General features: G+C 52.8%; 5 protein-coding genes and 1 long non-coding RNA gene across 12 annotated transcripts; 4 read left to right on the forward strand and 2 right to left on the reverse strand.

Moving 5' to 3' along the window:
- Nucleotides 1-9,828: 9,828 nt before the first annotated feature.
- On the forward strand, nt 9,829-13,154 carry LOC116836808 (olfactory receptor 2B8-like). Its single transcript, XM_032800748.1, has 2 exons — nt 9,829-9,844; nt 12,226-13,154. The coding sequence occupies exons 1-2, from the start codon at nt 9,829-9,831 to the stop codon at nt 13,152-13,154; spliced, it is 945 nt and encodes a 314-aa protein (XP_032656639.1).
- Nucleotides 13,155-17,657: 4,503 nt separating this feature from the next.
- On the forward strand, nt 17,658-19,700 carry LOC116836802 (olfactory receptor 2B2-like). Of its 3 annotated transcripts, none has more exons than XM_032800737.2 (2): nt 17,658-17,672; nt 18,789-19,700. In XM_032800737.2, the coding sequence occupies exon 2, from the start codon at nt 18,828-18,830 to the stop codon at nt 19,698-19,700; it is 873 nt and encodes a 290-aa protein (XP_032656628.2). In that variant the 5' UTR covers nt 17,658-17,672; nt 18,789-18,827. The 3 variants fall into 3 exon arrangements, with proteins under 3 accessions (XP_032656628.2, XP_074927761.1, XP_074927762.1); XM_075071660.1 differs by lacking the exon at nt 17,658-17,672 and adding an exon at nt 18,235-18,288; XM_075071661.1 differs by lacking the exon at nt 17,658-17,672 and adding an exon at nt 18,673-18,680 and having other exon boundaries at nt 18,764-19,700.
- Nucleotides 19,701-28,057: 8,357 nt separating this feature from the next.
- Nucleotides 28,058-50,882, forward strand: MGAT1 (alpha-1,3-mannosyl-glycoprotein 2-beta-N-acetylglucosaminyltransferase). Of its 3 annotated transcripts, XM_032799999.2 has the most exons (3): nt 28,058-28,147; nt 38,465-38,893; nt 46,386-50,882. In XM_032799999.2, exon 3 carries the CDS (start codon nt 46,460-46,462, stop codon nt 47,819-47,821), a length of 1,362 nt encoding a protein of 453 aa, XP_032655890.1. In that variant the 5' UTR covers nt 28,058-28,147; nt 38,465-38,893; nt 46,386-46,459; the 3' UTR covers nt 47,822-50,882. The 3 variants fall into 3 exon arrangements, with proteins under 3 accessions (XP_032655890.1, XP_032655900.1, XP_074927744.1); XM_032800009.2 differs by lacking the exon at nt 38,465-38,893 and having other exon boundaries at nt 28,059-28,147; XM_075071643.1 differs by lacking the exons at nt 28,058-28,147; nt 38,465-38,893 and adding an exon at nt 45,733-45,870.
- LOC116836606 (uncharacterized) lies at nt 28,157-36,860 on the reverse strand. Its single transcript, XR_004376496.2, has 3 exons — nt 36,580-36,860; nt 30,040-30,146; nt 28,157-28,273 (listed from the first exon to the last, which is right to left on the reverse strand). It is a non-coding gene; the product is annotated as an uncharacterized LOC116836606 (long non-coding RNA).
- A 1,860-nt stretch (nt 50,883-52,742) lies between the features above and the next one.
- LOC116836522 (uncharacterized) lies at nt 52,743-88,938 on the forward strand. The gene is given in 6 exon segments (XM_075071696.1): nt 52,743-52,804; nt 59,425-59,551; nt 64,766-65,932; nt 77,255-78,464; nt 81,359-81,380; nt 86,262-88,938. Coding segments are annotated over 5 exon segments (3,228 nt in total). The 5' UTR covers nt 52,743-52,804; the 3' UTR covers nt 86,964-88,938.
- Nucleotides 88,939-93,533: 4,595 nt separating this feature from the next.
- On the reverse strand, nt 93,534-108,154 carry LOC116836580 (uncharacterized). 3 transcript variants are annotated; one of them, XM_075071619.1, is made up of 5 exons: nt 107,827-108,137; nt 104,562-104,638; nt 103,894-104,020; nt 103,200-103,313; nt 93,534-98,671 (listed from the first exon to the last, which is right to left on the reverse strand). In XM_075071619.1, exons 2-5 carry the CDS (start codon nt 104,583-104,585, stop codon nt 97,458-97,460), a joined length of 1,479 nt encoding a protein of 492 aa, XP_074927720.1. In that variant the 5' UTR covers nt 104,586-104,638; nt 107,827-108,137; the 3' UTR covers nt 93,534-97,457. The 3 variants fall into 3 exon arrangements, with proteins under 3 accessions (XP_074927720.1, XP_074927719.1, XP_074927721.1); XM_075071618.1 differs by having other exon boundaries at nt 93,534-98,674; XM_075071620.1 differs by lacking the exon at nt 104,562-104,638 and having other exon boundaries at nt 93,534-98,674; nt 107,827-108,154.
- Nucleotides 108,155-108,459: the final 305 nt, after the last annotated feature.

Here is a 108,459-nt window from a genome sequence, read left to right on the forward strand (position 1 = left end):
TCTTGGTATTGTGATGTAAAGAGGTTGCATCAGTAACTCTCAGGTTAGCCCAGAGGGGAAATTCTGGGTGGGAGAGAGGTGGGGGGAATGGTTTATTTCCCTTTGTTAGGAGACTCAGGGCATCTGAGTCTTGGGGGTCCCACAGGGAAGTTTTGGGGGGCTCAAGTGTACCAGGCACTGATTCCTGGTTGGTGGCAGCCTACCAGATATAAGCTGGTAATTAAGCTTAGAGGGTTCATGCTAGCTTCTCAGGTTATGAACGCTAAGGTTCAAATCTGAGTAGGAAAGCTATGACAGAGGTGATGTATCCAGGGCTGCCTGGGGGGCGGTGAGTGGGGCAATTTGCCCCAGGTCCTGGGCCCTACAGGGGCCCCCATGAGACTATAGTATTCTATAGAATTGCAACTTTTTTCTTATTGAAGGAGCCCCTGAAATTGCTTTGCCCCAGGCCCCCTCAATCCTCTGGGCAGCCCTGGATGTACCCTCTGGAAGATCTCTGCGAGCCCCCAGGGGTACGCGTACCCCTGGTTTAGAGCCACTGAAGTATCTACCAGCCAGCTTGGTAACTGGAGGGCCCAGAGCTCTATGAGTGCAATCACTTATTTCCACACGCATTATTATTATCTATTACTTGTGTTAAGCTGGCAGTGCCGAGGTGCCCAGACCCAGTCATAGACCAGGTCCCCACTGTGCCAGGTGCTGAACAAACACAGAACAAAGTTTCAGTGGCTGCCCCAGGACAATCTAAGTATAAGACAGGAGACAACGGCTGGGGGTGGACACACAGAAACAGTGAGACTATATTGATCAGCCAGGTAGGCAGTGGGCTCAACGCACCAGCAGCTGGTTATTTGTATTGTGCGAGTACTTAGGAGAGCAAAGCCCTGTGTGCTAGGCATCATGCAAACACAGAACAAAACGACCATCACAAGTTATAGGACTGGATGCAGGAATCACTGGGTGGAATCCTCTGCCTGTGCTAAGCTGGCGGTCAAGCTGGACGGTCCTTATAGTCTTTTCTTTCCTTAAAAGGCTATAAATCTATTACTACAACTTTAAAAGGGGCAGGGGAAGCTGGGAGGACTGGCTGGCTCAGGGAGATGGGGAATGGAATATGGGGCCTTTCCCATCTATAGGGGAAGGGGGGGTGGCTTCAGTGCAGAGGGCTTCAGTAATTCGGCTCCAGTGCAGAGGGACTAGGGAATGTGATATGGGACCTTTCCTCACTGGGGGTGACAATTCTGATCCGGCCCCTGAGCAGGGTTTTGGGCCATGGCTGAGTGTGGGAATGGAATATGGAGCCTTTTTTATTTTTATAACAAAAAGAAGAAAGGGGACATTGATAGTAATGAATATAAAACCGCACTTAAGAATTGTAGGAAATCGATAAGGGAACCAAAGGACACAAGCGGAGTTAAGAACAATAAGAAAGCATTTAAAAATATATATATATGGGGGAAAAAAGAATCCCCACAAAGGCATTGGTTCATTACTAGATGGAAATGGTAGAATTATCAATAATAATTCATAAAGAACAGAATTGTTCAAGAAATGTTTCTCTTCCATATTTGGAAAAAAACCCCAGATGATATAGTCTCATCGTACACTGACAACATCTTTTCTATTCCACTAGTATCTCTGGCGGATGTAAAACAGAAGCTGCTAAAGTCAGACATTTAAAAATCAGCAGGTCCAGATAACTTGCATACACAAGTTTTAAAAGAGCTGGCTGAGGAGCTCACTGAGCTGCTAATGTTAATTTTCAATAAGTCTTGGAGCACTGAGGACATTCCAGAAGACTGAAGACAGCTAACGTTGAGCCAATTTTTAAAAAGGGTAAACGGGCTGACCCAGCTAATTATAGGTCTGTCAGCCCGGCATCGATCCTGGGCAGCATAATGGAGCAGCTGATAAAGGGCTTGACTAATAAAGAATTAAAGGATGGCAAGGTAATTAATGCAAATCAACATTGGTTTATGAAAAATAAATCCTGTCAAATACACTTGACTTTTTTTTTTCATGTGATAAGAACTTGGTTGATAAAGATATTAATGGTGATGTAATATACTTAGATGTCTGCAAGGTGTTTGACTTGGTACCACATGACATTTTGATTAAAAAACTAGAATGATATCAAATAAACATGGCATATGTTAAACAGTTTAAAAATTGGCTCACTGCTAGGTCTCAAAATGTAATTGTAAATGGAAAATCGTCATCGAGTGTGTGAGTGTTTTCAGTGGGATCCCGCTAGGTAAAAATTTACCATTTTTATCAACGACCTGGAAGAAGAAAACATTATATCATCACCAACAAAGTCTGCAGATGACACAAAAACTGGGAGAGTGGTAAATAATGACGAGGATGGGTCACCGATCTGGATCATTCAGTAAGCTTGGGTGCAAGCAGACAGCATGTGATTTAATACGGCTCAATGTAAATGTACGCATCTAGGAACAAAGAACGTAGGCCATAGTTACAGGACGGGGGAGGACTCTACCCTGGGAAGCAGTGACTGTGAAGAAGACTTGGGAGTTGTGGCGGATAATCAGCTCAACATGAGCTCCCAGGGCGATCGAAGGCTGCATAAATGGGACTCTGGAGTAGGAGCAGAGAGGTTATTTTGTCTCTGGATTTGGCATTAGTGTGACCGCTGCTGGAATCCTGTGTCCAGTTCTGGTGTCCACAAGGCAAGAAGGATCTTGGTCAATTGGGGAGGGGTTGGAGAAGAGCCACAAGAGTGATTAAAGGATTAGTAAGCCTGCCTGATAGCGATAGACTCAAAGAGCTCCATCTCTGTCTTTTACCAAAGAGAAGGTGAAGGGGTGACTTAATCACAGTCCATAACTGCCTACGTGGGGAACAAAGATTTAATCACGGGCTCTTCAATCTGGCAGAGAAAGATCTAACACGCTCCAATGGCTGGAAGCTGAAGTGAGACCAAATTCAAGTGGAAATAAGGTGTAAATGTGTAATGGTGAGTGGAATTAGCCACTGGAGCAATTTACCAAAGGTGGTGGGGAATTCTCCGTCTCTGACCATTTTTATGTCAAGATAGGATGTTTTTCTAAAAGATCTGCTCTAGGAATTACTTGGGGGTAGTTCTCTGGGTTGTGTGACACAGGAGGGTGGATGAAATGCCCACAGTGGTATCATCTGGCCTTGGAATCCAGGAATTCCCTCTAGGGGGCGTTGGCTCCGATCCAGTCCCAGGGCAGGGGGAATGGTGTGATGGGGCTTTCTAACAAGGGCCTGCGGCCGATTTGCGACTGCTAGCAACAAATATCTCCAGCAGTGATGGGACACTAGGTGGGGAGGGCTCTGAGTTACTACAGAGAATTCTTTCCCAGGTGCCTGGATGGTGGGTCTTGCCCACATGCTCAGGGCCTAACTTATCACCAGATTTGGGGTCGGGAAGGAACTTTTCCCCGGGTCAGAGAGGCAAAGACCCCCGGGGGTTGGGGGGGAGTTTCACCTGCCTTTGCAGCATGGGGCACGGGTCACTTGCAGGTTTAAACTAGTGTCAGTGGTGGATTCTCCGTAACTTGAAGTCTTTAAACTATGATTCGCGGCCTTCAGTAACACAAGCAGAGGTTAGGGGTCGATCACAGGAGTGGGTGGGTGAGGTTCTGCAGCCTGCGATCAGGGCCGGCTCAGGCTTTTTTGCTGCCCCAAGCAGCGAAGCGGGGAGAAAAAAGAAAAAGAAAAAGCCACAATCGGTGGCACTTCAGCGGCAGCTCTACTGCTTTGTTTCATTCTTCGGCGGCGGGTCCTTCATTCCGAGAGGGACTGAGGGACACGGCGATGAACTGCCAACGAAGACCCGGACGTGCCACCCCTTTCTATTGGCCACCCCAAGCACCTGTTTTCTTTGCTGGTGCCTGGAGCTGACCCTGCCTGCGATGTGCGGGAGGTCAGACTAGGTGATCGTGATGGTCCCTTAAAGTCCATGAGACCCAGCAGAGAAGGAGAGAGAGAGACGGGAGAGCTGATTTAAGCACAGCAAAATGGAAATTTAACAAAAGTGAGACTCTGGTCTGACTACAGCCTGCCTGACCCTTTAGAGGGGCTGGACGCCAGAAGGAGAACCCAAGGAGCATGCAACTAGGATAAGATGGGGCGAGGGGTCATTTTCGCCAGAGGATCAGGGAATGTTCCCTAATTGCGAGGAGGTCTGTGAGCCACGGGGAATTGTCGCCTGCCAGGAAAGGCTGGGTAAGCCATCTGTGGCGGGGTGTGCTTGCCCTGCCCTGGAAGTGGTTAACCCCACACCACCCTGAAGGAGATGGTGGCCATATTGACTCTGGCCCTTAGGTTACACCGTCCTGAGGGAGAGGGCAGCCATACTGACCCTGGCCATTAGGCGACACTGCCCTGAGGGAGAAGGCAGCCATATTGACTCTGGCCCTTAGGCCACCCCATTCTGAAGGAAAGAGCAGCCATATTGACTCTGGTCATTAGTCCATACCGCCCTGAGGGAGACACATCGACTTCGGCTTTAGGTCCTACTGTCCTGAGGCTGAGGGGAGTCAGGGAAGACTGAGGTGTGCTTGCCCTGCAACACCATCTTATTGGACACTTAAACTAAGGGCTTGGTTGAGAGCTGGGGAAAAGCCCTGGGAGGAACAATCCTCCAGCGACCCTGGAGTAACTCACTTCTGTGTGTGTGTGCTGAAAGGCCTTGTGTCTCATCCCCTACCCCCCTGAGCCAAACAGTCAGAGACCCGAGCCAAGCTGACACCCCCAAGAGGGATAGGCCCATGTCCGGTCCCCTGCCATCATCAGCCAGCCAGCCCTGAAACCTGGGGGCAGTTCAGAGCCAATGCCCCCTCAAGCGGAAGGGTCTGAATCTCATTCCCCACCCCAGCCAGCCACCTTGGGACTTCGGCTGCAGGCAGAGCCGTCCCTATTGACTCTCTAACTATTCCAAGTGGTTAAAGACAGAAAACTTTTTAATGGCCCTTGTGGGGCCGCTACGGGGCTCATCAGACGATGTGTCACAATTAGCAAGTGTCTCTGATGAGACGCACTGTCCCCTGTCGCCACCCTACCTCCCACCCAGCCGGGAGCAGAAGCCGAGATGCTAACGATGCATCCTGGCACTTAACGAGGAGCCCTGGGATGCCGATGCTCCCCACCTTGGTCTTGTCCCCACAGGGCAAACTCAGCACTGAGCCACTCCTGATCCATCCTCTGTTAAGGGCAGGGGCTGGCTCTCTCTAAGCAGAACTGCCCCAGCGTCCCTGTAGGGACAGAACATCAAGTCCAAGTGTCACCCCAGTGGGGCTGGCCAGAGGGAGAGAGATGCCTGCCCCGGATCGAAACAAGGGGCGTTCAGGGCCAGCGTGCTGCCCTCTGGCCTGTGACAAACAGATTGCTGGCCAGCCAGTCCAATACATCACTCCCCTCTGCTCAAGATCAGTAGCCAGCTGGTTCACCGGACCACACCCTGAAACATCTAGTCCATGTCCCAGCTCCCTCCATACTGGCGCAGACCCTGGGCCTATTCCAGCATCTCACCTCCTCCCTTTGTCCCTGTAAATCCATAGGATCATGGACCCTGTCCCCATAATAACAAACAGTCATTTTGCTTCCCATTGCAGATGTTACAGCATTTTACAAAGAAGAGGAAATGGTGTCTCCGAGGGGAGCAGCAGGGCCAGGAACAGAGCCCTGACCTCTAGCCAGATGCCCTACCCACTAGGCCAGGGGTAGGCAACCTGTGGCACACGTGAGCTGATTTTCAGCGGCACTCACACTGCCCGGGTTCTGGCCACCGGTCCGGGGGGCTCTGCATTTTAATTTAATTTTAAATGAAACTTCTTAAACATTTTAAAAACCTTATTGCTTATGCTCAAATACATTTGCTAGTCTCTAAGGTGCCACAAGTAGTCCTGTTCTTTTTGCGGATGCAGACTAACATGGCTGCTATTCAGGAACAATGGTTCAGTTATGTCTTATAGACTTATAGAAAGACACCTTCTAAAAACATTAAAATGTATTACTGCCACCCGAAACCTTAGATTAGAGTGAAGAAATGAAGACTCGACACACCATTGCTGAAAGGTTGTCACCCCCTGACCTAGACCATGCTGCCCAGCCAGAGGGACCAGCCTCCGGCACTCCATCCAGTGGCTTGGTGTTCATATTTTCCGGGGACCCCATACACATTCCTCTCCCGCTTTGTCGGGAGGGCTGGTGGTTTCCCCACACTTGGAGGTGGTCCTCATAGTTCCTCTCTGTGATTAGTGAAGGGAAGGCTGGGAGCGTGGGTACTGCAACAAAGAGATGCTCTGACTTGAAGGACTGATTGGGATCAATAGTAGAATAATGACCCCATTCGAGGAGTCCCGACACACAGCTCACCTCCTCCCTTGCTCTAACTCACTGGACCCCACTCCGCTCCCAGCAGTAGGGACAGAACCCAGGAGAGTCTGGGGTCCCAGCTCCTCCTTCTCTAACCCACTAGACCCAACTTCTCTCCCAGTGACAGGAAGAGAACCCAGGAGTCCGGGCTCCCAGCTCTGACTGCCAAACTGCCCCAACGTACACTGCTTTCAGCACAGGGCCTGGACTGCGTTCACACTCCCAGAGACAAGCCCTGGGGCCAAGCAGAGCCCTTGGCGCAGACGGGGCCATGTTCTAAAGGGAGGGGAGTGATCCTGGTGGCGGGGGGGAGGTCACTTCCCCAGCACCTGTCCCTCTATGTTGTCTCTTATGGCCCCTTTGGGGCATAGGGTCCCTGGGGCTCTACCGACATCGCCAGCCGAGTCCCAGCCCTTTCAGGAGGCTGCAGGGAGGCCTCCCCGCTCCTGATTCCAATGCCCATAAAAGACCTAAGTCTCTTCCCCCGTCACAGCCCTAGAGTCAGGGGCAGGCTCCATAGCTGTGCAGGGAGGATCCTTGACAGGGCTGCACCGGGGAGCTACGCCAGCCCAGGCACATGGAGATACCAACCCCATGAGCCCAGAGACACCACCAAGGCGGGGTTAGGGCAGCGATCAGGGACAGAGACTGTGGTTCCATCCCTTCTGCCAGCCTCTACCCGTCTCATTCCCTCCAGCGCTTTGCCACTTTCTCCTGCTCTGTCTCCTTCCGTTCATCCCTCTCTCCCCCTCCACATCCTTGTACCCCACAGTCTCTCTGGATCTCTCTCCACTTTTCCTGCCGGCTATTTCTCTGTTTATCCCCCCTTCTCTGTATCCTTCTATCCATTCACTTCTCCCTCTCTTTCTCTATATCCATCCATCTCTCTCTGTCTCTTCCTCTCTTTCCCTGCCTGTCCACACCTAGCATCCATCGCTCCATCCACAATAAGTGTGTGCTTGTGTGCGTCTCCTTCTCCCCATCTCTCTCCCTCAGCCATCTCTGGGGTTTCTCTTGCTCCATCACTGTGATGTCTGGTTTCCTAGGAGCCCCATCCAGCTAAGACAGGCTCAGGGCATCCCTGCCTAGCTGGGGCACCTGTGCTGGGGTGTCTTTCTTCCTCCAAGTCCTTCGTTCATGCACCAAGTGGCCCTGGCTTCAGGGATGGGGCGGGGGGAGCCCGTGACCCTGGCTCTGAGCTTCCAGTTTGCCCCATTCCTCTCCTCTTGAGACCCCCCAGGGCCTCAGCAGCATGCGGGGCTGCCCTCTGCAGCCTCTGCACTTCCAGAGCTAGACGTGGATGGTGCTGCCCCATAGCAGGGAGATGGGGTTAGCTGGTCTCCAGGACCCTGGAGCCACCTAGACATTCAGCGCCAAAGCTTGGACCGGCCTCAAGTCGTAGGGCCTCACTGGAGTGGGGGCTCAGCACAGAGGAGCAGGGACTCCAGACTCTGCCCTGGCATCGGAGCACCTGAGCTGCCTGGGCAGGAGGGATCTGGGGAGAACTGAGCCAGAGGTGAATGGAGGTGAGTCCAGGGGGCAGGGGGTTTGAAATAGATGGAGTACGAGAAAGGGACGGGAGCCGCAGAATGAATGCAGAGAGAGAGACACGTTATTGATCAGGGTTAATCTATAATGAGGGGGATGAGCTGAAGGATGGATTGGGGATAACATGGTGATATACAGATAGATTGATCAGATTTAGTGGAGATCCCCCTACTAATCTGGCTTGGTACAGGCAATGGCGTATTGATGATACAGAGACTGTGGCTCCAGTCCTGCATGTAGATCCACTGGCATCGGTGGCTGTGGATGGCTACATAGTGTCTTGCTGGAGGCCAGGGGGTGTGTGGATCTCACTGGAAGGTCAGGACTGGTTTTAATTTGTAATCCATCCCCGTTGCTTTTCTCCTAAAGTTTCCTTGCTTTCCCGCCAACTTTCTCTGGGGCAGATCTCCAGTGGGTGCAAACTGGAGCTATATTATGCTTGAACTGAGAAATCCCCATCTTGATCAGGGCCCCGTTGTGCCAGGCGCTGCACAGACACACAACGAGAGACAGTCCCTGCCCCAGCTGAGATCAGGGCCCCATTGTGCTGGGTGCTGCACAGACACACAGCGAGAGACAGTCCCTGCCCCAGCTGAGATCAGGGCCCCATTGTGCCAGGTGCTGCACAGACACACAGGGAGAGACAGTCCCTGCCTCAGCTGAGACCAGGGCCCCGTTGTGCTGGGTGCTGCACAGACACACAGCTAGAGACAGTCCCTGCCTCAGCTGAGATCAGGCCCCGTTGTGCCAGGTGCTGCACAGACTCACAGTCTGTGCCCCTGTGTAGAAAGGCAAGAAAATAAAGAGGGGGGAAATTAAGAATTATTATTCCCACTTTAGAGAATGGGCACAGAGATGAAGTGACTTGTCCAGGGTCACCCAGGGAGCATGTGACAGATGGAGTGAACAGATGTCCTGATTTTCCAAGGACAATCCCGGTATTTGGGGTGTTGTCTTATACAGGCACCTCTTACGTCCCACCCCCGGCCTGATTTTTCACACTTGGTAGCTGATCACCCTAGTAAGAGATCTCCTGGGCCTTCATCCACGAGGTCAAGTACATGACCTACCTCTTCCCTTCCCCTTTCAACTGCTTGCCTTTTGCTCTTTACACTCATCCCTTGTCATCATGTCACCAGTTCTCCCGTCCTCCCAAAGCCATCCCCATTGAGTTAGACCCTGCAGGTAGATTGAGCAGAGAGCATCGGCTGGGTTCAGTCTTGTTCCCTTTGCTGGAAGAGCAGTCTCATTTAAGGCTGTTTTCCCATCACTTCTCCAGTCCCTTCCCAGCTCATCCTGACTTTTCAGAAACCAGGGAGCCAGTGCACTTATTAACTGACTGCTACCAAATGTCCGCCTGGTTGTTGGAGCCGTGTTGGTTCCAGGATATGAGTGAGGAAAGGTTAGGGAGGTGATATCTTTCATTGAACCAACTTCTGTTGGAGGAAGGGACAAGCTTTCAAGCTTTTCTCCAGACCGGAAGAAGAGTTCTGTGTCGCTCAAAAGCCGGTCCCATCCACCAACAAGAATTGGTCCAATACAAGATATTACCTCATCTACCTTGTCTTTCTGCTGTCAAATGTTCTGATGAGGTCTTTGTCCATTTCAACTTTCCCCTACTTAATTTTTCTGGCTAAAAGCAGTTTAAAAAGAACAGAGCAGATGCTGGAGCCATCTGACCACCATCACGGACTTTGTCCCTCTGGCCCCAGTCTGTCTCTCTTTAGATTTCTCTTCTCCTCCTTTTCTCCCTTCCAAGGTTTATATGGAGGGATGTCATTATTTATTTGGAGGTATAAAAGACTCAGGAGGTACCTATGCTACTGTCTGAGAGTCCAATATGTTTGTAAAATTCTTAGCCCTTCTGAATAACATGGATAGAGTTGGAGGAGGGAAGGAGAGATGTGGGAGTAGATGGATGAAGATGAAAGTGAGCGTCGGGGAGAAGTTTGAAATGTGGAATTACAAAAAGAAGGGACTTAATGAGGATGTGATGAATGCCAAATACGTACAGTGCTTGGTATTACTCCAACAGGTGCCTTAGAAATAGGATTAGATAGATAGATCTCCTTGATGCTTGCCCCAATGCCATTCCTGAGCCACAAAATGTATTCGAGCTCATTTGATTCTGCTTGCTTTGCTGGTTTTCCTCATCATCATGGTGAATCCCAAACTGATGCAGGGGACTGGACTAAATGACATCTTGAGGTCCCTTCCAGCTCTACAGTTCTATTATTCTACGATTTGATGTAGCCATTGACCACCTGGGTCAATCTCTAGCTTGATTCTTAAAGTGATCTGGCTGGATATTCAGTTTTTGGCCATCATGGGTGCTCTTACTGTGCCGTTGTAGCTTTCGGTAAGCACATCGACGACCGCTGTGTAGTAGTGGCACTTCTTGGCAAGCACACTTCGTAATTCTTTGATCTTCCATCCTGATAACACGACCATACCAAGAAAGTTGCCAAAACTGAACCAGAGCTCATGGAAATTGTTACAGGGCTTAGCTTCAAATATCATCACTCTCTGACCCAACTGAGACAGGATGTGACCACAACCAAACCCTGGCAGATCCCACCACTCGCACCAATGATCCAAAACACACTGTCCTTCTCTCATAACTATAACTGGGTTCGAAAAAGAACTAGATAAGTTCATAGAGGATAGGTCCATCAATGGCTATTTGCCAGAATGGGCAGGGATGGTGTCCCTTGTCTCTGTTTGCCAGAAGCTGGGAACAGGTGACAAGTGATGGATCACTTGATAATTCCCTGTTCTGTTCATTCCCTCTGGGGCACCTGGCACTGGCCACTGTCAGAAGACAGGATACTGGGCTAGATGGACCTTTGGTCTGACCGAGTATGGCCGCTTTTATGTTTTTATGTTCCAAATCCACTCTCTGTGCAGGTAGCTACCTCCTATATCCTCCGCTGGCCTGACCATGCAGGACTCCTGGTGGCCACGTTAGTGTACAGATTTGGAATATACTGAATTATTCCCTGGTTTTAGTTGCTATTTACTTCTTGTAAACACCTCCTGTGGATTCCAATTATAAGAACATAAGAACAGCCATACTGGGTCAGACCAAAGGTCCATCTAGCCCAGTATCCTGTCTACCGACAGTGACCAATGCCAGGTGCCCCAGAGGGAATGATCAGAACAAGGAATCATCAAGTGATCCATCCCTGGTCACCCATTCCCAGCTTCTGGCAAACAGAGGGTAAGGTCACCATCCTGCCCATCCTGGCTAATAGCCAGTGATGGACCTATACGCCAGGAACTTATCTAGTTCTTTTTTGTGATGCTCACAAATCCACCATTCTAGCCCCTACAACTCATTTCTCAATGTGCATCTAGGCAATTCTGAATCTTCACTTTGCCTGGCTGCCCAGGATTCATGAGGACCAAACCAAAATACCTGCTGAAGAACCCATCTGTGACACTAATTGTTTGAAAAACCACCATCCCAGTCCCTTCTGAATGCACTTTCCTTTTGTGCAGCTGGCCCCCTGAACAATCATCTGCCTCCACCAGCCAGAACTCCTGGCTATCAAACTGTAGACATACAGCATAGCTAACCACTCTCTCTTTTGAGTGGATGAACCATTGCTTCTCTAAAACACTTGCTCTGAATCCCACCACTGCCTCCAGTGCTACCTGGGAGCCCACTGCTGTTACCACTACTCACAAATCCATCATTCCAGCCTCTCACCAATCTACTTTCACCCCTAGCCCCAGGATTCATGGTTCCCAAACCAAATTCCCTACTGTTAAAACAGATTGTTCCTAATCCACTATCCTCATCTTACCCCAATCCACTCTCTTAGTATTTGTCGAATCCTCAAATCCTTATTTCCCCCTGACCAGCCTGGAGTCATAGAGACAAGACTCTCTTATAGCTTTGGAACATGCCTAAGTTATGAGGCCAGGTCTATACTGCAAACCTTTGCTGGTATAGTAATGTTAGTTACGGGGTGTGATTTTTAGCGACATTTCTATACTGGCAAAAGCCCTAGTGTAAACACAGTCAGAGCAGCATAAAAGCATATCACACTTCTGGCACCAGTTCTAACATAGATCTCACTACTGCTACCAATACTCACAAACCTACCACCCCAGCCCTTCCCATAGCTATTCCATCAGTGTAAATAGCTATCTACCCTTTCCAGGATTCGTGGTCACCATCCCAAAACACCCACTTCTGTTCCCACTCCTATCATCAATTATTACAAATCTCTTTAATGCAGGTTATTTTTCAGACGGGTTATTTATGGCTCCTACAGGCGCAGTACAGCGAAGTGGCATGGGAAGAGGGAAACCAAAGCTCCCAGGGGGAATTCATCCTGCTAGGGGTGTCTGACCGGCCGCAGTTGGAGCTGCTACTCTTCGTGCTCATCTTAATCTCCTATGTCATGACTCTGCTGGGAAACGCCACCATCATTGCGGTCTCACGGCTGGACCCCCGTCTCCACACGCCCATGTATTTCTTCCTCAGCAACCTCTCCTTCCTGGACCTGTGCTACACCACTAGCCTTGGCCCCCAGATGCTGGTGAACTTCCGCAGCGCCCGCAAGTCCATCCCTTGGGCCGGCTGTGTGGCCCAGCTCTACGTCTCCCTCTCGCTGGGCTCCACCGAGTGCCTCCTGCTGGCCGTCATGGCCTACGACCGCTACGCCGCCGTCTGCCAGCCGCTGCACTATATGGCTATCATGAGCCGCCGCCTCTGCCTGCAGATGGCGGTCACTGTCTGGCTGAGCGGCTCCGGCAACGCACTGGTGAAGACGTTGCTGACTCTGCGGCTGCCCCGGTGTGGGAGGAATCAGATCGACCACTTCTTTTGCGAGGTGCCGGCCCTGCTCAAGTTGGCCTGTGTTGACACCTCCGCCAACATGGCAGAGCTCCTCGCCAGCAGTGTGCTTTTACTGCTGTTGCCGTTGGGCCTCATCCTGGTCTCCTACGGCTATATCGGCGCCGCCGTGCTGAGGATGCATTCGGCTGAGGGCAGGCGCAAAGCTTTCAACACCTGCACCTCCCACCTGGCCGTGGTGTCGCTTTTCTATGGCACGGCCATCTACATGTACCTACTGCCCCCGTCCCAGGACCGGGGCAAACTGGTCTCCCTCTTCTACACCATGGTGACCCCCATGCTCAACCCCTTGATCTACACACTGAGGAATAAGGAGGTGCACGGGGCCCTGCGGAGAGCGCTGGGGAGGAACCCGACCTCTCAGGGGACCTGAGCTGGGGCCGCAGTTGGGCATGGAACCATCTGTGTCTCCCTTGGGTTCTGTACCATCTTCCCTGCCCACATGCTTTCTGCTCTCTGCCCACTTCCACCCTTCCCAATTCTCCTGCCTTCTCCCACCCCAAAGAAACAACCTGCCCTCCCCAATCCATACAAGTCCCCTGCCCTCCTCCAACCCGGCAACCCACCAACTCTTGGGGCACATTTACACTTACAACACTGCATTGGCGCAGCTGCACTGCTTTGATGAAGACTCTCTACGCAGACAGGAGAGAGCACTTGCATTGTTGTAATTAACCCACCTCCCCAAGAGGCGGTAGCTATGTTGGTAGAAGCTCTCCTGCCAACATAGCACTGTCTACACAGGGGGTTAAGTCGGCATAACTGTGTCACTCAAAGGTGTGGATTTTTTCACTCCCTGAGTGTTATACTGATATAGGCCTGTAGTGTAGACCAGACTTTGGAGTTCTGAGATTACACTGGAATATCATGAAAAATAAAAAGTTTCTTACCCCCATGGCTGGGTACTACACCTGGAAGAGGTGACCCCAGCGTGACCTAGAGCCTCAGAAAGCAGAAGGAAAAGGGAAAAAAATATCCAAATTTATTATTTTTAAAAAACCCCTCATGATGTTTAAGCCAATCTCCTGATTTTTAGGACCTGACTCAACCTCTTGGAATGCTCTGGGGTGGCCAGACTGCACATTCCTAGCCAGAGAGGAGGACAGGCTAGACCTTCCTCCGCTCAGGTCTCTGCTCCTCTGGAGGCCTAGAAACTGCGCCAAAGTGGTTACCCAAAATCACCAGTCGCTTTCGTAAATCTTGGTCCGTGTGTCTCTCTAGTGCCCTGACCAGTAACCACAACAGCCTGTTGTCGAAGCACGGCTGAGGGAGACGCTCTTTTGGCTCAATCTTCCCTTTATGCTCTGATGTCTCTGGGTTGAACTGGCCGCCCCTGACTTGGCTCTGCAGTGGCGGATCTCACTCACCTCTCCCACCTGAAGGCTGAATGCTTGAGTTAATAACCATGCCCCAGCTGCCTTTCATTCTCTGGGCTCTCTGCACTGACTGAAGTTTAGATAGCTCGACCCACAGGCTAAGGGGCTAGATATACGTTAGGGAGGCGAGGGCGGTGAGGCAGTAACTTTTATTGGACCAACTTCTGTTGGTGAGAGAGACAAGCTGTCAAATACATGAAGACGTTGGTCCAGTAAAAGATATTACCTCAGCCACCTTGTATCTCTAATATCCTGTGACCAACATGGCTACAACAACCCAGCAATAGCTAGCTAGCTAGCTAGAGGGGGTGTATGGGGATAGATAGATAGATAGATAGATAGAGGGGGTGTATGAGGATAGATAGATAGATAGATAGATAGAGGGGGTGTATGGGGATAGATAGATAGATAGATAGATAGATAGAGGGGGTGTATGGGGATAGATAGATAGATAGATAGATAGAGGGGGTGTATGGGGATAGATAGATAGATAGATAGATAGATAGAGGGGGTGTATGGGGATAGATAGATAGATAGATAGATAGATAGACTTGAGCCCTCGGTACAGATGGAGCTGGGAATAGAGCGGGATTGTGGCCCCAATCCTGGTGCAGCGCTCAGGCGCTGGGGTCACTCCTCTCCAGGCCACACTCCCCTAGGCGGCTTTGCTGGAGCAATCTCCTGGCCAATGGGGTTCAGAGTAGGGTGACCAGACAGTGTGAAAAATCGGGATGCTGGTGGGGAGTAATAGGCTTCTATCTCAAATACAGGGACTGTCCCTATAAAATCAGGACATCTGGTCACTCTAGCGCACGGGGTCCCTGGGGCATCGCAAACCTCACCAGCCAAGTCCCAGCCCCTTGGGAGGCTTCAGGGAGTCACATCTCTGGGCCCTTCCTGGCTCCAACGTCCATAAGAGCCCTGCCTGCTCCCTCCCCTTCACCCATGGCCCCATGCACTCAGGGACAGCAATCATGAGCTGCACAAGGAGGATCCTCCCACAGTCACAGAGACACTGAACCCTTCTCAGCTGTGCTTCGGAGCCGGGGCAGCCCAGGCGTAGTGTGACACCAGGGCTGGGGTGGGTCAGGGAGCAGGGACACAGCCTGGGGATCCTACCTCCTGCCAGCCATCCACTGTACTTCTCCGGATCTATCCAGCTCTCTGGGTCTTTCTCCACCACTCGCCAACCTTCTGCTCATCTGTCTCTCTTTCTTTCCGTCTCTATCCTTCTATCCGTCTACCTCTCCACCCTTCTGTCCATCCATCTCTCTGCAGATCTCTCTGCCCTTCTATCCATCTCTTTATTGGTCCTTTTATCCGTCCTTCTGTCTGCCTCTTTCTGTCCTAACAATTCACCTCTCTCTCTCTCTTTCCCTCTCTCTCATCCATCCTCTCCTCTCTTGGACTCTCACTCTCTTTTCCCGTCCATCTGGCATCCATCAGCCCATCCACACTCTCTCTCCATCCCTCTCCCTCTGTCCATCTCTCTCTCTTCACTCCATGTCTGAGATTTGTTTCGGTCTGTCACTGTGGTCTCTGGGCTTCTAGGAGACCCTGCCAGCTGAGAGAGGCTCAGGGTATCCCTCCCAGCCTGGGGCAACCTGCCCTGAAAGACTTCACTCACACACTGACCGGGCTTGGTTCCTGGACATGGGGGAGGGGGTACCCTGTGACCATGCGACACTGGCTCTGAGTATCCAGTTTGCCACGTTTTCCTCCTTTTGAGACCCACCCCAGAGCCACAGCAGTGTAGAGGGGAAACACCTGCAGCCTCTGGGCTTCCAGAGCCAGATGCGGACGGTGCTGCCCCATGGCAGGGGGCAAACTTAACTGGTCTCCTTGACTCGGGAGCATCCTTAGACTTTCAGCTCCACAGCTCAGGGCTGTCTCGTCCCAGGGGCTGGGGGGCTCAGCGCAGGGGAGCAGAGACTCCAGACTCTGCCCTGGCATCGGAGTATCTGAGCCACCTGAAGCTGCCCGGGCAGGAGGGATCTGGGCAGAGCAGAGCCAGAGGTGAATGGAGGTGAGTCCGGGTATTTTTCCGTCACTCATTCATGCTTATTACTGGGGAGGGTCCAGGAGCTGGGCAGCATGTGAAATGGTTAGATTTCTTAGCCTTGTGCGATGCATCTGATAAAACTTCCCTGCCTCCCAGGGGTGATGTGAGGGATAAACCCACTAGAGAATGTTAGGTGCTGAGATCCTGTGATGCTGGGGGGGAGACAAGTGCCATCGATTGGTAAACTTGATTAGGGTTGGAATCCAGGGGCTCCTAACCCACAAACATGCAGGGATAACTTTGCACAGGTGAGTAGTTAATCACCTGGGTGAGCATCTGCAGGACGGTGTTTGTAAAGTGTCGTGTAAACCCTGTTGTCCTGTGATGGGTCCCAATCCTGCAAAGATCTACGCACGTGCTTAACGTAAGCCCTCGGGCAACCCCACTGTAGGTGGTTTGGGTAAAGGAGATTAGGGCAGGTAGGAAGCATGAGCCACATGTACAAAGGGATTTAGGTGCCCACAAGTGCAGATGGGTGGTAGGTGCCTAACTCCTATTCGACCAAAGGGAGTTAGAAAATCTTTTGGAAAATCCCACGTGTTGCCTATCTGCATATTTAGCCTTATTTGAGCCCATAATGCCCCTGAAAATCAGTGGGATTTGGGTGCATTATTCCTTAAAGCTGCTTTGGAAACCCCAGCTCTACCTGCTCGCAGGATCAGGGTCTACATTATTATTAGTGGCGCTGGGATTATTTTATTCTCGCCCTGAGTGTTTACATTGTAGGCCCTGTCAGTCACACAGAGAAGTACATAAACATAACAGATTCCTGTTAAAGTGGCAGCAGAATCCTAGACATGCAGGGCTTGAGGTACCTCCAGAGGTCATCTGCACCATACCCCCACACTGAGGTAGGAATAAGGTTACCTAGACCATATTTAACCAGTATTTGTCCAACCTCTTCTTAATAACCTCCCAGGACGGTATGGCATTCGGGGATGCAAACCAGACTAATGAGGGGGTGTGTCACTCCTGCCCTGCTACTGTGGCTACTGCACAATGTTTTATTGTTGTAGCTTCCAACCTGGGTCACTCACAAGCAGCCTGCCAGCATGCAGATCACACTCGGAGCGTCTGTGTATGGCCACGACCCTGGTCCAGCAGCTCTGACCCTAGCAGCCTGTCCGCAAACACCAGGCACACTCTGGTTTCCACCAGCCTTGGTTACTGCTCGCAGGGTGACCATAACAAACTCCCTATCCCAAATTCCGCCCCAAGACTTGGATTCTGCACTGCCTGGCTCCTTCCTGGACAGTTCAGATATTGTAGGTCCTGTTGCATCTCTAAGGAGATCTATATCCAACAGTTTGCTACGTTAAATGGAGTTCCCCACGCAACTGAGTTTAAATGCAGTTTGGATTATGGAATAAAACATGTTTATTTAACTACAAAGAGTTAGGTTTCAAGTGAGTAAAAGTATAAGATGTTCAAGTCAGAAACGGTTACAGGAGAAGTAAAGGTAAAATGCTTCCTCGTACTAAAATTAACAAACTAGATTTGGCTCCAGGTGAAGTCCCTTCCACATGTTCCCAGTAACATTGCTGAGCCAATTCTCAGAACAAGATCTGCTCCCAAAGTCCAAACACTGCTTCTTTGGTCGTCTTAGGGGAAAGAGAGAGAGCTGGATAGGGAGACATACCTTGGGGTGTTTCTCCCCCTCACTTTTATAGTCCAATCACCCTTTAAGATGCATTTTATTGAGGGTCCTGCCTAGCTAAAGTTCATTCCTGCTGCAAGGGTGGAGATAAGGAGTCTAATGGTGAAGGAGATGCCATGCTGTTGCTTGCTTCAATGCAGATCGCGTTGTTCCTGCCCTGCTTCCTTGCCAAAGACTGGCCACTTGATAAGTGAGTGCCTATCACCTTTGATGACACCTGGCTAGATTCCTTTGTGTTTAAGAAACTGATTTACCCAGACTTGTCTTGGAAATGTATTTCTGACCTAATGGACATGGAGAACAATTGATCACCACCCTTTTTACAACCTCTTTACACCAATTGATCACCATCCTCTTCATGACAAATTTTCACATATTTGAAGCTGGTTACCAGGTCCTCCTTCAACCTTCTGTCCTCTAGACTAAACATGCCAGTTCTTTCACCCATAAGAGGGGCAGAGGGCAGTTAGCGGTGCAAATTTGGGATCATAGTTAGGAGCCCCAGTCGCCACCAAGATCTGCACAAATACAGAATAAAAGGAACAAAACAAAACGGCCTGTCTCCCAAAGACCTTATAATCAAAGCATCCATTTATCTATCACATCGTATTGCTTCCATCAACTGCCACAGATCCACTTTAATTTCCTGATATATGGATCCTCCTTTGTCACGAAGTGCCACAGAACCACTTTTCTGTGACAAAGCCATTCCCTGGCAGAAGGATCCGACTTCTCACCCAACTGGCCCAGATGTTCTATGACAAAATCACAGGTGGGCATGGTCCATTCAGATGAAATGGGGCTGCCCTTGAATGTTTCCCCCTTGTGTATGGCTGTTGGGGCTCCTTTCGTCCTTATCTTTGTCCCTTCTCCCTGCAGGAGGAAAGAGGAAACAGGAGCTCCCAGTGGGAGTTCATCCTACTGGGGGTCTCTGACCAACCACAACTGGAGATGCTGCTTTTCGTGGTCTTTCTGGTCTTGTACGTCATGAACCTGGTGGGGAACCTGGCCATCATTGTGGTTTTGTGGCTGGAACCCAGTCTCCACACCCCTATGTATTTCTTCCTCAGCAACCTCTCTTTCCTGGACCTTTGCTACACCACCAGCACTGTTCCTCAGATGCTGGTGAACTTCCGAAGCACCCACAAGTCCATCACCTGGGCTGGTTGCGTGGCCCAGCTCTACGTCTTCCTCTCGTTGGGCTGCACTGAGTGCCTCCTGCTGGTCGTCATGGCCTACGACCGCTATGTCGCCATTTGCCAGCCACTGCGCTACACAATTGTCATGAGCCCCCGCCTCTGCCTGCAGATGGCGGCCACCGTCTGGTTGAGTGGCTTCAGCAACTCCATGCTGCAGACCATCCTGATCGTGCGGGTGCCCCGGTGTGGGCAGAACCGGGTCCACCACTTCTTCTGCGAGTTGCCAGCCATGATGAAGCTGGCCTGTGTTGACATCTCCGCCAAAGAGGCTGAGGTTTTTGCTGTCAGTGCGATCTTCCTGCTGCTGCCGCTGGGCCTCATCCTGGTCTCCTACGGCTACATCGTCGCTGCCGTGCTGAGGATTCGCTCGGCCCAGGGCAGGCTCAAGGCCTTCAACACTTGTGCCTCCCACCTGGCTGTGGTGTCGCTCTTCTATGGCACAGCCATTTTCATGTATCTACAGCCTCCATCCAGCTACTCCCAGAAGCGGGGCAAGATGGTCTCCCTCTTCTATGGCATCATCGCCCCCATGCTGAACTCGCTGATCTACACCCTGAGGAACAAAGATGTGCACAGGGCCCTAAGGAAGGTGCTGGGGAGGCTATTCAGGAGTAAGACGACATGAGCCAGAGAAATGAGTTGGGACTGGTTGCCTTGGTTCTCTATGGGGCAGCAGCTCTGATCCAGCCTCAGGTCAGGGAGACTGGCTAGCTCAGGGGGCCAGGCAATGGACAATGGAGCCTTTCCCATCTAGGAGTTCTTCATTTTAACCTGTCTGTTCATGTCCACACATGGCACTGGGACTGGGAAACCAGAGATCACTCACCATGAGCCCCAGAAGGCAGAAAAGCATGTCAAGGCCCTGCGGACCATGTCGGCTCTGTCCATGAACAAAGCTGGCTCTGTATAAAGGAGTGGGAGCGATGTGGACATTTGAGAGTCATCTTTCTGCCCCAGATCCAGCCAGCACAGTCCACAACCCTGCCCGCCCCCAGTATAAAATACCTCACCTTGTCTCATTGAATATTGACCTAAAAAAAAACCCACCAATGTTGCCCCTTTTCTATTTAATACCCTGATATGGATAGTTTGGGGACTTCTTCCCCATTCTCATGTTAAATTGCAGCTACTTTGAAATTTGGAGGGAAACAGCTGACAGCGATCATTGTTCATGATTGTGTATGGGATTAATGAAGGTGTTAAACTCATTACAATCAACTTTCCCCTCAGAATGTTCATATGAAATGGCTGCAGATCTGGGGGTTCCCCCCTCCGATTTATGCTGCAAGGCATTCTCCTGGTCTTGGGAAGAAGTGATAAGGCCAAATCATTATCCCATAGGGTAAATGACTGCGGGAAGGAGGTTAAACATCCCAATGAATAACTTTCCCCTCCTGTAGGAGAATCAAATTCTTTTCTCTTTTGGAAATCAAAACCAGTGTGTTTGCTGATTCGAGTGACTTGTGCAATTCTTAACATACAACAGTGCTAGAAACCTTCACTCCTCCAGCTGGTAATTGACCTGGCAGAGGCTGTCCATCACAGTTGCCCATATGAACACCATCTCTGAGCTGTCCATCCTCAGCTTCTGCCCAGGGGCAGCTCCAGGCAGCAGCATGCCAAACACGTGCCTGGGGTGGCAAGCCATGGGGGGCACTCTGCCGGTTGCAGCGAGGGCGGCAGGCTGGCTGCCTTCGGTGTTATGCCTGCGGAGGGTCCGCTGGTCCTGTGGCTTTGGCGGACCTCCCGCAGGCTGCCGCCGAATCCGCGGGCTGGGGACCTCCCGCAGGCAAGCTGTCGAAGGGAGCCTGCCTGCTATGCTTGGGGCGGCAAAATACCTAGAGCCGCCCCTGCTTCCGCCCACTCCCAATTGCCATGAAATCTTCATATTCTGGTTCCAACCTCCTCTCCCATCTCTCCTGCTAAAGCAGAAAGCCCAAAGGGACCGTGGAATTGTAGTGTGGGCAGCAATGCATCTTGGGAAAGTGGGCATAGATATTAAAGATCTGTGTCCTTTCCAGCAAGACAGAGACCAGGGAAGCGATGAGATTAAGGCCTGGTCTATCATGGAGGATAGGTTCATGAATTGCTATTAGCCAAAATGGCTAGGGATGCAACCCCAACCATTCTTTGAGCGTCCCTAGCCTTTGATTGCTAGAAGATGGAAGTGCACAACAGGGAATGGATCAATAGATCATTCCCACTGAAGCACATGGCAGTGGTCACTGATAGAAGACAAGATACTGGGCTAGACGGACCATTGGTCTAACCCAGGGCCGGCTCCAGGCACCAGCCAAGCAAGCTCATGCTTGGGGCAGCAGATTCTACGGGGTGACGTTCCACCCAATCCTAGGGCAGCACAGCCAGGTTTTTTTGTTTGTTTGTTTGTTTGTTTGCTGATCCGGCCGCCCTGTAGGGGCGGCGGCACGGAGGAGGGGAGTGCCCTGCAGCAAACTGGGCAGGGCAGCCCGCGTCCTTCCCTCCCAGCCGACCAGAGCAGTGCAGAGCCGTCCCTGCAGGCGGTGTGGCGGTCAGGGCCATCTGGCGAGCGCGCCGCTGAAGCCCTGGTCACCCCACTTCTCTTTTTCCCCACCCACCCCTCCTCCTCCCGCTTCCCTCTACTAGCTGGGGCACGTGTGCAGCACAGGGCGTCCCCGTGTACCCTGGCTCTGGCCGTGCAGCAAGTTTTTTTTGTTTTGTTTTTTCCCCCTGCTTTGCCACTCTGGACGTGCCATTTTTTCCCCCCCTGCTTTGCTGCTCTGGCGCCCCCCCTTTTTTTTTTGCTTGGGGCGGTGGGTGGTAAAAAAGCCAGAGCCGACCCTGGTCTGACCCAGTAGGGATGTTGTTATGTTCTTATGTTCTAAAAATTAGATTGACCTAGCTACATTACTCAGGGATGTGAAAATGTTTTTGCCGTGAGCACCGCAGTTAGCACAGTCTAACCCCCGGTGTAGACACAGCTAGGTCAAAGGAAGAATTCTTCTGTCAGCCTAGCTACCGTCTCTCATAGAAGTGAATTCATGACATCAATGGAAAAACCCCTTCCACTGATGTAGGAAGAGTCTACAGAGACCAGCTCTGTGCCAGGGATGGCCACTAATCTCTGAGGCTTGCAGAGCAGGATCTTAAGAGCATGGGAATTTGTGACTTTTTCTTGTTGTGATGACTTTTAACATTTGCCTGAATAATCTTCTTTAAACAGCAGCTCTTGAAAAAATAAAGTCCCTGCCCAAGAAAGAGCTTAGCGAAGGATGTTCGACTGGTGTGTAACTTTGCACTATTTGTTAAAGGACTTGAGGATCATTTGGGTTGAAAGGGGCTGTACAATCATTCTAAGTGGCTCCATTCAAGATGTGGCAGGCAGGCAGCAATGTTTAGTGGTTAGAGAGGGGCTGCTGAAGAAGGGAATTTGAAGCCAGTGGGAGTCTGGACTCCTGGCTTCTGTTCTCAGCTCTGGGAAGGGACTGGCGTCTAGTGGGTCAGCGCAAAGAGGAGCCTGGGAGTCAGGATCAATCCCTGGCTCTAGGCAAAAAAAAAAAAAAATTGTTTGTATGCAATTAATTATAAAGCAATGAATGATAATAAAATATCGACTGCAAACAAATTATGATGACCATAAACTAAAATAAAACATCCATGGGCAGGCAGCCTGAGTGAGGCAGTGACACGAGGCCCTAGCGGAGCCACTAAGGGGCAGCTGGGGAGATTGTCAATATCGCTTCAGTTTAACAGGTGTATCACCAGGCTTGTCAGAATTCAAGTTTTATTTTTTATAACTTTAACGTTTATTTTTAAGCATTTTTTAATGTTATCGATTTAAGTCATTGTAGTTGTGGGAATTAATCAGGATCAGCAACAAGGGAGCTAGACAATAATTATTTAATGAATTAATAGGCATTGAGATTAAAAAACATTAAAGCTTTATCAGCGTTAAAACACATTGTGCCCATCATGTCTAAATATACAAAGGAAATATCTGTATATCAAACTGGAATAAATTCTCAAGAAGCCCTTTTCTTGCATTGCCTATGTTAATGTTGATTATTACTGCTGTATAAATGTTTTTTGTGGGGCTGCCTAGGTGCCCGGAGAAATCTTCGTTTACTGATGAAAACCTAATCCTTCCAAGCCCAATGAGTGGGTTGGGGGGGGGGTTGATTTGGCTCCCGATTGATGCCACATACAGATGCCCCTGACTTATGCAATTGTTTCATTCCGGAAAGCCTTGCGTAACTCAAATTTTGGGTAAGTCGGAAACGTATGCCCGTATGTTACGCAAAAATTTCAGCAACTGGAAAATCCTATTTCTGGCATATGAAACTTTTTCTGTCAGTGCGAATTTGCGTGCATTGGGTCATGTGGAACCTGCGGAGTGTCTGTACTTCCGCACACGTGTGGACATGTGTGCACATGAGAGCAGGCATGGCTATAGGCCAGGTGTTTAATCAGGGCCAGCTGCAGCTTTTTTGCTGCCCCAAGCGCAGGCGGGGAAACCAGCTGATCGGAGGCACTTTGGCGGCGAGTCTTTCACTCCCTCTCTTCGTCTTCGGCGGCAGCTCAAAAAGAAAGAGAGGGAGTGAGGGACCTGCTGCCACATCGCTGCCGAAGACCTGGACTGCTCCTGCTGCTCCTTTCCATTGGCCGCCCCAAGCACCTGCTTCCTTCGCTGGTGCCTGGAGCCGGCCCTGTGTTTAATGACTCTCCAGAACAGGCAGGAGCATCTGTGGGAGATCCAGGGGTCTGGGAATAATGTGGGGTGGGATAAGGGGACTGGAAACAGGTGGAAGGGCCAAAAGGGTGGGCTGGAAGCAGGGCCAGGGCCAAAGTGATGGGAGAGGAAGCAAGGGGCGGGGCCAGAAAGCAAAGAGACGTCCAGAGGGCGTGGCCAAGGAGGGGTAGGTAGTAGGAGGGCCACGAAGCAGGGGACAGGCCAATGGGTTGGAAGGAGGGGGCGGGGCCACGGGAAGTGGGAAGGCGAAATAGGGAGGAACCATTATTCAGTCCCTTAGGTTATATTGCACATTCCAACACTCACCGCCACCCCCGCTAGGGCCTAGTTTGGTTTCTCCCTCCCGAGCCCACTGCCCAACAGAAAAGGGTTTCTTCACCACCACCCCCGGCCCCTACTCCGTCGGGCCGTACCATAGTCCCCAGTAGAGGGGAATCTGGAGGAAAGAAAGCAACTCTCAGCCCTTCGCCCTCCCGCCCACATCAACGTGATAGGCACGGCGGGGGAAGGGGTGTAACAGCGCTGTAAGAGGGGAGATGGAATCCCCCTCCTCTCTGCAAGAGTATTGAGACCCCCCTATGTCGGATTGGATTGTTCCAGACCCCTCTCCAGGTGGGGAATTGGGCGCGTCCATTCCGTCTATTGGGGGAGACATTGATAGTTACAGCAAATCCCTTAGAGAAAGGTGTTTGTGGGGTGAATCCCATAGAGAGAAAGGGGGCGTTACTGGATGGAGCCTCAGCTTGGGGGTAATTTTAGTCACAATGGAAGCAGTGTTCTCGTTCCCCCCCGCTTGCGATCCGAATGGATTGCTCCACAGGAAATCCAGATCCAGCAGTGCCAACAGGGTCGAGCCCTTGGGGTGCGGGGAGGGGGCGGGGTTTCGCATGTGGGCGTGTCCAGCTTTCCGGCGGGCCGCAATGAGCCTTTAGCGAGGAGGGGGCGGTTACTGGGGGCGAGGCCCGAGGAACCTTCGGAAGCAGGCAGGAAGGGGGCGTGGTCATCCTAAAACGTGGGGCGGGGCTAGGCTGGGGCTACGCGGGGCGGGCCGAGCGGTTGCTATGGGTTCACTTCCGGCGCTGGCAGGCGGAAGTGGCTGGAACCTGGTGGTGATGGTGTTGTTGCTGAGGCGGCTCTGGGTCAGTGGGGAAGGGGCGGGAGGTGGGAGGCAGGAGCAGCCTCGCGTTCACCCCTGTCTCCAGGCAGAGCGGGGGGGAGCTGCCCCCCATAGCCTCAGAAGGGGGGAGGAGCTGCCCCCCATATCTCCAGAGGGGTGGAGTGAGGAGCTGCCCCCCACAGCCTCAGGAGTGGGGGAGGAGCTGCCCCCCATGTCTCCAGAGGGGTGGAGTGAGGAGCTGCCCCCCACAGCCTCAGGAGTGGGGGAGGAGCTGCCCCCCATGTCTCCAGAGGGGTGGAGTGAGGAGCTGCCCCCCACAGCCTCAGGAGTGGGGGAGGAGCTGCCCCCCATGTCTCCAGAGGGGTGGAGTGAGGAGCTGCCCCCCACAGCCTCAGGAGTGGGGGAGGAGCTGCCCCCCATGTCTCCAGAGGGGTGGAGTGAGGAGCTGCCCCCCACAGCCTCAGGAGTGGGGGAGGAGCTGCCCCCCATGTCTCCAGAGGGGTGGAGTGAGGAGCTGCCCCCCACAGCCTCAGGAGTGGGGGAGGAGCTGCCCCCCATGTCTCCAGAGGGGTGGAGTGAGGAGCTGCCCCCCACAGCCTCAGGAGTGGGGGAGGAGCTGCCCCCCATGTCTCCAGAGGGGTGGAGTGAGGAGCTGCCCCCCACAGCCTCAGGAGTGGGGGAGGAGCTGCCCCCCATGTCTCCAGAGGGGTGGAGTGAGGAGCTGCCCCCCACAGCCTCAGGAGTGGGGGAGGAGCTGCCCCCCATGTCTCCAGAGGGGTGGAGTGAGGAGCTGCCCCCCACAGCCTCAGGAGTGGGGGAGGAGCTGCCCCCCATGTCTCCAGAGGGGTGGAGTGAGGAGCTGCCCCCCACAGCCTCAGGAGTGGGGGAGGAACTGCCCCCCATGTCTCCAGAGGGGTGGAGTGAGGAGCTGCCCCCCACAGCCTCAGGAGTGGGGGAGGAGCTGCCCCCCATATCTCCAGAGGGGTGGAGTGAGGAGCTGCCCCCCACAGCCTCAGGAATGGGGGAGGAGCTGCCCCCATATCTCCAGAGGGGTGGAGTGAGGAGCTGCCCCCCACAGCCTCAGGAGTGGGGGAGGAGCTGCCCCCCATATTTACAGAGGGGTGGAGTGAGGAGCTGCCCCCCATAGCCTCAGGAGGAGGGGAGGAGCTGCCCCCCATATTTACAGAGGGGTGGAGTGAGGAGCTGCCCCCCATAGCCTCAGGAGGAGGGGAGGAGCTGCCCCCCATGTCTCCAGAGGAGTGGAGTGAGGAGCTGCCCCCCATAGCCTCAGGAGTGGGGGAGGAGCTGCCCCCCATATCTCCAGAGGAGTGGAGTGAGGAGCTGCCCCACATAGCCTCAGGAGGAGGGGAGGAGCTGCCTCCCATGTCTCCAGGCGGGGGTGGGTGGGAGCTGCCCCCCATATCTCCAGAGGGGTGGAGTGAGGAGCTGCCCCTCATAGTCTCAGGATGGGGGGAGGAGCTGTCCCCCATATCTCCAGGTGGAGCAGGGAAGAGCTGTCCCCATGTCTTCAGGTGGGGGTGGGTCAGAACTGCCCCCCATATCTCCAGAGGGGTGGAGTAAGGAGCTCCCCCCATGGCTTCAGGAGGGGAGAAGGAGCAGCCCCCCATATCTCCAGGTGGGAGGAGGAAGGAGCGGCCCCCTATATCTCCAGGCAGAGGGGAGGGGGAAGGAGCTGCCCTCTATATCTCCCATATCACTGGGGAAGACACTCCTCACCCCCCCATATCTCCAGAGGGGTGGGCAGAGATGTACTGGGGAACTCAAGGATGAATAAATATGCTGCTATGTAGCAGGAAGAGAGAGGTTTCCAATGGGGCGAAGGTGCCATTGGGCTGGAGCTCTGTATTAAGGTGAAGGCCCCCATGGGATTGGAGGGGTTGTTGGGGTGAATGTCCTTTGGGAGCAGAGTGAGGAAAAAGATTCTGCAGGGTGGATGGGGCAGAGAGTGGGGCGCGTACAGGAGGTGAGATCATGTGGAAATCCCACAGGAGCAGTGGGGAAGTGGCATATTGGGTGGATGTGAGCAGAGGGGGAACATTGGTCAGATATGCTGTCTCCACCTACCCTCCTGTACTATATAATGGGAGCAGTGGGGGGGGGGGACCTTTGGAGTGGGGCATGTTGGGCAAACATCACAAGAGAGGAAGTAAAGAAATTGGGAAGATATATGCTTGGAGGATAGTTGGGGAGGTATTATTGGGTGGATATACCACAAGAGAGGAAATGGAGCTATCCACAGGAGCAGAGCATATGTGGGATAATAGGTGGATATATTCCAGGAGAGAAGGAGATTGATGTGACTGTAATAGGGTTGAAGTGCCTGGCTGTGTGGTAGATTCTGTTAACATTTGGGACTACAGAGCAGGAAACTAACCTTGTCCTGAGAAGCAGGTTTTTGTGGGAGGGGGCAGAGCCAGGGAAGCAGGTCACAGTGATACTCATCCTCTGTTACCGCTCCTGAGGAGTGGGGAAATAAAGGCAGTATGGAGACTGATCCTGTTGGCATTAATTCTAAAGAGTGGGGGTGGAAGCCGGTGTCTAATACTGGTGTGTGTCTGTTACACAGAGCCAAGGAGGAATTGAAAAGAGACGAGGATGGCACTCTGTACCCACCTCCCGGATACAAGATTAGCTGTCTGGGATCTGGCGGAACTTTAGGAGATGGGACGCCAGGGCTTTGGTTTGTCCCTGAAACTGGTGATGTGCCAACCTGTGCCTGGGGAGTGAGAGCTCACCAGGAGACGCGGATGAGCAGAGAGTCGCTGGAAGGTAACAGCGATGAGGCGACGCAACCTGTGGGCTACCTCCAGCAGCGCTGATCGGGAGCGGTGAAAACCAGACTCTTGTGTACATTGCAGCCCTCCCCAGTGACCCGAGGGGCTGTAATGGCTTGATTCCCTGGGAGTCTTGAAAGACATTTGAGAAGAGACGGGGAGTTATCTTAAGGCTTGGAGAGACTAGTACAGAACTTGCCCACTCCTTTCAGTGGAGGAAGCTTGGGGTGTGGTTATTAGCTTTGAACCGGGATAGGGAGAGCTGTGTGGCCCATTCAGGAGGTGGAGAGGCCCTTTCCTGCTGTTCCTCCTGCATTGAGTCCTCGAGTGAGGTCCTGAAAGGGGGAGGGGGGAGCCCAGGTACCCCCCCTCCCCCAGGGGAGAACCAGAGGCCAGGAGTCCACCAGCAACACTGAGCTAACACCAATCAGGTGAGATTTATTTATGATGTGCCTTTCAAAATAGGGAGAGAAGCTAGGCTTTCCTGCTGTGCTTTCCGTTGTCCTCTTGTTTCTGTTGCCCACTGGAAGACGTTTTCCTTCTGCCTTGAGTCCATCCTGCAGAGGAAGTGACGGGGAAAAGAGAATGCATGTTGGAGGGCAAAGAAATCACATTGGGTGGTTAATTGGTAGAACTCATTGGCACAGGATTTTGAGCTGGTTCAGTATGAGGCCAATAGCTTGGTAACCTAAAAGACTGGGACTCTTCTGTGAATACATATAGTGCCCCTGGGATAGGGCTACAATGGTGATGGTCCCTGCCAGTGTTCGATGCTTCTCTTCTCTTAGAGATGGTCCCACTGAGTGATAGAGGAGGGTTGGATGCTGGATTAGGTTGGGACCGGTGGTCTGATTTGGCATGGTAGGGTGTGGATACTGGATTAAATAATAACAATAACACCTACCTCTTACCTAGTGCTTTTCATCAGTAGATCTCAAAATGCTTTATAAAGAATGTCAGGATCATTATGTCAATTTTACTGATGGGGAAACTGAGGCACAGAGCAGTTAGGTGATTTGCACTCAGGAGATCAGTTGCAGAATTGAGAATGGAGTAGATGGATTATGGGAGTCCACAGGCCCAGTGGTCTGATTGGTGGGGTTCAGGAAAAGATACTGGATTAAATGGGTCCAGTGGTTTAATCTAGCAGGGGTAGGATGGCGTGGGGCATACCAGGCTAGATGGGTCTTATCCAGCACGGCAGAGAGCTCCAGTTCCTACGTTCTTGATCACCGATGAGCTGTCCCATCAGCGGCACCCTGAGCCCTGATACTGGTCCCTTGCCTTCTAATGGTGACCATCTCCCTTCTTCATCGGTTGCTTGATCTATAACTGGGTGACCTGGAGCTTTGCCTCCCCAGAGGGTCCAGCAGCACTTTGGGACCAATGCTTTGATGACCGCATTGGGGTGGAATCCTCAGGGTCCTCCACTTTCCAGCAAGGCGGGAGTTAAACCCCAGTATTGCTCCCAAGAGGCGACATGTGCGGGGCTGAGGGGCATCTGTACTTAGCTCAGCTTGCAGCAGAGCAAGCTACTCCCGCCCACTCCCACCTTCTTCCTGTCACCAGCGTTTCTGAGCCTTCCAGTGCTGAGAGGGAAGTTAAATGTGACTCGTTCAGTTCTTAGGCTCCTTGTTACCCTGAAAATCATTCTCATCTGACCTGCAGAGGCCTGCTAGTAATGCAGCTGAGAACCCACATACTTGTTTTATGCACAGACCAGCTGAGAGTCATTTTCAGCGCAACTGGTGCCCTAGAAGGGAAAAGGCCAGTAGGGTGACCAGACAGCAAGTGTGAAAAATCGGGACGGGGTGGGGGGTAATAGGAGCCTATATAAGAAAAAGACCCAAAAATCAGGATTGACCCTATGAAATTGGGACATCTGGTCACCGTAAAGGCTAGTATCCCATTTCCTGCCCTCTCTGAGCCAGCCAGTGCCCCTGACCTGACTGGAACCAGCTCCTCCTAGAGGGGAAAGGCCCCATATCCCATTCCCCAGTGCCCCTGAGCCAGCCAAACCCCCTCTCCCTGAGGTTGGATCAGAATTGGCACCCCTGAGAGTTTCTAACTTATATGAGACAGACAAAGTGGGTGAGGTAATAACTTTTCTTGGGTCAGCTTCTGTTAGTGAGAGTGCCAAGGTTTTGAGCTCCACAGAGCTCTGCTTTCATATTTTGGGCGCAACATGGCTACAGCAAGACTGCAAATAACTGTTATCTTAGCACTTATCAGTAGATCTCAGCACTTTACAAAGGAAGGCTGTATCATTATTCCCTATTTTACAGTTGGGGAAATTGAGGCATAGAGCAGGGAAGTGACTTACCCAAGTTCAGAAGGCCTCATGTCCCATTCCCTGAGCCTGCCAATCCTCTTTGACCCGGGGGTCTCTTCGAAGTAAAAATCCATATAATGCCATTCTCTGAGCCAACCCTGCAGTGACATAGGACTGGGCTGAATTTAACCCTGCTGGAGCGTTTGTAACGAGGGGTGGCTGTGGGCTCCAGAGCTCTAGTACCAATCCTGCTTGTAAACATCCTTTTGGTGTTCTCCGTTTGGAGACGACAATCATTGGCAGGCAGGCTGGGGGCTGATGGGTCTTTACAGCTGTTAGGATCATGTGTACCTCAGTGTCCTATCCCTTCCCAATACCAGAAAAAAAGCCAAGACATGTTTTGTTTGTTTGTTCTGGACGGCAAACTTGAACGCAACCCATCTTCAGTGAGAGAGTGACGGCACTTTTCTGTACGGTGCTAGTTAGCTGGCAGCTAGATACTGCCTTTGCTCTTGGGTCCCGCTCTATCGCATGCTCAGTCCCTGCCCCTCATCCCCCCTCCATCGGGCTCTGGGGCCCCAAGCTTGAACAGGGCCTGAGGATGCTCAGAGCAACTGAAAATGAAGTTGCTGTGCCCTGACATGGTGTGTTTTGGACTGGGGGACCTATTTTCATTTACATCAACACATTTCTTCAGAGTTAACACTACTGCTTATGTCAGCATCCCCAGCACATTAGTAAGGGTTTGTCTACACTGCAGTCAAAGGGTGTGGAGTGGACAGACCTGAGTGAGCCTTGATCGAACTAGTTCAGGTCCCAGCGTGATATAGCTGCACAAGAAATTACCCGTGGTTCCAGATGGGCTTGTATAGTCCTTGCTGGCACTGCTTCACGGCTCCGCTACCTGAGCGTAGCTAAACTAAAGTGAGCTACATGAGCCGCAATTGCATCCTGCGATTGAAGTGTAGATGTGCAGAGGCAGCTACCTAAGGTGTCTTACAAAAGCAGGTGGGCAGATCAGACAGCTTAAAGTTAACCTGTGAAGGAAAAACAAGTTGATTGAATTTCATTTTAAAGAAGTGGCAGGTCTAGACTCTTGGTAATTCATGTGATTCTTTTGTGCCTCTCTGAAAATCCAACCTCACCACAGTTTCAATCAATTATAGGATTCTTTTCCACTTCATGTATTTTTGTTCTGTGTTTGTACAGCCCCTAGCACACTGGGGTCCTGATCCATGACTGAGCTGCTATGATAATAGAAATTACGACTACTAGCAATTATTGTTTGTGTTGTCGTGAGCTGTTAAACAGCTGCCATGCCACACCCCAGAGATGGCTGCAGTTCAGCACTGGGTGAAATGTTTTGGATATCAATTACAATCCTTTGGGTTCTCTCGCTGAGGAGCCCAATGTAGCTGCTGAGCCAGCTCCGCCCTTTAGGTTGACGGGCCCTATATAAATGCCAGTTTATTTATATTAGGGTAGCACCTGGAGGGCCCGTACACAGAGTGTGAGCACTCGAGAGGCTTGTTGGGGAAACTGAGGCTTGGCAAGATGCGGGGCCTTGCCCAAGCTCTGAGAGTCAGTGGCAGAACTGAGAATTGAATCCAGGTCTCTGGAGTCCCAACCCGTAGCCTTAACCACCCAGGCTCTTTTACGGTGTTCAGTTGCTCTTGACTGGGATGTTTCTTGTGCTCTCTGAACACTTTGGCAGCTAGACACTAAACACACTTAGCATATCATGCCCGCAGCAAGGACAATTCGCTTAAATTATTATCTCAAAAGGCTTCAGTGAGTTCATGTGCCTTCATCTGCTATTTAAAAGAGAGACGCTTTCAGCCAGGGCTGGCTAATAAATGGAGGCAATGAGATTGGGGTGTGGGGGGAGGAGGCTCTCCCAGATGGTGGGAACTGTAGAGGGGAAGGTTCTTGTGTCCACGGGGCAGGGTGGGGGGTGATCGTGGGAAAGGACAGGGAGGAGATGGATGCTAGCTGAAGGGAGTAAAGAGACTAGATCTGCTGCCCTCCATACCATGTCCTCCCTACTTCCAGTGCTCTAGCTCCCTTCACACACACAGCTCTACTGGGGCCCCTCAATCCTGACTTTCAGCCTCCCTGCTATTCCAGCGCTGGGCTCCCCTCTCCGTTACTACAAATCCATGGTGGTCCTGTACTCGGGGTGGGAGGTGAATCTGAATTGCATCTTGACATGGATGGGATGCCAGAGCAGGGGTTGATGTGAGACACACGGCCAGTCTGCAGTTCCTGGTCCTATGTGCACTTCTCGTTTTTTGTGGCAGAGCTGGGGGGAGGGCAGCCAAGGGCTGGGATAGCAGGGAGCTGCAATCAGGACTGAGGGGCATTAGTAGAGTTGTGTGTGGGAGAGCCCAAGGCTTGGATACTCCAGAATTGGAGATGTTCACAGCCCCCCAACCCAGTGGTAGTGTTGCTCGCTAAACTAGAAATGGCTGCGTTTCAGAGGTGGCGTGGGTGAGAGAAGCTAGTGTGTTAGTGCAGTGGGGACTGGGAGTCAGGACTCCTGGGTTCTGAGAGGGGAGTGGGGGCTAGTGTGTGGGGCAGAAGTCAGGGTTTGGAGTTGAGACCTATGTCAGTCTCCCTGGGGGATCTTGGCCAAGTCACAGAATCTCTGTGCCTCAGTTTCCCCCTTCATACAATGCATGATAGTACAACATGCCTGCCTTAGTAAAGTGCTTTGAGATCAAGGGATGAAAAGTGTGCTAGGTGCTTATTATGTGTGATTGCTCTGTCTGATTACACAGTGCTATCATCACTAGGGGCCACAGACCAGCTGCCCTTCCCCATCTTCTGAGAATGGGAGGCTGAGCTGATGACAAATTCACCCGCGTCTCTTCTCTTGTGTGTAACCGGTTAGTGACGTAGTCAACTCTGGAAGTGGCTTTTATCTGCATGCCATGTGGCTGATCCTTGGTTAGCAGCCCTGGCTGGAATCCTGGCAAGGGTTGGCCCCTGTTATCTTGGTGCGATCAGCTGACCGCTCTTACTTGGGTGTGTAGACCAGTTCACGCCCCGATGCTGCTGGTATAACCAGGTAGGCTGGTTCTCCTTCCTCTGAGCTCTGTAGGACATCCCAGGGTGCATCACTCCATGTGCGTCCAACGGGCTGAAGCACTGAGGGGTAGCTGACTAGATTTCAGAATGTGCCAGTATACTGGCAGGGAATTCCCTGCCAAACCCAGACGCGTGCCTGGTTAGGCTGTAATATAGTCTTCTGTGGCTAGGTCCTAAGGGTGCGTGAGAGGGAGTCCAGCCTCTCTCATACACTGGTCAGAAGATAGGATCTACCAACCTCATGGGAGACGCTTTTGCGGCTGGATCCCTTGTCTCGCTGGGCTGGGGGTGTATCTGTGTCGCTGGGCTCCTCAGGAAGACAGACAGTGGGTGGTGTGGAAGGCGCTCGGTTAGCGGGTTCCCCTGGGCGGACACAGAAGAGATTTCTCTCCCTGGATTGCGCTAGCTTATCTGAGCCTTTCCTCTGCCAATGTGTCAAAGCCCAGTGCCCTTTTAGGGGCAGAGGAGTGGTCAGTCTCCGTAAGCTGTTTGCCTCCAACTACCTCTCTCCATCTCATATGCGACGGACCCGTCTGCTCTGAATTAGATTGAGACCCACCAACTCGCTTCATGCAGGATAGACTGGATGGAAATGACTTGTAGTCACCGCCAATCTGTGGCTAGATTGGAACCCGCACGCCCTAGGGGGAGGACCTCTCAGCCAGCCAGTCCTACCTCATCTTGGTTTGGAGTTGTATCACAGCTAGTGCCCTCTAGTGGAGAAGGGTCCCATGTCCCAGGCCCTACCTGCTTGAGCCAGCCATTCCCCCTGCCTTGGGGCCAGATCAGAGCCAACATCTTCTAGAGAGGAAAGGCCCCGTATCCCATCTCTGTCTCCCTGAGCCAGCCCTGGGGCCGGATTGGAGCTGGGACCTCAGAGGGGTAGTGCCCCGTATCCCGTTCCCTGAGCTACCGAATCCCTATGATTCTTCCCCTTCGCTCTGTGAGTATTGGCTGTCAGTTTGGCAACAGGCGGGACCCAGCTGGAACCTATCAGGGCCATCTGCATGCTTGAAGCGTGTGTGAGCGGAGTTGTTTTCACTGCCCTCCACCCAGATTAGCCCTACCCTGGTGTAAGATCAGAAGTTGGGCTCCTGATTGCATTTGTCTTGCCCAGAAGATTATTCTCGTTAGGGACTGACCCAGATTCGGACGAGTGTAACGGAAAGGAGAAGCCGGGAGACGTTCAGGCCTCCAGCCTGCCATGTGCAGGGCTGGGGCGCGGTGACATCCCATCCCTCCTGTGGGGACCCTTTGTCTGTCACTGTCAACCACTGGGGCGTGATGACCTTATGCCAGCTATTGAGGCTTCCCCTTAACTTAATTGGGAGGTGCTGGGCTGGGCAACTCATGCCCAGCTCATGGTCATCTGTGTTCTTGAGTGTCACCACCCCTCTTCCTCCAGGAGTACTTAATGGTTTTATTAGATGGGGAAACTGAGGCACGGGTTTGCGAAGTGGCCGGTCCAGGATTCCAGGGGATGAATGGCAGAGCCACAAATAGAGCCTGGGCGGCCTGACTCCCAACCCCCTGCTCTAATCACTAGACCCAACTCCCTTTCGAGAACTGGGACTAGAACCCAGGAGTCCTGCATCCTGTTCCGACCACTAGACTCCCCTCCCAGCACCCAGGGGTGCTAATCCCCTCAACCGGTCTCTCCTGTGCTGGGGGTGGGCGCAGGGCTGGTGCAACCATTTAGGGCGCTAGGATTTGGGGGGCGCCATTTTCTTCAGCAGCAACCGCAGCGGCCGGATCTTCAGCCGCCGTCGGCGTTGAGGCGAAGGGAGCTGGGGCAAGGGAGCACGGGGAGAGCCGCCTGCAGCAAGTAAGGGGGGGGTACGTAGGGGAACCCCTGCCCCAGCTTACCCCTGCCCCGCCTCCTCCCCGAGCACGCTGTGGCTGCTTCACTTCTCCCGCCTCCCAGGCTTGATTGGTGCTGCAAGCCTGGGAGGTGGCAGAAGTGAAGCAGTGACAGTGTGCTCGGGGAGGAGGCGGGCAGGGGTGAGCTGGGGTGGGCAGTTCACCTGCGTACTGCAGGCGGCCCTTCCCGCGCTTTCCCGCCCCAGCTCCCTCCACCTAAATGCCGATGGTGACCGGGGCGGCNGGAGGGGGGGTGGGGAGCTGCCGCGGGGGGGCACCTCAGGGGGGAGGGCGCCTCAGGGCAGGGGATCGGGGACGGGAGAGGGCGCAAGGTGGAAGTTTCACCTAGGACGCGAAACATCCTTGCACCGACCCTGGGTGGGCGATCAGCACAGAAGTGGGCTGGATGGGTTGCAAAGTTATTGTGGGGGCTGGGGGATCTGCAGGAGCAAGTGGCCTTGGTTTTAACCCTTAGTAACCCGACCCCATGCACTTCGCACCCTGAATGTTAATGCTGGTCCTTGCAATAGCTTTCCCTGAATCCCACCCCAGCACTTTGGGTTGCTGATCTGAATGACGCATGGGCAACGCCTTCCTCATCTCCTGGGACCTGCTGTGCTGACTGGTTTCCTGTTTGCTTCATGTGCACCCCCTGCCCCACTTCCCCCTCCGCAGAGACGCCTCTCCCATCCTCCACTGCACTGCGATGGCTGCTGGCTGTTTCCCATTAGAGAGCAGGCAGCAGAGGAGGGGAGGACAGATTGTTCCTCGCATCTCTGTGTATGTTTACGTCTGGCTCTGATCTGCCTTTGGAAGTGAAATAGATCTGCAGACAGCAGGGTGCTGAGCTCTCCCCGCAGCAGGCAGAGACCAGGGCTAGCTCCCCATGCACAAACCACCATCCCAGTGGGGTTTGCCCTATAGGTGCCCCCCACTGGAGCTGGATAAGGGCAGGCAGGGAGGCCAAGAACTAGAGGCTGCTGAGGCTGCCAACGAGCTACTGGGTGGGGATCGAACCAGTCCTGTGTATTTGAGGGTCCGTGTTCATTGCAGAGGTAACTCCGGGGGGTCCGTAACTGGGCGTGAGGAGCCCCACAGCAAAGCCCTACCCAAGTTACCCCTCGGATTCCCTCCCCATGAATTGTGGGAGAACTTGTCCGCCCTTCTGGGCACACGGGGGAATTGTGGGAAAACTTTAGAGGACTAGCAGCGCTCGAAAGGTTTAGCCTGTGTCCTCACTGCAGAGTCAGCAGGCTGAGTGGAAAGGGCTCCTAAGCTCTAACCCACACCCCCCGCCAGGCCCCGTTAGCACCACCAAGTTCAGCTGGGAGGGTTTTGAGAGGAGGCAGCTCCTGGATAGGAGCCTGGAGAGAGACCCTGAAAGCATGAAGCTCTGCTGCCTGAGCTAAAGAACCTTATTAGTCTGGCCACAAGAGGGGGGCTAGAGAGCCCATCTGCCTGCCTGGGTTACCCCAACCCGGGGGCTAGTGGTTGTGAATGGGACCCAGTTCCATGGAGGAATTGGGCTGAGACTCTCCAGCTCGTTTCACGCATCCCTCTCTCCACGGGTGCATGCTGGGAAGTGGGCAGCCAGGGCATAAACCCGGAGAGCTCCAGTGGAGGAGAGAGACGGCGACCCACCTCGCAGGGGTGCGGCCGTACTGCTTCATCAGAGTCTTGAGCCAGTCCTGGCGCCGATGCGTACGGCAGAGTGGAATCCGGCTGGCTTTTTCAGCCGCAGCACTGGTGGGATCAGGCCCGCTGATCCGAACGATAAAGGCTTGTGTGTTTCTCTCCCCAATTTCCCGTTTCTCCCCTGCTCCTGTAGCATTCAAATGCCCCACACCAGAGGTGGCTGCAAAGCAACCGCCCAGCAAGATGGCACGGGGATTGCTCCCCCTGCACTGAAATGCAGCCCCCTCTGGACCTCTGCACTCTGCGCAGCCACACGTGAGCAGGACAAGAGGACAGGAAAAGAAATCCCCAGTTGAACCATTGAGGAGAGCTTTAGAGAGGCAGCCGGAGTTGAGATTCAGCTGGGGCGCTGGAGGAAAGGGCTTAATTGTTGGGTGCCCTTGGCAAACGATCACAAGTGATCAGGGCCTGTTTGCATCATGTGAAAAGAGAGAGCCCCCTGGCTGCACCACACCGGGTTAGTGCGGATGGCACTGCCCAAGAGGGGAGGGGCGCTCCCTAGTAAAAACCCCCCCCCCCCAACCTCTCTAGGTGCCCTCTGCGGCACCTGGAGATCTCCCATCCAAATGCTGACCTGCCTGGCTCTGTTTGCTTGAAATCTCCGCTCTGAGGTGGAACAGCCTGTTAATAAATGGGGCAGATACACCTCCAATTTCCCACAGGGAACGTGTGTGTGTGTGTGCGCGCGCGCGATCAAGAAGGGTGTCGATGCAGGTTTCTTCCCCCCATCCCTCCCCCCCTTTTGTGACTGTAACTGTCTCCCCCTGGCTTTTTCCCTTGGGCTGTGATGGGAGGGAATCCGTCTTGGCCTGGGAAGGCCTGTGGTTGTGAGCACAGTACATATGGCTGCTGAGATCCCTGGCTGGAGTCTGAACCCTGTGCTGTAATTCCTCCAGACTCCTGGGGTGGGTGAGGTGAGGACACAGCAGCTTGAATTCCTGGCTGCTTTCAAAGGCTGGGGGAGAGAGGGAGGGAGGAAAATGATCTATTTAATTTCTTGCAAGGCCCATTTCCTGACCTCCTTTCCCCCCTCCCCTGAGCCAGCCATTTGCCCTCCAACCTGGGGTTGGCTCCCCCAAAAGGGGAAACATCCCCGTCTGCAACTCCCCTTGAGCCAGTCCTTCCCTCTGGAGCTGGAGTGGAGCTGGTGCCCCCTAGAGGAGAGAGACCCTGTTTCCCCCCATCCCCCAACCTGGGGTCAGATTTGATCGGCTCCATTTACCTTCTGAACCCCTATCTCTGTTTCCAAAGGGAGAAACTGCCAAAGGAACAGTTAATGGTTAACTCTCCTCTGTATGCAAACGTGGCATTAGAGATGAACTCAGTGGGGCTGTCTGGTGTTCAGGCTAATCAGCTGCAGGAAAGGGATCTTTCTCCAGCGTGGCTCCCAAAGCTTCATCAGCAAAGTTTGATCCTTGACCTGTGACCCACTCTCCAATTTCTCACCCTGTCCCCCGCTAGGCTCTGGGCCAGAGTCTGCTTTGCTACACCGCTGTGTAAAGATGGAGTTCCCCTGCTGCTCTCAAGTCAGGCTGGGGTGACTGAAAGCAGGATCTGGCCCTGACTCCATTGACGGTAGTGGGCTAGCTTCTGATCTACCCGGGGCAACAACGGAGATCAGGATCCAGCCCCCTTCACCTCTCTCTTCCTGTCCCCTCTCTGCAAAGATCCTGTCAGCCTTTGATTCTCCTGTTCATCTTTCTGCCAAATACGGGTGTGTGAGGCTTAAACTCTCCCTCCCTTCCAGACTGGGGGGAGGGGGGCTGACTTCCTGATCGAGAGGGCCGCCCCATAGCAACCTCTGACCCTGCCTTCCTTCCTCCTCTCCTAGCCTACATGGGAGAGCCACGTTTCCTGGTACTGCTGAGGGGAGTGAAACCAGCCGAGCCAGCAAGAACTGTGCTGAAACTGCTGTGCGTTAAAACTTCAACAGGATACGGCTCGGTATGGTGCTGTCCCCTCTGCTCTGTACCATTGCCCAGAGCGGATCTGTCTGCTGTTTCTCCCCCCCATCCCGCTTCCTCCTGCGGCTGGAAATCAGATACTGGCAGAGAGAGAGAGAAGCGATTAGAGAGGAGAGTTCGTAATGCTGGACTTGGGTCGCTTGCCTTGTTGAACGGTGACTGGTACGGAGAGAGGCAAGAGGTGGACAGAGCCAGAGTCTATAACCCCACGGATGTGTGCACAGACAGAGGGGAGACTGTCTCCTGAGCTGGAGCCTTGAAGCCAGGTTTGACATTCAGCTGAGGACCGAGAGGGGGTGAGTGTGAAATCGACACAGCATCTGGAACCCAGAAACTCGCCTGCCTTGTTATCTGGAGAGACAAGGAGTGTGGGGGGAAGCAGCACCCCTCTCCGAGAGCTTGTGGTGATGGCAAGATAACGGCTACTCCGGTAGGGGGGGAACTTTTTATGGGTGAAACTTTTGCCCTTTCCAGGGAAGGGGAACAAAGAAACTTTTTAGAGACGGATCTAAAGCACTCATGACCTTCTATAAGCTGATCAGGTGGGTGAGACCACGTCTGCTTCTGTGTGATTGTGATCATGTCAGCTGCGAGCAGGGCCCTGTTGTGCCGGTGGCTGCCCAGATACACATGGAGAGACAGTCCCTGCCCTGGGGAGTTTTCAGACAAGGCGGGAGGGTCAGGGGCAGACTTGAATCTCCAATATACTTTCCAGGAAGAAGGAATATTTAGTGTTTTCCCTCCTGTCTCCTTGGCTGGTGTTCCCTTCCCATCCCAGGAGGGTTGGACAGTGTGAGGAAAATCTTTTTAGGTTCTGGAAAGCAGCCCGGCAAGGCAGCTGGGTCTGGAGGCCCCGGTGACAATATGGTCGATCCATGGGTTTGTGTTGCGCTGTGGCGTGCTGCTCAAACAGCATTCCTGAGTCTGCCTGGTTCTGTTTGGTGCCTGCCATGGTAGCTGTGCTGCCTCCCAAGACCGCAGCACATACGGGCAGTGTTATATTCTGGATCGGTTGCCGCCGGGTTGTATGTGGCTGGGGAAACTAAAGCGGTGGGGAGGTGTTATCTGAATCCATTAGTGTTTGAGGGATGTCAGTCTCTGGGTGAAATTTGTGTTATGTAGGAAGTCAGATGAGATGATCAGAATGGACCCTTCTGGCCGGAAGAAGAGGGCTTCTTATCAGGGTTAGCGCTGGCATGGCCAGCATTAACCACCGGTTGGAGGAGAAAGCACCAGCGGCAATGCTAAATCCCCACAAAGGCTGGAGTTTCTGTAGTTCCTCTGGCTTTTCCCCAGCTTAGCAGGTTTCCAGTCTATCCTGGGGGCTGGTTTCCAGGGGAGTTGGTTTCTGGGTGGGGCTGGTTTCCGATCTAGTTTGAAGCTCCGTTCTTGCTGCCTAAAATTTGTTACAAGCTGGTCAGGCAAACTCTGTCCTTATCCCAGCGTGGATGTGGGGGTTGCTCTGTCTTGGGGGAAGTTCCTTGTCGGTAGCCTGGCCTAGTATGGAGTGAGAGGTTGAACCCTGTAGATCCAGAGGATTTGAGGAATGTGAGGTGTCGGACAAGGGGGAATGTTCCAGAAGGGAGACGGACAACCACAGGATCAGCCCAGTTGTCATCAAGAAACTGGCCTGGATGCAGTTCCCAACTCTGCCACAAGCGCCACGTGTGACCGTGGACAAGTCACCGTGCCTCAGTTTCCCCATCTGCAAATCCTTCCTTTGTTCCTTGGGGCAGGGACCGCCTTGCTCTGTACGCACAGCCCCTAGCACAAGCGGGCCACAATACACCAGTTGTTAATTTGTATTGTCTACGAACCCAGGCCCCTGTTGCGCTAGGCCCTGTGCAGAGCAGAAGGGCAGCCCTTGCCTCAGCAGGCTCACAGTCTAAGGGCAAGACAAGAGACACCAGCTGGATCCAGATAGTGGGGGACCATGACCGCCAGTGGTCTCAGGGGCCTCGTGGCTAAGCCTGGCCCCTGCAACGTTGGACCTGTTTTGCCTTAACCACCCCACTCCCTTTCCTAGCTCTGTGCTTGATTTGCATAAAGGGCATGGAGGGAATATGTGTTGTTTTGACCCAGGGTCAGTTAGTCAATGTGGCTTTGATTTCAACATGCCCTTCCCATCAGGGCGCGAGGAGGAGGTCTGGGCTGGCAGCCTGCGCTTGAGGACTCGTGACCCCCTTAACCCGTTGAGTGCTGGGTGGGGAGGGGATGACGCCGGAGACATACCTATCCCTGAGACCCCCTTGTTTTCCTCCATCCACACCGGCTCCGGGTTACCTCTGCTGCATTGCCTGCTGTGAGCAGGGTCCGGATCCCAGAAGGGGGAGGGGTTGGAAGCTGGTAGCAGGAGGGGAATGTTTCTGGGATTATGAGTCGTGTGGGGAAGGAATTTAGGGGGGGCTTTTGGCATTAGTGAAGACTGGGAATAGCTGCTCTCTGGCTTTACTCCCTCCAGCCTGGGGGACTCCCAGATGCGACAGTGGAGGCAGCTGGAGGGGAAGTGAGAGCACCCACAGGAAAGCCAGTGAGATTTTCCTGTCCTGGGGCTGCCCCTTTCAACCAACCTGGCTGAGACTCCGACCTTCCAGGGTTGCCACGTATCCCCTGGTGCTTTCCTTGGGAGTCGGGGCCTAAATCCCAGAGGCCTGGCCAAATCCCAGCCGAGGGGGAGGTGTTCCTTGATTCTGAAGCTGTGCCCCCTTGCAGCCCACCACCCTGCTGTTTTCCCTTCCCCTCATGTCCTAAGCTAGAGAATAGTGTCCTGTTGCAGCTGTGTTTCTCCCCAGAGGTGGCTGCATTTCAGTGAGCAACTGATCTGATTCCTCTCTGTGGCTTGTAAAAGCTGGCATGCTCTGAGATGCGTGGCAGGGTTCTTCACACAACCGACCTACACTGAAAGAGGGGGAGGGAGCCAGAATTTGGGGGAGGAGGAGGAGGACGACAAAGAGACAGCCAGGCCAGCCCATCCGTATGTCAACTGCCTCTTCAACCTGTTGCCTCTGGCCGGTGGTCATACTGGTTCGGTCACAGCTCTTAAGCCGTTACCTCTGGAGAAGTGCTTTGAAACTGGCTTCCCTAGCCAGGTAAGGATTTGATTGTGGTGAGCTGGGTGAGAGGTCCCAAGAAGTGGAGGAGATTGGACCTGCCGGGCAGAGGATCTGCTGCTGCTGGGTGGCTGGAGTAGACCTCTCTGAGCTCCTGTTACCTCTCCCTTTGCCCTGGGAGAGAGTGGCCCCTGTGTTGACCACGAGCTGCGTCCCAGCTCAAATCTAAACAGAGTGGTAGGTGACTGGGGCTGGCTGCAGACAGGGAGCATGTCTGGCTGCACCGGGGTTGGCGAGGGGGGGTGGCAGAAAGGGATGGGCTCAACCTCATAAGGAGCTGCCAGTGGGATGTCTCCTGTAGCCAGAGAGGTGGTTAAAAAGTTAAGCCATGCAGGGCCTTGGCCAAGAGGCCCATCGCTGCCTCTTGTGAAATCGCAGTGGGAGTGACCCAGAAGTCAGACCAGGTATCCACAATGCACAGCTCTCCCTTCTCCTGGCTCTGCTCCTAACCCCGTGTGAGTGACCCAGAAGTCAGGCCGGGTACCCACAATGCACAGCTCTCACTTCTCCGGCTCTGCCTCCCATAACCCCGTGCGAGATGACCCCAGAAGTCAGGCGCGAGTACCACAATGCCAGCTTTCTCTTCTGGCCTTTCTGCTCCTAACCCAGTGCGGTGACCCAGAAGTCAGGGCCCCAGTACCCACAATGCACAGCCTCCTCCACTGGCTCTGCTCCTAAACCCTGTGCGAGTGACCAGAAGTCAGACTGGGTACCTCAACAATGCCACAGCTCTCCCTTCCCCTGCTCTGCTCCTAACCAAATCTCCGGCCATTCTGCTAAGTTTTCCACTGGTTGCCAATTGCCAACCATGACATGTTTAGCTCTTTAACACTGAGCCTCAGCCTACAAACAATTAACCAGGACGGGATGGGTGACGAGCTGGGCTGGCCCTGCAACGCTAATGGTCCTTTGCCCGCACACCACAACGTTTCAGTGGAGAAAGCGCCCTGTTCTTCCTCAGCAACCTGGGCCGGCGGGGGGGAGGGCTCTGAAGATGCACAACCCTAACGCGGGTTCATGTCACTCCCTCTCGCTCTGGCTTTGGAGGGGCCATTCCCCTCCTCGCCTGACCATAGAGTGCGCTGTGTTGCCTGGGATGGGGGGATAATTCTGCCTAACCTGAAAATATGTTCCATCCCTTAACCAGGCATGAGGGGGTGCTGTGCTGTCCACCCTCATTGGTCAGTGTAACCTCCCTCATTCTGGCACAAAGGGGGCACTGTGCCCTAGGAATGACACTGTCACCTTCTGGGCTTGGCACTAGGGGGCGGCTGTGCCTGTCCTGGATGCACTCGGTCCACCCTCTGGGCCTTGCAACTAAGGGGCTCTGTGCCTAACCTGGACGCATGTGTCACCCTCTGGGGCTGCACTTAGGGGCGCTGTGCTAACCTGGATGTAACTCGGTCACCCTCTGGGGCTGCACTAGGGGCGCTGTGCCTTTCCTGGGACGCACTGTGTCACCCTCTGGCCTGCACTAGGGGCTCTGTGGCCTAATCCCTGGGACACACTGTGTCACCCTCTAGGCCTGCAACTAGGGGGGGCTGTGCCTAATCCTGGGACGTCACTGTCACCCTCTGGGGCTGCACTAGGGGCGCTGTGCTGCTGTCCCTAGCCTGGCAAACATGTTCCCCTGTCTCCACAGCTTGGCACTGGGGCTTGCTTGGCCTGGATAATCCAGTCCCTCCACACCCTGTGGAGAGGCTGTGTGCAGTAGTTGGGCTGCGTGGCTGGCACATTAGCAACTGAATGCCCAATGTACGAGGACACTGGTCCCCTCTTCTTACCTTCGCCTCCTGCATTCCCTGGGGTGGAATTAGCCCTGCGCTCCCACTCCCAGCTAGGAGCTAGACTAGCGTCCTGCCCGCCTCGCATCGTGCACCCTGACTGTGGGCTAATGGGAGAGAAGATTGGGCTGTCCCGATCATCAGCTTGGTCTGGGAGAAGTGCTGGGAGCAGGAAGCGTGCAGAGGAACAGGAGCTGGTTTCTCGCCTATCACGGACTGCTTCCCCACTTCCCTTACTGCCATGAGCTCCCTGGGCTTCAGTCAGGGAGCCACTGCCGGCTGTGTGGATCTCGGAGGATTTGAAAGAGCCTTTTCTTTGCGTTGTCAGCAGCTCTCAAACTGCCGGCTCAATCTCCCGTGTCCTGGCGAGCCAGGTGGAAAATATGCAACTTGCTGCTCCAGCTCGCGTGTACTGAGCCCAGCCGCTGCTTCAGTAGAGCTTGTCCCGAGTAGGGAACATTCGTATGCTGAGCGGATCTCTATGCATGGGATCAACCGCCATCAGCCGTGGGCCTCTTGCACCACTGAAATCAAGGAGTTTACACTCATTGAGTGCTGTAACCCACGATGGGATAGCTTCATGGAGTATGGGTTGATTCGTTCTTCAGCCTCTGGCGTCGGTTTTTTCTTTTTCTCTCCTTTTGGTATTCCCAGCTGATCACCTTTCTTCTTATCCTCTTGGATAGTGGGGGAGGCTGTTCAGGTACAAGGTTTGACGTGGTCCTGATGGACAAAGTGCGGGTTGTGACTCTCCGGCAGTCCTGCCGAGCAGAGACAGATGGATGCCCTGGTTCTTCCTCCCCAGCCCCCAGGGGCCCTTCTTCCAGCTGGCCCTGGATCCCAGCTGCCTGACTTTTTCCTGGCCACCATCATCCCAAGTCAGTACTGATCAGTGAGCTTGGCTGCTCAAACAAGCCTGGTGTGTCTTGCCCTGGTGCCCCGGGCTAGGAGCCAAGCTGAGCAGGGTCGGGCTGGCTTGCTTGTCTGAAGGGGAGACATCTGAGGACATCCCCCTCCCCCCCCTTCCTGGGGATGTGGCTCAACAGATGGTGCCTGGTCCCTCTAAATCAGTGCTGACCCCAATGCCCCAGTGTGGCACTAGGGGTCACTGGGCTGCAAGCAGCCAGGTGGAGGTGCAAGTCAGTGCTGAGCCCAGTGCAGTGCTGGGGGTGCTGTGCTGTAGGGAGTGGGTGGGGGGTGCTGGCCACTTGCAGTCAGTGCTGGCCCTGGAGTTAATTCCAGATGCAAAATGTAATGTAAGTAATGATTTTTTTTTCCTCCCTAAATCCCTCCCTGCTCTCGTTCTGAGCTATGGGATTCTCTTTTGCTTCCTGTCCCAGTCTGTTGCTGGGCAGCTGTTAACTGACTGCCCCATCCCACCCCAGAGGTGGCTGCATTTCAGCGCTGGGCAAGTGAACCCCGTGCTGCATTGCTGTGGTTGTTCCCCAGCTGCCCCACCCCAGAGGTGGCTGCATTTCAGTGCTGGGCGAGTGACCCCCATGCCGCATCGCTGTGAGGTTGTTCCCCAGCTGCCCCACCCCAGAGGTGGCTGAATTTCAGCGCTGGGGTGAACAGTCCCTGTGTGGCGTTGCTGCATGGCTGCTAAACCACTGCCCTGCCCCACCCCACCCCAGAGGTGGCTGCACTACGGAGAGGGATGGCTGCCTATCCAAACAGTAGTTTAGCCACACACTGCCCAAATGGCCCTGAAGCAGGGAGTCGACCGTACAGCACCTCTCCACTTGGGCTTGCAGCAGCCTGATGGCGTGTGAACGTGGCTGAGCCCTGCCTGCGATTGCACAGTCTGGCTGCTGTGTTAAATATAGGACCGGGGCTCTCATGGGGGGATTAATGAGGCTCCTGATGCAGCTACTAAGCAAGGCTGCGATTACGGGCTGAAGCTAGTACTGTGCACAGCTATCGCCTGTGGGACCAGCGGGGTCCGAGCTGAGGTTCGTGCAGCAGGTCTTGGGGGAGGGAGGGGCCTGCCAGGGCATCCCTGCACACCGGCCACTGGGCGGGAGGAGAGGGGAGCTCCGATTCAGTGTCTCTCCAGTCTTGGGCTTCGTCAGCCAGCCTACTCAGCTTCCCCTCCTAATGGCCCCTCCTCCACAGGCGCAGCAGGGGATAACCCTTTCTGCTCACCTCCGGGGTTCCCAGTTCCTCCCCTCCATGCGTCTCCCCCACTCCAGCCTATCCGGGAGGGGACGTTTCTGCTGCTTGGCCTAAGGCCCCCCATCCCTGCCCTATAGGACAACCAATGCCCGGAATCTGGACGTGTAGGGGGACCGTTGGCCTTTGCTCCTCCAGACAGCCAAGCCAATCACAAGTTAGCTCAGCTAAAGGATGACCAAGGAGCAGGGAAGATCTTTGGTGCAGGTCGTTGAAGGGGCTGATGCTGAAGGAGGGGGGAGAGGGGTCTGGGGGTATCCCTGGGAGGAATGAGGTGACATGAAGAATGGGGCAATGTAGAGTAAACATCAGTGAAAGAGCCCTGAGGGGAAGATGTATCCAGAGGAGAATCAGCTCCGTGAGGGATGGGCTGGGGGGCCCATTGCTGGAGACTCGTAAAACCAGGAATGGACGCAGCCCTGGAGAGTAGGTTGTAGGGGCTGGGCCCTGGTGGGGCGTCTCCATCTTGCTCGGGGCTGGGCTGGGCTGGATGAGCCCTGACGGTGCATCTCCATGTCATTGGGAAGAGGCTGTAGGGGATGGTCCCACCCTGGCTCCCCAAGTGGCGCTGAACCTGATGGAGCTGCTACTCTCTCCTTAATGGCTGGAGGCAGCAATCCAGCCCTGGCTCCCAGGTGAGGCTTGACCAGCGGCAATTGTGACCCATTGGCGATATTCACTTGTACTTCACTGACTCCCCATCCCCCTTTCTGCCCTCCCAGGTCCATGGCTGTGGAGTGACACCTGAGGGATCGAGAGCACAAGTGAGCCGAGGGGGGGCCTCTGCCTGTGAAGGATGCTGAAGAAGAGCAGCCTGGTCCTCTGGGGCGTGGTGCTGTTTGTGGCCTGGAATGCCCTGCTCCTTTTCTTCCTGTGGACCCGGCCCCCAGCCTTCGACAACCACAGCCACTTGACCGAGGAGGTCATCCGGCTGGCCCAGGACGCGGAGCTAGAGCTGGAGCACCAGAAGGACCTGCTGCGGCAGATCCACCGGTACAGTGCCCTCTGGAGCAAGAAGAGGAAGAAGGTGGAAGAGACGGGTCGGCTCCCACTGCCCGCTGCCACCTCCAATGCTGGGGCTTTGCCTGCCACGGAGGTTGTCCTGCACCGGTCCCGGGCCTCCCCGGATGCAGTCCTGCCCGTGGTGGTGATCGCCTGCGACCGCAGCACGGTGCGTCGGTGCCTCGACAAGCTGCTGCACTACCGGCCATCCCGGGAGCGCTTCCCCATCATCGTGAGCCAGGACTGCGGGCATGAGGAGACAGCCCGGGTCATCGCCTCCTATGGTGACGCCGTCATGCACATCAAGCAGCCGGACCTGAGCGACATCCCAGTACCCACAGACCACCGCAAGTTCCAGGGCTACTACAAGATTGCCCGACACTACCGCTGGGCCCTGAGCCAGGTTTTCCGCACCTTCAAGTACCAGGCGGCCATTGTGGTAGAGGATGACCTGGAAGTGGCTGCAGATTTCTTTGAGTACTTCCAGGCGGCCTTCCCGCTCCTGCTAGCCGACCCCAGCCTCTGGTGCGTCTCAGCCTGGAACGACAATGGCAAGGAGCAGATGGTGGAGGCCAGCCGGCCGGAGCTGCTCTACCGTACAGACTTCTTCCCCGGCCTGGGTTGGCTGCTGCTGTCAGAGCTGTGGGATGAGTTGGAGCCCAAGTGGCCCAGGGCCTTCTGGGATGACTGGATGAGACAGCCGGAGCAGCGGCGCGGCCGCTCCTGCATTAGGCCCGAGGTCTCCCGCACCATGACCTTCGGCCGCAAGGGTGTGAGCCATGGGCAGTTCTTCGACCAGTACCTGAAGTTCATCAAGCTCAACGACCGCTTCGTGCCTTTCACCCAGCTGGACCTCTCCTACCTCAAGAAGGAGGAGTATGAGCGTTCGTTCCTGCCCAAGGTCTACGACGCCCCGGAGCTACGGGTGGAGGAGCTGCAGGGCAACCAGCATCGGGAACTGGGCACCGTCCGCGTGCAGTACAGCAGCCGTGACTCCTTCAAGGCCTTTGCCAAGGCCCTGGGTGTTATGGATGATCTCAAGTCGGGGGTGCCCCGGGCCGGCTACCGTGGCATCGTCAGCTTTCTCTACCGCGGCCGGCGGGTCTACCTGGCGCCCCCTTCTGACTGGACGGGCTATGACCCCAGTTGGAGTTAGCACTGTCTCTCTCCGGACATTGACCCTTGAGCATGTTGGACCCGTAAAGATCATGGAGCGGGTGGGTGGGCTGTGTGTGTGGGACGGGGACTCAGACCTTGTATTTTTGTTTTCTGAGTGGCATTCGAGTGCATTCCGGGGCAAGGCTGTGTGTGTGTGTGCGTGTGTGCGTGCGTGTGTGTGCACTTAATACGGGGGGGGCAGGATTATTGTGTTGCCCAGATGTGGGGGGCAGGGAACTGGGATAGGGCAGGCTGAGGCTTTCCCCATTGCCCTCCCCCTCCGCCCCCCCAGTGCCTATCCCCTTTCTGACATTGTGATCTCCCTCTACCATGTCCCTGGTGGTTTCTCCATGGTGCGTGGGTGGGGTCAGAGCCAGTGCTGAACCGAACTGACTGACCAGTGGCTACTTCCCCAACCTCTGTGAGTTGCGGGGGAAGAACGGAGAGAGGGCAGTGACCACCTCAATCCGGAAGGGCCTTATGGTGATGCCAGGACCTGCTTAGTACCTTTGGCAGTTTCCACCTCGCCATCCTTAGTTGGGGGCAGTGTGGGAGTGGGCAGGGGTTGCTTCTGGCTATAGCTGGGAGGGAGCATTGGAAATGACGGGGCGCTCTTGATGGTCCTCAAGCCCATCATTAGCTGTAGGGGAGTTGTGCAATGGCAAAGATCTTTATGTCCATGATGACCTCTTTGGTGTCTCCATCGGACCTTCTTTAGCATGGCTGGAGCATCAGAACCTTCTCACCTTTTGACCTATGCAGTGGTCCCCAAGCAGCCCTCTGGGTCAGGGGTGTGTAAGGAGTTGTCCTGGCTTCTCTCTGTCCAGCAACATTGCGTCCCCTTAGTGTTCCTCTGCTTGCAGAGGGTGTTCCGCCACGGTGGTCTCTTCACTTTGTCCTTCATTGCTGTTTTTCTACGCTGAGCGCGGAGGAAGCTTGTTACGGAGCCGGGGCTCTGCAATCTGGCTCGTGTCACTCTCCCTGACAAGGAAGGGAGAGACCCGAGCTTGTGGCCTGCCTTAATCCTCAGCGGGGGCCTCCATCCTTTCCCGGGTTGAAGTTCGGTTCAAAGTTGGCTCAGGCCCTGCCCGCTGGTGGCTGATTCTCCTACTGCCATGGTTGAGAGGACCATTGATGTAGCAATGGAGAGATGTCACCATGGAGGAGAACCCCAGAAGTGCTGGGACACAAGAAAAGGGGGTCTCTAACAACAAGCCCTGCCTTATCTATGGGGGTAGAACCCCCTCTCCAGTCTCTTAGAGGTGCTGCTGAGCTGGTCAAGAGCCAGTTTGGGGAGGGAGAGTTACAGTTCAGACCTCATTTGGCCAAAACATAGACCACACCAAAGGGTAACTTTTCCCCCCTCTGTATTATTTTGCTGTATTGTCCTGTTTTTGTTTTAAATCCCCTTGTATCTTCCCCACTTCGGGACGTGAGCCAGGGGAGGAGGGAGACCAAACTGCCCATTGGCATTCTACATCACCCGTGAAATTGCTTGGTGCCCTAGTGCAAGTTTGACAAAGGATGGGTGGGCGCAGAAGCTTCCCTGCCATCCAGTCACTGTTGGTGAAGTCAGGTAGAGAGGAGCTCCCATGTCAACAGCCAAGGAGGAGATGGTCTTTCCAAGAGAGTATTAAAGGGTCTGAAAATGTACTGTCTCCAAAGTGCCCCTTCCGTCCCAGCTCCGCTCAGCAATATCCAGAGCGCCTGAGGCTTCCTCAGAGTCGGGGTGCTTCAGTGTGTATGTAACTTTCCTCCCCTCCTTGGGCCAGGATCGGGGGAGTCTATCTGAAGGAAGAATCTCTGGGAGAGGGAGGTCCATTTGTAGGTAGGATCTTCAATGGGATCCAGCCAGCTCTTCGGGGAGCCATCCAGGTTGGGTTGGACCCCTGCCATTCTCCTGGGTGGTCTCTTCCCTCACGCCTGGCCTGCGGCAATTCAAGTGAGCCCAACCCCATTCCATTTGCTCTGGGCTGTGCCACCCTCACCACACGTGGTTCTGAGGTAGGACTTGCTGCCCTGTGCTGCCAAGAGGCCTTGGACTCTGGCTGACTTCAAGATGAGGAAGATGGTCCAGCGAAAGGAAGCTCCCGACTATGTTGTGGCCGATGGAGCTCCCCTCGCAAACCCTCCCTGCTCCTGGCCGAAGCAGTTTGAGGTTCTGGTGAAGGGAGTATCCCCTCTGTGGGTTTGCAAGAGAGGAGTAGATACACCAGCTGTGGTGCTCTTACTCTCTTGGAGAAGATCCCATCCCCTCTCCCCTACCCCCACACACTGAGGGTTCCTGGGAAGCCAGCTGCTCTGTTCAGCCTCGGACAGAGCTGGGTCTGCACCAGGGTCGCCCAGAGGATTCCGGGGGCCTGGGGTCTTTGGCGGTAATTCAGTGGCGGGGGCCCCCCGCCGTGGGTCTTCAGGGCACTTTGGTGGTGGATCCTGGAGCAGAAGGACCCCCTGCCACCGAATTACTGCCGAAGACCCTGCAGCACTTCAGCGGCGGGTCCCGCTTTGGTGGTAATTCGGCAGTGGGGGGTCCTTCTGTTCCAGGACCCGCTGCCGAAGTGCGCCGAAGACCGAGAGCAGAAGAAACTCCAGGGCCCCTGGAGCAAGTGAAGGACCCTGCTCCCGGGGCCCTGAAAAACTTGGGGGGGCCCTGTGGGGCCTGGGGCAAATTGCCCCACTTGCCCCCCCCGGGTGGCCCTGGCCTGCACTGAGGGGGGTTGGGATGGAAGCCCACCCTTTGTTCAAGGAGCTTGATTTAAACCATTTTCCTTTTCAATAGCGGTTGCTCCCCCTACTACGGGGGTTGGGAGTAGTCCCCAATTACCCTCTCTGCCTGCTGCCCGCTTCCTCGTGGAAGGGGGTGGTGAGAGGTGGAAGCACATGCCTGGACCAGTCTTGAAGCCATTCGCAGTGGAAGGGGAGGTGGAAAGGAAGAAATTTTGAGTGGGGGGCTAGGGTGGAGGTGGGGAGAGAGTCTGTTTTTATGTCCAAATGTTCTGCAAAAGAAAACTTTAAGATGCAGAAACTATTTTCCAGAATAAAATAAAAGCCAGACCTTTTTCGGCTTGACACGTCATTGCTCTCCACCCCCGTCACCTTGAATTGCTCCTAGGGTGGCATTTGCTTGGCCCTAGGTTTGAATGTCCCTTCTCTGGAAAGGACCGTCCTGTAGTACACGCTTCTCCTTACTGTGGCACGTTCTGAACACCCTCAACTCCAACCATCCCCGCTTCAGAGCCCTGGGGTAAGACTGGTTCCATCTCCACCCCGCACCATTTGGTGGAAGAGCAGCAAGGCTGTTAGCCTGATGGTGTTTAAATGCAAAGATCAGGCATGGGGATACCCGTTGAGAGAGGCTGAAATGAATCTTGTCTCAAGACGGACCAAGTGCTCATTGGCACTAAGTATCAGAGGGGTAGCCATGTTAGTGTGGATCTGTAAAAACCGATAGTCCTGTGGCACTTTATAGACTAACAGACATATTAGAACACGAGCTTTCGTGGGTGAATACTTGCATCTGACGAAGTGGGTATTCACCCACGAAAGCTCATACTTCAATACGTCTGTTAGTCTATAAGGTGCCACAGGACTCTGTCGCAGTCGTATCTTATTTCAACTTCCCTGGACGTCCTCACGGCAGCAAGTTGACTGCCACGGCTCCCTCGTCGATGCTGCTTACTCCTGCCAAAGTGGAGTACGGGTGTCGATCTGCAGATCGATTTATCGCTTCTAGATGAGACATAAATCGATCCCCAATAGATTGATTACTAGCCGGTGGGTTGTATAGATATACCTTAACTAGCTGGTTTGTTACCTTAGGGTGATCAGTTGCCTCCTGTGCAGCCATGGCAGGAGTAGTGGGGTGGGTTCTCTGGCTCACGTAATTACTGTAACATGCCCGAAGAAGGGAAGGGTATGTGACAATGTCCGTGTGTGATAAAGGAGCCCAAACCCTTCATGCTTTACAAAGGGGTCCAGTTGTGAAGCGAGATAGAGACCAAGACCTGTCGTGTTTGAAGCAACAGGGGTAGCGTGTGATGCTCCTCTAATACAAAGGTGATCAGAGCCCTCTTGGGTGAGCTCCTGTCCTAAAGGGCTTCCATTCTAAACAGCCAATGTGTAGGAGGGTAAACTGAGGCACGGTGGGGATGGGGGAGGAGAGTGACATGCCTATGGTCACACACAGCAGGTCAATGGCAAACCAGAACCCAGCACTCTGCTCTACGCACAGAACCATGCTGCCTCTCATTGCTTCTGCACCCTCGGGGGTCTTTCATGAAGGTCCCCACTAAGAGCCTCACACCCACATTGGCATGGTTATAACAGGGTTGATTCTGCCTGAGATGTATCTGCAGCAACCTCTCCATAATCAGGAGGCTGGGGCACGCTTGCAGCCTTGGGTGCTGGGCTGGGACAGGTTTCCATCCTGGTGGTTCTGCTGCATGGCCGAGACCCAGGTTGGCTGGTCCTGTCTCTCCAGACCGGAAAAGAGGGACCCACTGTTCTCTGGCCCTGCAGCTGAGTGTGAAGGGGAGGTACAGAAAGTCCAAAGTCATGGCCACCCCACAAAGAGCGGGGATGGGAGGGAAATAGCTGCTTAGAAGTACTGAACCACGGCAACGGTAACCGTTTGGAATGGTCCCATCTCCAGTCCATGGTGGGCTTGTCTTCACTGCAGAGTTAACTCACACTTTGCTCCTAACTTGAGTCCCATCCCCATGAGCACGGGGTGCTTTCAGCTCTAGCTGGCTGGCCTGGAAGAGGGTGCCGGCGATAGCCCCTGAGCCCAGCTCCTCAGCTGCTAACATGATGGCTCCGTGCCGCTCAGTGGATCCCTTTGGGCTTTTCCTTTGCAGTGCAGCTACTCCTGAGCTAGGCTAACGCGAGAGGCATTAATGCTGCTGGCAAGATATAGTGAATAAGACCATCAGCCCCCCACACTTCTAACCTATCCACAGCGATTCTTACTCATCACAGGTAGGTAGATGTCCAAGCCTCTTTCTCAGGGCAACTCCAGGCCAAACGTCACAAGCAATGTTTCAATAGAGCCTTCCCTCTGTGTGAACATCTATGGAGGAACATCTGGAGATCTCGGAAGGGGCAGGTCCCACCCAGGATGGTCATATCCTTACCACCAGTTCCTCCATGGGAAGGTAGGGCTGAATTCCTCCTTGCCTTGGATTTTCAGAGCAGCGGGTGGTACCTGCCATTTCTCAGTGGAGAAGACAAGCTGGGCTGGTCTCGCAGTGGGGAGGTAGAAAAGGGAAGGATGTAAATGACCTTCAAAGAGCGGGTGAAGAAAGTCCTGGCCCTCAGTTCCTACGTGGGGGCTGACAAAACATTCCTAAACTTGGAGGAGAAAAACAGTGTAGAAGTGAAGTGGCCACCGTGGCAGAATGAGGAGTGAAATAGCCCCCAGCAGGCCTGCTTCCCAGCCCCCTGTTGTAACCCACTAGGCCCCACTCCCCTCCCAGAGCTGGGGGTAGAACCTGGGAGTCCTGACCCCCAGCCCCCCGCTCTAACCATTAGGATCCCCTCCCCAAGCTGGAATCCAGGAGTCCTGACTTCCAGCCCCTCTGGCTCTAACCCACTAGACTCCCCTCCCCTCCCCTCCCCTCCTAGAGCTGTGGATAGAACCCAGGAGTCCTGGGTTCCCAGTCTCCCCTAGAACCCTCTCCTTATGAGGACATGAGTTTCATCCCAGTCTCCAGGGGGGAAATGTTTGCATCAGCCCCTTGTTTTAATACCAGCGGCACAACAAGCCTTTAGCAAATCCTAGTCATTCTTCACTGACTGTTCCCTGAAATGGGGCAATTCAGAGGAGCACAGGCAATGCAAGATCAGGGAATACTTTCTTGAGACAGACAAGTGTTAGTTATTGTCTGTGTTGAGTAGTGCCTGGGAGCCTCTCTTCTGGGTCAGGGCTCTGTGGTGCTAGGTGCCGCACAAACACAAAGCAAAGGAATGCTCCCTGATCCAGGCTGATTCCCCTTCCCGCCCTCAGCCCCTCCCGCATGGAATCCTTAAAGGACTTAGAACAAATTGTAGTGTTGTCGTTTCTCTCGTAAATTAGGCCAGAGTTCCCAGATGTGATCCCTGCCCCCTCCCTGTACACCTGATGTTAGGACTATTTGTTTTACAGTAGCGCATGGAGGCTCCAGCTGAGATCAGGGCCCCGTTGTGCCCGGCGCTGCACAGACACACAGCAAGAAACGGTCCCTGCCCCAGCTGAGATCAGGGCCCCGTTGTGCCGAGCGCTGCACAGACACACAGGGAGAGAAAGTCCTTGCCCCAGCTGAGATCAGGGCCCCGTTGTGCCGGGCACTGCACAGACACACAGCGAGAGAGAGGCCATGCTCCAGCTGAGATCAGGACCCTGTTGTGCCGGGCGCTGCACAGACACACAGCCAGAGACAGTCCCTGCCCCAGCTGAGATCAGGGCCCTGTTGTGGCAGGCGCTGCCCAGACACACAGGGAGACAGTCCCTGCTCCAGCTGAGATCAGGGCTCCGTTGTGCCTGGCACTGCACAGACAAGCCAGCCAAAGGAAGGGTGGTAGTTGTCCCAAGTTTGCTGATGAGGGACCTGATGTACAGAAAGATGGAGGGATTTGCACAACGAGCCAGAAGTTGAACCCAGCTGTCCTGAGCCCCCGTCTAGGGCCCAAATCACAGCCCCGCTCATTTCTTCCCCCTTCTCCTGCCAGTTCCAGGGCCAATGCCCCGGGGCCGGGGAGTGCCATGGGACTTGGCACATCTGGCCTTGTGCTCCACTCTCCTATGGCTCCAAAGGACAGGAGCCGTCCAGGGCCATGGGCAGCAGGCACAAGGAGAGGTGAGAGCAGGGCCCTAGGAGATCTTGAACCCTCATGTTTCAGGGGCGCATCCTGAGCTGGGAGCCTAGGTTCCACACTAAGAACAGGGGAGAATCTTGTACTCTTGAAGCATTCAAGGCAGAGGCCAGCCCTGGGGGAAGGGCCAATCCTGCCTGTGACACAAGAGGTGGTCGCTGTGCGTGGAAGGAAACAGGTGTCATTGCTGGAGAGGAGCAGGGAGCAGCCCCTAACCCCAATCAGGTGCATCCCCAGCCAGCCTCTGGCACCATCAGCGCCCTGGTGACAAATGTCTCAGATCTGCTTCCTGCCCCAGTGGCTATGCTCTCCCATGCCCTTTGAAGAACCAGAGAATCAGTCTATATACAGTATAGCAGCCCCCCAAGTCATGCAAAGCCAGTCCATACAGTTGGGCAGTCAATTAATAGCTGTTAACTCGAGCGATTCATTTGTTTTGCGTTATCTCGATTAAAAAATTAATTACAATGAATCAGTTTTAATCGCACGGTTAAACAATCATAGCAATACCAATTGAAATGTATTCTAAATATTTTTGGATGTCTTTCTACATTTTCAAATATATTGATTTCAATTACAACACAGAATACAAAGTATACCGTGCTCACTTTATCTGATTACAAATAGCTAGATAGTTGAAAAGATAAACAACATAAATAGTATGTTTTGATTCACCTCGTGCAAGCACTGCTGGGTGATCTCTTTATCCTGAAAGTGCAACTTACAAATGTAGAATTATTTTGTACATAACTGCACTCGAAAACAGAACAATGTAAAACTTTAGCACCTACAAGTCCACTCAGTCCTACTTCTTGTTCAGCCAATTGCTAAGAGAAACATGTTTGTTTATATTTACAGGAGATAATGCTGCCCGCTTCTTGTTTACAATGTCACCTGAAAGTGAGAACAGGCATTCACATGGAACTTTTGTAGACAGGGTTTTGAGATATTTATGTGCCAGATGCACTAAACATTTGTATGCCCTCTCATGCTTCGACTTGTAGATTGCTTATCTTATTTTACAGTGCAAATATTTGTAATAAAATATAATCGTATAAAGTGAGCACTGTACATTTTGTATTCTGCATTGTAATTGAGATCAGCGTGTTTGAAAATGTAGAAAAACGTCCAAAAATCTTTATAACACATTTCCATTGGTATTCTATGATTATTTAACAGTTCGATTAAAACTGCAACGAATTTTTGCAATCTCGCGGTTAATCTGTTATTTTTTTAATCGTTTGTCAGCCCTAATATAAAGCATAGGAGCCCTCTGCCACTGAGTCAGTCCATATGAAACCTCCAATTTCCTAGGTTCTGCTGCCACCTTATGGCCACTCTCTGTCATTCTAGGACCTCAAGTCATTTGTTTTTTCTCTTCCATTCCCTTCTCCCCCCCCCCCACCCGCCCCCCACAACCCCCATCTCCATCGCAATAGTTCAAACATGGGCAACGGGTACCACCTTGGCGATGCTAGCTCGCCGCCCCTGGCCCTTCCACTTACCTGGGCGAGGAGCTGGCTGCTCGAGATTGGCCCCTGGACCATTTCCTGCCCCTCCCGGCACGCGCCCAGGCAGGCGGAGGGTTTGGCTCCCCACAGCAGCCGAGGCTTCCTGGGCAGCTCTTACTACAGCCCAGCTCTCCGGCTTGGCCAGGGAGTGGGGCTAGGGTGACCAGACAGCAAGTGTGAAAAATCAGGACAGGGTTGGTGGCAATAGGAGCCTATATAAGAAAAAGACCCAAAATCAGGATTGTCCCTATAAAATTGGGACAGTTGGTCACCGTAAGTGTGGCCTGGGGGGTGGACAGGAGGAGCGGCTTGTGGTGAGGTGGGGGCTAAGGCCCACAGGGAACTGGCTGCACCATTCCTGAGCCTTGAGACGTGGGGAGCAGAGCTGCAGGGAGCCAGGACAAATGCTGTCCCAAGAGTCATTCAGCCCCCGGACCGGGACTTGAACTCTGCATTTCAGGACTTTCTTCACCCAATTGGATGGACATTATGCTAACGGCAGTCCCTATCTTAGGGTAAGTGGCATCTCCATCTGAGCAGCCTGGGGGAGGCGTATTCATGTGCGCTGTAGCTCGGGCTACAAAAACCTGGGACACACAGGCCTCCAGCCAGGCCCAGCCCTTCACCTCCCCACAGCCACCCTCACTCAAGCCCAGCCCTCCTACTATTGCTCTGAGCCCCAGGCTCCCTTGGCTGCCTGCCCCTCATAAAGGTTGGGGGCCCAGGGCAGTCCAGCTCTGTACTGCCCCAGCTTTCTGGCTACCGCCCTCGCCCACGTGGGCAGCCTTGGAAGGATTCGATTTTTATGGTACACTGAATCGCCGCTGCAGAACCCGAGGAAAAAAATATTTCCTTCGCTAAGCATTGACATTTACAGACAGCGCAAATAAGAAAAATTCTGCTTGAGAACCTCTGAGTTTGCTTTAAGGCCTCCTGATTGAAGGCTTTGCCGTGGGCGGTGACCATTTGTGTTTTAACATTTATACAGCGTTGATGGCTGCCATCTCTGCGTCTACAGATGTTAAATAATCATTGTTTGACATCCCCCACTCCCCATCCCATAATTTCCCACCACTGTGACAGTTTAAATGGCTGGAAATTTTAAAAAGGTTTAAATCCAGAATTTTGCACAAATAGATAAACTGCAGACCTAGATCAGGATAACTACATTGCTCAGGGTGTGAAAAACCCACAGTCAATGGTGATCATCCAGTGGGCCCACGGGCCTGTGCCAGGCCCGGCCATTCCCAACTGGGGGGCCAGAAAATGGGCACCCAGCAGAAATCCTGCAGGCAAGGGGAAGCCGGAGCCTTGCAGAAGCTGTGGGGTGGGCAGGCATCCAGGGACCCAGCGAAGCACAGGAGGCTGGGGTGGGCAAAGACCCAGTGCTGTGACCCCGCTTGGCAGAAGCACGGGGAGGTGGGGGAAGCCCCAGTACCGGACCCAGCTCCGGCCCTGGGACAGGAGAAGCTCTGGCTCTCTGCCATGGGCTCGGGCGGGGAAGTTCTACTCCCCACTGCGGCCCCCAGGCCCTGGTGTGTGCGTGTGGGGGGGGACAGAGCGTCTCTGGTCTGGGCTGGCAGCTGTGGGACAGAAAGGGCCAACAGGTTGCGGGCTGCAATGGGTGGGGGCTGCAATGGGGGCAGGGGCACAGGCGGAAGAGGTGGGGAGAGGCCCCAGGAAACCTTAATCCGCCTCTGCCCACAGCAGGCAAGACCCCTGGAGAACGCAGGTGAATATGGAAATGATATTGGGCGGAGATAGGGGACCAGACAGAAAGGGTGAAAAATCGGGAACGGGGTGGAGGGGGGGTAATAGGAGCCTATATACGAAAAGCCCAAATATTGGACTGTCCCTATAAAATCGGGAGCTCTGGTCACCCTAGGTGGAGGAGTGGAGGTTTGAAGTACAGATTTTTCAAGCCTGCCTAGGTCTGCCTCTGCTTTATCCGCTCCCAGTTGCCACAGAGGGCCCTGGCTGTGGGGATGGGAGGGGTCCCGCTTCTGTTCTCTCCCTTTAACACTATTGAGCTTCTGGTCAGCCCCATGCGCTGGATTGCTGCCTCCTCCATTGTGCTCTTGAGCCTGCCACCCCTCAGCCACTGCTGCTGAGTCGGACCCCCCCTGTCCAGCCCGGGTGGGACTTTCTCCGGTGCCTGCAGGTGATGGGAGACTGGGGAAAGGGCTGGGCTAGGCAGGAAAGTGACTCTGCCCTGGGGCCTGGGATTAGGGATGCTGCTGCCGCCCCCCCTGGCTTGAAGGGGTTCCCATCAACCACCCCCCACTGTACAGATTATTCCGCGCCCCTGACCTGCTGCCCGTAGGCATGCCCCTTTTCTAGCATTGGGCTCAGAGACTCTGTACGGGGCGGGGGGGGTTAGTCCTGGTGGAAGGGGCTGGGTTGACACTGGGATAAAGTGACCCTGAGTTTTCCCAGCCTGGCGGAGCCAATTCTACATAGATATTTTTGGTCAAGGTCCAGATTTCTTGGTTGAGGCGTCATTAAAGTCCAGAGTCCCATTTTTTCACACCACAATCACCAGAGGCTGTTTAAGGTCTCCTGGGTATGCTGGGCCAGAGCATTGGAGCAGGGGAGGGGCGGTGCCAGAACCGTGGCCCTGCCCCACCCCTCCACCTGCAGCCCCATCCCCATCCTGTTCCGCCCCTTCCCCGGGGTCCCGCCCCCCCTGCTCGTTCTTTAGCCCCTCCGCCCATTAGGGTGACCAGACAGCAAATGCGAAAAATCAGGACAGAGGGTGGGGGGGTAATAGGAACCTATATAAGAGAAAGACCCCAAAATCAGGACTGTCCTTATAAAATTGAGACATCTGGTCACCCTACCCCCCAACCCCTACACTGTGGCGCTGAGACCGGAGAAGCTCCTCCAGCCTCGGGGCTGCAGTGGGAGAAGGCTTTTCCAGGGCCCCCAAATTGGCTGGGGAGGTGGTTGGGTTTCCTGTCCCTGGACCCTGCTAAGGGGCTCCATCTCCTGTACCAGCCTCTGGCTAGTAGGCCTGTGACAACCGGGAAGGCCCCTGCCCTGCTCCATCGGCTGGGAGGGACAAGGAGCTCTCTCTTTCTCCCCACCCTGAAGCCTCCTAGCTGCTCTGAGCAGGGTGGGAGTGGGATTCTGCTACTCGGTGCCCCCCCTGAGCTTCCATTTTATCAGACCTCCTCCCGCATGACTAGCGGGATTGTGGCTGGGGCAGCAGATGCTGAGTGGGAGACTCTTGTTGTTTCAGATGCCGGTGACCTTCGAGGAGGTGGCTGTGTATTTCACCCACGGGCAGGGGGCTCTGCTGGACCCCGCTCAGAGAGCCCTCTACAGGGACGTCATGCAGGAGAACTATGAGATGGTGACCTCACGAGGTAAGGGATTCCCGTCCCCTCAGTTATTAGAAGCTGCGGTGGGGAGGTCTGTGATGTAGCCAGTTCACCTTCTCAAGTTCTTCCCTGGTCCATTAAATTTCAGGGGACTGGGTCCCATCATCCCAGATTCAGAGAGAGAGATTTTCATCCACACACTCCCACCCCCCATCAGCCATCTGCTTTTCCCCAGGGGTTCAGTGACCATGTTCCCATCCATTCAGATCCCATGTCCCCCCAGCGCATCACAGGGTCATGTTACAATCAATGTTCTTTGTGACAAAGGCTCTACCAATGGATGGGACACCCTGATCTTGTCTGATTTCACTCCCCTCTGACTTGACTTTCTCACTGTCACCACAGCAGGTGAAGCTGTTCAGAGACTCGACTGGCTCTCTTAGAATCCTTAAACTCTTTGGTGCTGAAATTCGGCAGCGGGAGCTGGCTCTGCAGAAGCTTCCAGCCATGTGTCTCTGGCTACTCGGGCTCCAGGCCAAGGTGAAACTTGGCAACAGGGGCTGACTCTAAGCAGGAATCCTTAATTTCCTCGATGCATAGCTTATAAGGTCAGACGGGACTTCTACGATCAACTTGTCTGATATCCAGCTACATATAAGCCATAGCAGGGGCAACAGATTCTGCCTAAAAGTGGGAGGACCACAAGGCCCCACCCCCTTCATGACTCCTCCCTTCCCCTTCTTCTTCCCCCCGAAGCCATGCCCCCCCGCCAAGTTGGAAGCTGGCCCTGCCCCACCCCCGACCCGCTTCCCTGCCTCCCCAGACTCCCTGCCCATTGGAGGGTCCATGGCTCCCCACAGCTGCCTGCATGGCTCTTACCCCGATCCGGCTTCATCTTCTGGCTGGGGGTGGGGCTTCAGGGGCCAAACAGCCACAGCCAGGCCATGGTAGGATCCGCCTGGGCAGCTGTGACCCACGGACCCACCGTCTGCCCTGGGCAGCAGGCCTGGGGGCAGGGACATGGGTTGGGGGCTGTTCTCAGGGCCCTCCTGCCCCGGGCAGGTGGAGGATCCAGACCTTCCCACAGCTGCCCAAGCTCCCCGGGCTGCTCTTACCTGGGCTGGGCTCCAGCTTCTGGCCTGGCCAGGGGCAGGACCTTGGGGGGAAAAGGAGGGGCGGGGGTCTGGCCCTTGGAGAAAAGTGGACAGGCATGGTCCCTTCTCTCGCATCCCCCGTTCTGATGCCCCTGGACCATGAGACGTTCCTGAGTCACTTACTGTTTGAATTAGAACAGAGCTTTCAGGACAACAACCTGGCTTGATTTAAAAATGTCCCGTTAAGGAGAACCTGCACCACTCTTGGTAAGTTGTTGCAGTGGTTAATTCCCTTCACCGTTAAAATACTGTGCCATTTTTCAAATCCTTGGATCGTTCTTATGGCTGTTCTCTGAACACGCTACATATTATCTGTATTCTTCTTGGACACCAGAACTGGATGCAGTATTCTAGCCGAGGTTGCATTGGGGTAAATTCAGAGGTAAAATACCAACCTCTCTGCTCCTACCCGAGATTCCCCTGTTTATGCCTCCAAGCATCTCCGTTGTCCTTTTAGTCACTGCATTGCACTGGGAGCTCATGTTTAGCTGATTATCCACCATGACACCCAAATCTATGTCAGAATTACTGCCTCCTCGTAGTGAGTCCCCCAGCCTGTAAGGACGGCCAATGTTCTCTGTTCCTAGATGTGGACATTTACATTTAGCCGTGTTGAAACACCTGTTGTTTGCTTGGTGCCCAGTTCACCAAGTGGTCCCGATCGCTCGGCGTCAGTGACCTGTTCTCTTCATTATTTACCACTCCTCCAGTTTTTGAGTCATCAGCAAACTTCATTAATGATGATTTTATGTTTTCTTCCAGTTCGTTAATAAAAATGTTAAATAGCGTAAGGGCAAGAACTGCCAGGAAACACACTCATTTGATGGCGATTCCCTGTTTAAAATGTTGAGACCCACCAGTTAGCCAGCTTTAAAACCATTCATGTGGGCCCTGTTAATTTTCTATCATTCTAGTTTTTTAATCAAAATGTTATGTGGTAGCAAGTCACGCACCTTACAGAAGTCTAAGTATAATTACATCAACACTAGGACCTTTTCAGCTAGGGTTGCCAACCTTCCAGAATTGTCCTGGAGTCTCCAGGAATTAAAGATTAATCTTTAATTAAAGATTATATCGTGTGATGAAACCTCCAGGAATACGTCCAACCAAAATGGGCAACCCTCTTTTCAACCAAACATGTAATCTCATCAAAGAAAGATATCAAGGTTGTTGGACAGGAGCTATTTTCCATAAATACATGTTGATTGGCATTAATTATGTTACCCTCCTTCGATTCTTTATTAATCAAGTACTGTATCAGCTGCTCTCTTCTGTTGCCCCATCATCTCATTTACCCTTTTTAAATGTTGGCACAACATTAGCTTTCTTCCAGTCTTCTGGAAATTCCTTGGTTTTCCAAGACTTATTGAAAATCAACATTAATGATCCAGTGAGCACCTCAGCCAGTTCTTTTACACTCTTGGTGCAAGTTATGTGGTCTTGCAGATTTAAAAATGTGTAACTTTAGTAGCTGCTGTTTAACATCCTCCTGAGGTACTCATGAAATGGAAAGAGTATCATTATATAATAGACTACATCATCTGTTTCCTCCCCAAGTATAGAACAGAAATATTTGTTGAACACTTCTGCCTCATCTACATTATTATAGAAAATTCTACCATTTCCCTCTTGCAGTATCATTGTTAGGGTTCTTTTTGTTCCTAATGGACTTAAAAAACTTATTGTCCTTCACTCCACTAGCCATAGAGTTTGTCTTTTTTCTCTTTGCTTTCCTTATCAATTTTCTACAATGTCTAGCATCTGATTTATATTAGTTACTATTAACTTCTCCTTTCTACCATTTTTTATATATCTTATATATTTAAATTTTTATAGCTGCATTCACTTCCTCTCTAAGCCAGTTCATTTTTTTAACCAATATATCCTCCTTCCTGGATTGTGGGTCATAACTTTTTGAGCATCAAGTTCTTAAACAATTCCCAATTGTCATTCAATTCTTTCTGCTTAAATTCTTCCTCCGAGCTGATCTGGCTCATTATTGTCTTCAGATTTGCGAAACTGGACCAAGTATATAAATGTGATCAAGTCGTGATCCCTGGTACCTAAGTCACCATTGATTGTTTGAGTGGGTAACTGCCATCTATAATGTTTAGGGATTTCAAGGAGCTTTTAGCACTGGTGGCATGACACCTCCAGCGTATATCACTCAAACTGAAGTCCCCCATGATCACACAGCTTTTTTCCCCTACCCTTTATAGATAGGTTCTTAAGGAGCTGTTCACCCTGTTCCCTAGTGAAATTTGAGGGTCTGAAGCAGATACCAACTAATACCCCATCTTGTGCTTTATCTGTTAGGACATTGATCCATAACCATTGAAGATCATTTTCTTCCAAGTCATCAGTGTTGCCACTGGTTCCCCACTTTTGCCCACTCTGTCCTTACTAGATAGGTTATAACCATTTATTTCAACCTTCCAGTCATGGGAATCATCCCACCAGGGATCCGTAATATCAGCGAGATCAGATTTATGCTCGGAAATGAGTCATTCCAGTTCCTCTTGTTTCTTCTCCAGGTTCCTAACATTGGCAGTTCAAGAATTTCTTCTCTTTGTGTCCTTTGCATCCTTGATTAATTTTGTTCCCACCATTTTGCTTTTGTGCTGAGTGCTCTGAATGTTCCTCTTTTTACCCTGCCCTTTTGTTGTTAAACGCCCTCCTAATTACCGTAGGCAATCAGTCCCTGAGAAGATTGGTCCCTCTTCTACTGAGGTAGAGGCCTTCCAAATGATACAGCCCCCTCTTCACAGAAAAGGTGGACCAGTGTCCCCAAACCCTCAAACTCTCCACCTTATGCCCTTTATTGAGCCAGGGATTCACTTCCAGAATCTATTGCCTTCTGTCTTCCTTTTCCCATGGGCCAGAAAGGGTGTCAGAGAAGATCGCTTGGACATTCCTCTTCTTCTGCGCTCTGAGTTCCCTGACGGCATCTGCTATCTGCAGGATATCCCACGATGCAGTGTGTACCAAAGTTGTTTTGTTCAGGCTAGATAACAGGAACTGCTCGTTCCTGGCTATGGGCGGTGTTCCTTCCAGGGAGCTCACAATGCAATTAGGCAGCTTCAGTATTTTGGATACCAACAGGGCCGTCCAGTGGATTCAGGGGGCCTGCGGTCTTCGGCGGCGGGGAATTGCCGCTGAAGACCTGACACTTCGGCGGCGGGTCTCGGGGCGGAAGGACCCCCCGCTGCTGAATTGGCACTGAAGACCTGCCCCGGGACCTGCCCCAGGACCCACCGCTGAAGTGCCGGAAGGACTCCCCGCTGTGAGTCTTCAGGGCACTTCGGCGGCTGGTCCCGGAGCGGAAGGATCCCCGCCGTCAAATTGCCGATGACGACCCGGAACGGAAGAAGCTCCAGGGGCCCGGGCCCCAGGAGAGTTTTCTGGGGCCCCCAGAGTGAGTGAAGGACCCCACTCCAGGGGCCCCGAAAAACTCTTGTGGGGGCCCCTGCAGGCCCAGGGCCTGGGGCAAATTGCCCCTCTTGCCTCCCCCTCCCCCACGGGCGGCTCTGGATACCAATAAAGGATTTATGACTAGAATTGGTCTGACAACTACAAAGCTGGGTGTGTGCAGGCCTGGGTTCATTAACATCTGGAGCAGAAATCCCCCATCATGCAGTGCTTCCCTGCTTTTCTGGTCCCGAGTTCCATGCGGTTCTTGCCTTGGAATCATTGGTCTCCAGTCTGTACGCTAATGGAGATGCCTCCCTGTCCCATCTTCGATGCAAATGAGGCTAGGGGAGTTGCCTTAATCCTGTCACCCTTGTCTGGGGGGAGGGGGCAGCAGGTTTAGGTGTTACTTCCACGGCCTTTTCATTGCTTTTTGGAAGTCTTTCTTCTGACTGGCGTTGGCTCAAGCAGAGGCTGGGTAAGGCAGGTGGGGTGAGTCAAACAGGCTGGATCCTGCCCCCTGGATCCCCAAGAACACAGAGCTGACAGGTAACAGATGAGGCAGAATATCCCAGTTTTAATGGCTCATGGAGCATCGGGGACCCACTTCAGAGAAGTTAAAATGACAGAAGGGTTAGAAATTTTACCTGTCTCAATTTCCCCAGCGATTATCCTGCCGTGTTCCCTCTCTATGCAGTTCCCCTTTCGCCTGGCGCAGGAAACGACTCGCGTCTGGATTCTCTCTCTGTCCCAGCAGCTGGCAAGATGGTGAGTGAGAATGGGGAGGAGAAGCCACAGCAGGAAGGCCTTGGGCAAGCAAAACCGCATGGAGTGTTATCGGCGACATCGGAAAGGAACTTTCCCCAGAGTCACGCAAAGGGCTCCGGAAGTCAATGCGGGTCAGAGAGGCAGCTGGGAAACCAGCCAGGGGAAAATGTGGCTCAATCCATTCATCGTGCGGGAGGATGCAACGATCTCAAGGAAACCGCAGCCCGGCCGAGAATCCACGCCGGAGAGAGAGACAACACGTGCGCGGAGTGCGGGAAAAGCTTTCATTGGCGCTCGTATCTTATTAGACATCAGAGAACCCACACAGGGGAGAAATCCTATAAATGCCTCGACTGCGGGAAAAGTTTCAGTCAGAGCTCGCTTCTCATTAGACATCAGCGAACCCACACGGGAGAAAGACCCTATAAGTGCCTGGAATGTGAGAAAAGTTTTAGTGACAACTCGCACCTCATCGCTCATCACAGAATCCACACGGGCGAAAGGCCCTACAAATGCCTTGAGTGCGGGAAAAGTTTCATACAGAGCTCCGTTCTCATTGCCCATCAGAGAATCCACACAGGAGAAAGACCCTATAAATGCCCCGACTGTGGGGAAAGGTTCAGTCGGACCTCAGAGCTTATTGTGCATCACAGAATCCACACGGGCGAGGAACCCTACAAATGCCTGGACTGTGGGAAGACTTTCAATCGGAACTCCAACTTCGTGGTACATCAGAGACTGCACACGGGGGAGAGGCCCTGTAAATGCCGGCACTGTGGGAAAAGCTTCAGGCAGAGCTCCAATCTGATTGCGCATCAGAGAATCCACACGGGAGAGAAACCCTACAACTGCCTAGAATGTGGGAAAAGCTTCATTCAGAGCTCACAGCTCATTACCCATCAGCGACTGCACAGGGGGGAGAAACCCTACAAATGCTCAGACTGTGGGAAAGGTTTCAACCTGAGCTCCAGCCTCATTAGACATCAGGGAATCCACACGGGAGAGAAGCCCTATTACTGCCTTCACTGCGGGAAAAGCTTCAGCCAGAGCTCCCAACTCATTGTGCACCAGAGAATCCACATGGGAGCCAAACCTTGAGGGCGGCAGAAGCATCAGCCTGGGTCAGTTTGCGCCAGGCATCAGCAAATGCACCCAGGGAAGAGACCTCTTAAAGGTCATTACCGTGGAAAAGTTCCAAGCAGAGCTAACGCCATGTTGGACATCAGACACTCCACCCAGGAGAGAAATGTGGGGATCATGGGAGAAGGGTTGCGGTTAGAGAGGTGCTGCCCCATATCATTACCCCTCTGAGAAGCACTGATTTCCGTAACATCCCACTGTAGGACCCCTGCAAAAGCCTAAAGCCCTAGGAATCTCCTCTCAAAGCCAGCCCCATTGGCTGTTCCACTCGACTAGGAATTAGGCATAGGTAGCACATTTCTCCTGACCCGGACCAAACCTCCAATGCATTTACTCGTTTCGACCGACTCTGAGCATCTTGTTCGCAATAGTCCCCACTGTTAGCAGAGTGATTGTCAGAGTCGCTGAGTTCTTCCTTTGGGACCAGTGCTGGGTTTACAATGGCACCTACCTGCTTGCTATTCTCCACCCTGTCCCTCCGTGTGAGTGGTGGGCGGGGCCTCAGGGCAAAGAGGCCAAGTGGGGGCGGGGCCTCGGGGTGGAGAGCGGGTGGGCTTCGGGGGGCGTGGGGGAGAGAAGAGGCCAAGCAAGGGTGGAGCCTCAGGGCAGAGAGACTGAACAGGGGCAGGGCCTTGGGGCAGAGCGTGGGCAGGGCTCAGGGGGAAGAGGCCAGGTGGGGGTGGGGCCGGGGCCTCAGGTGAAGAAGAGGCCAGGTGAGGGCTGGGCCTCGGGGAGGAGCGGGAGGCAGGGCCACAATCTGGGTGCCGGGGCCCAAAAAAGATGAATCCGACCCGGTGCCGACAGATTGTCTCATTCTCAGGTCTTCTCACTGTACCGTAGGTTGTGCTGGAGAAGCTGCTGGCTCTGTTTATAGAATGAAAGAGGCGATTCTCAAAGGGCAGGAGCAGGGGAGAGAAAAACATGGTGGAGAAGCCTCCCTGTTACTTGGGGGCAAAGGGGTGAGTTACAGCGATTCCCCTCCTTTGCCCGTCACCCTAGTGGTCTCCCCTCATGACAGCTGCATCTGTCCAAGCCATGGAGAGTTTATCTCCCCCGTTCTACCCTTCCACCTCTTAAAGTGTCACATGCCGCACTGCTCTCAGTTCCCCAGGGTTAGGAATTGCTCTTTGAGACGCTGTAATCCTATGTCAGACTCACCAGGGTTGGAGCTGAAATTGTCATGATACCAGTGTATCCCAAATCCAATGTGAGCCTTCTGAGTTTAAACCCCACTTCATTGATAAAGCAGCTTCCGGGCATTTTTCCACCAAGCTCAGCCTGTTTGCAGATGGGAAGGTTGTTTTTTTAATAAGGTTTTGAATAATGCAAATTAATGCACATTGGAAAACATAATCCCAACTATACATATAAAATGATGAGGTCTAAATGAGCTGTTTACACTCAGGAAAGATCTTGGAGTCATTGTGGATAGTTCTCTGTCCAGCAACAGTCAAAAAAGCAAACAGAACGTTGGGAATCATTAAGAAAGGGATTGATAATAAAACCGAAAATATCATATCACCTCTATATAAATCCATGGTACACCCACATCTTGAATACTGCGTGCAGATGTGGTTGCCCCATCTCAAAAAAGATATATTGGAATTGGAAAAGGTTCATAAAAGGGCAACAAAAATGATTAGGGGTATAGAACGGCTTCTGTATGAGGAGAGATTAATAAGGCTGGGACTTTTCAGCTTGGAAAAGAGACGACTAAGGGCGGATATGATTGAGGTCTATAAAATCATGTCTGCTGTGGAGAAAGTAAATAAGGAAGTGTTATTTACTCCTTATAACGCAAGAACTAGGGGTTACCAAATGGAATTATTAGGCAGCAGGTTTACAACAAACAAAAGGAATATTTCTTTACAAAATGCATTATCAACCTGTGGAACTCCTTGCCAGAGGATGTTGTGAAGGCCAAGACTATAACAGGGTTCAAAAAAGAACTTGATAAGTTCATGGAGGACAGCTCCATCAATGGCTAGTAGCCAGGATGGGCAGGGATGGTATCCCTAGCCCCTGTTTCTCAGAAGCTGGGAACAGACGACAGGGGGTGGATCACTTGATGATTCCCTGTTCTGTCCATTCTCTCTGGAGCCCCTGGCATTGGCCACTGTTGGAAGACAGGATCCTGGGCTAGGTGGAGCTTTGGTCTGATTTAGTGTGGCCATTCTTGTGGTCTTATTTTGTTTTTCATTATGAGGGTGCAAACCTTTTGTAAATAATAGGGCTAAATAAGAAGAGGGCTCCGGGGGAAGCGGGAATAGGCAGTTCAGCAGAGAACACAGGTACATCTGTTTTCCTCTGCGTCGCATCGAACATGCTCTGCGATGTCAGTGTGTATGAACCTGAAATAGGTGTGAGTTTTTAGTGTGGTTTGAGCAATGGTCGTTATGAATAACCATGGGCACGAACGCTGAGGGGGGGGAACGGGCGGAGTGAAAGTCGCAGCCCGAGAGGCAGAGACTGAACCGGGGAAGGATGTTACTGCCTGACCCCGGCAGTGATGAGAAATACCGTCATGACGGGGAGAGCGTCGGAGCTGGAATATACAGAGCTGGGAGCCTGAGAACCAAGCAATGTCCTATGAGTGTCAGGTGAGGACATCTCTGATTTCTGTGTATGATGCCCCAAAGGAAGGGATGCACAGGGTGTGGGGTGGGGGCATCCCCAGATTCCTGGGAGGAAGAGGCTAAGAAGCTGCCAGTCCTGAAGCCAGGCTGACCCCTATTACCGAAGCAGAGGGCAGTGGAGTTGGTCACCGGTCACCCTCTCCCCATGTGCCGCAGCGCCTGCGTGGGGGCAATGGAGACTCTCATCCATGTTGACCCCACATACACCAGGCATGTTCCATGGTAAATAAAAGCCTCAGCTGGGATTGGAGATGCTGCTTCTGTACGTTCACCTTGTTCTCTAGCTTGGATTGAGCTGCGCTCACTGGGTCTCTTGAAGCATGTGTGGCTGTGACGGGATCCCAGGGTCTCTCACGCATTCTCCCATTTTCTACCAGCTGCAAAATGGTGCTCTGTTTTGGTACATGCAGGAGCCAGGAGCAGCAATTTGCCAGGCTGGGTGTTGGGCAGGGTGTCTTTTATTTCTTGCTGTAAAACAATAAAGTAGAATTCAGTTTCTCAGACTCCTAGAGTCCTTTGGTTGAATAATGAGTGAAAAAATGGCCCTGAATGGAGGCGGAGGCTGGCGGGGAAGCCTTTTTGAGCTGTTATTTCCCCAAATAGAAATTGAGATACAAAGAGAGGTACAATAAAAGCTTTGTTATCCAGCATGGGGGTGCTGGTAAGTCAAAAATTCTGGTTAACTAAGAGGAAGGGAGTTTGGGTATGGGAGATGGCTCAGGGGGCTGGGGTGTGGGAGAGGATGGGGGTGGGGCTCTGGGAGGGAGTTTGGGTGTGGGAGGGGGCTTGGGCAGCGCTCACCTCGGGCAGCTCCCCACAAGCGGCAACATGTCCCTGCTGCTTCTAGGCAGAGGCGCGGCTACATGGCTCTGCACACAGCCTCCACCTACAGGTGCCACCCCCGCCGTTCTCGGCCAATGGGAGCTGCAGAGCCAGCACTTGGGGCAGGGCAGTGCACAGAGCCCCCATGGCTGTTCCTCTACCTCGCAGCAGGGAAATGGGAGCTTCCAGGGTGCCACAGAGAGCCAGGTAGGGATCCTGCCGACGCTGCGGCAACCAGACTTCAGTGTAAACCAGACTTTCAACAAAGATCAGAAACGCCAGTTTACAGCTTGGTAAAGTGCCGGATAACAGCGCTTTTACTATATTTTTGTAAACTGGAAAAAGTGTTCTACAGCGTTAACCCTCAGGGCTATTGTACAGAAAACCCAGTATGAAGGTATTTTTTCTTTTTTAATCTCGTTCCAATGTAGCTTAGGCCGGAGAGTTTCCCTGCGACGCACACATGGAATGCACACAGCACTGACCGTAGCGTAAAGCGTTGCAAACCGTATTTGAAATATTCACCAATAAGCTTACAAATTGGTCATGGATTCTGTGATTTCAGGTGACTGCAACTTCAGCCCGGGCGGTGGGACTTGGCCTCCAGCTGTCAGCCTCGGAAGTGGACTTCTGTGGTTTATTTATCACCCGTGACCTTCCCGTGATTTTTACTAAAAGTGCCTGTGACAAAATCTTAGCCTTATTCATGAATACATTTAAAAGATTTTAAAGAAAATCTACCACTGTTCCTTATACAGACTTCCCTCCACCCCTCACGCCATTACACACATTGCACAGGTTTTCAACACAACATCTACATGACTTTACTTGGGCACAAGCGTGTCAGCGCATTGCCCTTTGATCTTATTTCAGACACGTTTTCTCAGACCTTTTCATCCTTGCTGCAACCAAAGTGTCTTGTCCACCGCTGTGTTTTTACTTTAGAATAGCGCCTACACCTGGGGGTGGGACCCCTCAGGAGGTTGCGAGATTATTACAAGGTAGGGGTCGCAAGCTGTCAGCCTCCAACCTAAACCCTGCTTTGCCTCCAGCATTCGTAATGGTGTTAAATATATAAACAAGTGCTTTTAATTTATAAGGGGGCGTTGTACTCAGGGGGTCACCAGTACAAAACTTTGAGAACCACTGGCCTACACCTTAGTTATCCTGCAGTTAACAAACAAACAAAACCCACCTGTTATTAGCATGGGAGGGAAAGCCTCGGAGCTGGATTCACAAGGGGACTGGGGCATCATGATGCCTAGGATCACAATGCTTAGCTTTTAGGCATGTAGAAAGTCTCGGGAATGCCACTGCGCAGGAGTTAGGTGCACAGGGGAGACAGAGGCACTCCAGAATGGAATCCACAAAAGCCAGCACGCCTGGCGGGGACCCGCCTCAGGCAGCCCATGGAAGATGTCAACCAGAGGGGAGTGTGCTAAGATCCACCCAGCACAGAGCTCAGCGCCTAAGTCCCTATGGCAGGTAGGTAGCTACCTCTGCCTGGCAAGCCATGAACGGGAATCTTCTTCTGGAATCAGGCACAGTAACTGCTTCTTGGGAGAATGAGCTAGGCAAGCACCTGACTATACACAAAACAGCTGCAAGAAGAAGTGATGGTGGCCCATCTCGTAACTTTTAGCCCAAGGAATAAACTTGTGTTATACAAAAATTAATAACGTAAGAACAGTCTGACTGGGTCAGACCAAAGGTCCATCTAGCCCAGTGTCCTGTCTTCCGACTGTGGCCAATGCCAGGCATCCCAGAGGGAATGAACAGAACAAGAATCATCAAGTGATCCATCCACTGTTGCCCATTCCCAGCTTCTGGCAAACAGAAGCTAGGGACACCATCCCTGGCCACCCTGGCTAATAGCCATTGATGGACCTACCCTCCATGAAACTAAACTAAACATGGCAAACTAAATTGTACAGTATTGCAATACAACATTACAGGAGAAACACTGTGATTTGTGATGGCTGAAGTTGCCAGCAACTATTCAGAGTTTCACTGATTAGTTGCTATTAAAAAGATACATATTCAATAGCATGGTGACATCTGTCTGCACCGTGTTAACGAAGGTGAATGATGAAGTGCTGAGAATAATACAAATAATATTTTAAAATAAATAATGATACTCCATTTGCAGTGGCTTACACGAAAGGGAGGCCAATAGGGTGGCCAACCCTCCAAGATTGTCCTGGAGTCACCAGGAATTAAAGAGGAATCTTTAGTTAAAGATTACGGCATGTGATGACACCTCCAGGAATCCATCCACCCAAACTTGGCAACCTTACAGGGCAATTCAAGCCATCAGAGAACGCTAAATAAGACAAACGTGTGACCTGGTTTAAGGTTTTATGCAGACACAGCTGATGAGTCTTTCAAACACCAAAAATATGTATGACAATTATGATTTTTTCTGAGGAGGTTGATGTCAGATATTTCACTGAATCAAGTCTCTTTTAGCAGCCTTGTTCATCATATCTGATAGATAAGAACTGGCAATGGGCTGCACTGATGCTGTTTTGAAAACATCCCTGGGAAGCGGGCACTGAGATGTCCCAGTCTGGGGGAGGGGAAGAAAAAGCCCCTTTGCCTCCTATTTTTGAAAGCACTGCAGCTGGCTTCTCTTCCATACAGGGCTGGATTTAGGGGCAGGAGACTAGCTAGGGTCCCAGGCTTGCGGGGGGATGGGCATGCAGATTTACAGATCCTAGCGTGCAAATGTGCATCGAAGTTGTGAAGTGGGCTAGAAAGGCCATAAAAATAAGGTATTCAAAAGTTTAACCAATGGTAGGGGCGGGCACTGAAGACACTCCTCGCCTGGGTTTTCCCCTCTCTGCCACTGCCTGGCAGTGCCTCTACCCTGACTCCTACCCCATGCCCCTGATTTTGCCCCCTCTCCTACCCCTGCCTCCAGCTGTTCGCCCCACCTGTGCAGTCAGTTTGAGCCTGACGCAGACTCTGCCCATTGCTCCCCCTCCGATCTGCCCCCTTTTAGCCCCTGAGACCAGTGGGAAGCTCATGGCCATCCCATGGCAGGACAGCAGCTTCCCCAGCTTCAGCAGTATTTACTGGGAATCCTCAGCCAAGGGGACTAGCTGTCCCGATCTTAGGGGCTTTAGGGCAACCAGACAGCAAGTGTGAAAAATCGGGATGGGGGTGGGGGGTAATAGGAGCCTATATAAGAAAAAGACCAAAAAATCAGGACTGTCCCTATAAAATTGGGACATCTGGTCACCCTAAGGGGCTTTGTCTTATATAGGCAACTATTACCTCTCACCCCGCCAAAAAAAGGACAACAGCTGATGAACCCTCCCCATCCCAGTCTCAGGAGGGACCCAGCCAGATTCCTTTTCTCTCCCCTTTAACTACAAGGACCTGCCCAGGGAATCCCACCCCACAGCCCATGTCAAGAACCGGGTCCCCTGCACTGGCTCCAGGAACGCTTGGTTGCTGGGTGAATTCCTGATTCCCTGCATTGGCCAGTTTGCAAGAGCCCAGAGCCTCCCTGGCTGCTGCAGCTGTGAGAGGTGAATATGGAGGAGAAACATTCCTGCTACTCCCACAAGAGACTCTCCCAGTGCCCCAGGACATCCCATACTGGGAAGACAGAGGTTCCCTGACACAAGAGCTGAGGACCCCGGTCAGAGAGGGCACTGGTTGGAGGGAAGGTAAGAAACAACACCCCTCCCCGGCAACAGGGCCCCATGTTTCTGGCCTACACCCCGTCTGCTGGGTTACCCCGACCCTGGCTGGCTGACAGTGCTGCAGAATCTAGCCACACTCTTAATCTGTGCAAAACATGTGGGTGTTGCAACCCTTCACAGGGCCTGATCTACACCTGTATTAACACTCAGGGCTGATCTGAGCCATTATTTGCACTAACTGGCTTTGGGTTACTGCAGGGTCAGCAAATGCCAGGCAAAATGGACCACAACAGACCCATAAGAGGTGCCAGGGCTATGAACTGCCAGGCCCAGCGGTGCCGTGCCAGGGCTCTGAACTGTCCAGCCCGGAGATGCCAGAGCTCTGAACTGCCAGACCTGGAGGTGCCGGGGCTCTGAATTGCCCGGCCCATAGGTGCCAGGGCTCTGAATTGCCCAGCCCGGAGGTGCCGGAGCTCGGAGCTGCCAGGCCTGGAGGTGCCGGAGCTCGGAGCTGCCGGGGGCTCTGAATTGCTCTGAATTGCCTGGCCCAGAGGTGCTGGGGCTCTGAACTGCCCGGCCTGGAGGTGCCGGGGCTCTGAACTGCCAGGTCCGGAGGTGCCACAGGACTCAGCCCCCTCAATCCCTGGCCCAAGTGAAGCCCTGCTTGGGATTCAATAGCCAGAGTCCCTGCAAGGGCCGGTGGGGAGGGACCCCAGGGGTCTGCTTCTCTCTCCTGGGGAGGGGAAAGGGGGAGGCCCGGGAAAGCGGCTTCGTTCGCTTTGCCAGCAGAGGGCTCTGGGTTTGGCTCGGGGAGAGGAGGCCGGTGTTTGTCTCTCTCTCTGCTCGGATCAGCCACCTAGGATTGAATTTCCTGGGTCAGGTGCTGCTTCCATTGTGCGCCGGGAGCCCCGGCTGAGCCGCTGCCGCTCCCCGGCGGGGTCCGTGCGGGGCGAGCCCGGCACTAACCCCCCTCCCCGCCCCGGGCTCTGCCCGCCCCAGCCGGAGCCTGCAGGTGAGGGGGGGCCCGGGGGAAGGGCCGGGGCCGAGCAGGAAAGTGACTGCACAAGCGGCGCCATCTGTGCTCCCCGTGAGTCTGCGGGTCCCGGAGCTCCCCCACCCCCAGGGGGAAGCGCGGGCTCTGAGTCCGGTTAACGCTCACCGAAGTCGATCCGGATCTGATCCAGATCTCCCAGGCGGAGGAAGATGGGGAAGGAGGCAGAAAAGAAGCAGGGGCGGGGGCGGGGGCAAATTGGAAGCGGTTCAAACTTCCCAGCCCTGCCCAGATCCACTCACGGCAGCACCCGGGGCAGAGCTGACTTTCCTGGGAACAAGGCGAGGACCCAGAGAGGAAAAGCCAGGTCCTGTCCCGCTTGAGTCACCGGGGGCTGCAAGGGTGGGATCCCCCTAAAGCGGCCCCTTTGATTCTGCACTTTGCTGGGATAAAGCGACCCAGGGGTCGGAGTGGGACATGGACTCAGGTCCCTTTTGCAACCTCCCCAGTCGCCCTAGCAGGCTGCAGAATAACATAAGAGCGGCTATAGTGGATCAGACCCAAAGGTCCATCTAGCCCAGTATCTTGTCTTCCGACAGTGACCAGTGCCAGGTGCCCCAGAGGGAATTAACAGAACAGGGGATCATCAAGGGATCCATCCCCTGTCGCCCATTCCCAGCTTCTGGCGATCGGGGCTAGCTAGAGACACCCAGGCAGGGATCGCTCCGGATTGTCCCCACTCGCCCTCCTGGGAGATGGGCTGTGATGGTGCAGCCTGCTCAGGTTGAGGATTTCCAGTAGGGTGACCAGATGTCCCGATTTTATAGGGACAGTCTCGATTTTTGGGTCTTTTTCTTACATAGGCTCCTATTACCCCCCCCCCGCCCCCCCCGCACATCTCCTGGTCCAAATTTTCACATTTGCTGTCTGGTCACCCTAATTTCCAGGGAGCTGCTGCTGGGTTTGTACTAGAAGTGGAAGAATAGGAAATGCAGTCGGGGTGGGGGAGGATGGGGTGTGATGAACCTGCTGGGTCCCTGCCGTTCAGTTCTGGGGGCCTGATTTTCAAAACAGACCCATTGGGATGTGGGGTGGAAATTCCCCCATTTCTGGAACAATGCCCCCCGTGGACAGGCTGGGAAAATTGACCAGACACCCAGCCTGAGCCAGCTAGCCGGAGGCTGCTCTGGAATATGAAGGGGACACCCAGCGGAGAGGTCCCATTCCTTCCAAATAGCTGCCAGGAATGGAGAGGGGGGTGGGATTCCTGTCCCAGGACCCTGCTCTGTGGATCTGTCTCCCATATTAGCCCTTGGCTAGTAGATGTGTGATAAATGGGAAGGCCCCTGCCCTCCTCCATGTGCTGGGTGAGACAGGGAACTCTCTCCTTCTCCCCACTCACAGCAGTTTCCTGGCTGCTCTGAGCAGGGTGGGGGTGGGATTCTGCTGCTCTGTCTTCCCAGAGCTTCGAGTTTTTATTTTTTTCTCCTCTCCCCCTGTGATTAGTGGGATTGTGGCTGAGGTAGCCGGTGGCAAGCTGGAGATTTTTGTTGTTTCAGGGTTTGGTGGCCTTTGAGAAGGTGGCTGTTTTATCCCGGGGCAGGGGGCTCTGCTGGACCCCGCTCAGAGAGCCTTCTACAGGGACATCATGCAGGAGAACTACGAGACGGTGACCTTGCTGGGTAAGGGCTTCCCGTCCACTCGGTTATTATTTCTGCTCAGGTTCTTCCCTAGTCTGTTAGATTTCAGGGGACTGGGTCCCAAGATCCCCAGATCCAGGGTGAGAGAGACTTTCATTTACACACACACACCCCCACCCCCGTAAGCAGGAAGATGTGTTGATTACTTATACTGTGTGTTTACTCTCAAGCCTGCTGGGTGCTTACCAAGCCCTCAATAAGGCAGTCTCTGCTCCGAGCCGCTCACAACCTAAGGCAGTGGTGGGCAAACATTTTGGGCTGAGGGCCACATCTGGGTATGGAAATTGTATGGCAGGCTGGAATGCTCAGGAAATTGGGGGTTGGGATGTGGGAGGGGGTGAGGGCTCTGGCTGGGAGTGCAGGCCCTGGGGTGGGGCTCGGGATGAGAGGTTGGAGGTGCGGGAGGGTGCTCCAGGCTGGAACCGAGGGGTTCGGAGGGTGGGAGGGGGACCAAGGCTGGGGCAGGGGCACAAGAGGGGGGCAGGGGTGCAGGCCCTGGGCAGTGCTTACCTCAAGGAGCTTCCGGAAGCAGCAGCGTGTCCTTCTCTGGCTCCTATGCGGCAGTGCGGCCAGGTGGCTCTGCACCGGCCCCATCCACAGGCGCTGTCCCTGCAGCTCCCATTCGCCGTGGTTCCCAGCCGATAGGAGCTGTGAGGGTGGCACTTGGGGTGGGACAGCGTGCAGAGTCCCTTGGCTGCCCCTGCTGTAGAAACCAGAAGGGAGACATGCCGCTGCTTCTGGGAGCCACGCCCCTGATGCTGCTCCCCAGCTGGAGCACCGGACCCACACAAGACCCAGATCTCACTCCCCGGCAGGAGCTTGAGGGCTGGATTAAAATGCATGAAGGGCCGGATGCGACCCCCAGGCTGTAGTTTGCTCCCCCCTGACCTAAGGCATCTAATAATTAAAACAACTTGCATTTGAGAGGAGAAGCGTATGAGTCAAAACTGGCTAATCAGGTGCCAGTTGGACCAATGAGAACCGTGGGTGCTCTAAGGAGTTTGCAGACATTAATGGTCCAGAATCTCTCCAATCCCGGCCTGTGTCAGTTCAGCATCCTTGATCCTCCTGGGCCAGGGGAAATGTCTATCCCAGGTTTCTCAGTCTCCCCAAAAGTTATTGCATTGGGTTTGCTCTCTTTGCTGTTCCCCCTTTTCCCCAGCACAGGGAATAACTCACCTTCGGATTCTCTCTGTCTCTCCGTCCTTGCAGGTGATGGGGTGGCGGGTGAGATTGAACCTCAGCGGGAAGGTCTTGAGCAAATGGAACCAAAGGGGGCGTTATCGGAAAGCTCTGAAGGGAATGTTTGCTGGAGTTCTGTGCAGGGGAAAACCTGGGAGAGTCAGTGCGGGTCAAAGTGGGAGCAGGGAAATGAACCTGGGAAAAAGGTGGGTGAACCAATTCATGGAGTGGGAGGAGGCCAGGAGCTCAAGGAACCCCCTGCCCAGCAGAGGATCCCCATGAGAGAGAGAAAAAACACATGCGCCGAATGTGGGAAGAGCTTCCTTAAGAACGCACACCTCGTTGCGCACCGGAGGATCCACACTGGAGAAAAACCCTATCAGTGCCTTGAATGTGGGAAAAGCTTCAATCAGCGCTCCCACCTTGTGGTGCATCAGCGAATCCACACCAAAGAGAGACCCTATAAATGCGGCGAGTGTGGGACAAGCTTTGTTCACAGCTCCCACCTTATCGTGCATCAGAGGAACCACAAAGGAGAGAGACCCTATAAATGCCTCGAGTGCGGGAAAAGCTTCACTCAGAGCTCGAGCCTGAATGTGCATCAGAGAACCCACTCAGGAGACGAACCCCATAAATGCCTCGACTGTGGGAAAAGCTTTGATTACCGATCGCACCTTATGGTGCACCAGAGGATCCACACAGGGGAGAAACCCCATAAATGCTTCGTCTGTGGTGCGAGCTTCGTTCACAAATCAAACCTGAACGCACATCAGAGAATCCACAAGGGAGAGAGACCTTACGAATGCCTCGACTGTGGGAGAACATTCAAATCCAGATCAAACCTTAGCAGGCATCAGAAACAACACACAGGAGAGAAATCCTATACGTGCGCTGAGTGTGGGGAGCGGTTTGTTGAGAACTCCGGCCTTATTAAACATCAGAGAACCCACACGGGGGAAAAACCCTATAAATGCTTTGAATGTGGGAAAAGTTTCAACTGGAGCTCAAACCTGGTTGCACATCAGAGAACGCACACCGGCGAGAGACCGTATAAATGCTTGGACTGCGGGAAAAGCTTCAATCAGAGCTCAAACCTCTTTCAACATCAGAGGATCCACACGGGAGACAAACCCTATAAATGCTCTGACTGTGGGAAAAGTTTCATTCAGAGCTCCGTTCTTATCACGCATCGGCGGATCCACACGGGAGAAAGGCCCTACCAGTGCCTCGACTGTTGGAAGACGTTCAATCAGAGTTCGGAACTGATTTCGCACCGGCGAATCCACACGGGGGAGAGGCCGTATGGCTGCCTTGTCTGTGGGAAAAATTTCAACTGGAGCTCAGCGCTTACTGCGCATCAGAGGATTCACACTGGAGAAAAACCTTATGAGTGCACCGGCTGTGGGAAAAGTTTCAGCCGGAGCTCCACCCTTGCCAGACACCAGAGGCTGCATGCCGGACAGAATCCCTCGAATGTGGAAGAAGCATCAGCTGGGCTCTGATGGTCTCGTGCATCAGCAGCTCAACATAGGGAAGAGATCTCTTAAACACCCTTAGCAGGGAAAATCCTTCAGGTGGCACGAATGCCGTATTGGACATCAGAGACTCCTCCACACCGGAGGGAAAATTGTATCAGTGCCCAGGTTAGGGCTGGCTATAGTTTAAAAAACTCAACCTTTCTTCATTCCCACACACATCAGGGGCGTTTGGCTCCCAAGGATCCAGCTGCCCATCGCTGGGGTGAGGATCCAGCAGCAGCCGAGCAGCAGCTGGTCAGTGACCCTCTGGCTCTGCCTGGTCTCAGCAAACCCCAGGCAGAGGAGGAGAAGCCTCAATCAGCCCCTCCTCCCTACTGCAGCCCTGGCTGCTGAGCTGATGGGCCACAGGTGGGGAAGGGAGAGAGAGAAACTCCTCCAGCTGCTCTCTCTGCCTTACTAAAGTTCTTGCCTCTCCCTTCCCCTCCAAGCCGGGATCCTCCTGCCATGGAGATGAGGAGAAGGACACTTGGGCCAGGCCCCACCTTCACTCTAGATGCCTTTCCCCACCCCCCATCTTCCACCGGCCCCTGGGCTGGGCTCCCCCATTTACCTGGGTTTGTTCCATGCGGGGGGAGTGTCTCTGGGGGCTGATAACCCCTCCCCTCCCCGAATCCGCCAGGTTTCTGGGGGATCAACCATTAAGGGACTGGGAGGGGTGGGTGTTGGGCAGGGAACTGGGGGATTGAATGGTTTAGGCTGGGGGAGATGGGAGTGAAAGGGACCTGGGGTTATTGAACATTTGGGGATCATGGGATAAGAGGGGAAGGGTGCGGTTAGGGAGGTCCTGTCTCCGATCATTAACTCCTCTTCCTCTTTCCCCTGCCCACATTCACAAATTCAGAGGGACTGATTTTCACTGGGCCTCCGGTGAGAGACTTTAAAAACCCTAGAGTCTAGGACAGGGCCGGCTCCAGGCACGAGTGCAGCAAGCCGGTACTTGGGGCGGCCAACGGAAAGGGGCAGCACGTCCGGCTCTTTGGCGGCAATTCGGCAGCGGGTCTCTCAGTCCCTCTTTGAGGGAGGGACTTGCCACCGAAGAATGAAGCGGTGGGGTAGAGCTGCTGCCGAAATGCCGCTGATTGCGCCTTCTTTTTTTTGCCGCTTGGGGCGGCAAAAATGCTGGAGCCAGCCCTGGTCTAGGAATCCCACCTCAGTCCTAGAAGCATCGAGCTCCGAGGGTCTGTCTGGACTAGGAAAAGCGGTCCGGATTAGCTAGCTTCTTTCCTGGTGACCCGGACCACACCTCCGCTTCTTTGCCTAGTCCCAACTCATTCGGAGCCACTCATGTTCCTAGTTTCAGTTTCCAAGTTTCCCCTCCAGGGAGAGATTGGCTGCACCCCGGCTAGTCTCAGCTCTCTCCCACTTCTCCTGAAGAGCAGTGGGGTGGGTTTTTTTCCCTCTGTGGGTTTTGTCTGTAATATATTTATAACACCTAATGACCCAGATTATAAAAGAGTTGGAGCGGGGATGGAAAGTAGGTTGTTTCAGCCTCTGTGTTAGGAGAGGGAGAGGAGATGAACTGAAAGGATTCCTGTCCTGTTCCTCAAAGGTGTTACGGCTCCTAACTGAATTCAGCCTGCCCCCATCAGCATCACAATTCCGCTCGCCACAGAATCCAAACCCTGGAGCGTTTATCCTCCTCTTTAAGGCTGTGTCTACACTACAAAGATAAGTCGACTTCCGTTAGGTCGACTTACAGCCGCTGCATGAATTACTGCTGTGGTGCACATCCACACTACTCTCCTTGGACCGGTGGTGTGCGTCCTCACCGGGAGCGCTTCCCCCGACTGAAGAGGGGCAGTGTGGGGGACTGACAACCAGGGCTCTCCATCCCGTGCAGCTCCCCACCGGGAGCCCAGCTGCCCCCCGGGGCGTCTTACCTCCGGCGGGGACTCTATGCCCAGAGTCTGAGGGGCCTCTTGAGCCCAGAGCAGCTCTTTAACCCTCGCCTCACCAGTGCAGGGTTCATACTTGTTACAGGCTGGCTGGTTCCTGAAGGAAGCGGGAGCAGGCACCATGCTGAGGTGAGCTCCATGGGGGTGGGGGGTATTTGACTTTTTATTGCTTGCTTGTAGAATTTAATTTCTCAAACTCCTGGATTCCTCTGCCTTGAATAATGAATAAAAATGGCTCTTTAATGCAGAGGTTTTCAAATTTGGGGGGTACACCATCCTGGGGGAGCAGACTGTATTCTGGAGGGGGGTGCGAGAAGCATTGGGGGGCAAAAACCTTGTGTACATTTTACCCACAGCCATGAATAACTAGCAAAGCTCATTCCTCCAGACCTATCAGGTCCTCCGGTGGCGCTGTGCGTTTTGACTCGAGCTCTCGCTTGTGCGTTCTGGCCGATCTCGGTTAAGCTTGTAGAGCATTATACAAAGTCATTACCATAGGTACGGTGCTGCGACGCAGCCTGCGCATTTAATTGTAAGCACGGACCAAAATCCTAGTTTTGCGTTTGCTCTTATTACAAGAAACCGTTGGCTTGTTTGTGCCAGGTGTGGCCTTGCCCACGCTCCAGCCCCAGACCCTCTCCTTCCTGCTCTGGCTCCCAGTTTACCTGTGCCAAGGGGCTGACCCTCGGGCTGTGCCACCTGGCACTCCAGAGCTGGGGCCACGCTGCCTGCCTTCCCAGTGTCCTGTGTGTGCGTGGGGTGGGCTGGGGTCATGCTTGCTACTCTGGGGCTGGGGCTCTGCTGCTCGGTGCTCAGCGCTACCTGCCCTCCTGCAGCTCCGGGGGTGGAAATCTGGGGGGGAGAAAGGGGGGGGGGCCTCAGGTGGAAGGGGTGGGGCTGTATTTTCCTGGTAGGTTGTGTAAGCAAGTGGTTCTGAAGTGAGGTGAAACTCGGGGGCTCGCGAGGCAAAGCAGCCTCCTGGAAGGGGTGCGGTAGTTTGGAAAGGTTGAAAACCACTAGTGTAGACAGGCCAATGTAACCCCCACCAGAGGGCTCATGATCGCACTGGAAGGGGAGCTCTGGTCCCTCTCTCCCGCCTCAGCATGTCAGGGCCTGAGCTTCCTGAGTCACACGCCTCAGCGTGAGCCTTCAGCTGAGAGGCAGAGACGCTGCTGTTCCCCAGCGGGGTCTGTGCCGGGGAGAGATGGGCACTAATCCCCCTCTGTGAACCAGCCCTGGGCTCTGCCGACACCAGCTCCCAAGCTGGAGCCTGCAGGTGATGGGGAGAGACCTGGGGGAAAGGCCAAACGGGGGGAATTAGGCTGGGAAAACAGCGTGGAGGGACCATAAGGAGATGGGGGTTGTCCTTTGTCTCTCGGGTTTGCTTGTCAGGAAGGGAAAGGGACAGAAAGGAGACAGTGATGGTGGGGAAAGGAGAGAGGGGAGGGCAGAGAGAGTGACCCAAAGGAGCAGGGAGTGTGTGTTATGTTACACAGACAAGGTGGGGGAGGTGATCTCTTTTGTTGGACTGACTTCAGCTGGTGAAAGAGACACGCTGCCAAGCTTACAGAGAGCTTCCGTACGAGGAGGGGTGAGAAAGACTGAGACTGTTCAGCTTAGGAAAAAGCTGACTATAGAGGTCTATAAAATCATGATTGTTATGGAGACAGTGAATAGAGAAACGTTATTCAGCTTTTCACGTCACACAAGAACCGGGGAACGAGAGGTCACCCGGTGAACTGAATAGGCAGCAGGTTTAAAACAAACAAAGGAAGTATTTCGCGCAGTCAATCTGTGGAACTCCTTGCCAGAGGATGTTGCGATGGCCAAAACTATAACAGGGTTAAAAAAAGAATTAGATAAGTTCCTGGAGGATAGGTCCATCAATGGCTATTAGTCAGGATGGGGAGGGATGCAACTCTATGCTCTGAGTGCCCCTAATCTCTGCTTGCCAGAAGCTGGGAACGGGTGACAGGATGGATCACTTGATGATCACCTGTTCTGTTCATTCCCTCTGGGGCACCTGGCATTGGCCACTGTCGGAAGACAGGACACTGGGCTGGATGGACCATTGCTCTGATCCATTATGGCCGGTCTTATGTTCTTTGAGGTTAAAGGTGATTTGTGTGCTTACCAGATTTCAGGGGCTCAGTGGGACCCACATTTTCCCTGAATTCTGGAATTGCTCAGCTGTGGTGCTGGAAAGAGATCACAGAACATCCAGACTAAGGGAGCCATGGCTTCACGTTGAACGTAGGACAGGGTTGGTGGGAGGAGTGAAAGGGCCACAAAGACCGCCTGGCATGGGGTGTAAAGCAGAATTGGGGACACACAGCATATGTCTACACTGCATTGCAACCCCAGGTCTTGGGCATCCACACTGCATTGGCAACCTGGGTTTACAATGGCCGGCCTGGGCTTGCCACGTCAGTTATGAAAGTAAAAAAATGGCTCGATCTCCGACCCTGGTCACTCTTTCATTACAAATTAAGCACTGCCTGCAGCATCCCTGGGTAGACTGACTTTCCTGGGACCATGAGGAGCAGAGAGAGGAGAAGCCACTTCTTGCTTCAGCCAAAACCCCTTGCTGCTGAGGGGGCACACTGCCCTTGGGGACTGTCCCAGGGGGCACAGGCGCCAACTTTTTTCTACGCGGATGGGTGCTTGCACCCCTGGCCCTGCCCCCACCCTGACTCCACCCCGTCCCAAAGTCCCCGCCCTAACTCCGCCTCTCCCTGTCCCTATTAGACCCCTCCCCAAATTCCTGCCCTGGCCCCGCCTCCTCCTCCAAACTGTTTCGCGGCACAAGCGCTGGGAGAGAGGAGGGAGAAGCAGGACGCGGCAGCGTGCTCAGGGGAGGAGGCGGAGGTGGAGTGGAGGCCAGGGAGCTGCTGGTGGCTGCAGGGCACCCACCAATTTTTCCCCTGTGGATGCTCCAGCCCCAGAGCACCCACGGAGTCGGCACCTATGCCAGGGGGAATCCCCCAAAGTGGCTCCTCTGATGCTGCTCTTTTCTAGCATCTGGCTCCGAGACGCTGTTCCTGGAAGGGTTTTAAAGGGTCTCGGTGGGGTTATGCCTGCTGGGAGGGGCCAGGGCTATGCTGGCATGAAATAACAGGGTTTTCCCAGCCTGCCAGAGTCTGAATATCGGTCTACAGGGAAAGAGCCGGGGAGGCTTCCAGTCTCGCCCTGCCAGGCTGCAGAATAACAGCCCTGTTTCTCTCCCCGGAAATGGCTGCAGCAGAGCTCATGCAGGTGGGGGGATTTTAAGGGAGCTGCAGGATGGGTTTCTGCTAGAGGAGGAGAGGCAGGAATTGAGATAGGGGGAGGACAGGCTGGACCTACCCTGCTGGGCCCTGGTTAATCTGGGGCTTGTTTTTCCAGAGGAGGCCCATTGGGTGGGAGGAATTCGCCCATTTCTGGAACAGGAAACAACCTCCCTGGGCAGGGCTGGGAAGGAAAACTTAACAGATCCCTGGTGCTGCAGCCTGAACCTACCAGCCAGAGGCTGCTCTGGAATATGAAGGGGGCACCCAGCAGTGAGACCCAGGGGAGAGGCCCCATCCCCTCACCCCCAGCTACTGGGAGTAAGGAGAGTGTTAGGATTCCTGTCCCTGGATCCTATTCCGGGTCTCCATCTCCTGTGCCAGCCTCTGGCTAGTGGGTGTATGATAAGCAGGAAGGCTCCTGCTCTCCTCCCATGGGAATGTGGCTGGGGCAGCAGGTGCTGAGTGGGGGACACTTGTGTCAGATGCCAGTGACCTTTGAGGAGGTGGCTGTGTATTTCACCCAGGGGCAGGGGGCTCTGCTGGACCCCGCTCAGAGAGCCCTCTACAGGGACGTCATGCAGGAGAACCATGAGATGGTGACCTCGCCGGATAAGGGATTCCCCTGTCTTCGGTTATTGGAAGCTAGGGGAGGAAGGGCTGTGATGTGGCTTGTGGTCCCTTAGATTTCAAGGCTTCAATGTCCCCAGATCCAGTGTGAGAGAGATTTTACTCTGTGCCTTCTTCCATGAGGTCAGGAAGTCAGAAATACAATGGAGAGGATTATTCATTCCCATCCCAACAGCTTTCAAGGGGGCGGAAGCAGTGCGTTGACCTGCCAGTATTAATTCTCACTCACACACAGAATTCCTGTCCCCCTCCCTTCCTGGGACTAGCTCCATCTATGAGGAGGGCTTTGGAGACTGAGGAAAAGGCGGGGGCTGAATGTCAGCAAATCCCCTAGATTGTCCAGATCCTGGAAGCCCCCCCTCCAGACATCTGCCTCTCCCAAGGGGGATCAGTAACCATGCTCGTGTCCGTTCAGAGTCCGTGTCCCCCACAGCCCAGCACAGGGCCAGGTTAAAATCAAGGAATGTTCTTTGTAACACATCCAACCTGCTTGACACACCCTGATCATGTCTGATTTCCCCTCTCCCCCTTCCCAAGCCTGACCTGATCTCCCAGCTGGAATGAGGGGAAGAGCCCTGGGTCCTGGCTACCCAGGCCTCCAAGGAAAGGGAGATCCCAACAGATGCCCATGCTGGTGAGTTGTCAATTAAATTGCTGCAAAAACCATCTGTTGAGTGAAGGGAGAAGCTGGGACTCCCACCAATGTGTTGTGAGCGAATTGTTCCAGTTCTGCCTCATCTCACCCAGGTGAGGGTTGAATCTAGATTATAGCATCACAGGACTGGAAGGGTCCTCGAGAGGTCATCTAGTCCAGTCCCCTGCACTCATGGCAGGACTAAGTATTATCTAGACCGTCCCTGACAGGGGTTTGTCTAACCTGCTCTTAAAATTCTCCAATGATTTCACCACCTCCCTAGTCAATTTATTCCAGTGCTTAACCACCCTGATAGTTAGGAAGTTTTTCCTAATGTCCAACCTAAACCTCCCTTGTTGCAATTTAAGTCCATTGCTTCTTGTCATTTCCTCAAAGGTTAATGAGAACAATTTTTCTTCCTCCTCCTTGTAACAAATTTTTATGTATTTGAAAACTGTTATCATATCTCCTCAGTCTTCTCTTTTTCCAGACTTAACAAATCCAGTTTTTTCAATTTGCCCTCATAGGTCCTGTTTTCTAGACTCTTCATCATTTTTGTTGCTCTCCTCTGGACTTTCTCCAGTTTGTCCACCTCTTTCCTGAAGTGTGGCACCGTGACCTGAACACACTACTCCAGCTGAGTGGAGTAGAACGGAAGAATTACTTCTCATGTCTTGCTTACAACTCTACTGCTAATACACCGCATGATGTTTGTATGTATCCTCGTGGTGGTTTTCACTCATGGTTTCCCACCCAATGTCACCGACAACTGGCATGAGCTTGCTATCTGGATCTGGTACTCCACCATCCACCATAACTGGATTATTCCTCCTCATCTTCCAAGCATGCCTGGAGTCTCTTTGTAGTCTCTATGCCTGGAAGGTGAGAAGGAACAACCCACTTGATCATGGAGCATCAGATGTCCACTTTAGAAATGCAGGAATTACAGAAGTTAATAGAATTTTACCTTTCTCAATCTCCCCAACAGTTACTGTGCTGTATGTCTCCTCTTTGATCTTCCCCTTTCTTTCCTTCCACCATGGCACAGCAAATAACCCATCTTTGATTCTCTCTTCCTCTGTTTCCAGCAGGTAATAGGAGGATGAGTACGAACAAGGAGGAGAATTCTCAGCAGGAAGTGGCTGAGGAAGTGAAACTGCACAAAACTTTATCAGGAAGATCCAAAGGGAATTTTTTCCAGATTCATGAGCAGGGAAAAGCCTGGGAGATACCACACAAGTCAGAGAAGTGGCAGGGAAACCCCAGCCAGGGAAGAAAGTGGGTAAAACCACTAATTGTAAAGGAAATGGCAAGGACCTTGAGGAAACTGCAGCCCAGCAGAGAATCCACAGAGGTGGGAGAAAAAACACATGCACCAAGTGCGGGAAAAGCTTCAGTCGTAGCTCAAACCTTGTTTCCCATTGGAGAATCCACACAGGGGAGAGGCCATATAAATGTAGCGAGTGCGGAAAAAGCTTCAATCAGAGCTCTAACCTTATTTCCCATCAGAGAATTCACACGGGAGAGAGACCCTATAAATGTCTGGACTGTGGGGAAAACTTCAACCAGAGCTCAGACCTCATCACACATCAGAGACTGCACACGGGAGAGAAACCATATAAATGTATTGGGTGTGGGAAAACCTTCAATCAGAGCTCAAATCTGATTTCACATCAGCGAATTCACACTCGAGAGAGGCCCTATAAATGCCTGGAGTGTGCAGAAAGTTTTGACTGGAGCACCCAACTTATTAGACACCAGCTAATCCACACAGGAGACAGACCCTATAAATGCCTGGACTGTGGGAAAAGCTTTAGTGACAGCTCAGCCCTTATTACGCATCAGCGAACCCACACGGGAGAGAAACCCTATAAATGCCTCGAGTGCGGGAAAAGCTTCAACCAGAGCTCTACCCTGATTAGACACAAGAGGACTCACACGGGAGAAAAGCCCTATAAATGCTCAGACTGCGGAAAACGTTTCAGTCAGAGCTCTAACCTAATTACGCATCAGAGACTCCACTGAGGAGAGAAACCTTGAATGTGGGTGATGCTTCAGTTGGAATTCGATCACATTCGCCAACAGTGAATTCAGACAAGGAAGAGAGCTCATAAATGTCCTTAGTGTGGAAAAGATTTCAGCTGGAGCAAACACTATACTGGACATCAGCAACTCCAGCAGAGTTGAACCTGAGCTGTTAGTGGCCCTCTGGTCATAGGCGCTGACTCCATGGGTCCTCTGGGGCTGGAGCACCCACAGAGAAAAATTGGTGGGTGCAGCTCCCCGTCCCACCCCCCTGGCCCCAGCTCACCTTTGCCTCCTCCCCTGGGCACACCGCATGCCAGCTTTTTCCCTCTGGCTCCCAATGCTTGTGCCGCAAAACAGCTGATTCAAGCAGCAAACGCTGGAAAGGAGGGAGAATGCCATGCGCTAGGGGAAGAGGCGGGGCCGAGGAGGGGACTTTGGGGAAGGGATTGGAATAGGGGTGGGGAAAGGGTGGCGTCAGGGTGGGGCCAGGAGTGGGGGGCCATCAGCACTCACTGGCACCGGGGAAAGTTGGGGCCTATGCCTCTGGCATCCCATGACTGCTTTTGCATCATGCGTTGATTTCCTTGAGCCTAAATCAGACTCAGGAGGAGTAGAAATGAAAGTGTCACAGACCTGGAGGGAGAATTCCAATGAATCCCAAACCCCATGTGTGATCCTTCTCAGCTTAAGTCCCAGTTTCCATCTTGCGGTAAAGCTGTCTGCCGGGTATTTTCCTGCCAAACTCTGGTTGTGTGCAGATGGGAAGGTGGGTTTTTTGGTTTTTTTCTTTCATGCTGATGATGCTAAAGTTCTGTAAATAACAACGCTGAAGAATGAGGCATAAACCGAAGGAAGTTTTAGCTGGTTTCGAAGAGAACATGGGGAAACCTGTTTTCCTAAATTTGTGTCAACTGCAACATGCTTCAAAATTTCACATTATCTGAACCTGAACATTCATTCGAACTCCCTGTATTCTGGTTTTCTCTTTCCTGAAGGCTGTTTTGTCACATACTTGGGTATTAGTTTTTGTTTGAATGGGGAGTGGAGGGGTGGGGGGAGAGTTACATAGTTTTATTGTGGAAATTTATGAGACAAATGACTGCTTGGCACAATATCCCTTCATTATTTTTGCTTTTTCGTCCCTCTCTGCCATGAGATTTTTAATATTGGTTGAACAGTTCATCCATTAGTTACTAATAACCAATTTTCAAGTAACCGCTGACACAAATACTGGTGGGCACATGCGAAAGTCATGGAGAGGCGGAGCCTGAAAAGGGGAAAGGAAGGTAACTGTCAGATCCCAGGGGTGAGGTGAGAGACAGGTAGGAGGGGGAGAGCATCAGAGGTGGGGGATACAGAGCTAGGAAGCTGCAGGGTTTGCTCCTGAGAGCCAGATGGCCAAAACTAAGAACTGTGAACTCGCTGCACTGCGGCTTGAAAGAGACAGGAAGTATCTTAGAAGTTTTAAGTGACTTTGTCATGTTCTCCAAAGGGAATGATGAGGTGACTGCCAGATTCCTGAAAGGATGAAGCTGAGCAGAGCCAAGAAAGAAGCCGGGGATGGCAACAGGCCAGGCCAGGCCTGAATCCAGGCTGGTCCCCGTCACTGAGGCCAGCGGGCAGTAAGGAGCCTGACAGTTCTGGTCACCCCTTCCCCAACTACCATAGTGTCTTGCGTGGGGACGATGGAGACTCTGTCCACCCCACTCGCCTGGGATGTCCGCAAGGGGGATAAAAGCTTCTGCTGGGATTGAAGATGCTGACACATCTGTAAATCACCCCGTTCTCTGACTCCTGTTAACCAGCCCTCTGGATTTCCTGCTCCCGGAGTGGCTGTTTATGGGACTGAATCAGCATCGCTCACGGATTCTCTGCACTTTCCCAAAGTTGCTGTCGCCGGCATCCGCAGGAAGCGGGAGCAGCAGGGTGCTGGGATGGGACACTGGGCTGAGCTGGGCCCTGGGAGGTAGAGGGGCTTTAGCTTTTATTTCTTGCTTTGAAATAATAAAGTAGAATTTACATTCTCAAACTCCCAGAGTCCTTTGCCATGGATAATGACTAAAAACAGCCTTTAAGGGACACAGAGGGCATCTGCAAGGGTATTTCCCCAGCCCTGAGTCTCACGGACTGCAGATTAGGCAGCTGCCAACTCAGTGAGTTTTCAGATTTGTCTCTAGGTATGTAAGGAGACTCTCTTGGCTCAGAGGAAATCCCTTCTGGCAGTCATTTCCCAGTCGCTGTCCTTCTGTGGGAGGAGCACCGATCAGCCTGTGGAGTGACCGTGGGGACAAATGATTGGGCGAACAAAGAGGGCTATTTGTAGGGGGAGGCACAAATCCCGCCACTCTCTTTTTCCGACCCCAATGATATATATCAGTGGAGGGGGAGGGTGTTGCCCCTTTCCCTCTGTAAGCGTCTGTGTTGTTAGCGCTTCCGGGCTTGCGACGTGCAAAGACCCTTTGGCAGACAACTCTGGTTCATGGAGGGCTTGTAGACCGACGCCGTATTTGGAACGCCATTACTTTCTTCTTGGCACTGGCAGGGTCCAACTAGGTTTCCAAAACCGGTGTCTGGAGGGTCTCTCATCCATCAATAAGGTTTGTCATTGAGGGGTGTGCTTGCCGCCCCCGCCCCCCCCCCCCGAGCACAGCCTGACGGGGTGATGGTTGGAAAAAGGACTGCACCTCCTCCCTGCCTCCCCCCACCCCGCTCTGCTAGTTGCCCCCCGCTGCTCTGACCCACTTGTGCTCCCCAAGCATTGTTCCAATATGTGTCACTGCATCACTCCGACAGCGCCACCTGCTGGACCTGCTTGGGGCAGGGGGGGTGTGTATGTGAAACCTGGACACACCCTCCAGAGCAGTTCAGAGGTGCTGCAGCTACAATTTATGCCAGGCCAGCCCAATGCCCAGCCCTGTTGGAGGGTATCAGCGGGTGGGCAAGCAGAAGGGGGCCTGGCGTTTGAGTGTGACAACACAAGGGCTAAAAGAAGCCTGGGAGTGGGACAATGGGCAGGGACACCAAGTTGGGGGGGGGGGGTGTCCCCTCTCCTTTGCGCTGAATCATCACCCTTATTCAGAGGCCCAGGCTAGGAGATTGTCCGTGGTGGGGAGAGGGGCTGCCCACCCCCGTGGAGTCATAGGCACCATTGGGTTAGTAGAGGAGGGGGGAAATCCCAGCAGGTTTGGTCACCAGCAGTGGGAGTGTTTCCCCTTCTTCCCAGGCCAAGGGGCAGCCCCTTGGGACACAGCTTGAGCCTTCCCTGATGAGGCACCCACCTGGCAAAGATACCAGCTGGGACAACACGAAGGACCCCTTGGGACTCATAGGCCCCTGCTCCGCCTCTTCTGGCTGATGCCCTCCCTCTTCCCACCGAGGCCACGCCCCCTTCTCGCTGCTCTCTGCCCCCTCTGTGGGAGTGCGGGGGGGGGGTATGAGAGTTCGGTCAAGGCCATGGAGTGGGGGTGGAGAGCTTGGCCCTGGCCAGAGTCGAATGCTCAGCCCCAGCCGGGACCATAGTGGAGCTCTTGGCCATGGCCAAGCCCAGAGCCCCTCCCTTATTCTACCCCTTGCCCCCCCATGACCCTGCCCATCACCCCATCCCTTTCCACTGCTCCCCTGAGGCCCCCCCCCATTTGCTCTTTTCCACTGTCTCTCCGTGCTGGCCCTGAGACTGATCTCCTCCAGCCTCGGGACCGCAGAAGAGGACTTCCTGACGGGGTCCTTCCACTTTTTTGCTTTCCTCGGCCATTACTGCTGGCAGCAGAGGTCTCACTGGTGGCGGTAGTGTCAGCAATAGAGTCCCTACCTGGGCCAGCAGCTGAGAGTGGGTGACAGGGGATGGATCACTTGATGATCACCTGTTCTGTTCATTCCCTCTGGGGCACCTGGCATTGGCCACTGTTGGAAAACAGGATACTGGGCTAGCTTGGCCATTGGTCTGACCCAGTATGTCCGTTCTTATGCTTGCCACTGGTGTTGCAATAGGACCAGCGATGGTGATGGTGACCACAGGGAAGAAAGCTGAGGGGCACCGGTAATGGTGCTGGGGGTTCCCCTCCCTCCTTCGGCTCCCCTTTCCCCATGAATGAAGCTGCTGGAGTGGAGGTGGGTCAGAGGCCACCATTAAGGAGTGGAGGTGGGTCAGAGGCCACCACCAGGCTGATGGCCCATCCATTGGTGGCTAAAGGAGCGGGGCCAGAGAAAGTAGCCCAACGAATCCATCCCACTATCAGGTGATTGATAGATTCCAAAGCCAGAAGCAACCTTTGTGCATAGCACAGGCCAGAGACCTGCCCCAAAACAATTCCTAGGGCTGAAAAACGTCCCGTCTTGCTTTCAAATTGGTGAATCCTCCATGGTAAATTGTTCCATTGGTTAGATAATCATACCATTAAAAATGTACGCCTTATTTCCAGTCTGGCGGGAGAGGGAAATCCAACAGAAGGGGATCGGCATCTCTGGTTGCACCGTGGGACTGTGTGAAAGAGGGAGTGACATGAGAGGGGATCAACTGAAAGTGGGGGCTAGAACGCTCACATGAGCTCACAAGCCAGATAAGGCATGGGGGGAAAACAGCAAACTGAACAGGGTTATGGGAAAGACACCGGAGAACTGTGGGGACATGTAGGAGAGCAGCCCCAGCCCAAGGCGAGGGAAAGGGGACCAGAGGGTTCGCCCGGGCAGGGTGGGGCAGCAGATTGGGAGGATGAATGCAAAAACCAAACTGATGGGGAAAATTTAAGGAGGGGGACGGAAAACAGACAAACAAAGGACAAGAATAGGGCAGGGTAAAGTTGGTAGCATGAGCCACACCCTCGGCGAGAAAGCAGGCCCATAGATTGGAATGGTGGTTAGAGTGGAAAGGGCAAAATCAGAGATGGGATGGGGGAAAGGAGCCAGAGTTAAGCCCAGGGGTGGGGGGCACTGTCAGAGGGTGACAGAGGGCAAAAATCCCAGCACAGGCGGGGCAGAGGGGTAACAGTTGCCCTGGTGGGACTGAGACACCAGTGCTTGCAAAATAGGGTGTGGCGGGGGGGGAGAGGGACTTTTTATTTCCCCTCCCACAAAACAGCACATCAGCATGGGCTGGGTTCTTAAAGGCCCAGGCATCCCAATGCCGAACCACTGCCACTCCTCTCTGTCTGATCTATCCAATTTGTCGTATCTGCGGCTGGGATTCCCTGAATTGCGTCCCATCCTCGTGATCCATTATTTTAAAGATATATTACATCAGCTAGTCGTTTTTCACACCGCCTTACCTAGCAGGAACGGGTGCTTTACGTCAGCTCGCCGGTTTCCACCCCAGGTTGGTTGTAGCAGTACTGAACTGGCGGAGGAACCAGCTGCAGCAGCTTGGCTGGTATGATTGTGATACGAAGAGATCTGGGGATTCATTTGAGGCACCTCCCAGAGCGGTGACCGTAAGCTGAGGAAGGCTGGGTCGGAGCCTGCTCCTGCGTCTGATCAAAGGAACGCCCACGTACCTTGAGGGATCCAATACGCCTCATTTCAATTCTTGGCCATGTAGGTTGCATCAGTAGCAGGATACGGGGGGGTCGTCTTGGCCTAAGGCTTGTCAGCAATTTGACCAGGCTGTAAGTGGGGCTACCTTAATACGGATGGACTAAATAGGCCCCAAGAATAAGCAGCATTAGCATCACCGTGTCACGGTCCAACGTGAAAAGCTTCACAAGGTTTGGAATACAGAGCCCTTGGCCTGTGTCGTTTCCATGGCAACAGCCACCATTAAAGGAAAATCCCCTCTTGACAAGGGAAACCCCCTCCCACCCCCTCAAAACCCTCCAGGCCCACAGAAAGGTCTGAAACCCCAGAGCTCTGCCAGCTCTGGAATCTGCCCTCTGCAGTGCTCAAGGCTGAACTTCCCACCTGGCTGCTGCATCCACCAAACGCCACTGTTACCCATTATTCAAGACAAAGGACTCTGGGAGTTTGAGAAACTAAATTTGACTTGTTTATTCCCAAGCGGGAAATCAGAAGTCAAAGCCCCCCTCCTGATCGCACCCAATGCCCAGCCCTGCTCGGTACGGTACATTTCAACCCCAGCCCTGCGGCACCAGCAACAGCATGACCTCTTACAGCGGGTAGAGAGGAGAGAGAATCCGAGAGACGCCCAGGATCCAGTCACAAAAGCAAACTCTCTGTGAGCAGGAAACCCAGGGAGCAGCATCTCCAATCCCAACTGAGACATTCGTGGTGTGTGTGGGGGATAGGCAAGGTAGGGAGAGCTTCTGCCATTCCCACCCCAAACTCCTGGCAACACAAGTGCTCCATTTTCCCTCTGCGGGCCAGTGACACGCACACCCCAGCCCTTAGGCTCCTGTGGGGCAAAGCAGAGATGACCCATGGCTGCAGCTATAGAAATTGTTAGCCCCCAGAGTTCTGTGCTGGCCCCGGGACACAGGTTCCTCCGAGTTGTCTGCCCACCCCATTTCATTACACTCAATTTCTGGACACCCGCAACGCGCACAGATTTGCTGCAAAGCAATGCCCCTTCCCGTTGACTAGCTTCACCTCAGTTCAATGCTCTCCCTAGCACACGACATCTAGTTGGGTCTATAGTGTCACCAAATAGAAGTTTATTTGCTAGAACTTTATGGTGAAGATTCAGAGAGAAGCGAGTATAAGGATGGGAAATGTGTGGTTACAACAAAGGGAATATATCAAAAGCAATCTCGAGACTATACTTATTAAAAAGTTTCTTTCCCATCTCCTAAAGCATTTCTCACTCAACGGTCAGTCCATACAATGCTCGTCCAGAGCTGGAATCCACTTGAAGACACTCACGCTGGCAGACTATCGCCTCCAGAATGGACACCGTCTTGTGCCTTCTTTCACTTTCACGCAGTGCCAGACCTTGTCTCTCTTTTGAGAACTAGGGCGTTTCGTTAACTCCAGTTTGTCCCCTGTTCAAGGTCTTTTTCATGGACGCTTTTGTGCTTTGTAAAGGCCCGCGCCTTGTCTACACTTGGCTAGGCTGGAAGATGTCAATTGTTCTCACTCTAGGCCAAGCTGGCTCTGAGAGCCACCCCGCCCCAGGTGACCAGCTTCACGTCCAGGAGCAATATTCTACACCCTCAAAACATTTCCCATATGTACCTCCAGCAATAACCACTACAACCGCACACAGACCCCTTTGGTCAAGTATCATGAAGATGGCAATCGCAGAGAAAATTTCCTATCTGGGCACGCTGAGGCAAATCCCTGGGTATACACTTGTAACTGTCTACCTGCGTGTTTTCAAACTTAAGGCACTTGGGTCACAGTTCTTTGTTACCTCTGGCCTCGTTGATGGGGCTCACCCTGGATTTTGGAAAGAACAGGCCTGCTGACTCCCCCACCTCTCCTCTCAGCTCCACTCAGCCTCCTAGGAATCAAGAGACACCCCCATCATTTCCTTGGAGGGCTCATTCAGAGCCCTTTAGCTTCACCTTCTTGTCTCGCTGGTCCCTGTGCACCGAATGCCACCTCGGCTGTCTGGATCTCAAAAGCAAACCCTGCAGGATTCCGGCTGTGTCTCTCTCCCCTCCCACCCTGCCCCATCTGACCGTATCTTACATCTCTGCCAGGGGTCAAGTGTAACTTCCTGCCCTGTTTCAGCCTCTGCCTTTCAGACAGCGACTCTCACATTCACCTGTCAGTGTTTGCACCAACGGCTGTTTACTGTGATCCCTGTTCAAACAAGGCTAACACCTCAAGGTAAAGGCTGGGGAAAATGCCTAGATGCTGGAACTTGGGTTGCTAGCTTGAAGTGGTTTCCATCATATACAGAGTTTATAAGCTGGTTCAATGGCTCTCAGCACTCCCCCATTACCCCCTAGAAAAAAGTTCCAGCACCCCTGGGAAAATGGCAAAAGATAAAATAAGAAAGACCTAAATAGAATCTGGTCAGTTGCCACATGAAGCCCCCAGTAAAACTGCTCTACATCCTGTCATGTGACCAAACGGCCAACAGGAAAGAGAGAACAGGCCATCCTATGGCGGGGGTTATGGTACACTTCCACGTTCCTACCAAGTGAAATCCAGTGCATGTTGTATTTGACTCAACTGCAGGAGAACAGCTTTACCTGAGTTCTCCTGTAAACTGCCTTATGCCTGTTTCACTCTGTGCTTCATGTTTTGTATCAAAATTTTAGCACCATCATAATGACGGCGGAAAAGAAAGAAAGAAGGAAAGAACCACCACCACCACAACAAAAAAACCCCTTCCACTTGCAAACAAACCGAGCGTGGCTCACAAAACCCCAACAAACCTCTTTGCCAACAGATGGAAACTGGGACTTAGGTTCAGAATGATCATACCGTGTCTGGGATTTATTCGAATTCCCCTTCTGGGTCTGTGACGCTTTCAGCTCCAGCCGTCCTGATTTAGGATCAAAGTAATCAGAGCGCAATCCCTAAGCATGGAGACCTGAGAACAGTGTGCCATGTGCCACTTTGGGAAATACAGGGGTAGGATAAAGGGAAGATAAATTCTCCATAGCATGGACAGAAGGTCCATGAAATTAAGGGGGGAAATGATTAAATGAATAGGCATCAGGTTTAAAACAAACAAAAGCAAGTACTTCTTCACCCAGCGCACAGTCAGCCTGTGATACTCATTGCCGAGTGATGTTGTGAAGGCCAAAACTGTAACGAGGTTCAAAAAAGAATTAGATAAAAAGGCTAGGTCCATCAATGGCTATGAGTCAAGATGGTCAGGGATGCAACCCCATGTTCTTGATGTCCCTAAGCCTCTGACGGTCAGGAGCTGGGACTGGATGACTGGGAATGGATCATCCATAATTTCCCCATTCTGTTCATTCCCTCTGAAGCATCTGGCATCAGCCATTGTCGGAAGGATACTGGGCTTGCTGGTCCATCGGTCTGACCCAGTGTGGCTGTTTTTAAGGTAAAACTGGGAAGAGGGGAATGAAGTGGTCCTGGGGAAAGGTGAGAATCCCTCTGTCTCACCAGGTTGCCCTCAAGTAACACAGAGGCTAACAGAAACCATTTTTCTATCCCCGCCCGAATCCATTTATAATCTATTCAGTTATGTCATTCTGTTTTATTAAAAAACAAAAAAGCCTTTGGGACGACCCGAAGCAAGTTAAGAAGAACTGGGGATGAGGCACTGTGTCCCCGAAGTGGGAACTCGGTGACTAACACTCACCCTGCTAAACAAGCTCAGTGTGGGTCTGGATTAGAAAATGGGGTGAAAGTTTGGCCAGGGTCAGAAGGAAATGCGCTAGCTATCCCCGTCCACACTTCCTAATCTAAGAGAACACTCAGAGGCTGAGGGTGGCGAAGCTGAGAGGGGATTCCTAGGCCTCTCGGCTTTTCTAGGGATGCTACAAGGGGTACTAGGGAAAGCAGACCCTGTCGATTTTTCATTGCAGAAGGAGCAGGGGTGTGAACAATAGGGGAAATCATCTTCCTAATCCCATCCCTTCCACCTCCTCTTATCCCATGCTCCCCAAATGCCCGATAGCCCCAGCACTCAGCTCCTCCTGCTTCCCAGCTCTAATATTTAATACTCCAGCACCATTCCCAAAACCTATCCCCCTTGATCTCTTAACCTTTGATCCCCCAGAGCCCAATCTAGATTGGGGCAGAGGAGGAGTTACCAGCCCCCCAGGGACACTCACCCTGAAGGGAACAGCTTCAGGTCAGTGGAGGAGCCCAGCCCAGGGGCTGGTGGAAGATGGGGGTAGGGACAGGGGTCTAGAGCGATGGTGGGGCCTGGCCCAAGTGTCCTTCTCCTCATTTCCATGGCAGGGGGATCCTGGCTGGGAGGGGAAGGAAGAGGAGGGAACTTCAGCCAGGCAGAGGCAGTGTCTGGAGGAGTTTCTCTCTCTCTCTTCCCTCAACCCGTGGCCCATCAGCTCAGCAGCCAGGGCTGCACTAGGGAGGAGGGGCTGATGGGGGCTTCTCCTCCTCTGCCTGGGGTTTGCTTAGACCAGGCAGAGACAGAGGGTCACTGACTAGCTGCTGCTAGATCCTCACCTCAGCGATGGGCAGCTGGACACTTGGGAGCCAAATGCCCCTAATATGTGTGGCAACAAGGAAACAGTTTTTTTACATGGTAGCCAGCCCTAGTCAGGGCACTGGTAGAATCTCTCTCCTGTTGTCCAATAACTGCTTTGTCTAGGCTACAAAGTTTTCCTGGCATAACTAAGAGTGTAGGGGGGAAAATCACCCCCCACCCCAGTCATGCTGGCAAAACTCTTGAGTGTAGATGCAGCTAGTGCATCTGTGGGTTTAGCTAACCTCCTTCTGGGAGGCTTTTTAACTAGGTTGGCAGAAGATCTCTGTTGGCTTGCGCTGCTTATCTACTAGGTGACCCTGCCAGCTGAGCTATCCCGGCCAAGGCTCTGTAGGGTAGACAAGCCCGTTAACTCTGCTTGAAGTATTTTCCATGCTCAGGATGTTTAAGAGGTATCTTCCCTGTATGGATTTGCTGAGGCCTAATATAAATCCGAACCCCAGTTGTAGCGTCTCCCCCATTCAAGGTTTCTCTCCTGCGTGGAGTTTCTTGTGCACGCTAAGGTTTGATCTCCGATTGAAGCTTTTCCCGCAGTCGGGGCATTTATAGGGTTTCTCTCCTGTGTGGAGTCGCTGATGCACACTGAGGTTTGATCGCTGACTGAAACTTTTCCCACACTCAGTACATTTATAGGGTTTTTCTCCCGTGTGGAGCCTCTTGTGTCTGTTCAGGGTTGAGTTTTGATTGAAACTTTTCCCACAGTCCACACAGGTATAGGGCTTCTCTCCTGTGTGGGTTCGCTGATGTGAAATAAGGGATGAGCTGTCACTATAGCTTTTCCCACAGTCGGGGCATTTATAGGGTCTTTCTCCCGTGTGGAGCATCTGATGTTTCACAAGCTGCGTACTCCATCTGAATCTTTCCCCGCAGCTGGGGCACTGATAGGGTGTCTCTCTCGTGTGGATTCTCTGATGTAAGATAAGGGTTGAACTCCGCATGAAACATTTCCCACAGTCAAAGCATTTATAAGGGATCTCTCCTGTGTGGAGTCTCTGATGTGTAACCAGTTCTGAGCTCCACTTCAAGTTTTCCCCACAGTCCAAGCACGTATAATGTTTTTCTCTGGCGTGGGTTATCATGGATGCATCTCCTGCATGGATTATTTTGTGCGTATTAAGCTGTGATCTCTGACCGAAACTTTTCCCACACTCGGTACATTTATAGGGTCTCTCTCCCGTGTGGATTATTGTGTGTGTATTCAGGTGTGATCTCTTACTGAAGCTCTTCCCACACTCGGTACATTTATAGGGTCTCTCTCCCGTATGGATTCTCTGATGAGAAATGAGGTTTACTCTCTGAATGAAGCTTTTCCCACACTCGGTACATTTAAAGGGTCTCTCTCCCGTGTGGATTCTCTGATGGGCAATGAGGTTTGAACTACGACTGAAGCTTTTCCAACATTCAGTGCATGTGTACTTTCTCTCTTCTGTCTGGATTTTCTGTTGGGCCGTGGTTTCCTTGGGATTACGGCATCCTCTCCTACAATTAACGGCTTTACCCACTTCTTTCCCTTTGTGCCTCTCTGACTTGGGCTGATTCCCCCAGACTTTTCCCTGTTCAGCACTCTGGGAAAAATTCTCTTTGGATCTTCCCGATAACATCCTATGCAGTTCTTGTTGCTCAGGACGTTCCTGCTGTGAATTCTCTTCCTTGATATCACTCACTGTACCTTCACCTGCTGAAACAGAGAATCCAGACAGGAGTCACTCTCTGTGTTGGGGGGAAAGAACCAAGAACCATTGAGCAGACTGAGAAAGGTAAAATGTATTAATCCAGCTATAATTTTTCCTTCTCGGAAGTGGTTACAACTGGATTATTCCTCCTCATCTTCCAAGCACGAAGGCTCTTTTTTGTCTTTAACCTCTCTGTCTTCAAAGTGTAGATGGATCGGGGCAGAGAACTGACTGCCTCTCTGACTCCCCAGCCAATTTCCCCTTTGAGGAGACAAATTCTAAATGACAATGAATAATCATTACCCATCTTCAGGCAGGATATGCTACCTACTTACTCATCTGTTATACAAAAGATAAAGTCCCCATCGTCTAAATATGGCTAACAGGCTTTGCTCCTAGATGTATCTATTTACGTTTAGCTGTATTAAAACCCACAATGTTTGCATGCACCCAGTTTACCAAGTGATCCAGATTGCTCTGTATCAGTGACTTGACCTCTTTATTATTTACCAATCCCCCCAGTTTGCATGTCACTGGCAACTATTACCAGTGATGATTTTATGTTTTCTTCTAGGACATTGAAAAAAAAAAGAAAGTTAAATAGTGTAGGGACAAGAACTGATGCCTGCAGGACCACACTGGAAATAGAGCCACTTGATGACAATTCCCTGTTTACAGTTACATTTTGAGATCTATCAGTTATCCAGTTTTTAAATCCATTTAACATGTGCCATGTTAATTTTATATCATTGTCGTTTTTTAATCAAAATGACATGCAGTACCAAGTCAAATGCCTTACAGAAGTCTAAGTATATCTTGATTTTAATAAAGCTTTTGACATTTCCCTAGTGTGCTTATGAGAATGTCTTGTGGTTAGATGAAATTACTATCAGCTGGGTGCACAACTAGTTCCAAGACCATACCCAAAGAGTAGCAATCAGTGGTTTGCTGTCAAAGTGGGAGGGCATATCTAGTGGAGTCCCGCAGGAGTCAGCCCTGGATCCAGTACTATTCACTATTTTTATTAATGACTTGGATAATGGAGTGGAAGGTACGCTTATCAAATCTGCATATAACATCAAGCTAGGAGGAGTTGCAAGCACTTTGGAAGACAGGATTAGAACTCAAAGCAACTTTGACAAGTTGGAGGATGTGTTTGAAATCAGCAAGAAGAAATTCAGTACAGAAAAGTACAAAGCGCTACACTTAGGAAGGAAAAATCAACCCCACAACTACGAAATGGGGAATAACTGGCTGGGTGGTCGTACTGTTAAAAAGGATCTGGTGGTTATAGTGGAGCACAAATTGAGTATAAGTCAATGTTGTGGCTGTGAAAAAGACTAATATGATTCTGGAGTGTGTTATCGGGAATATTGTATGTAAGACACAAGGTCATTGTCCCGCTCTGCTCGACACTGGGGAGGCCTCACCTGGAATATTTTGTCCAGTTTTGGGCACCACACTTGAAGAAAGATGGTGGAAAAATTGGAAAAAGTTCAGAGGAGAAGAATAAAAATGAAGTTTAGAAAACCTGACCTATAGGCATGTTTAGTCTTGAGAGAAGACGACTGAGCAGGGACCTGATAACAGTCTTCCAATATGCTAAGGGCTGTTATAAAGAGGACATTCTCCATGTCCACTGAAGATCAGAGAATAAGTAATCATCTTAATCTGCAGCAAAGGAAATTTTGGTTAGATATTAGGAAAAATCTTTCTAACTATAAGAACAAGAACATAAGAATGGCCATACTGGGTCAGACCAAAGGTCCATCTAGCCAGTGTCCTGTCTTCCGACAGTGGCCAATGCCAGCTGCCCCAGAGAGAATTAACAGAACAGAGAATGATCAAGTGATCTGTCCCCTGTTGCCCATTCCCAGCTTCTGGCAAACAGAGGCTAGGGACACCACCATCCCTGCCCATCTTGGCTAACAGCCATTGATGGACCTATCCTCCATAAATTTATCTCATTCTTTTTTTAAATCTCTTATGGTCTTGGCCTTCACAACATCCTCTGGCAAGGAGTTCCACAGGTTGACTGTGCGTTGTGTGAAGAAATGTTTCCTTTTATTTGTTTTATACCTGCTGCCTATGAATTTCTTTTGATGACCCCTAGTTCTTGTGTTATGAGAAGTAGTAAACAATACTTCCTTATCTACTTTCTCTAAAGCAGTCATGATTTTATAGACCTCAATCATACCTCCCCTCAGCCGTCTCTTTTCCAAGCTGAAAAGTCCCAGTCTTATTAATCTCTCCTCATATGGGAGACATTTCACAACCCTAATCATTTTTGTTGCCCTTTTCTATACCTTTTCCAATATAGAATAGTTAAGTACTGGCATAGGCTTCTGAGAGAGGCTGTGGAATTCCCATCATTGGAGGTTTTTAATAACAAGTTAGATAAATACTTGTCAGAGATGGTCCAGGTATACTTAAGAACATAACAATGGCCATACTGGGTCAGATCAAAGGTGCATCTAGCCCAGTATCCAGTCTTCCAACAGTGGTCAAAGCCAGGTGGCTTTAGAGGGAATGAACAGAACAGGCAATCATGAAGTGATCCATCCCCTGTCTGCAGAGCAGGGGGCTCAACTAGATGACCTCTCGAGGTCCGTTCCGGCCTTACATGTCTATGTGTCTCTGAATCCCTAGAAAAGCCCAGATTTGTGGGCAGCTTCTAGATTTGCCCAGGAAGTCCATGAACTCTCCTAAATAGTCATGCTCCAGAAGGAAAAAAACTGTGAGGTTCCAGGGCAGGGGATGCAGGTTCAGTAGGAATGGGAGTTGGGGAACCTGGAACAGACCTTTCCCCCATCCATGACGATCAAAGATGCTGATCTGATACATGGAGGATTATGAGAGACTTTGGGTACCTGAATCACTAATGTCTAATTACCTGTTTGAGGGGTCAATGATTTAGTTCTTATTTGTATGTATCTAATTTGCATCTGCTTAGTCAGTTGATCTAGAGACGGCACTTTAGCTCAAATTCTTTTAATCGTTAGAAGCCTTATGTTAGAGCCCTTCATAGGACTAGTGTAGACCTGCTGCCATAATAGCGGGAGTGGGATGAAAAAGAGTCCCATGCAGGACTCTACCTTATGTCATGAGCTCCTCAGAGATTTAGATTTAGAAAGCAACCAGCATCCAGTGGGCACTCCAGTAAACAAACAGGACGAGTATAGCTGGGGGAAACCTGTTGGTTGAATAGTTTATTCATTGGAAAATGCAGTTTCATTTGACCAGAAACTATCTGTGGACTTGTATCAAGTTTGGTGAATACTTTCAACCGACACCCAACACCTGAAATGTTGCAGAAATAGCTTAAACAGAACGATTCGCTACTACGAATGACAAGGAACAGTCGCTGGGACCGGAAAGATGAGGGTGAATGAGTCTAGATACCAGTGGGGAGGGCATTCCTGTAGGTATGAGAAACCCTCCTCCAATGACTGTTTTCTGTTGAGTAGAGAAGCTTCAATGGGAGAGACCGAGTGAAGCCTACATCAGAAGATCCCACAGCCCAGTGATTACAGCACGTTTCCTGAGAGGTGGGAGACCCAAGTTCAAATCCCTTCTTCCCTTCAGGAGGAGGGAGGAACTGAACTGGTGCTGGGTGAATACCCTAGTTCAGTGGTTCTCAAACTTCACTGCACCACGACCCCCGTCTGACACGACACCCTCCCACCCCCAGGCGGCAAGACAGTAGACTGAGCCCCAGGCAGGGAAACTGAAGCCGCAATCCGAGCCCCATCACCCTAAGCGGCGGGTGGGCTGAAGTCTGAGCTGCACCTCCTAAAGCAGAAGCCCTCAGGCTTTGGCTTCAACCCCAGGTGGTGGGGCTCGGGCTTCGCTCCAGTCCCGGGTCTAACACCTGCCCCCGTGACTCCATTAAAACAGGGTTGTGATCCACTTTGGGGTCATGACCCATCATTTGAGAACCACTGCCCTAGCCCCTGGGCTAAAGATTGCCAGTTGTCCTCCTTCAGCCTCCCTCCCCCCCCAGCTGTTTTGTGCAAGAAACAGCTTAGACACCTGAATCCAGGACAGGGGTTCCTGGCTGTGGATCACCAGCAGAAACAGAAGTCTCCCTCCAGCCTAGGCGCCAAAGTCCCATCATAGGATGCAGCTCAGGACTCATCCCTCTCTATTAAGCATCTCCCCCATTGGCTAATTTAGGCGGCTCCCCACCTAGCATGTTGGAGCAGAGGTGGGACGAGACGGAGACAGAGAGGCGGTTGGTGGCTTGGACAGCTCCACCTCTGCTACTACATTTTGACGCTAGAGGGAGAGGTTAAAAAAGGAAGGGAGACTCTGTGCTTGGAAGATGAGGCGGAATAAGCCAATCGTTTGACCCGGCAGCCAGAATAGTCGGGCAGCTGTGAGTGACACCTGCCATCAGGATACGACACTTGTTGGCTATAACCCAGACCTGGATGAGACGAGGCAACACCTTTTGGGGCAGGGAAGTGTCACAGTCCCCCCCCGGTTTCGCTCAACAGGGGCTTTCTGTGTCCGAAACCGACAACTCACCTGTATGGGAGCCTCTTGGGATCTCCCCTTCCTCGGAGGTCTGGAGATCCGGGACCCACAGCTCTTCCCCTCGTTCCAGCTGGGTGATCAACTCAGGTTTGGGAATGGGGTTTCCTGCTTGGGGGGGTGAAACCAGGTGAGATCAGCGTGTGTCAGGTACTGGGAGAGTATTAGTCACAAAGCACATTCCCCTGATTTTAACCTGTGCTGGGGGGACGTGGAATCCAAGCCAACTGTGGTGCCCGGTGATCACTCAGTACTCACAGTGATTGTGAGAGCTCTGCCTTGTTTCCACTCTGTGTGCATAACAAGAAGAACTTCACTGCCCCTTGGTCCAGATTCCGTCTGGGAAGCTCAGCCCTCAAAGGCACAGCCCCTAACACGACATAGACGGGAACATGGCCTTCGAGCCTCCTTCGGTGAGGCACATGTTTGGGTATGGTGGTGGTGGTGTGGGGCAGTTGTGCGTGTGACATTGCTTCCACCCCTGGAAAGCTTGAGGGATGGGGGTGAACTGGCATCCTCACTGTGTGGCTGGCTCCCCTGTCCCACGGGAGGGGTGCGCAGATGAAAGTCTCACACTGGGGTCAGGAGACTGGGAAATCTAACTGACCAGGAAAGAACCTGAGCAGAAAAACTGGGCACATCACAGACCCCATGGCTTTTAATACCCGAGGGTACAGGAATCCCTTACCCAGCGAGGTCACCGTCGCGTAGTTCTCCTGCATGACGTCCCTGTAGAGGGCTCTCTGAGCGGGGTCCAGCAGAGCCCCCTGCCCCTGGGTGAAATACACAGCCACCTCCTCGAAGGCCACTGACCCCTGAAACAACAAGAGACCCCACTCAGCACCTGCTGCCCCAGTCACAATCCTGCTAGTCACAGGGGAGGAGGGCCAATAAAATGGAAGCTCTGGGGGGTCATGGAGTAGCAGAATCCCACCCCCACCCCACTCAGAGCAGCCAGGAGGCTTCAGGGAGGGGAGAAGGTGGGAGCTCCTTGTCCCTTCCAGCCGATGGAGGGGGGCAGGGGCCTTCCCGTTCATCACATGCTCACTAGCCAGAGGCTGATACAGGAGATGGAGCTCCCGAGCAGGGTTCGGGGCAGCAGCTGGGGGTGAGGGGACGAGGCCTCTCCTCTCGGTGCCCACTTCGTATTCCAGAGCAGCCCTGGCTAGTAGGTTCAGGCTCCAGTGCTGAGATTTTCTTAGCTCTGTCCCCACCTTGGGGAAATTCCCAGTTCTTGACAACAGGGAAGTTCCCATCCCAGCAAGTTTTCACACCCTGCCCTGCCCTCTTCTTCACCCTATTTCCTGTCCCGCTCCCAGACACCAACCCACCCACAGCTCCCTGAAAATCCCCTACCTGAGCCGATATCACTGCAGCCATTTCCCTGCCCTGGGCCCTGGGAGGATGGGACAAGCTGGTGGTTACTCTGCAGCCTGTCGGGGCGAGAGGGGTGATGGGGGAGGTTTCAGAAGGGGCTGGAGTCTGTTTTACATCCCCAGTGCTCCCCGGGCTCCTTCCCGGCAGACAGATGCTCTGGACCCTGCCCCACTGGGTCACTTTACTCCAGCGCAGACCAGGCCCCTCCTCTCAGGACCGAAACCACCGAGACTTTTAAACCCTCCCAGGAACAGAGACTTTGGCCCCAGGGCTAGTAAAGAGCAGAATCAATGACGCCGCGTTTTGGCGCTTACACGGAGCCCAGACCTGAAGAACAGCTCACAAGCGTGTCTCTCTCACCAACAGAAGTTGGTCCAATAAAAGATATCACCTCCTCCACCTTCTCTCTCTAGATTTGTTTAAGGCCATTAGGGAGTGATACAGCTCAGAGCAACGGCCCCTGTATTTTTCTCATAAGTGATCCAGCCAAGGCCCCAACTTTCAGGCTTTGCCTTTCTTGGGTCGGAATGTCCCTCTCCCCTTCCTGGAGATTGTACCTGCCTGCACGATCCCCTGACTATACTGTGATATCCCCAGCCAAAGACAGACCACCCCAGCGTCTCCCCTTGGAGATGGTACGCGACGTGACTGCCACAGGTATAACTTTCCACACAACTGTTTCTAAGCAAGCAGATTTAGAAAGCACATTAAATACAATAAAAAGAACCTACACACTTGGTAATAAGCCTACCAGAGATCACCCCCTCGCTTCAGCAAAGGCTCTGGCTGGCTATTAGGCCTTCAACTCCCACACAGGGCCTTTCCTTGTGGTCATAAGAAGCCCAGCACAGCTTCAACTCAGTCTTATGGGGCTTCAGAAGGCGAAAGTCCTTCCAGTACTTTCCTAAGGATTAGGACCTGGTCTGCCTAGAACCAGAGGTCCTGTCTGTTTGCTGGGTCCTGAGCCAGTTTAAAATCAGGTTTTCTCACCAAAAAATGTTCCTTGTTCCAACTATGAGAGCACTTTCCCTCTTATCCCATGGCAGCTTTCTTTATGTAAGAGCCTTTGGTGAGTGACCTTGTCAATGGCTTTCTGAAAATCTCAGTACACTATATCCACTCGATCCCCTTGGCCCACATGCTTGTTGACCCTGCTCCAAGAATTCTAGTAGATTGGTGAGGCATGATTTCCCTTTACTAAAACCACGCTGACTCTTCCTCTTCCTGTTCATCTATGTCTCACAATATTGTTTACTATAGTTTCAACCAGTTTGCCCGGTACTGAAGTCAGGCGTAGAGGCCTGTTAATTGTCGGGATCACCTCTGGAGCCCTTTTTAAAAATTGGTGTCACATTAGCTATCCTCCAGTCATTTGGTACAGAAGCTGATTTAAATGATAGGTTACAGACTACAGTTAGTAGTTCTGCAATTTCACATTTGAGTTCCTTCACAACTCCTGGGTGAATCCCATCTGGTCCTGGTGACTTAGTGCTGTTTAATTTATCAGTTTGTTCCAAAACCTCCTCTAATGATACCTCAATCTGGGACAGTTCCTGAGATCTGTCACCTAAAAAGAATGGCTCAGGTTTGGGAATCTCCCTCACATCCTCAGCCACGGAAACCGATGCAAAGAATTAATTTAGTTTCTCCGCAATGGTCTTATCGTCCTTGAGTGCTCCTTTAGCACCTCGACCGTCCAGTGGCCTCATTGGCTATTTAGCAGGCTGCCTGCTTCTGATGTACTTTAAAAAAAAAATTGCTATTATTTTTTGAGTCTTTGGCTAACTCAGGGATTCTCAAACTGGGGGTCAAGACCCCTCAGGGAGTCGTGAGGTTTTTACATGGGGGGTCGCAAGCGGTCAGCCTCCCCTCCAAACCCTGCTTTTCCACCAGCATTTATAAGGGTGTTAAATATATAAACAAGTGTTTTTAATTTATGGGAGGGGTCGCACTCAGAAGCTTGCTATGTGAAAGGGGTCACCAGTACAAAAGTTTGAGGAACAGTTAGCCCAGCGGTTCTCAAATTCTTTTTCGGCCGTCCTAATTGTATTTTTACACCTCATTTGCCAGTGTTTATGCTCCTTTCTATTTACCTCAATAGGATTTAACTTTCACTTTCTAAAGGATGCCTTTTTGCCTCTCACTGCTTCTTTTGCTTTGTTGTTTAGCTACGGTGGCTCTTTTTGAGTTCTGTTTTCTAACTCGGGGTATATATTTATGTTGAGTCTATTACGGTGTCTTTAAAAAGCTTCCACTCAGCTTGCAGACATTTCACTTTTGGCGCTGGGCCCTTTAATTTCTGTTTAAACTAAACTCCTTATTTGTGCGTAGTTCCCCTCGCTGAAATTAAATGCTACACTGAAATGGAAGTACAATATTTATATTGCAATAGGTTTATTTTATAATTACATGGTAAAAATGAGAAAGGCGGCATTTTTTTCAGCACTCGCGGCTGTGACATTTTTGGATGTTTTACATCTGATTTTGTAAGCAAGTGGTTTTTAAGTGAGGGGAAACTTGGGGGCACGCCAGATAGGGTGACCAGACAGCAAATGTGAAAAATCGGGATGGGGGTGGGGGGGTAATAGGAGCCTATATAAGAAAAAGGCCCCAAAATCGGGACTGCCCCCATAAAATTGGGACACCTGGTCACCTTAAGGCCAGACAAATCAGCCTCCTGAAAGGGGGAGGGTAGCCTGGAAAGCCACTGGACTAGATGACTGTCTCAGCCTATGATTCTATGAGTGTCTGTGCCAAGTAACTCAAAGCTAGTTTGTACCAACTATTGCTAAAAATAGGCACAAGCCAGCTCCATATCCAGTGGAAAGTGGTGTGGCTCCAGCAGGGCCCGATCCCGGGCCGTCAATCAGCTGCAACCACACTGGACTCAAGGAGTCCAGACTCCATGTGGTGTGAATCGGCCATAGCTCCACTCTGACCTGGGGGGAGCCACTCCGGTTTGCAGGAGCCGAGGGTGCAGATGCAGGCCGGGGGAGCAGGGGGTGCAATGCGCACACACACTTTTTGCACCGGTTCCCCAGAGGCGCCAGGCAATGCGAACATCCACGCCCAGTGCCGCTGGCAGGGAAAAAAGGGACGAAGGCGCAGGCATCAATCAACCCCGCTGAGCTGATTTTTCAACCTTCAACTCCCCAGCCAACGGCGCAGGGGGGCGGGGGTTAACCGGAGTCTGCAGGGGGGAGGCTGTAACTTGGGTGGGGTGCAAAGGGAAGGTCTCGCTTACCTTTGCTCCAAGGGGTGTCCTCACTGGGGAGCAGGGGGCTGCTCAGCGGGGATCGTCCGGGGGCCCCCTCCTTTGGTGGAAGTTCTGCTTCCCCAGGCGGGGGGCGGGTGTCCGGGGCAGGTTGGGGTTTGCAAACTGGGGGATCTGAGGGGGGGATTGCTACTTCTGGATAGTCACCTCGCCCGGCTGCAGCCACAGCTCGCGGGGGCTCCCGGAGCAGCAGCCTGAGGTGGGGGGGGGGGGGGGCTTTTGCAAGGGACAATGCAGCGCTCCCACCAAGAGCAACAAAGAGTTACTGTGTAGAGCAAATCACTTCCTGCTCCGGCGTGACGCCCAGCCCCCGCTGCTCCCCCGGCTCCCGTCAGGGTCCTAGCGGCGAACCCGATTGCGTTGCAAGCCGCCTTGGGCCCGAGCTTCTCGCCTCTGCCTCGCCTGGCCAGGGGCAGCCTCGCCCCAGCTCGCCCTTTGCTGCTGCTGGGGATGCGGTGCTGGGTGACACTGGGTGCGAGTCGAGCGGTCGGCAGAGAGCCTGGCCTGGTGCAGCCGCTGCAAAGGCTGCCCAGAGGATTCAGGGGGCCTGGGGCAAAGCAATTTTGGAGGGGCCTTTCATTAAAAAAAAGTTGCAATACTATA

This window comes from Chelonoidis abingdonii, chromosome 12 (assembly GCF_003597395.2).
Source record: "Chelonoidis abingdonii isolate Lonesome George chromosome 12, CheloAbing_2.0, whole genome shotgun sequence".
NCBI classification, from domain to species: domain Eukaryota; kingdom Metazoa; phylum Chordata; order Testudines; family Testudinidae; genus Chelonoidis; species Chelonoidis abingdonii.

What these genes read in the sequence shown, in the direction of transcription:
- LOC116836802 (XM_075071660.1), top strand. Translation starts at nt 18,235, where the DNA reads ATGACAAATTTTCACATATTTGAAGCTGGTTACCAGGTCCTCCTTCAA. An exon ending in AGGTCCTCCTTCAACCTTCT is followed by an intron (nt 18,289 to 18,788) that starts GTCCTCTAGACT and finishes TCCCAGTGGGAG; the next exon opens with TTCATCCTACTGGGGGTCTC.
- MGAT1 (XM_032799999.2), top strand. Translation starts at nt 46,460, where the DNA reads ATGCTGAAGAAGAGCAGCCTGGTCCTCTGGGGCGTGGTGCTGTTTGTG.
- LOC116836580 (XM_075071618.1), bottom strand. Translation starts at nt 104,585, where the DNA reads ATGGCTGCAGTGATATCGGCTCAG. An exon ending in CTGCAGTGATATCGGCTCAG is followed by an intron (nt 104,021 to 104,561) that starts GTAGGGGATTTT and finishes TTGTTGTTTCAG; the next exon opens with GGGTCAGTGGCCTTCGAGGA. An exon ending in CGCGACGGTGACCTCGCTGG is followed by an intron (nt 103,314 to 103,893) that starts GTAAGGGATTCC and finishes CCCCCCAAGCAG; the next exon opens with GAAACCCCATTCCCAAACCT.